General features: G+C 44.9%; 3 protein-coding genes across 4 annotated transcripts; 2 read left to right on the top strand and 1 right to left on the bottom strand.

Moving 5' to 3' along the window:
• The first annotated feature begins 23,413 nt into the window (after positions 1-23,413).
• Positions 23,414-44,833, top strand: NKAP (NFKB activating protein). The gene is made up of 9 exons (XM_068251105.1): positions 23,414-23,733; positions 27,711-27,791; positions 27,877-27,950; positions 28,633-28,743; positions 33,719-33,767; positions 36,304-36,419; positions 38,576-38,654; positions 39,596-39,745; positions 43,015-44,833. The coding sequence occupies exons 1-9, from the start codon at positions 23,483-23,485 to the stop codon at positions 43,187-43,189; spliced, it is 1,086 nt and encodes a 361-aa protein (XP_068107206.1). The 5' UTR covers positions 23,414-23,482; the 3' UTR covers positions 43,190-44,833.
• A 10,556-nt stretch (positions 44,834-55,389) lies between these two features.
• Positions 55,390-107,097, bottom strand: AKAP14 (A-kinase anchoring protein 14). 2 transcript variants are annotated; one of them, XM_068251103.1, is made up of 6 exons: positions 106,994-107,097; positions 79,896-80,040; positions 79,640-79,731; positions 77,619-77,798; positions 63,192-63,244; positions 55,390-55,555 (listed from the first exon to the last, which is right to left on the bottom strand). In XM_068251103.1, exons 2-6 carry the CDS (start codon positions 80,032-80,034, stop codon positions 55,471-55,473), a joined length of 549 nt encoding a protein of 182 aa, XP_068107204.1. In that variant the 5' UTR covers positions 80,035-80,040; positions 106,994-107,097; the 3' UTR covers positions 55,390-55,470. The 2 variants fall into 2 exon arrangements, with proteins under 2 accessions (XP_068107204.1, XP_068107203.1); XM_068251102.1 differs by lacking the exon at positions 106,994-107,097 and adding an exon at positions 82,026-82,132.
• On the top strand, positions 82,099-113,240 carry LOC137529119 (putative ferric-chelate reductase 1). Its single transcript, XM_068251104.1, has 5 exons — positions 82,099-82,168; positions 101,799-101,911; positions 105,975-106,090; positions 110,537-110,601; positions 113,032-113,240. The coding sequence occupies exons 1-5, from the start codon at positions 82,114-82,116 to the stop codon at positions 113,124-113,126; spliced, it is 444 nt and encodes a 147-aa protein (XP_068107205.1). The 5' UTR covers positions 82,099-82,113; the 3' UTR covers positions 113,127-113,240.
• Positions 113,241-134,558: the final 21,318 nt, after the last annotated feature.

Raw genomic sequence — 134,558 nt, 5'->3', positions numbered from 1 at the left:
CTTTTTAAATTTAAATTTGCATATATTCAGCAGTGGTGCTCTGGGAGACATCTCGAGCTCACTCCAACCTGAATTATCGCAAATTCTTTCTGTTTTAGGAAAGCAAAATTTTTTGTTTTTCTTAACATCTTAGTAAGGGGGCTTTTAGGACCATTGTAGTCCCTTACACACTCCAATGAGTTCTGGGTCACCATGAGCTTGCTGGTTAGTCTGTACCTCTCGGTTTACAAGCCCTACTCCATAGAGCCAAATTAATCCATGCCATGCACTGATGAGGATCAAACAATCCAAAACAGTCTGTATGCATGTTGGATTATTATGGCTCTGTACACAAGCTGACACATCATTGCATTCCAGCGGTTCTGGAGGTGTGTTTAGCTTCCAAGGGTACAATGGTTAATTTGCATATATTCAGCAGTGGTGCTCTGGGAGACATCTCAAGCTCACTCCAACCTGAATTATCGCAAATTCTTTCTGTTTTAGGAAAGCAAAATTTTTTGTTTTTCTTAACATCTTAGTAAGGGGGCTTTTAGGACCATTGTAGTCCCTTACACACTCCAATGAGTTCTGGGTCACCATGAGCTTGCTGATTAGTCTATACTTTTTAAAGGGATACTGTAGGGGGGTCGGGGGAAAATGAGTTGAAGTTACCCAGGGCTTCTAATGGTCCCCCGCAGACATCCTGTGCCCGCGCAGCCACTCACCGATGCTCTGGCCCCGCCTCCAGTTCACTTCTGGAATTTCTGACTTTAAAGTCAGAAAACCACTGCGCCTGCATTGCTGTGTCCTCACTCCCGCTGATGGCACCAGGAGCATACTGCGCAGACCAAACACCATACTGGACTTGTGCAATACACTCCTGGTGACATCAGCGGGAGCGAGGATGCAGCTGCGCAGGCGCAGTGGTTTTCAGACTTTAAAGTCTGAAATTCCAGAAGTGAACCGGAGGCGGGGCCGGAGCATCGGTGAGTGGCTGCGTGGGTACAGGATGTCTGCGGGGGGCCATTAGAAGCCCTGGGTAAGTTCAACTCATTTTCCCCCGACCCAACTACAGTATCCCTTTAAGGTGCCCATCAATTATACAATTTTGGGTACTTTTCCGTTAGCCGGGCGCAACTGCTAGGTGGCGCTAATTACTATACCACCTCCAGGCCGCCATGGATAGTAGGGAAAGATGTAACTCTGCTAGTGATGGGAATTCCGGCTCTTCTCGGAGAATCGGCTCTTCTGAATCGGCTCCCATTAAAGAGCCGGCTCTTACGGCTCTGAATCTCTTCGTTAAATATCACTAGACACCACTCAGAATCGGAGTAAAAGCCCCGCCCCCGTCTCCATGACAACTCCAGACTGCTTCTCTGACTGGGCAATCCCTCCTGCTACTGCTCTGCTCCGCCCCATATACTCCTACAAGCTGCAAGAGGAGGACTACATCTCCCAGCATGCCTCAGCGCCCTTTATTACTCAGCAAATCAGAGCTGTGTGGGGCGGCTAAGGCATCGGCTCTTTCAAAACAGAGAACCGGCTCTTGTCGTTCGCAGCAAAGAGCCGGCTCTTAGAGCCGGCTCGTTCGCGAACGACCCATCACTAAACTCTGCTGCCAGTGATCGCTGGAGTTACATCTTTCCCTACTATTCATGGCGGCCTGGAGGGGGAATAGTAATTCCACCTAGCAGTTGCGCCCGGCTAACGGAAAAGTACCCACTTTTTATTTTATTACCTTACAATATCTATGTAGTACAAGAATAACCTAAGTGAAAGTACTTCGAATAGAAATGTTAAAGGGAGTATTTACATTGCAAGCGGGAGGCCTCGGAGCTAGTCTACTTTAGGGGACCCACCGTAAATCCCCATAGAGAATTGGAGCTCTGGATCCTAATGAGGCTTCCCTGTCTTCTTCACCCTCCAGATGCAGCGCTTGCAGCACCAAACAGCAGCGATGTAAAGATTTAACTTACCAGTGTGGTGAAAATGTTTGCAACTTTATAATATTTTACAAAAAAAGAAACAACAGCAGTTGGCACATGCAATCTGTAAAAAAATGTTTCTTTTTCCGGCCACAAATCAAAAATTGGTTAAAAGCAGGCATATAGAAATCCTTCCTACCCGTTTCCTACTGGGCTGTGGGGTGAGGTGGGAGCTGTGAGCTGCCTGACAGCTATTTCGCTCTCCTGAGCGTCTTCTGAGGCTCTGCGCACCTTTATTTTGCAACCGGTTGCAATAATTTATACTTATAGCCAGGGCCGGCCTTAGGTTTCACAGCGCCCTGAGCGTAGCTAGATTTTGGTGCCCCCCCCCCCCCATTTATCCTAGCCCGAAACCAGCAGCATATGAGGAGAGGACAGGTAATGCTAAGTGCACTGTGCACCAGGACGCATTGAACATTACGGGGAACAGCATACCTTCCAACTTTTTGAGATGAGAAAGAGGGACACTTAAGCCATGCCCCTGCCACACCCCTGAGCACGCCCCCGACACACCCCTTGTCATGAATACCATGAAGATTTCATAAGACAAATTTGTTGTTTTATAACTCAAACGACACTGGTCCTTTCTATCCTGGTTCATTTTCCTGCATATTAACTTTAGAAAATTAGAAATAGATCAATTTAAAGGATGGGAATAAAGTTTAGAGTCAATCATACACATTTTTCAGCAAATACAAATATTTACATAGAAAGAGGGACAAAGTCCTGAAAGAGGGACAAATGAGAAGGAAAGAGGGACAGAGGGACAGGGCTCCCAAAGAGGGACTGTCTCTCTGAAAAAAGGGACAGTTGGGAGCTATGGGGAACAGATCGGTGGTTTTGTCACATTTGTGGCTCATCCCGATATTGCTTGCTTTTACTGCTGCACACCTCATTGACCACAACTGCCCGACATCTTGCAGTATTTACGACCAATTCATATGATCAATTTCAGCCAGAAATTAGTCGCATACTCGATTAGGCATGCACTTTGCAGCACCAATTTTCATCCAATTCGATTCTAATGATCAAATTGGATTGTCGATCGGCCACCATGTCGCCTGATGTATGGCCACTTTAAGACCTTCCTAATACAAAAAATTAAGCAGCAATTATAGATTAAGTTAAGTGCAAGCTAGAGTGAGCACTGAGCAGAGCAAAGGGCAGGTCAGAGAGACTGAATAGTGGTAGGAAGGGGGGTGAGCTGCTTACACAAAGTGTGCACGGCTGTCCTCAGTGCAGAATGTCCCTCCTTCCTGACACTTCACTACTTTTTAAGATAAAGATCTGGTCAGGGTGTAATGACAGAGGAGCTGCTGCTGGGGTGTCAGGTCAGCAAGGGAGGTCAGGTGACTCCTCTGAAGTAACATTCCAGTCCTTAGCCATAAGCCGCTGCGTAGCATCAACACACAGACACGTCTGACAAAGGCTGTGTCCTGTGTGTGCTGTGAACAAAGCCGGGCGACTGGTGACATGTACTCACTCTTTCTTCTGGAAAGTGTCTCCCCAGCGCCCATTGCCGCCCAACGGCTTTCTTTTCTTCGCAGTTCTCTCCTCCCTAACATTTATCAGCAGACACACGTGCTCGGTGCTCTCCAGCCTGGCCGGGGATCACATGGGACTCAGCAGCCAATGAGAGATGAGTGAGCCTCACTCCTCTCTCTCACTGGCTGCCCGGCCCCATGTGATACTCAGCCTGGCTAGGAGCGTCTGTGTATCTCTGACCGTAAACACTCTGCTGCCATTGAAAACATTCGGGGCACTGACGGTGGGCAATCAGAGGCACTACCCTTGTTCCAAGCCCCTAGCGACGTCTATGCGGCCAGGGCAGTTGAATGCGCCCCCCTAGAAGCCGGCGCCCTGAGCGACCGCTCCAGTCGCTCAGGTCAAAGGCCGGCCATGCTTATAGCTATCAGAAAGTGCAACCTAACCATTAATTTCAATGTATTTGTATCAGAAAATGCAGCCCAACCTAACCCTATTTTCACACAGAACCCTCCTCTACTGGGCAAATAATAACCCCCCCCCCCCCCCCGAGGGAATAAAGATGGTGAGCAACTGATAACCCCCCCTGGAGGGAAGTAATACCCCCCCCCCCCCAGGGAACTAAACACTGGCAGTTGCAAATAATGACAGCTGGGAAATATGAAAGGAGGGGCATGCGCAGTTAAAGCAGAACTATGATTTCACTGTTGACAAAAAAAACCAAAAGTTTGCTTTCTTAAAACAGAAAGAATTTGCGATAATTCAGGTTGGAGTGAGCTTGAGATGTCTCCCAGTGCAACACTGCTAAATATATGCAAATTACCATTGCTACCCTTAGAAGCTAAACACACCTCCAGAACCGCTGGAATGCAATTATGTGTCAGTTTGTTAATTTGTACAGAGCCAGAATAATCCAACATGCATACAGACTGTTTCGGATTGTTTGATCCTCATCAGTGCATGGCACGGATTAATTTGGCTCTATGGAGTAAGGCTTGTAACACCGAGAAGTACATACTAACCAGCAAGCTCATGGTGAACCAGAACTCATTGGAGTGTGTAAGGTACTACAATGGTCCTAAAAGCCCCCTTACTAAAATGCTAAGAAAAACAAAAGTTTGCTTTCTTCAAACAGAAAGAATTTGCGATAATTCAGGTTGGAGTGAGCTTGAGATGTCTCCCAGTGCAACCGTTTTACTTACCTGGGGCTTCCCCAAGCTCCCAGCAGCAGTCCTGCGTGATCCTCCATTCTCCCGCCGTGGCTGCGCAAAGCTTTCTTCACCTTCCAGCCCACAATAGCGTCCCGCTATTAGCGCAGGACGCTATTGCGGGCGGGAACATGAAGAAAGCTTCGCGTAGCCCGGGGCGCGCAGGCGCAGTTGCCGTCGACGGCAGTAACGAAAGTAGGGAGAACGGACGCTCGGGCAGGACCGGTGCGGGACAGGACGGCTGCTGGGGGTTTGGGGAAGCCCCAGGTTTGTTTACAGCGAAATTACAGTTCCGCTTTAAGCACAGTCCATTGAAGTTGTAAAATATTATAGGTTGCAATATTTTTCATTACTCCGGCTCCAGTGCAGGCTCATTATTGGCTTTCCGATGTCAGGTCCACTGTACTGCGCAGGCAGCTGGTGCCTGCTGCGCAGTAGAACGGACCCAATCAGACTTGGCTATTTCCACCGGAGCCCATCGGAAAGCCGCTACTGCGTCTGCGCTGGAGCCAGGATGGTAAATATTGCAGGTATCACAGCTGCCAGCGCTGGATCCCAGAGGGTGAAGAGGATGAGGAAGCCTCGGGATCCAGGGACTTCCCCCTCCCGAGGTAAGTACCCTCCCAGGGGCTGTTTTGTTTGTTACAGTTTTTCCTTAATGTGTACCCGAGCAGAAGCTCGGGCACAAATTGAGATACTTGCCTAAAGAGAGGGAAGCCTCAGGATCCTATTGTGGCTTCCCTCTCTGCTCTGATGTCCCCCGTTGCTGAGCACGGCCCCCCGCAAGATTAGCTACAAGGCATTGTCGCTAATCATATCAGGGCCGCGCAGCTCCTCTTGCAGCATGGCAGCGCTGTAGACACATGAGCCCGTCCACGCATGCGCAGCCATCCTCACTTGTCTACTGCACGGCCACCCTGCAAGAACATCGGACCACCGAGGGAAGCCTCAATAGGATCAATAGGGCTTCCCTCTCTTCAGGTGAGTATCACTTTAAAGGACTCCCGAGATGAAAATGTAAATCTATCTTCACTTACCTGGGGCTTCTTCCAGCCCCTAGAAGTCTTTTGGGTCCCTCGCCGCAGCTCCCCGGGAAGCCTGTGCATGCGTAGAGAGGACCCGCAGACTTCCTGTTTCAGGTCACAGCGCGACTTTCATTCAGAGTCGTTGATCCAATGTAATTTATTGCAGGCAGACCAGGAGGAGAGCTTACCAAAAGGGATGGAGAGTGTATCCTCATTACCAATTAGACAAGGTTATGCTTAAAGGGGTTCTGTGGGGGGGTTAAATAAACAAAAACCGACACTTATCTGGGGCTTCTATCGGCCCCCTGCAGCTGTCATGTCCCGCGCCGTCCTCCTACGATCCTCTGTTCCCCGCTGCCAGTCCCGGTCTAATCAGGCGTCTCATTAGACTGTGGCTGCACGGCCATGGCTGCGCATGGGAGCCTGTGCAGTAAGCTCCCGATGAGGCCTGCAGGAGCGAGCATTATTCGTCTTGTTAGACGAATATTAGATCGGGACCGGCGGCGGGGAACCGAGGATCGTAGGAGGACGCGCGGGACATGACAGCTTTAGGGGGCCAATAGAAGCCCCAAGTAAGTCTCGTTTTTTGTTTATTTAACCCTTCCACAGAACCCCTTTAAGCATAACCACAGCCTCTGCTCAGGGTCCCTTTAAAGAGACTCTATAAAAAAAAAATCCCCTGGGGGGTACTTACCTCGGGAAGGGGAAGCCTCAGGGTCCCAATGAGGCTTCCCCTTTCCATGTAGCTGCAGGGAATCCAGTGCTGGCTCCCTCGTATCCTCCGGCAATCCTCCCCGACAAGGCTTGATATATTTACCTTGCCGGGATCCAGCGCAGGCGCAGTAGCGGTTCTTTCTTTGTTCGGGCTTTGTTCATGATATACATTGATCAATCTAAGTTGTACAATTGAGATTGGAGCAGTAGGGCTAAACGCAAATCATTAATAAGAATTGATTTGGTTGGATTTCTGTTTCAGGAGTTTGACGAATATGGAATTGAGAAAGCTGAACTACTGGCAGCAGAGGCAAAGATGGAGATGTCAGTCGGATGAGCAAAAGTTTCCGGCCAATCCTGCAGTGGAAAAGAACGAGTTTCCCAATATTGGACAGAGACTAAAGACACTGTCTGAGCAAAGCATAATCCAAAGTGCATATGTTTTTCTTTCCCAAGTAGATGCTTTATTATAAAGAGTACCGTGCTGATGGTGATCATAGGTTGCCATGTCGTCCTAGGAGACCGAGGAGAAGAGAAGACATTCTCATGGACAATGAGGGGTTAATGAGAACACAAGGCCCAAGCATGTTCATGTTTGGAGAAAAAGGTACTGATCCTTTTGTACTACCCTCAGATTGGTCAGTACGGAACAAGTCTGCTTACGTGAACTACAGAAATGGATGAATGACAACTGGCTGAAACTAAATGCAAACAAAACTGAAGTCCTTCTGATTGGAGGGCAGAGCATGATAACAAAACAACTTAACTTGCAGTCTTCACCACTGGGAATAGGAGGCACGGATCTACGCAGCTCTGAACATGTGCGTAGCCTGGGAGTTCTAATTGATTGGGATTTAAACTTCAGAACTCAAATCTCTGCTGTGGTGAAATCATCCTATTTTCACCTGAAGAACATTGCAAAAATCAAGCACCTCATCCCCCCAGAAGATTTGCCAACCTTAGTCCACGCCTTCATCACATCCCGACTGGACTACTGCAATGCTCTCTACACTGGCCTTCCAAAAAAGGCCTTGTACCGTCTACAGCTGATACAGAATACTGCTGCCAGACTGCTAACCAACCAACCCCGTCACTGCCACATAACGCCAGTCCTGCACTCCCTTCACTGGCTACCTATAGAATCGAGGGTCCTATTCAAGATCGGCCTACTGACATTTAAATCCCTGAATAATCTAGGCCCTGGATACATGAAAGATATGTTGCAGCTACGTAGCAATCCCCGCATTCTCAGATCAACAGGTTCTAATAATCTAGTCATACCCAGAGTCCACTTGGAAACGTTTGGTCCCAGAGCATTCTGTCATGCTGCCCCTACGTTTTGGAACTCCTTACCTCAAAAGATCAGGACAGCTCCTTCCCTGGACGTGTTTAAATCCAGACTGAAAACCCACCTGTTCAGTTTGGCATTTGCAGAAATATAACTTTTGTTGTGTGACTACTTCATCCTACTAATTACTGAATCTGAGAGAGCCTAAGCGCTTTGAGTCTTATGGGAGAAAAGCGCTATAGAAATGTTATTGTATTGTATTGTATTGTATCGCTACCCTCCAACTACCGCCCGATCTCCCTCCTCCCCTTCGCCTCAAAACTCCTTGAGCGTCTGGTTCACAAACGCCTGACCCAGTACCTCAATGCCAACTCACTACTAGACCCACTGCAATCTGGATTTCGGCCTGCCCACTCAACCGAAACGGCTCTCACCAAAGTGGTCAATGACCTTGCCTTAGCTAAAGCTGAAGGTAAATACACCATTCTCCTCCTCCTTAACCTTTCAGCAGCTTTTGATACAGTAGATGATCCCCTACTCCTCCAGTCCCTCCAATCCATGGGCATTCACGATCTCGCCCTGACCTGGTTTTCATCCTACCTCTCCAACCGCTCCTTCACGACCTCCTTCAATGAGTCCTCGTCCACCCCCAACCAACTCTCGGTGGGAGTCCCCCAAGGCTCGGTCCTTGGCCCCCTACTGTTCTCCCTATACACATCCTCCATTGGCAAGGTTATCTCCTCCATGGGTTTTAACTATCATCTGTATGCAGATGACACCCAAATTTATCTCCACACCCCTGACATATCCACCACTACCATGGACAAGGTCTTCTCCTGCCTATCTGCCATCTCCTCCTGGATGTCCGCTAGGTTCCTGAAACTAAATCTAGACAAAACGGAATTTATGATCTTCCCACCCCGGTCATCCCTGGACTTCCCAGATGTGCAGGTCACTGTTAACCACACTACTATTCACCCTACCTCTCAAGCCCGCTGTCTGGGTGTCACCCTGGACTCCGCACTCTCCTTCACTCCCCACATCCAAAACCTCACAAAGTCCTGCAACTTCCACCTTCGTAACATCTGTAAGATTCGCCCTTTCCTGACCCCTGCCACCACCAAACTCCTCATCCATGCCCTCATAATTTCCCGCCTCGACTACTGCAATGCCCTTCTGTCTGGACTCCCTAAGACCCGAATAGCCCCACTGCAGTCCATCATGAATGCGGCTGCCAGAATTATCCACTCCTCCCATCGCTCCACCAGGGCGGCTCCCCTCCGTGAATCCCTCCACTGGCTTCCTATCCAGTCCAGAATCAGATTCAAGATATTGTGTCTGACCTACAAATCCATCCACAAAACCTGTCCAACCTACATTTCTGATCTTACTCAGAGATACACACCAAGCCGCTCACTCCGCTCCTCCAATGAACTTCGCCTGACCGTCCCCCGCATCACCCAGTCCCATGCACGCCTCCAAGACTTCTCAAGAGCCGCTCCGACACTATGGAACTCCCTACCTCCACCCATTAGGGCAGCCCCCTCCTTCAACACCTTCAAGAAGGCCCTCAAAACTCACCTTTTCACTCTTGCCTACCACCCCTCACAATTGCTCTAAACCCACAGCCGAACTCTGGTCCCCTACCTCTCGTGTCCCTACCTCTCCCTCTAGATTGTAAGCCTTTGGGCAGGGTCCTCCTCCTTTTGTGTCCTACCTGATCATGCACCTCTATTACTGTGCACCCATGCTATGCATTTGAGTGAACCTAACTTGCCTAACTCCATGCTCCCATCCAGTGACTGACTAAGCATTACCTGGTACTCATACTGTGCTGTGTGATCTGGTTTTCTTGTATTCCTGTATTGTCATATTGCTGTATGTCACCCCTAAATATTGTCTGTAACCTAAATTAATGTCCAGCGCTGCGTAATATGTTGGCGCTTTAAAAAATACAACAAATAAATAAATAAATAATAATAAGTCGGGTAGGAGAAAAGGATCATTGGTGCCAGATGGAAGCCAATTTCATGGCACAATGGTGGTAAAAGGTATGAAGGGTCAGGTGTGCTGGAAGAATGATATTAACGGAAGCTCAATGCTACTCCTGAATGTCATGCTCTCCCAGCCCAGATACCGATCCAAAGTCTGGTGAAAAGGTACATTGCATTACAATGGGTATATGCAAAAGGTGAAGTGTGTGGTACAGGATTACCTTGTCTTGGTTCTCCGGAGTGAGATGGTTATGGACTGGAGAGGAACAAGCAGTAAGCATCACTTCTCCTCCAGGAGAGAAGCAGGGAACAATATCACACTTTGGGGCAACCGACTGAGGGTGTCTCTGAGACAACTATACACACATAAAGGCTGGAAAGCAGAAGGGTTTTGGTTCTCGAAACGAGAAGTAAAAATCAAGATCCAGCCACATTTTCAGGTGACAAAGAGGGTGGGGAGAGCGATCCCAGAAAAGGGAGAGCCAACACAGGTAACATCATCCTCACTACACGGGTCACAATATGAGATAATACTACACAGTCCATATTCAGCCACTTATCCTCATGTTAGATGGTTAAGTGACTAGGTACTCTTTATAGAAAGATTGCCGAGAGTACATTCTTCCCGATCGAAGGTACGTATTTTGCCTCAGGACATAAGGAGGGCAAAGGTCCAATCAGGACAGTTGGGAATAGCGTTTGTCATTGATATGCTAATCACGTTCCCTGAAGAGAGAGTACCAAGTGTATTCTTCTGGGGAGGGCCACAAGGGTTAGCATGGGATGTTAGTTTAATGGATCAGGGGACATTTTGGAGTAGAGAGGTAGAATCCTGGGATACATCAGGTAGCACCCCGGGGACTCTCTATGATAAAAGGGTGATGGGACTAAAAAGAGGTCATTCAACAATTAGGCACATTGGGACAGCAGAATGTGGGTACCCAGCATCATCTGAACATGGTTTTGGAACAGCTAACGCACAACACCTATAAGGTTCAGGGGTACACTCAAAGGCACATTCAAACACTTCTCAAAAAGTTGATTGCACATGGTAAGGGTGCTGCATGGGAAATAGCATGTCTATCCATGCAGACTGAGTTAACGGCAGATTTCAAGATAATGGCTCAAGCCTTATTAGAAGGTAAAACTCCTTTACAACTGAGACTTGATAAGGAGATATTTATCTATTTTCCTGGGGAGGGATCCTTTGCATGGATACACAGAGATGCATGGGTGAACAGTTGAACCAGGGTCGGCAGTTTTTTATGCACCGCAACTTCCTTGGTTCCAACTGATGGAAATACCCAGGTAGTTTTTCCAGTGGTGTCCCTGGGGACACCTGTTTCATCCACACATGTCTTACACCATGACCTGAGAGGTCAGCATTTTGTGGTGCTCGACGGAGAAGTGAAACAAGTGGACTTGTTATCATGCGGGCAATTTTCAGATAAGTATCTGTGTTTGCCAGGACAAGTCAGATTTAGTGATAAAGCCTGCTGGCTTAATAGCACCGAATGCACAGCGGCCATTCAAAAGATCCGCCCTGAAGCCAAACCAATATTTCCAGTGGCTGAAGGAAAAGTTTGTTTTTTAAACATGATGTCCACGGACACATTCATTGTACATTTTCATAATTGTTCAAACAAGTTTGATCTTATGAGGGGGACGTACTGTGTGAGTGGAGATCCCATATGGATTCAGTCGTTGAGGTTTAACTATGTTATTCCTCAAATCGTTAAGAGAATTCTAAAGTTCAAAGCTCCACAAGAAGTGTCCATACTGAGAGATAACACACCATGGGATAAATGGGTACAGGTTTTGACACACGACAACACTGTTAAAAAGGTTAAACAAACATAACATTAAAATAGAGGTGATATTTCACCATGATCAAGGAGAGCAGACAGAGTGAGTTCCAGTCTGACCTGGTGGAGATGGTTTCAGGTGATATTCCAGGGGCACTCAGACTGGGCCTCCGCAGTTCAAACCTTTTTCCTGCAGCCACTGGTCGTAGTAATGGGGATTACAATCATATGCAATATTACACATGTGAGTTTGTGTTTAAAATTACGCAAACAAATAAACATGGTTAGAGGATTGGTGTCAAGTACACAATCTCACAAGCCTATATTTTCAAGCTAAGCCATATAATACAAGGTTTTAGCACTACCTATGGGTTGGAGCTGATTGTATAAAGGTGGTTTTCTAGCGTATGTACAAAAAGGGCGCCCGGACAAAAAGGGCGTGGGGTGTAAACGCTAATTAATAATTAATCATTAATAGCGTTTATAAAAATAGTGTGCTATATTTCGTTTACAAATAATGTTTTACAAAATTATAAATCATTAAATAATGTTTATGAAATCGGCAATTGTGAAAACGGTAATCTTCCCTGTTTCAAAAGTTAAACTTATAATTACGTTTATTAAAAAAACTATAATATATGTTTAATTGTTATAATTGTATATTATTGTGAATAACCTTCATTTATGGTTTGTTCTTATAACAAAATCTGAAAATATTCTTTATAACGATGATATAAATATAACTACGTTCGTAATAAGTGTTGTAAAACATTAGTAAGTATTACTAAAATTTTACTAAAACTATACCTAAGCCTACTCTTACACAGAACCCTCCCTGTACCTATCCCTAACCCTTAGACCCCCCTGGTGGTGCCTAAACCTAAGACCCCCCTGGTGGTGCCTAAACCTAAGACCCCCCTGGTGGTGCCTAAACCTAAGACCCCCCTGGTGGTGCCTAAACCTAAGACCCCCCTGGTGGTGCCTAACCCTAAGACCCCCCTGGTGGTGCCTAAACCTAAGACCCCCCTGGTGGTGCCTAAACCTAAGACCCCCCTGGTGGTGCCTAACCCTAAGACCCCCCTGGTGGTGCCTAAACCTAAGACCCCCCCTGGTGGTGCCTAAACCTAAGACTCCCCTGGTGGTGCCTAACCCTAAGACCCCCCTGGTGGTGCCTAACCCTAAGACCCCCCTGGTGGTGCCTAAACCTAAGACCCCCCTGGTGGTGCCTAAACCTAAGACCCCCCTGGTGGTGCCTAAACCTAAGACCCCCCTGATGGTGCCTAAACCCAAGACCCCCCTGGTGGTGCCTAAACCTAAGACCCCCCTGGTGGTGCCTAAACCTAAGACCCCCCTGGTGGTGCCTAAACCTAAGACCCCCCTTTATTATGTGGATAATAATGTTTTACTAATTGTGGCTGCAAAAAATATATTGCAATTTACGTTACGTACTGATCGCTTTATTTTGTGAATAATAATGTTTTACAAACAGTAAGGGATAAAACTTTAAATAATGTTTTAATTAGTTAAATAAGATAAATATGTTTAGTATTTTTATAAACGTTATTCGGCACGGGTGCATTTTATAAACATAAATCACCACAAGCACACTTATAAATCATTAAAAATCTTTGGGTGCCGTTTGTAAACGTTATTTATGTCCGGCGCCCTTTTTTCCTGCTCGGCGCCCATTAAACGTTATTTATTATGAGAGTGAATGGCGGCGCCCTTTTTGTCCACTAGCTGCCTGCGCCCTTTTTTCCCAGCTCCGGTTTTCTAGAAGACCCCTAGCACTGCTCTGTTGCTTTGGGTACAAACAACTTTCATTTTTCCATGGTCAAGTGGAGTATGTAAGGGATACGCCTGTGATGAGAATGCTGAGCGGAGAATGGGATGAGGGCTTAGAAGAAGGGCATTCCCAGAAAGACAAGAGGTCTTGCTCTCCCTCCCAGGGGCATTCCCCTAGAGCAGAGAGAGTGTGTTTGGAAACGAGCATGGAAGGGTGAAACATAACAAAAACAGGCTCATAGGTGCCATCTGAACCCTAATGGAGAAACCTGCAGATCAAGTCATTTCAGGGGAGCTGTTAGAATGTAAGTATACTTGAATTCTAGGCCTCAGGTACTTAAGTCTAGTAAAGACTTGAGATGCAGGGTCTCTTTAAGCATAGTTTCTCGGAGAGAAATTATGAAGTCATTTACAAGAAGCATGTTCCTCTAGAACAGGCATGGGCAAACTTGGCCCTCCAGCTGTTAAGGAACTACAAGTCCCACAATGCATTGCAGGAGTCTTGACAGCCACAGTCATGACTCATAAAGGCAAATGCATTGTGGGACTTGTAGTTCTGTAACAGCTGGAGGGCCGAGTTTGCCCATGCCTGCTCTAGAAGATAATGGGTTATTAGGTCTAAATGTCCCGACATTCAGACTATGAAAAGGTAAACAGAGCCGATATTTGGAAAACATTGCATTCCGTGCATCTAGGGCATAAAGCACTGGCGCACTAGATGATGAGGTGGGTCACATGCCCATGCCCACCAATTGTAGGCTTGGGGGTATGGCTCGGGTGATGTCAGAATTTAACTATTTGATGTTCATATAAAAGTAAGAGACGGGATGGCAGAGGGGACTTCTTCTTCTGCATGCTATCCTGCTCTCTACGCTTCCTATTTAGAATATTAGCTTCATGTCTGTATGCTGTAAATATATGTGATGTACATAGGACATAGGAAAGACTGTTTATACTCTGAAGAAATCAACATGTAACAAAACATGCCTGATGGAATACTTGTATAACTCTGATTGCTGAATAAACCCCTTAAAGGTGAAAGGTGGCTGTCTCCGCTCTATCTCCTGTATGCTGTCGCTGTGAGTTGCAGCTCTATTGAGTTGCTGGTGCCGCAGTAAAAGATGTGTTGTGCTATTGCCAATAGCAACCAACGTATAGGTTCTTACAGTTACAGCAATCGTATCCGCTCAACTGCACAGACACAGATGGGCTGGCGCCTGCACAGTAGAGCGGATCGATCAGGTTCAGCTATTTCCATCTTAACCCGAAGGAAGAGCGGCTAGTGCGCCTGCGCAGGATCGCAGAAGGTAAATATTTACATTGCAGCACTTCGGGGCCGGGGGACCCGTGCAGGCTAATGGAGGCACGGATGAGGAGGACGAGGGAAGCCTCGTTAGGATCCAGAGGCTTCCCCCTCCCGAGGTAAGTATCTCTGGAGCAATTTTTTTTAAGAACTGGAGTATGTAAACTTTTGATTAAGGTCCTTTGGGTAGTTTGTGTAGTGATTATGATTTAAAGAGTAAGCACAGTTTTTTGTCAATAAATGGCTTCAATCAACTTCTAACCATGAGAGAAAGAAACGTTTTTGCGTTGTCATTCATGTTCTATGAAAAATGTTTAAGTACAGTAATCACAAAATTCTGACAGGGTATGTAAACTTATGAGCACAACTGTAATAATGGTAACACCCTTCACCTTCTTGATGTTGGATTTGGAGGCAGGATGGGAATCCTTCTCACACATCAAGTTCACAAATAACTTCCCTATAGCGGTTGTAGGTGAATTCAGAGCACACACAGACACCTTCACCAAGTACAGAAGATACCCTTTTCCCAACTCTCCCCCTGACTCACACCACTGCAGCTTTCTTAGAAGTGGATCCTTTCCTGTCTCCAATTTAGTGGGGCAATAATGCCATTCATTACATTTGAGCTATGGAAAAATGGCTGCCAGCGTATCACAGTAGGAATGAAATGGAGCTGCACGCTGAGTACGGTGACCATACGTCCCGCTTTATCCGGGACGCGTCCCGCCTTCGGGGGGCGCTGTCCCAGGCTGCATGAGGTCCCGGGAAACGTCCCGCTTTCAGCAGTGGGACGTCCCGGCCTCGGGACTCTGGTCACCGTACATGAACTAGCCGCAGCGTCTCATAGACGCTGTGCTAGTTCATTCCCTGCAGCCCTGCTCCAGCAGCCTGCATTGTAGTGATAGGTCGTTCGCGAACGAGCCGGCTCTAAGAGCCGGCTCTTTGCTGCGAACGACAAGAGCCGGTTCTCAGTTTTAAAAGAGCCGATGCCTCAGCCGCCCCACACAGCTCTGCTTTGCTCTGTGATAAAGGGCGCTGAGGCATGCTGGGAGATGTAGTCCTGCTCTTTCAGCTAGTAGGAGTGTATGGGGCAGAGCAGAGCAGTAGCAGGAGGGATTGCCCCAGTCAGATAAGCAGTCATGGAGACTGGGGCTTTTACTCCGATTCTGAGTGGTGTCTAGTAGTGTTGGGCGAACAGTGTTCGCCACTGTTCGGGTTCTGCAGAACATCACCCTGTTCGGGTGATGTTCGAGTTCGGCCGAACACCTGACGGTGCTCGGCCAAACCGTTCGGCCACATGGCCGAACTAAGAGCGCATGGCCGAACGTTCCCCGAACGTTCGGCTAGCGCTGTGATTGGCCGAACGGGTCACGTGGTTCGGGCCCGAACGCGCTCTGATTGGCCGAACGGTCACGTGGTTCGGGTAAATAAATACCCGAACCACGTCATATCTCCTCCATTTGTCTGTGGGTTTAGCTTTGGGTAGGCAGGCAGGGTAGTTCGCTCTCCAGCCACGCTAGCCAGGGTCCCCCCCAGTCATTGTGTGTCGCTGCTGGGAACAGTAGTACACCGCTCGCTCAGCCACACTATATATAGCATTGTTTACTGCCACTGTGTACCTCGCTCAGCCACGCTATATATAGCATTGTGTTTTCTGACACTCTGTGTACACGGCTTAGCCTGACTAATATAGCATTGTGTGTACTGCCACTGTGCACCTCGCTCAGCCACGCTATATATAGCATTGTGTTTTCTGACACTCTGTGTACACGGCTTAGCCTGACTAATATAGCATTGTGTGTACTGCCACTGTGCACCTCGCTCAGCCACGCTATATATAGCATTGTGTTTTCTGACACTCTGTGTACACGGCTTAGCCTGGCTATATAGCATTGTGTGTACTGCCACTGTGCACCTCGCTCAGCCACGCTATATATAGCATTGTGTTTTCTGACACTCTGTGTACACGGCTTAGCCTGACTATATAGCATTGTGTGTACTGCCACTGTGTACCTCGCTCAGCCACGCTATATATAGCATTGTGTTTACTGCCACTCTGTGTACACGGCTCAGCCAGACTATATAGCATTGTGTGTACTGCCACTCTGTGTACACCGCTCAGCCAGACTATATAGCATTGTGTGTACTGCCACTCTGTGTACACGGCTCAGCCAGACTATATAGCATTGTGTGTACTGCCACTCTGTGTACACCGCTCAGCCAGACTATATAGCATTGCGTACTCTGCCAGTCAGTGTGTATATTGCTGGGATCAGTAATACTCCACTCACCGCCAACCACTATATGAGCTCACCATGAGTTCCTCAGAGACCTCCGCTGTGAGCAGCACTCCCAACAACAGCAACAGCCAACGCCCCACGCAAGCTATAACATCCACTACAGCAGCCAGTGGTCAGCAGCAGCCCTCTCCGGAGGAGAATGTTGTGTCCATCGGTCCGTCGCCAGAACGATTAATGAGGGCTGCCATTGAGGAGATGATGGGGCCTGATGTGGAGGAGGAGGTCGGGCTCAGGCCAGCATCCCAAGTTAATGTTGAGGACGATGAGGGGTCTGTGTCTGGGGATGTTAGGGTGGCAGAGGTGGTGGGTGGGTCAGACTCAGGAGAAGAGTTGTATGATGAGGATGATGATCGGGACCATCTGTATGTGCCTCAGAGTCCGACCCCGGAAAACATGTTGTATCGTGTGTTTAGGTACTAAAATCTGCGTTCCCACTTCCCAGTACTGCCTGCAGTGCCCGGGTCCACGGATCCATATAATTTTTTGGGCAGCACTATCAAACTGTGGTACTATGAGTGAGTTGCCATGGTCCTTCTGTGCTGCCTGTCACACTCACCGTCTGTCTGCAGATGGATTGTTCAACACAGCTACGCCATCTGACATGTAGTCCTGGACCTTGACCATCTTCTCTAGGCGATTGGTGTTGGAGGACGTGGAACTGCCCGATTGCTGTTCTGTGGGCTGCTGCATGGGTGTCAGAAAATGTTCCCACTCCAAGGACACTGCCAATACCATTCCCTTTTGGGCACTAGCAGCAGCTTGTGTTCTTTGCTGCCCTCCTGGTCCTCCTGGGTTTGCTGAAGTCAGTCTGTCGGCGTACAACTGGCTAGAGAAGGAGGAGGATGTCAATCTCCTCTCTAAAGTCTCCATCCTCAAGGGCCTGCTGGAATTGTTCCATTTTTGACCTGTCTGACACTTTCTTCAATCAGTTTTTTAACATTGTGTTTGTATAAACTGGGTATAAACCCAGTAATTGGTGTTGTCCAGATTCCAGAATAATGAATAATAATGAATAGTGAATAATGCGCGGGCCGCGTTCAATGCAGTCTAGCATGAATTGAGCCATGTGTGCCAGAGAGTCCTGCCAGACTCCTCTATCTTCATGTTCTTGTAAGCGTTGTGATTGTTGTGATGCACCATATTCGTCACCAGCATCACTTTCTTCCTCTTCTGCTGTCCTTTCCCGCTAAATTGTGGAAGTCCAACGTGCACCGCTCTGTCCCTCGGCAGTGGGGGCATCCAATTCCTGCTCCAACTCCAGCTGTTCCTCGTCCTGTTCTTTGTCATAGCTGGGACCAGCGTTTCCTGAGGCAGGTTGCCTGATGTTGGTATCATCACGCTGATCGTTTTCATCTTCAGAATCCCCCACTTGCATCATGCCAGCGGTTTCCATCTTCAACATTGATTTCTTCAGTAAACACAGCAGTGGTATTGTAATGCTGACTGTAGAGTTGTCACTGCTCAGTCACGCAACGTGGATTGCTCAAAATTTTGGAGGACTTGGCAGAGATCCAACATGGTGGCCCAATCAGATCCACAGAAGCTTGGTAGCTACTAGCTGCTGGAATGCACCTCGGCACTGCGCAAAAGCGTGCTAGCATGTGCAGCGTAGAATTCCAGCGCGTAGGCAGGGACATCACCCAGCGAGCGATGGTGCGCTAGATTGAAGCGCTCCTGCATCTCTTGGTGAGTCCTTCAGAAGCGGTACTGGACTTTTAACAATGTTTTTTTTTTTTTCCTTCAACAGAAGATCTGCCACGTTGGAGTGAGGAGGACGCCGCCGACCCCGACACCAAGCTGAACCCCGGCGAACTCCAAGCAGAGGATCTTCAGGAACCCTCAAGGCTTTGAGCAAGCTGAGGAGGATCAGCAGTCCCGACGAGACCTCTCCTCATATGCGACTGAGTGCAGTGGAGCTCCCCAGAACAACCTCTCAGTTGTCACTTTGTCACTGGTCACTTTGTCACTTTGTCATTTTGTCACTTTGTCAGTTTGTCACTGGTCACTTTGTCACTTGTCACTTTGTCATTTTGTCACTTTGTCACTTGTCACTTCTCACTTTGTCACTTCTCACTTTGTCATTTTGTCACTTTGTCACTTGTCACTTCTCACTTTGTCACTTGTCACTTTGTCACTTTGTCATTTTGTCACTTTGTCATTTTGTCACTTTGTCACTGGTCACTTTGTCACTTGGTCACTTGTCCAGATGATCTCGGTACACCTCCTGAGATTCAAATTCCTGCACACATTGCTCTGGGATTTGGGTGTGATGAATGATGCATCTAACTGGCCACCGGAGGCAATTAAGGCCTTCAAAACATTGAAAGCAGCTTTCTGTTCCGCCCCCATTTTGCGTCATGTTGAGTTGTTGACGTCATGTTCATCCTCGGCCTCGCCTTGCATTTCAGTGCGAGGTGCATTTTCCACAGAAAAAGGTTGTGAATCCGGGCACAACATTTGTGGCTGTTCCATTGACCTTTCACAGGTAGAAGATTGTGGGGGTGGGAATAGCTCCTCCGAATAGCCCATTGTGTCCTGAAAACTACTCATTGCATTGCTTTGCGCACACATTTTTTTGTCCTCATGCAAGGCCTGAGTTGCACCTGAAAGCGTGGCCTTCTCCTCCTGCGCCTCCTCCTGTTCCATCACGTCTGCTGCTGCTGGGTTAGCGTTGACGCCCGGTCCCTGTTTATTGAACCTCTTATCTTTATTACATTTATGACTGCATGGCGGTAAAAAGCATGCTATCCGCACGCTTCTTGTCCTCATGCAAGGCCTGGGTTGTTGTGTCTCAAAAAGCATGGCCTTCTCCTCCTGCGCCTGCTCCTGTTCCATCACGTGTGCTGCTGCTGCTGGGTTACCGTTACCGGTCCCTTTTCCTGGAACCTCTTCTCTGTATTACATTTATGACTGCATGGCGACAAAAAGCATGTTACCTGTGCAAAGAAACATGACATTTTCCACATTTAAAAGACAGTTTTTCCTTTGAAACTTTACAATCAATTTTCTCAAAAACTATAAGCTCTTTTTCAAATATTTTTTTTCCTCTTGTACCCACTCCCAAGGTGCACATACCCTGCTAATTTGGGGTATGTAGCATGTAAGGAAGCTTTACAAAGCACAAAAGTTCGGGTCCCCATTGACTTCCATTATGTTCGAAGTTCGGGTCGAACACCCGAACATCGCGGCCATGTTCGGCCTGTTCGGCCCGAACATCTAGATGTTCGCCCAACACTAGTGTCTAGTGACATTTAATGAAGAGCCGATTCAGAGCTGTAAGAGCCGGCTCTTTAATGGGAGCCGATTCAAAAGAGCCGATTCTCTGAGAAGAGCCGGAATTCCCATCACTACTGCATTGTCCTCTGGCAGGCACAGGCAGAGCAGGGCTACGGCAAGATGGCGTCCAGAGGCGGAGCCCTGTACTGGAGACTATTTGTGTCTCCAGTACAGGGCTCCGCCTCCGGACGCCATCTTTCCGTAGCCCTGCTCTGCCTGAGCTACGAGAGGCCGGCTGCGTGAGAGGACTTCTGTCAGGTGAGTACATGCTTTTTTTTCCAGGTGACATGTGCCCCCATTGCGTTTTTGTGCTGATATGTTTGCCCCCATTGCGTTTTTGTGCTGACAGGTTTGCCCCCATTGCATTTTTGTGCTGACAGGTTTGCCCCCATTGCGTTTAATTTGTGCTGACATGTTTGCCCCCATTGAGTTTTTGTGCTGACATGTTTTCCCCCATTGCGTTTAATTTGTGCTGATGTGTTTGCCCCCATTGCGCTTATCTTGTGCTGACATGTTTGCCCCATTGCGTTTATTTTGTGCTGAAATGTTGCCCGCAGTGCGTTTATTTTGTGCTGACATGTTGCCCGCAATGCGTTTATTTTGTACTGACATGTTTGCCCGCAATGCGTTTATTTTGTGCTGACATGTTGCCCGCAATGTGTTTATTTTGTGCTGAAATGCTGCCCGCAATGCGTTTATTTTGTACTGACGTTGCCCGCAATGCGTTTATTTTGTACTGACATGTTTGCCCCCATTGCGTTTATTTTGTGCTGAAATGTTGCCCGCAATGCGTTTATTTTGTGCTGACATGTTGCTCGCAATATGTTTATTTTGTGCTGACATGTTGCCCATTGCGTTTATTTTGTGGTGTCTGGGGCAACTGTTGCTGCATTCATTATTTAATGGTCTTAGTTGGCTATGTTTGCTGCTTTGGGGTTACAGTATACTATTAAATAGCATCACACAGTTTCTGCACACCCATAATGCGAATCCTCGTTTGACCACATCATGACGTAAACACTGCTTTATGCCCCGCCATTACATCATTACGTTAGCTCCGCCCATAGAATGTCATGGCCACGCCCTTTTTTCGGCACGGCGCGCAGGCACCACATTTGTTGGCGCGGCAGCCCCCCATTTTGCGGCCCCCCTTTTCCCCCGCCGCCCTGTCCCAGGTTGAGCCTACAAAAATCTGGTCACTGTAACGCTGAGTAAGTGTTCCATTTTAATTGGCCAATTTTTCCATCTCCATTTAGTTTGAGGGCCAACAGATTTTGATTACTATTAGCAGATTGTATAGGTAAGCTATCCTATTAAAGGATACCCGAGGTGATATGTGACATCATGATGAAATAGACATAGGTATGTACAGTGCCTAGCACACAAATAACTATCCAGTGGTCAATTTTTTCTTTCTCTGCCTGAAAGAGTTAAATATCAGGTATGTAAGTGGCTGACTCAGTCCTGACTCAGACAGGAATTGACTACAGTGTGACTCTCACTGATAAGAACCTCCAACTATAAAACACTTTCCTAGCAGAAAATGGCTTCTGAGAGCAGGCAAGAGATAAAAAGGGTCAATAGTTCATAGATTTTAGCTCTGGCATACTTCAATGAATGTGTTATTGAGCAAAAACTATTAAAGTTAAAACATAAAAAGTAGATTTAAACATAGAATAGAACTGTAGAATATCTTAAGTCATTTTTACGAGAATGAAGATTGTTTATTTCATTTGTTTCTTTTTTTTTTGCCTCAGGTATCCTTTAACCACTTTACCCCCCGCGGTACGGATTTCTCCGTCCCTTTTTCCACCCTGTCACCACCAAGGGACGGAGAAATCCGTACCTGACGCCGCTCCCGTCGCTGTCCGAGCGCTCGTGCACGCCGCCGCTCGCTCGCCTGGAGATCAATGAATGGGAAAAACCTTTCCCGTTCGTTGATCTAAGCCCCCCGCAATGATCAGCTGAGAAGCAGCGATCATTGTGAGAAAAAAGTGAAAAATGTGCCCAGCCTCCCTGAACTTCCTGCAAGCGTTCCTGTACGCTTGCAGGGTCGCATAAACAAAAACTCACTGTGGCCATCTTGTGGCCAAATAGTAAAACTACACCCTAAAGCATTTTTCATATACAAATACCTTAGTTAAACATTAAAAATTAACCCATTACCTCCCACACTCCCCAATTTATTTTTTTTGTAATTAAAAAAAACAAAAACATACAATTAAAAAAAATACATAAATAGTTACCTTAGGGACTGAACTGTTTAATTATTTATGTCAAGAGGGTATAACACTGTTACTTTATAAACTATGGGCTTGTAATTAGGGATGGATGCAAAACTGAAAAAAATGCACCTTTATTTCCAAATAAAATATTGGCGCCAAGCATTGTGATAGGGACATAATTTAAACAGTTTTATAACCGGGACAAATGGGCAAATACATTTCATGGGTTTTAATTACAGTAGCATGCATTATTTAAAAACTATAAAGGCCGAAAACTGAAAAATAATACATTTTTCCCAATTTTCCCATTAAAACACATTTAGAATAAAATAATTCTTGGCATAATGTCCCTTCTAAAGAAAGCCTAATTGGTGGCGAAAAAAACAAGATATAGTTCATTTCATTGTGATAAGTAATGATAAAGTTATAGACGAATGAATGGAAGGAGCACTGAAAGGTGAAAATTGCTCTGGTGCTCAAGGGGTGAAGTGGTTAAACCTCTTACACACAGTACAATTTTCCATCAGTTTGACGGGTGATCTGATGAGAAGTTGCATCGTGTGTAGACACCCAAATTGTTCTCAATCGATAATGCAATCGATTATGCATAACTACCCAAAATCGATTGCGCTATCGATTGGAATCCGATCTGAGTCGTCGGAAATTATCTGATCCGTCGATCTGACAGAAAATTGTACCTTGAGTACCCAGCTTCACATTGAAGATGTAAAATTAGCCAGTCATTGGCCAATCAAAATTGGATTTGTGTAGGCCCCCTATCCTCTGCACAGTAGCTGTGGCAGAATTTTTGCTAGGAGTGCAATGTCACTTGCTGAGTGAACACTAACAGGATAGGTAACCTAAATACATTAGTTTCTTAATGGCTGATTTTTTTTTATTCCCACTCCCTTTAATGGCAGTTACAATTAAAAATGATTGTGCATGTGCAGCACAAAGTTTCGCCAGTCAGTCCGCAGTGCACTTGCAGAGCCCCGAGTAAACCCGCCCACTGGAGTGACGGAGCTGTGATCGGATTTCCGGTTCCGTGTAAACAGATCGTAGGGACGTAGTCTACTGGGAGTAGGATCAAGTGTTCATCCATCTGGTATGCCGCCGGGTTACCGTTCTCGGAGCCGAAGCCCCGGCTCACCCCGCAGGAGGCGTCATGACAGCAGTGACCGGTCCCCGGAGAGGAAGGTTCGGAAGTCCAGGGAGAGAGACAGTAATGGACACCGGCGCAGCCGCTCCAGAGATAGAGCCCAGTCCAGCCGGCCGCATCACGGAAAGCAGTGGGCTGAATACTACGACAAGGGCAAGGAGGAGATCCTGAGACAGAGACAAGAGGCCTTTATAGCCAGGTATCCTTCACCCATCATCACCAGCATAGCATCAACTAAAAGCTTATACCTATACAACGTCTGCATTCTCTATTGCTACACCACTGGTTTTCTGTACCTTTTAGAAAATGATTAATATTTTGGACTTATTATGGAGTACCTCAGAGCGGGGGAAACAGAACAGACGCACACACACAGCCGCTGTGTGTGTCTGTATGTGTGGAATGTATAAATGTGCTGTAATTTGCATTAATATATTACCTGTCCTGTGTCCCGGGGGCTGTCCGTCTTCCGCCTCTCTTTAATTATCTGCATACACATTGCCAGCGTAGTACTTGTGTGACTTTACGCGCCGTCAGCGTGTATGCGGCTGATTAAAGAGAGGCAGAAAATGGGCGGCAACCGCGACACAGGACAGGTAATGCATCAATGTACATTTACACATTACACACACTCGTACACATTGTGGGAACAACGCCAGGGGTTTCATTGCATTCGACCCAATACCGCTCGCCATTACCGCAGTGCACCCAATTGAGCTAGCCGGCCCTACATCTTGCAGCATGTCTGATCGACTAATGCGACCAATTTTGGCCCAAAATTGGTCACATTGTTGGATGGGCATGCACTTGCCGGTGTGGTGAAATTTTTTGCAACTTTATCAGATTTTGCAACCGGTTGCATTTATTTATAGGTATAGCTATCAGAAAGTGCAACCTAACCATTGACTTTAACCTATCTGTATCAGAAAATGCAACCCAACCAAACCCTATTCTCACACAGAACCCTCCCCTCTTGCTCAGCTAATAACCCCCCCCCTGGAAGGAACAATCTCCCCTCTTGCTCAACTAATAACCCCCCCCCCTGGAGGGAACAATCCCCCCTCTTGCTCAACTAATAACCCCCCCTGGAGGGAACAATCCCCCCCCCCTCTTGCTCAACTAATAACCCCCCCCCCTGGAGGGAACAATCCCCCCTCTTGCTCAACTAATAACCCCCCCTGGAGGGAACAATCCCCCCTCCTTCTCAACTAATAACCCCCCCCCCCCCCCCCGAGGGAACAATCCCCCCTCTTGCTCAACTAATAACCCCCCCTGGAGGGAACAATCCCCCCTCTTGCTCAACTAATAACCCCCCCTGGAGGGAACAATCCCCCCCCCTCTTGCTCAACTAATAACCCCCCCCCTGGAGGGAACAATCCCCCCTCTTGCTCAACTAATAACCCCCCCTGGAGGGAACAATCCCCCCTCTTCCTCAACTAATAACCCCCCCCGAGGGAACAATCCCCCCTCTTGCTCAACTAATAACCCCCCCTGGAGGGAACAATCCCCCTTCTAGCTCAATGGGATCTGTGGTTGCAAAAAATTACAGGCGTGTTAAAAGAGAGGAGCCACGCCTACACAGTCAACACTGTCCTCTATGGCAAGTTGCAAAATATTATGGGTAGCAAAATTTTTCACTACACCGGCACCAAAATTCTCATCAGATTTCGATTATAATAGTCAAATAGGATGGTCTATCGGCCTGCCAAGGCGCCTGATGTATGCCACTTTTAGTGTAGCAGAGAGATCATTGCAACACAGAGAATGTTACTCATGTTAGGTGGTTGTTTATATGCAACTTTGGAATAATCTTTGAAGGAAAACCTGCTGCCCACCTGGGGGTCTATTCTTCAGTTCAGTGGCTGGACATGCATCGAAGGGCAGGGTAGGGGGAGGGTGGAGACCTGAGCAGGTAATTTAGGCGCAGGCGGCAATTTGGCAAAATGGGCTCTGCAAAAACTGCAATGTTAAATGTGGCTATAGTGGTGCCCAATGGGTAATTTGGGCAATTGGTAATTTGAAAACTGCCAGCACCCAATAACTATAGGAATTAGGCAGCGCAGATATTGGTGATGGTGAATTTGAAAATGACTGATATTTTTCAATTGTATTACTCATTGCCTAATAGTAGAACATTGGAAATTTTACCAATATTCTTTCAGCAGCTTTACCCGCCACCCAAATTACCATGGCGTCCTTTTTAGATGTTCTATAAAAGAGCGCTCAGAGACATAATAATATCAGCATAGACTGATTCGCCTCCTCTCATATACAATTAAAGGGAACCTAAACTGAGATGGATATGGATTTTTCCTTTTAAAATAATACCAGTTGCCTTACTCTCCTGCTGATCCTGTGTCTCTAATACTTTTAGTCACAGCCCCTCAACAAGCATACAGATCAGGTGCTCTGACTGAAGTCAGACTGGATTAGCTGCATGCTTGTTTCAGGTCTGTGATTCAGCCACTACTTGCAGCCAAAGAGATCAGCAGGACAGCCAAGCAACTGGTATTGTTTAAAAGGAAACATCCATATCCCTCTCAGTTTAGGTTCCCTTTAAATTCAACTCTCAAGAGGTAGCGCTCACAGTTTGCATATACTATCCACGTAAATCCAATCCATAAAACCACATTTAGTATATTCTATCGTAAAAAATGCCAATTGCACTCTCCGCATATACAGTTCAGCAACAGCCAGTGTGAACCAGTCCTCTCAGTTCCACTTGCACCACTATTTCAACAAACAGCAATCCTTCCTTTTCCTTAGGTAGTTCAATGGTCCCTTCCCTCCTATATGAACAGGCCACCACCACACCCTTTTGTGGTTCACTCACCACAATTTCTGACCCAACCTAGGGTTCTGAAGCACCTTGGGACCGTTCCCGGGTCGTCCCTCACCACTCAGGCAGTCTTTAGGTCCCTCTTCTTATTCTAATACTTGTCACTGGTCCACTTATGATGATCAGCTTCCATAAAAATTGTGCACATAGCGTGATACTGCTAAAATGTTTTATTACAATAAAATCGTTTTGCACTCACATGTCCCAAATCATATATAAGGCGTACAGTTTTACAGAACAGGCTCTCCCTCGTATGTTGGCCGCTGCAGGTTTCCGTATTCGGGCTCAATCACGCCACCTCTGCGGCGGGCTCAGTCGGTACGTGTGCTCCCGTGTAGTGTCGTCGCCGCTGCCACATCAAGCTCTGCCTTTTAAGATGTACTCATGAGAAACAACTACTGAGCTATGTACTAAAGATACTATATAATTGCTATGGAAGTGCTCCAAGGGTATAAGGGCTGGTTCACACGGACGTCTGCGCGGCGCCGCGTTTGATGACGTGCGGCGGCAGCTGCACGGTCAGGCTTTCAGCAGCCTTCACATCGCGTCCGGATGCGGTCGGCGCTTTTATTCCCCTAGGGGGACATTACCCGTCGTGGTTGGCCGCCCCTGGAAGCTACATGTAGCTTCCAGGGCGGCCACGAACCCAAGTAAAAATCGGGACCCAAACGCTGCGTTTGTGTAAACGCGTGTAAAAGCTCGGTGCAAACGCTCCCATCCACTTGAATGGGAGCGTTTAACGCGACGTTCCGAACACTTGCGGTAAATGCTCCACAAGCGTCCGTCTGAACCAGCCCTAAAACAGTTAGAAGGCAACAAATGACGGATGTGTGAAGCCAGTGATAGATGTGTTGTTTCTATCCCCACAGTGCCAATAGAGGTCTTATTTATAATAATACACCTGACGTTTACATCAGTTAGGAGGCAGGAGGTTCACTTTTTTTTTTTTTACCTTTTGTTTTAAAGTGGACCTGAACTCTTCCACAGGACAGAAGAAAAACGTAGAGCTATGCATCCTGTATGTATTTAGACAGTTTAGCCTGTGTAATTAATTTCTCCTCATCTGTGACTAATCACAACTGTGATTTGATCTCTCAGCTGTGTCAGCTGGCTGCCTCCGCAGAGCAGCTAATTTGTAAACACATGATGTTAAACCCTATGTCTGCTTCCATGAAAGCAGGAAGTAGACACACTGCAGATTTATTGCAGGATTTGTATCTGCTGTTAGTATGATGTCAGTGCTTTGCAACAAGTATCTCAGTGCCTCTTATGTCAGTTGCTGATCTACAGTGATGTTTATTACTTTAATTAATGTTTTTTCCCTTTATTTCTCATAGACGTTTAAGTGAGAGGGAGAGGATTGGGGAATTGGGAGCTCCAGAAGTCTGGGGTCTTTCGCCCAAAGTTATAGAACCTGAGTAAGTCCATGTCAGCTTTTTGTTTAGTTTCTAGCAATGATTGTGAGCTTGGTTGTTCTCATCTGTATGTATTTCTGTGTTTAAGCTCTGATGAACACACCCCTGTAGAAGACGAAGAAAAATGTAAGAAGTCCAGCAGCTCCGATTCCTCTTCTGAAGGTGAGCCCAAATCGAAGGGGACAGTCACTAAAAGAGTTTAGCAATGAAGCATTTCTATTCCCTGAAAGCATGCCATCATGTACAGAAATGTCCAAAGTTTTTAAGTTCTTATAGGCCTGGCATAGGGATCATCAAAGTGGCTGCTATGGTGATTCCCGTAGCCACGGGGGTTCCGGTGTGCGGGGTGATATTGGGGTCCGTGTCTTGCCTCATGGAGACCTGCGCCAGGCTGTAGAGGGCGCTGTAATCATAGAAGTGGGGTTGCCTGGAAAACATAGTTTGTCGGTGGAGACGAGGGGTGAGTAATTTCTCTGTAATTACATATGGCTACTTACACAGGAGCACCCCTGGCTCCCTATTCTAAGGGGGGAGGGGTACCTATACAGGGGACTCTCTGCCTACCTACCCTGGGGTCCCCTGGCTACACAAAGGTGTGTTGTAACTTTGGGGGTGGGGCCCAACCAAAACATTGCTATGGGCCTCCATGATCTCTAGCTACGTCCCTGCCCTGATTGGATACTTCAAGTTAACAGACTGTCATTCCACCACTACTGTGTGTAAATGTCCTCCATCAAGTGTTTGTTTTGTGTGCTTTATTAACCTTGTATGTGAAAATGAACTAGACTTTAGTAGCTTTTCTATTTTTTTTAATTAAGAAGTTTATTTATTGTTATACTTGCAGAAGAAAAGAAGAAAACGAGGAAGAAGAAGAAAAAAAAGAAAAAGACTGCAAAAAAGAAGCACAAAAAGCACTCAGAGGAGAGCGAGAGTGATTCAGAAAGTGAAAGCAGTGGTACATATTACTGTTAAAGCCAACCTTGACAGATTATGGGAGTTGTTCTTAAAGAGAATCTGTAACCAAAAAAAAACAGCCCCCCTGGGGGGGGGGGGGGGTAGAGGTGGTACTTAGCTTGGGAGGGGGAAGCCTCTGGATCCTAATGAGACTTCCCCATCCTCCTACACCACAGGGATCCAGTATGGTCTCCTCTGAAAATACAACAGTCAAGGACCTGGCGCATTAGCGGCTTTTTTCGGGCTCAGGCTATTTCCATCTGAATCTGATTGGAAAGCCGCTACTCTGCCTGCGCAGGATCACGGTAGGTAAATATTTAACTTGCCCATGTTCAAGGGCTGACCGTGTTGGATTCTGGAGGGTGTAGAGGACGGGGGAAGCCTCATTATGATCCAGAGGATTCCCCCTCTCGAGGTAAGTATCCCCCAGGGGGTGTTTTTGTTTTGTTTTTCTCTCTTTAAAAAATACTAATTGGTTAAGATAAGGCTAAGTTCACACTATGTGCACTGCATAACTTGTGCTACAATGAGGGCATAACGCAACACAGTTTATGTTGATAGTTCCTGTGTTTGTAACAACCCAGGCTCCTCTAAAAGACAAAAGGCAATAAATTAACAGTCCCCACTCGGTTTTCCAGGTCTGTGACAGGAGCTGGTCGGTTGCACTCCCAAATGTTCTTTAGGACAAACTAAAAAAATCTATCACCTCTAAAGAGGTATGTCAAGAAGCTAAAACGGGTGGAGGCGCCCGAACACTTTCATTCCAGCGCAGGAGACTTGGGCGCAGCAGTAACTTCAGCGCTGTCAGAAGACAGAGCTGAAGTTACTTATAAAACACTAATTCGGCCTTCAGCAATTGCTGGAAGCCGAATTATTTCATTCCCCACCATCCATGGCGGCCTGGAGGGGGAATAGTAATTAACATCGATGGGAATTTGTGCAGGAGCAGGATAAGCCATACAGGCTGTATCCTGCGCCCAAGTCTCCTGCACCGATTCCTCTCGTACGCGGAGGCGCCCAATGCATACAAAATAGGCTAATAAAGCTGTTGAACTTATAAACTGAAAGGGAATCTTGACTCTCTTGAAGAAATTAGACCAGTCTATTGAAAAAATGTCTATTTGAGCACATAAAATTGATAAATCAACACACACTCTCCATAATATAATGGGCACATTTTTTTGCTACCCGGAGTGCTAGCTATGTAACATACACTTTTTCACACTTGTTATCCAGAATTTCCCTGTATAAAGTTCGGTAGGATAAAGTGATCCATTACAACACAGAGATGTGAACATGATCATACAATTGTGAAGGCAACATATGCAACAACACAGGGTGACACAATGCGCAAAGTGTGAACACCTTCTGAGGCCACATACACACATCAGACCATAGTCTTTTGAAAATGAAAGATCACAGACCAATTTTACCCCCTTCCATGTAGTATGAGAGCCATACCTTCAGTGTCTTTTCTATGGAGTTCAACTCCCCATCAGAAAAAAATCTTTGCTAGATGCTGCACACACAGATGCTGTACAGACACAAAAGATCAGAATCTGCAAAAGATCTGTTCCTGCCAAAGATCCGTTCCTGCAAATTGCATTCATAGTCTATGAGATCTGCAGATCATCATACATCCTTGTTTAACTGACATTCATCTGCAGATCAGACAATCATCTGCAGATCTGAAAATCCATCCTGGTGGATCTGATCTGCAGATGAATGTCTGTTAAACAAGGTGTGTATGATGATCTGCAGATATCATAGACTATGAATGCATTTTGCAGGAACGGATCTTTGGCAGGGACAGATCTTTTGCAGATACTGATCTTTTGAATGTCTACAGCATCTTTGTGTGCAGCATCTTGCAAAGATTTCTGTCTGATGGGGAGTTCAGCTCCATAGAATAGACTGTGTAGGTATGGCTCCCATACTACATGGAAGGGGGTAAAATTGGTCTGTGATCTTTCATTTTCCAAAGACTATGGTCTGATGTGTGTATGAGCCTTTAGGCTCTATCCTATGCAGCCTTACCTCCCTGTGCTGTAGCGTGCAGAGATTATAGACAGTTCTCCTCTGTTTCTAAGATTCTACCTTAAAGGAGTTATCAGGCAAAAAAATAAATGTTTCACTTACCTGGGGCTTCTACCAGCCCCATGCAGCCATCCTGCACCCTCGTAGTCACTCACTGCTGCTCTGGTCCCCCTCCCTCAGCTCCCTTTAGTTTTTGCAGACCTCAGGGTCGGCAGGCCGCATTGCGTACATTTTTACGCATTCCTGCTGGTGCAGGAACATTAACACATACATTTTTACGCGTTACTGGTTCAACGCGTAACATTTTACGTGTTGAACCACTAACGCATAAAAATGTATGTGTGAATGTTCCTGCACCAGCGGAAATGCGTAATAATGTACGCAATGCGGCCCGCTGACCCCAAGGTCGGCAAAAACTAAACGAGCTGACGGAGGGGGACCAGAGCAGCAGAGTGAGTGACTACGAGGGCGCAGGATGGCTGCATGGGGCTGGTAGAAGCCCCAGGTAAGCTTTTTTTTTTTTTTTTTTTTTTTTTTCCTGATAACTCAGCAACTACAGAAGCCATGGTCATGCCCACTCTAGCCCACCTGACCATACTTCAGTCTCTGCACTGAGGCAATGACCACCTTGTAATCAGGTGGGCAGACAGGCAGCAGCATAGGTACATGGGTGTAGCCATGTTATTGCTTGTTTACATGACTACAAGCCAGTCTGTGAATTAATAGATAGAGGCTTGTTTATTTTCTTATGGATCTGAAGTGCTGTTACGACAGTGATGGTTCTAGTGGCAGAAGGACCTGTCAGGAACTCTCTACAGACTCATCTTTTTTTTTTTTTAAGCACTACAAAGAGTAAAGTGAAACCGAGATGAAATGATATGGGGCAATTTATACTTACGTGGGGCTTCCTCCTGTCCTATGAGGACCGTGGGCTTCCTCCCCGTCCTCCTCGGCCGCTCCGTTAATCCAGGATGGCCTTTGGTGTTTTTAACAGCGGTGGTTTTCTGCACATACACCCCCTGTCGCACTCTCGCGGCTAGGATCATTCTGAACGTTCAAGTCAGCGGGAGCGAAACAGGCGCACGGCCCGTGACTGACCACGACTTTGAAAGATACCGCAGGGGATCCTGGATTAAGAGTGGCCAGGAAGGACGACGATCGAGCCCACAGTCCTCATGGGGCTGGAGGAAGTCCCAGGTAAGTATAAGTTGCCCCATATCGTTCGTCTCAAGTACCCTTTGAGGCTGTGTACATCCAGCCTCACACATAATTTGCACATTCACTCTAACGGTGGTTAATTTGCAGTATTTTTCTGAGACACACTAGCTACAAGCAACATGGATTTTATTTATTTTTTTTAAAAAGCATTGCAGCTATGTGGCAAATCTATGTGCCTGGGTCATATATGAATATTGTGAGGATCGCTGAAAGGCTAGGAAATTAGAGTATGTGTTATTCCAATTACATTATGCACACACAGCATAAACTTATCTTTCAGGAGCCTCCACTATATGTTGATTTGAACCATGTTAAGTTTACAACTTTTGATGGCTGGTCTTGTACATATGTACGAGGCATGCCGCCTTGCGGGGATCGGCACTCAACCCGACCCTTCAGGCGACATTGCAGGGACGAGGCTGTACAGTCATGTCGCTAGCCTACAGACTAGCGGTGCATTCTGTTGCTATGCAGAGGGCTAATAAGTTCTCAGGATCCGCACCGTCTAAAATCTTCTTTTATTTCAGCTTTTTAAAATTCCATAGCAGGCATAAATATGTGTATCACACAGCCATGACGCACAGCGTTTCAGAATAGCTCTTTCTTCAGATGGCGTCAGACACACACTCTAGGAGTGTGTGTCTGACGCCATCTGAAGAAAGAGCTATTCTGAAACGCTGTGCGTCATGGCTGTGTGATACACATATTTATGCCTGCTATGGAATTTTAAAAAGCTGAAATAAAAGAAGATTTTAGACGGTGCGGATCCTGAGAACTTATTTGCTTGGATATCCCTGTGCACTCCAGGGGCGATCACTGCACGTCATTTATCCATTGGTGCTGATCCACTTTATACACTAGCTATGCAGAGGGCTGACAGAGTGCTGCAGGTGTGAGAGAAGGGGAGTGGGGAAAACAATGCTTTTAGCGGGCGGTCAGCCAGAGTAATCCGCCAGGCAGATCACTGGTTAAGGGGATCAGGATGCAGTACACACACTGGATTCTCAGCACAGGCAGTCGTTATGGGCTGAGTTTTATTTGCGTCTGTACATATCTTAGGAGCAGCCAATTATGGTGACAGCAGATCACAATGAGACCGTTATATCTCCATACCTGCGTGCAAAAAATGCATTACATGTGAACCAGTTTATTAACACGGGCTGCCAGAGCTAGTGCATTTTTTAATGTTTTATTTAGGGTTTTTTCCCTCACTTTAAACTATGAAACATACATTTTGCAAAGATATCAAGGTAACAGATGATCACACACACACAATTTTGTCACTTTCTCATTTTAAAATCTGTTTCACAGCTGATTAGTACCACAGAACGAGTTAGCTACCTGTACTAGGCACCTATACTTAGCTACCTATGCGTGGCTACCTATACTGGGGGCACCTATGCCTGGCTACCTATACTGGGGGCACCTATGCCTGGCTACCTATACTGGGGGCACTTGTACCTGGGGACTGTTCATGACGTGTGGACAAGAAGGATTCTGCAGCTATTTGTTATGCTTCGCATTCAAAATGTTGGTAGATCGCTTGGTCTCAGCAAATTTCAAAGTAGCTTGCATGCCGAAGAAGTGTGGGCACCCCTGATTTACACACATCTAGAAACAATATTACATCCTCTTTTGTGACAGTGGTACTTGTTGCAGAAAGTCTCTTGCTTAAAATTAAAAAACTATAATCTGAAAAAAGTGTTTTTTTTTTCTTATAGTTGAAGAAGAAAAGAAGAAATCTAAGAAAAGGAAGAGAAAGCACAAAAAGTACGTCCTTTTTTTTTCCCACTTAAGAGGTAATTAACCACTTTATGCCATGCATTGAAGGGGTTAGAACAGGCATGTGAGTTTCAGGAGAATGGACGTTTATTAAACATTCTATTTGCACTAATTAGTGCATGAATAGGACATGTTTACATACTTCCATTTTCTAGGAGGTGGTTAAAGGTGTTCTTTTCAAAAATTACAACTTACATGAACTAATATGGCACATAAGTATTACCAAATAGTGTTAGTAGTTTAAACAAATGTATACCAGATTTCTATGACTAAAGCACATTCTTCTAGAGTTTGTTTTCTGTTCCTTTTATGTGGAAAGGGAGGTCTAACGTGAGGAGGGAAGTCAGATCCTATTATCCTCTCCTCTCCTCTGCTGCTTTCACTCCTCATCCATCTTTTAGAGCCCTCCCAGAGCTCACGTGTGCCTCTGATTGGAGCACAAGGGAATGCCCTGGGGCTGCAACAATGTCATGTTTTCTGCAACAATGGAGAATGCAAGCACTGTGTCATGTGGGTTTAGGAGGCAGGTCAGATGGGAGCCGAGCTAGAACAGCATTCCATCAGATTTTTGTCTCTTTTGCTTTTCGTGATTTATCCTGAACAGAAATTTGCTGCCTTAAAGAGAGTCTGAAGCGAGAATAAATCTCGCTTCAGACCTCATAGTCAGCAGGGGCATGTGTGCCCCTGCTAAAACGCCGCTATCCCGCGGCTAAACGGGGGTCCCTTACCCCCCGAAATCCCCTCTGAGCAACCCATCCCCTTTTCCGTATTGAGGCAGGGCTAACCGCCGCAGCCCTGCCTCTTGCGCGTCTGTCAGCGCGTATCTCCGCCTCTCCCCCGCCCCTCTCAGTCTTCCTTCGCTGAGAGGGGCGGGGAGAGGCGGCGATGCGCCGCTGATAGACAGCGCTAAGAGGCAGGGCTGCAGCCGTAAGCCCTGCATCAAGAACAGCAAAATCTACGACCAAGTTGGTCGTAGATTTTGCAGGGGGGGTTGGGGGGTCAGAGACCCTCGTTTAGCCGCGGGATAGCGGCGTTTTAGCAGGGGCAACTATGAGACAAGAAGCGAGATTTATTCTTGCTTCAGTGTCTCTTTAAAACAGAAGGTATTTGCGATTATTCAGGTTGGAGTGAGCTTCTGAGGTGTCCCACATGCATCACTGCTGAATATGCAAGTAATCCCTTTGATATCCCTGAAAGCTAAGCACACCTCCAGAACTTCTGGAATGCATTGATGTGTCAGCTTGTTAACTGCATATACAGCAGTGAAGCATTGTGGGAGACATGCTCACTCCAGCCTGAATAATCACAAATATCTTCTGTTTTAAGAAGGCAAATTTCTGTTTTGCATAGCATTATAGCAAGAGGGCTTGTTGGTCCCTTTAAGCCCCTTACACACTCCTAGGAGCTCTGGTTCCCCAGGAGCTTGATGAGCAATGTCGGGATTTCCCCACAAATCCCCTGCTTACTTGCTTAATAAAAAAGCCTCTGAGGATTGTTTCTTAACCACTTCATGTCATGGGCTGAAATGTTCAAATATGTGCGTGTCCTATTTGCATTAAAGCGCAGAAATAGGACGTTTATAAACGTCCACTGTGCAGGAAGTGGTTATATTTGTGATCATACACGTGTACCTAGTTGAGTTTTTTTTTTTTGTGTGGGTTTTTTTTTTGGGGGGGGGGGTTGCTCTCCGGCTAACCCACTCTGTGTAACTAAGAACTAGGTAAAAGCAAGTAAGATTCTCTGGGCACCAGATGGATTTGCAAGTCACCTTTAATAAACTCCCAACACCTTCATAGATACATACAACAAATCTAAGCCTTACAGCTGTTTCACAGGATAAACCTGCTTCTTCTGCCTCTGAAGAAGCAGGTTTATCTTGTGAAACAACTGTAAGGCTTAGATTTGTTGTATGTATCTATGAAGGTGTTGGGAGTTTATTAAAGGTGACTTGCAAATCCATCTGGTGCCCAGAGAATCTTACTTGCTTTTACCTGGATATAATACTTACTGGAGGCACAGTGGACATAGCACCTGCAGCTCCTGACCTGCCAAGTCAGCATCTAGTGCCGATTTTTTCCTTCTCTCCCCTGCAAAAGTAACTAAGAACTACATTGATCTTTTCCCCATTTTTACTCATGAGATCTCTCAAGTTACTGCAATGATGTCATGTGCTTGGGGTTGCATCAGGGCCGGGCCGAGGCAGAGGCGAGAGAGGCTCCAACCTCGGCGCAGTGTAGGAGGGGGCGCACAACTCGCTCAGCTATCATTCCCCTGTTGTGTTAGAAGCAGAGAGAGATAAGAAAAGGAGATACATGGCAGTGACTGCAAGCCAGCTAGTGATAAAGGTGTTGGGGGCCCTTATAGCTTGTTTGGAATCTCCTAGTAATATAATTATGTGTTGGTTTTGTGTCCATCTGTCATTGCAAGGTGCTGTGTGAATAGAATGTTGTTACTCAGAAAATACTCCCATACGCAATTCCTACATCCATCACTTACCGGTATGTTTTTGCAAATTTTTCCACAGAAAGAAATCAAAGAAGAAGAGAAGTAAGAAAACCAGGAAAGAATCCAGCGAGTCAAGCAGTGAAGACTCGGATGATGATGAAGAGATGCAGGAGGATGGCTGGGTAGAGCGGACAAGTAAGTTATTTAATGTTTTGAAGCTTTACAAAAGAGGTGAAAATAGTTGTGTTGACTTCATTACCTGCTCTTATAGGCACACGAGATGATTGAAGAAAGAGGTGTAACTACAATATTGCAATTACAAGCAACAGATATTACTTTATCTCTCCCCACACTATTAATTGTGTGATTATTGCATGATAATTCCCCTCCCCCCCCCCCCCCCCAAAAAAAAAAATTATTAGAAAATATTCTGCAATATCCTATACTAGTGTTTACTTGGAAAACCAGTCGAGTAACTGGTACAACGTGAGGAATAGTAATGTTATGAAAAAAAAAAAAGTTGTTACAAGCATAGACAGGGCGACTTTCAGAGTACATTCAGTACTCACACTTGTTAAAAGGGACATATTTTGTTTTTAAAGAGGTAGAGACCTGTGCAGACTTTAGGTCTGCTTTAAGGTGGACCATGTTGAAAATTTTTATCAAAGCAGCGTGCGTAAACGTTGCCAATGACTTTGTGTCTTCTGAGGGCAAACTGCCATTCCAGTATTCTACAATTATTAATATTTTCTTCTTTATTGTTATTACTGCTTTTCATTTCTCAGTGGTGACATTCATGTGTTTTTATGTGCTATATTCTCCACAGACTTTTGTACAGATATTTTAGAAGATGCACTGATACCAGTAATTGCACAAAGCTCTTTTGCCATAATCCGTTATTATTCTTCATTTCCTCCTGTTTTGGCAAAAAGGTTTGTGTAATTATTATTATGATTTATAAAGTGTCAACATATTTCGTGGTGCTGTACAAAATAAGAAACAAAAATGGTGTATGTAACAATACAGACAATAATGTACTACAACAATCAAAATACAGAGTTTGTATAAAATACAGAATTGGTAATTACAGTAACAAATTCCAAGACACGAAAGGTTGAGAGAGCTCTGCCCTTGTGAGCTTACAATCTAAAGGAACTGCAACTGTGACAGAATAATGCAATGCTATATATAATAATAATTTTTTAAAAAAAGCTAGATAACTGAAAATAAAAATGAAACTCTTTTCTAATGTTCTATTCATTATCCGTACTACACATACAATTTTTTTTAATTCAGGCTTCCTTTAAAGTGTACCAGAAATGTATTATACTAAAGATTTGATACTTACCCGGGGCTTCCTCCAGCCCCATAAGCAGGTGCGAGTCCCTCGCCGTCCTCCCGCAGTCAGCACCGGTAACTGGCTCCGTCATGTCAGTCAGGGTCTTCTTTGCATGCGGGGACCTCCAGCGCATGCACAGAAGACCACGACTGACTCAACTGAGTCAGTTACAAGTGTGTAATACACTGCTTTGATAACATTTTCAACATGCTCCACCTTAAAGGGACACTGTAGGGGGGGGGGGTCGGGGGAAAATGAGTTGAAGTTACCCGAGGCTTCTAATGGTCCCCGACAGACGTCCTGTACCTGCGCAGCCATTCCCCAACGCTCCGGCCCCGCCTCTAGTTCACTTCTGGAATTTCAGACTTTAAAGTCTGAAAACCACTGCGCCTGCGTGGCCGTGTCCTCGCTCACGCTGATGGCACCAGGAGTGTATAGCACAAGTCCAGTATGGTCTGCTCCTTGCGCTCCTGGTGACATCAGGGGAAGCGAGGACACGGCAACGCAGGCGCAGTGGTTTTCAGACTTTAAAGTCAAATTCCAGAAGTGAACCGGAGGCGGGGCCGGAGCAGTATCCCTTTAAAGGTGGCCATTTTTATATTTATTTATTTTTTAAATATCTTTTCAGTTCAAACCATTGAAAACTCAGAAAAAATTGCTTTGGTTTGTACATCAAGGAATTGTCAATCTACCCTACACCATTCAATTTTCATCTACAGTAAATCAGAAAAATCCAACACTCCTGATCTTCTTCTGTCAAATTAAAAATGGGAAATTCGATCACATTTTTCAAATGAATAAAAATAAAGCTTTACATTTTTCTGTACAACTGATCGTTTTTATCAACTTGCCATATATTCATTTTTTTTTTATTTATTTTTTTTTTTTATTAAATGTTATTATGTGTGTGGCCACCTTTAAACATCTGATAAGACAATTCAATGTGAACTGAATGTACACTGTGATGCATGGTCAATAACTGAAACTGTTCGTGTTTCATACTTTTGTTCAGAAATCAACTTGGATGATGCAGAAATTGTGGGACCTGAAGCTCCAATAACACATTTGTCACAAGACGATAAACCACTGAAGTAAGTCATGTGTTTAATCCGATCTTTTCCTTTAGCAGGCTCTTAACTATGTAGCGAATGGTAAGTACGTTGAAATGTGGGCACTTTTTCATAAAGGACCACACGACTAGTAATGTATAGCAAACCAATCAGATGTCATCATTTATTAGTTCAGAGCAAATACAGTGAAGGCAGACTTCTCGTGCATTGTGCTGCTGCACCAAATTAAAGTCTCTGACCCAGGGGCTACTGTGCATGCACTGTTCTGGTCTACGCACCTCCTTTGTTGCACTCTCATGGTCAGAAGTGATCTGCGCATGTGCAGTTACAAGCCTGCTTGAACTGCAGATGTGCAGAATGTTCCTGGCCTCGAATGTGATCGAAGAAGCACATGGCCTTACAACACATACGCAGTAGTCATTCTGAGACTAACAGGGTGACAGCAGCGGACCAGGAGGACAATGTGGGAGCTGACAGACTACAGGGGGTGGAAGAAGCTTCAGGTAAGTAAAGACCCTCTCGTCTCAGGAACACCGTAGTTTGTAGGTGACTCGTATCTACACCTATGACTATTAACATGCAGCGGATGAGGTGAAAGGCATTGCCTTGGGCCTCTTACATTAAAGACTTGGTGCATTTTTCCTATGCATGATGATGTAATGGACAGCTGAATTGAAGTGAAGGAAGCTTAAATCATTTTGCTCATTATCATCCTGTAGAGCGGCATCATATTGTGCACACCTATGTTGATGGTACATTGCAGACATACAGTAAATGCATTGTTGACAATACAACATGGTATAGGGAACAGGCTGTGAGAGCTATGCATTATACCTTACAACAAAATTGTTCAAACTTATAGAATTCTTTACGGTGTTCAGGTTTATTCTGCTCAGGTTTAGTATGCTTTATTTGCCTCAGAAAGGAGCGTTGGCTATATTTCATGTGATTTCTTTTGACAGCTATGGCCACGCTCTGCTCCCCGGTGAAGGTGCTGCTATGGCAGAGTACGTGAAAGCTGGAAAGCGTATCCCGAGGAGAGGAGAAATTGGCTTGACAAGTGATGAAATTGCCTCCTTTGAGAAGTCTGGCTATGTAATGAGTGGAAGCAGGTAGGTGAAAGATTTTTAAGGTCCATAAGATTTATGGCCCTACCTCACTGAGTCCGTTGTGTTGCATCACAGTGGACAGTATCACTGCATTGCAGTGCTATTCCTATGGGGCATTCCACATCAAATGGTGATGTGGAGGGCTCCAATGAAGTAATGCACAGCATGCTGTGCCTTACAGTAGCAGTGAGTCATACTTTTATTATACTGTATGACCACACCTCAATGATAACGCGCAGTGCATCTTTTTGGCCAAGTTGCTGACTGGGTGTGAAGGGGACCTTACAATAAAACTTGGTAATGATTTTGGTATGTAGGACTTGCAATTCATAGACACTAAAAATACTGTTCACCTTCTCTTTACAATGCAGCCACATAGATACAGTAAGCGTATAGTACATAGTAGAATTTTATTGTTGATTGCTTGGGATCCTAGCATAATGACCACCAATTCTTATTTATCCATTACGGTATACTGCTGTTAATGGGTTCATGAATGAGTACTGCCCTGCAATAAACAAGGCAAAAAAAAAAATCTAAAGGGTGTGGGCACATGAACATATTCAAAGGAGATTCATAGAGGCCCCATATATTAGTGCAACAGTCAATAGTTGGCTGACAGAGGGAGAACACAATGGGGATTGCTGAATTTCTAATCTAGACCATGTACTACGCAGCTTTCTATTCAGTATTTTTTTGGGGGGAGGGGGTTCAAATGTAAAGGAACTCTTTCTTCCCATCTCTCTTGCAGTTAACACGATACACTCCCAAAATCCTCTTCTGAATACTGATTACTTGTTATTACATACAATTGAGGCTGAGAGGATAGTGTCAGTGGTGCAGCTCCACATGTTGGTGGAAGAGGAATGATAGCAGAGACTCTTCCATTACCCCTCTTCAACCGCCAGGTGGCGCTGCAGCGCTGACACAATCTGATGTCGGGAGTGTATAACCATGGGTGGAGGAAGAGGAGGGGAAGAAACCTCTCCTTGCGCCACTCTGCAGGACCTCAGTAGGCAGAGTTATGGCTGCTGAGGTTAAAATAAGTGCAGCATCTTCAAATAAAATATATTGTTTGGAGATGCTAACAGGTGAAGATTCATCTTTGTGTGCAAATTTTTGCATGCAGGTTTCCAGAGTATCATGCAAACATGAATTTTAATGCGAAAAAAATTGAACCCTACATTAGAACTGCTGGATGAGCCTGGATGGTCCGTACCGTTTTCAGCTATTTTTCCATGGACAAGTCATGCTTGACCATACCGCCAGGAAGTTTAATTTAATGCTCATTTAAGCTCCATTGTATTCTATTCAGGAGTAATTTATTCTGAACTAATTGGTTATGAAAGGCAGCTTTATTGATTACAAGTTCTGGGGCAGTGCAGATGTAGTCTATGATAATTGCTACAATTCCTTCAAGCCACATGTAGACACTAGATTGTCTACTTGTCTGTCCAGGGATTCCAAGTTCTTAGCCACTGGCCCTGCATCAGTAGGCTGTGTTGGATTAATTCAGGGAAATGCTACTGTATATCCCCACAGTGCATTGCATTGGTCTCTTGGATGTCTTCGTTACCACACACACGCACGCACGCACAGCACATGGTATGTGGCATGAGCTGGGAAGCTATATTTGTGCAGGAATTGCTCTCATATTGTTATACACGTTTCCTCGTTTGCAAGCAAATGGCATGCAACTTGTAACTGAGCCAGTTATTCTGAGCTATTTGCTTACAAGCTTGGAAAATTGGCATCTCAGTGATCATCATTAGTTGGAAGTGCTACCAAAGGTGTGAGGCAGTGCTGGTTTATTGTAAGAACAGTGAAGGCCCTGCGGTTTGCATTGTAGGTAAGCTGCAAACCAAGCCTATGACAAGGGCGGGTAACTATAGCAAACTGCCCCAGGCGAGAACATTACAACCAACTAGATCAAATTATACATGAGAAATGAGGTACAGTTAGCCTTTAAACACATTACTGTACATAAAGCAGTGTTTGTACTTGTCATATAGAGGTGCTTGTTGCAATCAGCTGCCATATAAAGATATTGGGAGCCTTGACATCTTTAAAAAAAAAAAAAAAAAAAGCAGACACACCGGGAGCGCAGTAGTGTAATATGTTATAAAAAATGAAATGGTGTGTTATGAAATGAGGTTACTCACAAAGGTGCGTTGCATGGGAGCAACCAACCACTAGAAGCAGGTGTAGTTGTATAACCTGACTCTCTACTTGGGGTGTCCAGCCTATAAAGGATGTAGTCGCACTCTTGGTCAAAAAGACAATGGCCTTCACTGTAGTAAAAACCATGTACCCCTCCAACTAGGCGCATGGGGGTGTATTATATGTACAAAGAAAGAAGAGGCACCCAAGGATTAGTAAAACTAAGTTAAAAACACATCAAAGAAAAAGAGGAGGTGGCTTACTTCATAAGACAATAAACATTTATTAGTACAGGTAACACATTTTAGTGGTCTGAGCCCACTTCCTCAGGCCAAATAAAGTGTCAAAGGATTTGAGCAACCAAAGTAATGAGCGCCTGTGCTAATAAATATTTACTGTCTTACAAGATTGTCTTTGAGGTAAGCCACCTCCTCCTTTTTTTTTTTTTTTTTTTTACTTGTTTTTAAAGAGAACCCGAGGTGGGGAACTTAGAAAGAAATCGATACACAGAGGCTGGGTCTGGTTATAGTGCCCAGCCTCTGTTGCTAGTTGAATCCCCCCTAAGTGCCCCATGTGCTTTGCTCTAGCCCATAAATTACGGCCGCGCTCTCGGGCAATGTTTACCTTACTAATGTCACTCACGCCGCTCCCCCCCCGCCTTCTGCAGAGCGCCGGTCCCCGCCCGCATCCCTTCCCTCCAATCAGCGGCGAGGGAAGGGACACGGGCGGGGACCGGCGCTCTGCAGGAGGCGAGGAAGCGGCGTGAGTGGCACTAGTGAGGTAAATACAGCCCGCTGCGACACGCATGGGGGAGAGCGGAGCACAGGGGGACTTAGCGGGGATTCAACTAGCAACAGAGGCTGGGCACGATAGCCAGACCCAGCCTCTGTGTATAGATTTCTTTCTAAGATCCCCACCTCGGGTTCTCTTTAACTTAATTTTACTAATCCCTTTGTGCAATCAGCTGGCATACCCATCTTCATCATTGAAACCAAGCTTTGGAATTGCATTGCTGTGTTGATTTGCCATGTTATTTGACCACTTTTTGGAAAAATTGAGCTTAAAAGGCAAAATAACTTTCAGCATCTAACTCTAACATTGTTTCTATTAAGGCATCGGCGTATGGAGGCTGTGCGTCTGCGAAAGGAAAACCAGATTTACAGTGCAGATGAGAAGAGAGCCCTGGCTTCCTTCAACCAAGAGGAGAGGCGCAAGAGGGAGAACAAAATCCTGTCCAGCTTCAGGGAAATGGTTTACAGAAAAACCAAAGGGAAAGAGGACAAATGAGATCTCTCACTGTACTGGTGTTTCAGCAGTGCCAGCCAGCCCCGGTCATGTCCAGGCACAGCGCAGTATTCAACTTACTTTATGATGGAGTCTTCCTGTATATTATGCATTGTGATCCAATGGGGTTCTGCTGAGATCCTCATTGCTGTCATTGTAATTTATTTAAGCTAGATTACAGAAGGGGAGAACATGATGATGACTTCATCCACAAGCTGCTCATCTAAATTGTTCAGTCCTCAGGCTGAGGAAAGGATTTTGTTCAAGTGAATAACTGAGCTGTTTTGTTGAAAATTGCATACTTTGCTATAAGTCTGCTGATCTTTCTTTTATTCTTACTCTACATTGCGGTGGAAATTTCTGGTCCTCTTTGCTGCACTGAAGCTTTGTCCCATATTACTTGATCCTTGCCCACCCACTGCCCACCCCATGGTTCTGATGAACTGGTGCAAAGGTCAGTGTGGAAGTGCCCGTATCCTGGTAGACCTGGACCATCCTCCAATTTTCTACATTAAGTGACACATCAGGGCATGGTGAGGGTCATTAACAGAAGAGGGAAGTAGTAGAGGAGCAGTAGGGAAGTTAATGGTAAGGCATCTTACAGACAGATCATTGATCTGCGCACTTGTCGGGAGATTCTGGCAGTTCTGATCAGCTATTGGCCACTTCTTAAACAGATTAGAATTGGCTTCCCCATGATGACTCTTTCCAGGCTGTAGGAAGAATACCACTGGCAGTGAATGCATTGTTTCTTCCATCATTAGTACAAACATGGCCTAACAGTACATTAAGGCTCGGATCCCACTTGTGTCCGGATTCTATTCTGCCTGCAGGAGCAGACAGTATAGGGTCTGCTCCGGTGGTCCGACTGGAGCGTGGGGCAGATGCGTTACCTCCATAGGCTATATGGGGAACGCATGTGCGCTTCTGGGATTATCATGGACTGCACAGAAATGCAGTCTGCTTGCCACAACAGATCCAGTGGATCTGTTGCAGGCTGACAAGTGCAAACAGCTCCTGTATATAAAACAGAAGCTGTTCCTTGTCGATTTTGCAATGAGCGGAGAATAGATGAAAAAAAAAGTGTTCTCAGCTCAAGTGGGAACACAGCCCAAGATCAGATGTTGATCAGAGCCAGGTGTAAGATATGCCTGCTGCTTCTAAGTCTTGGTTTTACCCTGAATTTACATACTCAGCAACAGACACTTATTCTCAGTGCTTAGGCTGTGGAAGCAGGTGATGTGTTGGGGACTGCCTCTGTGATAAGTAATCTGATGTACTATGAATGTTGAGGTACAGCTGGTCTACTGGAACTGAAGCTGAGGCACTGCAAGCAATCTGATGTGGATAGTGCTTTGTGCTCTGGCTGATGTTGTGCTCTGGATTTCCTGTCTGCTAGTTTGAAGGTCAGAAATGCAGTATATTTGAATCATGGGTGGCTGCTTCTAGGCTTTCTGATGAGTGCAGTTCCCCTTTTTTTCATATTATACAACTAATATACAGTATCATGGAACTGTACTGTAATGTCTCTATGGATATTATTTAAGTCATCTTTGTATAATTGTAAATACACATTTTGTATTTTATTCAGAGACAAGGTGAAAGAATATGTACTTTCCTTTTTATAAATAAAATTCTGTTCCTGTCTTTTGATTGTGTATTTTGTTATATGAAGAAATGTTGGGGGAGTTCTAGGACCGCAGCCAGCACACAGGAAAATAAGTCTGTTTTTTATTTGGACCTAGGAAAAACGCCACTGCAGCTTTAAGGCCTCGCTGCAGGCTGTCCAACTCGGCACACAAGTGATTCCCCGCCCCCTTTTTCTCCCCACCAACAGAGCTTTCTGTTGGTGGGGTATGATCGCCCCCCCCCCCCCCCCCAGATGTTTTTATTTTTTTATAAAGATTCATCTGATTATTATTTTTTAAATAAATATGGCTATTTTTTTTTTCTTTTTATACAAACCCCTCCCTCGCCAGCCAATCAGCGTGATCAGCTGTCATAGGGTTCAGTCTATGACAGCCGATCACCTCCAAGCCCCCAGAGTCGACAGCTGTGTCACACAGCTGTCCCCAGTACAGAGCTGCCTCACATCGCAGCACTGTACAGCAATAATAGATGGCGGTTTTTCTGTCTAACAGTCTCCCAGCGGCGAGACTGAAGGCAGAGCGGAGCTCCGCTATCAGAGCAGGGATGCGTGAGCAATCGCCCACAAACCACACCCTAAGGACCTTATGCCAATCGGCGTTGGGCGGTCCTGGGGCTGCCGCCGAATCCACGCCCATCGGCGTGACGCGGTCAGCAAGAAGTTAAAGGGGTTCTGTGGATTATTAAAACAACCAAAACTGACACTTAGCTAGGGCTTCTATCGGCACCCTGCAGCTGTCGTGTCCCAAGCCATCCTCCATTCCCCGCCGCCGGTCCACTTAGCTGTCTGATGCGGCTGGGCTGTGCGGCCATGAGCGTGCTCGCTCCTGCAAACCTCGTACTGCGCCTGCGCAGTAAGCACACCGAGACGTGAACGGGAGTGAGCATTATTCATCTAATTAGACGAATATTTGACTGGTGGCGGGGAACAGAGGATCGTAGGAGGACGGATCAGGACATGACAGCTGCATGCGGCCGATAAAAGCCCCAGGTAAGTGTCTTTTTTTAGACATTTGCATGTATAGTGATAAGCATACAGACACTTATGCTGTGCTCCTTTTTCTTTTTTCCCTGCCTGTAAGAGTTTATAATTAGCTATGGAACTGACAGTTTTTCTCCCGTCAGGACCCAGTCTGCTCACTGATAAGTATAGCTATAATGCCTGGTACACATCATGCAATTTCCCATCAGATAGCTGGGTCGATAGATAATTTCCGACAGATCCGAACGGATTTCTAATCGATTTTCTGATCACTTGTATGGAAATCTATCAGAAAAACAATCAGAAATCAGATCAGACCTGTTAGAAATGATCTATTCGAATCATCTACCTGACAGGAAATTGCATGGTGTGTACCAGGCTTTAAACATTTTCCTACGCAGATACCTGGGCTTGTTACTGTGAGGGGAAAAGATAAAAAGGTCAATAGTTCATGTATTTTCACTCTGGGACTCTTGACACTGCAATTGAGCAGAGACTATAAAACATTAAATCTGCTTTGTAAATGTTTGTTGTAAAATAAAACCTTGAGATATCAAGTCATTTGTAGAAGGACAGATCCAGTTGTCTCTCATTAGTTTATTTTCATCTCTGGTTCACTTTAAGCAAAAACAAAGAAAAACGTAACTCCATCTGCTTATTTCCTCCGTGTGCTTTACCAAATTCTGTCCCAGTGTCTAGAAAATAGTCCAGCTTTCAATAATTTAAGTCCCCAACTCAGGGATCCTCTATAGTCAGGATAAATTGGTACTTGGAGGCCCTGTTCCACTGACGCATTTAGATCCGATTTTCAGATCACATACACTTTGCATATTATTATTTAGGGCTCTTTCGCAGTGAGACGTTTAAGTCGCACGTTATACAATAGTTTAACGCAGAGTAACGCACAGCAATGCAAAGTCTGTGCAACCTTCCAATATTCACCTGTCACACACCTTCTAGGCCTTAGGATAGGCCTCCTTGCCGGTGTTCACCTCCTGCAGGTACACCACTCCTGCACCAATGTAGTACAATAGGACAAATGGAGACCACACACAAATGGCTTCAGTCAAAAACTGTATTGGATAGCATGCAGAGGCACACGTACGACATGTTTCGGGCGGAGCCCTTCCTCAGGTGTCACACGCATGCTATCCAATACAGTTTTTGACTGAAGCCATTTGTGTGCTGTCTCCATTTGTCCTAAAATCTGTGCAACATTCACAGTGCACACGTTGCGTTAGTGTGTAACGTGTAGCGTTATTAACCACTTGAGGACCGTGGGCTTTACACCCCTTAACCACCCTGGCGTTCTATTAAGATCGCCAGGGCGGCTGCGGGAGGGTTTTTTTTTTTTATAAAAAAAAAAACTATTTCATGCAGCCAACTGAAAGTTGGCTGCATGAAAGCCCACTAGAGGGCGCTCCGGAGGCGTTCTTCTGATCGCCTCCGGCGGCCAGAAGTAACACGGAAGGCCGCAATGAGCGGCCTTCCGTGTTTCGCTTACCTCGTCGCCATGGCGACGAGCGGAGTGACGTCATGGATGTCAGCCGACGTCCTGACGTCAGCTGCCTCCGATCCAGCCCTTAGCGCTGGCCGGAACAATTTGTTCCGGCTGCGCAGGGCTCAGGCGGCTGGGGGGAACCTCTTTCGCCGCTGCTCGCGGCGGATTGCCGCAGAGCGGCGGCGATCAGGCAGCACACGTGGCTGGCAAAGTGCCGGCTGCGTGTGCTGCTTTTTATTTGATCAAAATCGGCCCAGCAGGGCCTGAGCGGCACCCTCTGGCGGTAATGGATGAGCTGAGCGTGTCCATACCGCTAAGGTGGTTAAGGACCGGCCACTTTTTTTCCATTCAGACCACTGCAGCTTTGACGGTTTATTGCTCGGTCATACAACCTACCACCTAAATGAATTTTGGCTCCTTTTCTTCTCACTAATAAAGCTTTCTTTTGGAGCTATTTGATTGCTCCTGCGATTTTTACTTTTTATTATATTCATCAAAAAAGACATGAATTTTGGCAAAATGATTTTTTTAACTTTCTGTGCTGACATTTTTCAAATAAAGTAAAATTTCTGTATACATGTAGCGCGAAAAATGTGGACAAACATGTTTTTGATAAAAAAAAAAAACCCATTCAGTGTATATTTATTGGTTTGGGTAAAAGTTATAGCGTTTACAAACTATGGTGCAAAAAGTGAATTTTCCCATTTTCAAGCATCTATGACTTTTCTGACCACCTGACATGTTTCATGAGGGGCTAAAATTCCAGGATAGTATAAACACCCCCCAAATGACCCCATTTTGGAAACAAGACATCCCAAAGTATTCACTGAGAGGCATAGTGAGTTCATAGAAGATATTAATTTTTGTCACAAGTAAGCGGAAAATGACACTTTGACAAAAAAAAAAAAAAAGTTTCCATTTCTTCTAACTTGCGACAAAAAAAAATGAAATCTGCCACGGACTCACCATGCCCCTCTCTGAATACCTTGAAGTGTCTACTTTCCAAAATGGGGTCATTTGTGGGGTGTGTTTACTGTCCTCGCATTTTGGGGGATGCTAATTTGTAAGCACCCATGTAAAGCCTAAAGGTGCTCATTGGACTTTGGGCCCCTTAGCGCAGTTAGGCTGCAAAAAAGTGCCACACATGTGGTATTGCCGTACTCAGGAGAAGTAGTATAATGTGTTTTGGGGTGTATTTTTACACATACCCATGCTGGGTGGGAGAAATATCTCTGTAAATGACAATTTTTTTACACACAATTGTCCATTTACAGAGATCTTTCTCCCACTCAGCATGGGTATGTGTAAAAATACACCCTAAAACACATTATACTACTTCTCCTGAGTACGGCGATACCACATGTGTGGCACTTTTTTGCACCCTAACTGCGCTAAGGGGCCCAAAGTCCAATGAGTACCTTTAGGATTTCACAGGTCATTTTGAGAAATTTTGTTTCAAGACTACTCCTCACGGTTTAGGGCCCTTAAAATGCCAGGACAGTATAGGAACCCAACAAATGACCCCATTTTAGAAAGAAGACACCCCAAGGTATTCTGTTAGTAGTACGGTGAGTTCATAGAAGATTTTATTTTTTGTCACAAGTTAGCGGAAAATAACACTTTGTGAAAAAAACCAATAAAAATCAATTTCCGCTAACTTGTGACAAAAAATGAAATCTTCTATGAACTCACCATACTACTAACAGAATACCTTGGGGTGTCTTCTTTCTAAAATGGAGTCATTTGTGGGGTTCCTATACTGTCCTGGCATTTTAGGGGCCCTAAACCGTGAGGAGTAGTCTTGAAACAAAATTTCTCAAAATGACCTGTGAAATCCTAAAGGTACTCATTGGACTTTGGGCCCCTTAGCGCAGTTAGGGTGCAAAAAAGTGCCACACATGTGGTATCGCCGTACTCGGGAGAAGTAGTACAATGTGTTTTGGGGTGTATTTTTACACATACCCATGCTGGGTGGGAGAAATAACTCTGTAAATGGACAATTGTGTGTAAAAAAAATCAAAAGATTGTCAGAGGTATTTCTCCCACCCAGCATGGGTATGTGTAAAAAATACACCCCAAAACACATTATACTACTTCTCCTGAGTACGGCGATACCACATGATTGGCACTTTTTTGCACCCTAACTGCGCTAAGGGGCCCAAAGTCCAATGAGTACTTTTAGGATTTCACAGGTCATTTTTGTTTCAAGACTACTCCTCACGGTTTAGGGCCCCTAAAATGCCAGGGCAGTATAGGAACCCCACTAATGACCCAATTTTAGAAAGAAGACACCCCAAGGTATTCCGTTAGGAGTATGGTGAGTTCATAGAAGTTTTTATTTTTTTGTCACAAGTTAGCGGAAATTGATTTTAATTGTTTTTTTTCACAAAGTGTCATTTTCCGCTAACTTGTGACAAAAAAAAAAAATCTTCTATGAACTCACCATACTCCTAACGGAATACGTTTGGGTGTCTTCTTTCTAGAATGGGGTCATTTGTGGGGTTCCTATACTGCCCTGGCATTTTAGGGGCCCTAAACCGTGAGGAGTAGTCTTGAAACAAAAATGACCTGTGAAATCCTAAAGGTACTCATTGGACTTTGGGCCCCTTAGCGCAGTTAGGCTGCAAAAAAGTGCCAATCATGTGGTATCGCCGTACTCGGGAGAAGTAGTATAATGTGTTTTGGGGTGTATTTTTACACATACCCATGCTGGGTGGGAGAAATACCTCTGTAAATGACAATTGTTTGATTTTTTTTTTTTTTACACACAATTGTCCATTTACAGAGAGATTTCTCCCACCCAGCATGGGTATGTGTAAAAATACACCCCAAAACACATTATACTACTTCTCCTGAGTACGGCGATACCACATGTGTGACACTTTTTTGCAGCCTAGGTGCGCTAAGGGGCCCAACGTCCTAATCACAGGTCATTTTGAGGCATTTGTTTTCTAGACTAAGCCTCACAGTTTAGGGCCCCTAAAATGCCAGGGCAGTATAGGAACCCCACAAGTGACCCCATTTTAGAAAGAAGACACCCCAAGGTATTCCATTAGGTGTATGGCGAGTTCATAGAAGATTTTATTTTTTTGTCACAAGTTAGTGAAAAATGACATTTTGTGAAAAAAAACAAATCAATTTCCACTAACGTTTGACAAAAAATAAAATCTTGTATGAACTCGTCATACACCTAACAGAATACATTGGGGTGTCTTTTTTCTAAAATGGGGTCACTTGTGGGGTTCCTATACCGCCCTGGCATTTTACGGGCCCAAAACAGTGAGTAGTCTGGAAACCAAATGTCTCAAAATGACTGTTCAGGGGTATAAGCATCTGAAAATTTTGATGACAGGTGGTCTATGAGGGGGGCGAATTTTGTGGAAACGGTCATATTCAGGGTGGCCTTTTAGATGACAGGTTGTATTGGGCCTGATCTGATGGATAGGAGTGCTAGGGGGGTGACAGGAGGTGATTGATGGGTGTCTCAGGGGGTGGTTAGAGGGGAAAATAGATGCAATCAATGCACTGGGGAGGTGATCGGAAGGGGGTCTGAGGGGGATCTGAGGGTTTGGCCGAGTGATCAGGATCCCACACGGGGCAAATTAGGGCCTGATCTGATGGGTAGGTGTGCTAGGGGGTGACAGGAGGTGATTGATGGGTGTCTCAAGGTGTGATTAGAGGGGGGAATAGATGCAAGCAATGCACTGGCGAGGTGATCAGGGCTGGGGCCTGAGGGCATTCTGAGGGTGTGGGCGGGTGATTGAGTGCCCTAGGGGCAGATGGGGGTCTAATCTGATAGGTAACAGTGACAGGGGGTGATTGATGGGTAATTAGTGGGTGTTTAGGGTAGAGAACAGATATAAACACTGCACTTGGGAGGTGATCTGACGTCGGATCTGCGGGCGAACTATTGGTGTGGGTGGGTGATCAGATTGCCCGCAAGGGGCAGGTTAGGGGCTGATTGATGAGTGGCAGTGACAGGGAGTGATTGATGGGTGGCAGTGCCAGGGGGTGATTGATGGGTGGCAGTGACAGGGGGTGATTGATGGGTGGCAGTGACAGGGGGTGATTGATGGGTGATTGACAGGTGATCAGTGGGTTATTACAGGGAAGAACAGATGTAACTAATGCACTGGCGAATTGATAAGGGGGGTTCTGAGGGCAATCTGAGCGTGTAGGCGGGTGATTGGGTGCCCGCAAGGGGCAGATTAGGGTCTGATCTGATGGGTAACAGTGACGGGGTGATTCATGGGTAATTAGTGGGTGTTTAGAGGAGAGAATAGATGTAAACACTGCGTTTCGGTGGTGATCTGATGTCGGATCTGCGGGCGATCTATTGGTGTGGGTGGGTGATCAGATTGCCCGCAAGGGGCAGGTTAGGGGCTGATTGATGGGTGGCAGTGACAGGGGGGGATTGATGGGTGGCAGTGACAGGGGGTGATTGATGGGTGATTGACAGGTGATCAGTGGGTTATTACAGGGAAGAACAGATGTAAATATTGCACTGGCGAATTGATAAGGGGGGGTCTGAGGGCAATCTGAGCGTGTAGGCGGGTGATTGGGTGCCCGCAAGGGGCAGATTAGGGTCTGATCTGATGGGTAACAGTGACGGGGTGATTCATGGGTAATTAGTGGGTGTTTAGAGGAGAGAATAGATGTAAACACTGCGTTTCGGTGGTGATCTGATGTCGGATCTGCGGGCGATCTATTGGTGTGGGTGGGTGATCAGATTGCCCGCAAGGGGCAGGTTAGGGGCTGATTGATGGGTGGCAGTGACAGGGGGGGATTGATGGGTGGCAGTGACAGGGGGTGATTGATGGGTGATTGACAGGTGATCAGTGGGTTATTACAGGGAAGAACAGATGTAAATATTGCACTGGCGAATTGATAAGGGGGGGTCTGAGGGCAATCTGAGCGTGTAGGCGGGTGATTGGGTGCCCGCAAGGGGCAGATTAGGGTCTGATCTGATGGGTAACAGTGACAGGTGGTGATAGGGGGTGATTAATGGGTGATTAGTGGGTGTTTAGAGGGGAGAATAGATGTAAACACTGCGTTTGGGTGGTGATCTGATGTCGGATCTGCGGGCGATCTATTGGTGTGGGTGGGTGATAAGATTGCCCGCAAGGGGCAGGTTAGGGGCTGATTGATGGGTGGCAGTGACAGGGGGTGATTGACAAGTGATCAGGGGGGATAGATGCATACAGTACACAGGGGGGTGGTCTGGGGAGAATCTGAGGGGTGGGGGGGGTGATCAGGAGGGGGCAGTGGGCAGGGGGGGGGATAAAAAAAAATTAGTGTTTACAGATAGTGACAGGGAGTGATTGATGGGTGATTAGGGGGGTGATTGGGTGCAAACAGGGGTCTGGGGGGTGGGCAGGGGGGGGGTCTGAGGGGTGCTGTGGGCGATCTGGGGCAGGGGGGGGAGAAATCAGTGTGCTTGGGTGCGACATAGGGTGGCTGCAGCCTGCCCTGGTGGTCCCTCGGACACTGGGACCACCAGGGCAGGAGGCAGCCTGTATAATACACTTTGTAAACATTACAAAGTGTATTATACACTTTGTATGCGGCGATCGCGGGGTTAACATCCTGCCGGCGCTTCCGTATAGCCGGAGGGATGTTGCGGCGGGTGAGCGGCGACAGGCGCCGGCGGAGGATCGCGTCATGGATGACGCGATCGCTCCGCCCATGCCCTTACAAGAACCGCCGCCTCTGTGGGTGAGCTGGTCCTTAAGGGCTCCACTTCCCGGCCGCCGCTGTGCGTTAGGCGGTCGGGAAGTGGTTAAAAGGTGCTGCATGCTGTGCGTTTAACAATGAATCTGCTGCGTTACTTGTGTTGCACATGCTCAGTAATGTTTTTCCTTTTTTAAAATGTTCCGCATGTGCCGTTTCCATTCCATAGTGAATACGTTTTGTAACGTGCGACTTTAACGTCGCACTGTGAAAGTGTATATGCGTTGCGTTAGGGGTGTGTTGTGCGAATTGACGTCGCATCAAACACAACATCCTACTGTCTCAGTAGCCTTATGCTACATACACAGATAAGTCTTTGGAAAAGGCAAGATCAGACCAATTTTACGCCATTCCATGTAGTATGAGAGCCATACTCTACACAGTCTATTCTATGGAGCTGCATTCCCCATCAGATAGAAATCTTTGCAAGATGCTGCACACAAAGATGCTGTACACATTTAAAAGATCATTATCTGCAAAATATCCATTCCTGCAAAATGCATTCATAGTCTATATCTGCAGATCCTCATACACACCTTGTTTAACAGACATTCATCTGCATCTCTGGCAATCATCTGCAGATCTGAAAATCCATCCTGGTGGATCTGATCTGCAGATGATTGTCTGTTAAACAAGGTGTGTATGAGGATCTACAGATATCGTAGACTATGAATGCATTTTGCAGGAATGGGTCTTTTGCAGGAACAGATCTTTTGCAAATAATGATCTTTTGAATGTGTACGGGCATCTTTGTGTGCAGCATCTTGCAAAGATTTCTATCTGATGGGGAGTTCAGCTCCATAGAATAGATTGTGTAGAGTATGGCTCTCATACTACATGGAAGGGGGTAAAATTGGTCTGTGATCTTGCCTTTTCCAAAGACTTATCTGAAGTGTGTATGTAGCATTAGTGTTTATATAGTGCCAACATTTTCTACAGCGCTGTACAGAGTATATTTTCCTGTCACTTAACTGTTCCTCAGAGGGGGCTCACAACGTAATCCCTACCATAGTCATATGTCTATGTATGTATCGTAGTCTAGGGCCAATTTAGGGGGAAGCCAATTAACTTATCTATATGTTTTTAGGATGTGGGAGGAAACTGGGGTGCCCAGAGGAAACCCACACAGACACAGGGGGAACATACAAACTCCGTGCAGATAGTGCTCCGACTGGGATTTGAATCAGGGACCCAGTGCTGCAAGGCGAGAGTGCTAACACTACTCCACCATGCCTACCAATCACAAGGTTACTATGATTATCATGGAAATCACAAGATCCCTTTTTCACTGATGCAATTCTATTTTACCACAAACATTTTTCAGCGACTAAATTAGGCAATAGTAGCAGAAGAAAATCATATACCAATGTTAGGCTGTGCAATTTTTTTTCTGTTTACATTTTTTTTCTGCTACTAATAAATCATTGGAAAAACACAATTGCATCGTGAAATGGTCTCATGAAAGGCGTAGATAGAAAAAATTGCAATCACAGTGAATTTGCCATTGTGCCTTTTAGTGGAAAATGGTCCTTAGGGCCAGTTCACATCTGCTCGTCGTTTTGGCCAAATGCTTTTGTGCATTTGACAGCCTTCGTCAGCTTCTGACATTTCTCACCACGCAGGTGGACATGGAGATGCAGTGGTGAGCGTCCATGTTGCTTCCAGGGTCAGCTGAAATGCGGCGCTCACTTCACTTGGATGGGCAGCGCTTTAACCATGGGCGCTGTGGCCGGTGATACCCATCCCACAATCACTCGTGTGAAACAGCCCTTACTCTGTAGATGATCAGGAGGAACACTCCCAGATCACCAGCTGCACCAATAATAAGCCTTGTAGCCTGCACAGAGGTCAATATATTCATGTCTGGCTGCCTCCAAAACCAGGCATGGAGTAGGGTTGGAACAGGAAGACCCTCCCTATTTCCTTCCTCCCTCTTCCTGTGCACCAAGACCCCGTAACCAAAATGTAAGCATTCAAACGGAATTGTTGCCAAAATACCCAGGCCTCCTTCCCTGGTTCTCACCTGTTGCATAAAGTAGAGGGAATGTTCCTGATGTCCTGAAACCATCTGTAAACCATTTTCTACAATCCGTTCATCAAGCTGGAAAATGCTAAACCTACTCAGCAGCGATGTATACAGATTGTTATTGTTCTGGATGTGTACAGTACAAGTGAGTGGTGTAAGTTAGTACTTGGTGTGTCCCTCCAAAAAGATGAAGTCAAACCTCAATCACAGAGAAAGTTCCTGTGTTTTAGATCCTCTGTACAATTCTATATATTTGACACAAGCACAGCTTCCCTTTAATGCTTTTTATCCACAGTAACAAAGTAAAAGTCTGAAGCTTTGACTGTTTCCTTTTATTCCAGCAGGGTTTACATCTCTCTGTTGTAAAACTTCTACTACGACCAGCAGAATTTTGGTGACTAAAATGTAATACTGTCCATCATTATATTCTTGCTCTCAATGATGTCTTTCAGCCATTTTTCTCTGAATCGTGTCTGTCCAGGCCTGCGAACAAAAGTAAGGCATAGATAATGAATTATTTCATATCTTGCTGTTAACTCTTCATGGGCATATCTTTAATCCTGTGTTTATTATCTGATGTCTATCTAAATAAAAATCTAAAATCTAGCTGCCTTACCTTTTAAAACAGCATTTTTCTATAGTGCAGCAGTATGTGGGCTTTACCACTATTCTAGAAATGGCTTGCTTTGTGTAAGTGACAGCAGGAGCCCAACTGGTGGCATACCTATGAAATTGCCGCCGGGAGACTTGGGTGCAGGATATAGCAGCAATATGGCTAACCCTACTCCTGCACAAGTCCCGGTGACGGTAATTACTATTCCCTCTCCAGGTCCACGTGGATGGTGGGGAAAGATGTAATTTGGCTTACAGCTATTGCTGGTGGCCGAATTGCAGTGTTTTAAAAGTAACTTCAGCTCCATCTGCTGACAGCACTGAGGTTACTCACTGTGCACCACTATAGCCGTAATTCCTATTACAGTCTATGGTGGTGCCGGCTGTGCCCAAATCTCCTGTGTGGTTATTACAGCGCTCACAACTGGTGTATGTTCCGGTAACAGGCGCCAGGGAGAATAAAATTCTTTAAAACCAATAAAATAAAAAAAGAGGATGTGGCTTATCTCAGAGATGATCCTTACAGAAAAAAAATGAAAGTTTATTTGGACTATGGCAACGTGTTTCGTGAGCTCTTTAGGCTCATTTGCTCAGGCTAAATTTCAGTGCCAGCGATAATGATAAAGCCATGCATTGAATGCATTTATCATATTGCTGGCAAAGAAGGCATTGCCATAGTGCAAATAAACTTCACATATGCGCACTATGCATCTTTACATAGCATGTGATTTTTCTTTATTCATGAATATAAACGGGGAACAAACAAGCATTTTCAGATAAGAATGCAGCATGCTGAGTGTTTTAATAAAGGCAACCGTCATCACAAATGCAAGGCATTAGTATAAACACATACAGTAAAAAAAAGGCTCAAGGACACTCCACCATTGCCAACTCATTAAAGTGGACCTGAACTCAGAACATCCTCTCTGATCTAAAATATATGCAACAGTATAATAACCTTTAAACATAAAACATTTATTTGTTACAGCTGATACAAATCCTAAAATAAATCTGCACTGTTTCTACTTCCTGATTCATGGAAACAGACATATTGTTACTCTCCTGTGCTTTCAAATGGCCTTTTCTTCCATAGGCAGTCATGTGACACAGGGGAGAGATCAGATAACAACTTGTGATTAGACACAAATGAGGGGGAATTACACAGGCTAAATGCCCTAAATACATACAGGGTGTATTCCTCCATGTATTTTTTCAGTCATGTGCAAGAGTTCAGGTCCACTTTAACCACTTGAGGACCGCAGTGTTAAACCCCCACTAGTGACCAGGCCAGTTTTAGTAAAATAGGCCACTGCAGCTTTAAGGCAAAGCTGCAGGGCCGTACAACAGCACACAAGTGATTTCCCCCCCCCCCCTTTTCTCCCCACCAACAGAGCTCTCTGTTGGTGGGGTCTGATCGGCCCCCAGATGTTTGGTTTTTTTAAAATATTTATAGCTTTATTTTTTATTATAAATATTATTTTTTTTTATTATCATGTCCCCTCCCTCCCCGTAGCCGGCCAGTCATGGCGATCGGCTGTCGTAGGCTTCTGCCTATAAGAGCCGATCGCTCTCTAATGTCCCAGGGGGACAGCAGTGTCACACAGCTGTCCCCAGTACAGCACTGCTGCTGATCACAGCGCTGTACTACCCTTTTCGCCGTCTAAGTCTCCCGAGCGGCAATCGCCGCTCGGAGACTGAACGCGGGGCGGGGCGGAGCTCCGCCCCCCAAGAAGGAGATGCTGCTAGCCCCATAGACAGCCATTGACGCCAATCGGCATGAAGTGGTCCTGGGGCTTCCGCACTGCTCACGCCAATTGGCGTGGTGCAGTTGGCAAGTAGTTAACCACTTCAGCCCTCAGTCGTTTTCACTTTATGCATCCGAGCAATGTTCACCTCCCTTCTAGTTTTTTCCGCCACCAATTAGGCTTTCTTTGGGGGGTACATTTTGCTAACATGTACTCTTAGGGGGACGCAAGAGGCAGAAAAAGCGAGGCTTCCGAGAGAAGCGGTCGCTTTTTCTGCAGGGGAGAGGAATCCATCATCTGCACCATGTCCCGTTTGATTGATTCCTGGGCTAACGATCCGCATCCGGGAGCGCACGTGCAATCGGCCGCGGGAGCGCACATAGCCTCCTGGATGTAGCTTCTATGTCCAGGAGGCTTAAATGGTTAAGAGACACCTGCAGTGAGAGTTATATGGAGGCTGCAATTTTTTTTCCTTTTAAACAATACCATTTGCTTGGCAGTCCTGCAGTTCTTCCATGCATCAGTAATATCTGAATTAACACCTGGAACAAGCATGCGGCAAATACATTCAAACGTTACTCAAACTTGATCTGCATGCTTGTTCAGGGCCTATGGCTAAAAGTATTAAAGGCAGAGGATCAGGAGGACATCCAGGCAATTTGCATTGTTTAAAAGGAAATAAATATGGCAGCCTCCATATCCCGCTTGTGCCAGGTGTCTTTTGAAGATGCAATCATTAAATCAGGTACATAGTTAATGTTGGCTTTGTATTGGAGATAGGTGAGAGTTGGGGACAGTAATTTTTATTATCTTCAGAGCTGGTTACAAATAAAGTCAGGCTGACAAACAATATGTCCTTCAAATAATGGTTTGCCAAATAAGAGAATCTTAAAGGGGCACTATGGCGAAAAATTATGTTTTACAGTCACTGTACTATGCATAGCTGTTTGTAGAGCATAGTAGTTAACATGTAGTGAGTCACAGGGTTTTTTTCTAAAACACTGACATCAGCATGTTATACATTTGCAGTCACGTCGGCAGAAGTACCTTTCCGACGCAACTCAGCCTGATCCATGTAGCTGTAGGAGGCATCTTTCCCTGTTGCTGTAACTGACTCCCCTCTCTGCAGCGCTGGAAGGTTTGTTCTAAATTTCAACTGCACGATCTCTTGCAGTTATACTGTTCCCCCATGTGCCGTAAAGAGTAGCAGCTTTTCTGCTGTGCGGGGAGTGGAACGCATCCTCCCTCTTAGGTGGGACGCAACTGCGTGTGAGGAGGACTGTGGAGGAATGCATCATCATTACTGATGAAGCTGCCCGGCAAGGACCCCTGTAGCGAAGCTGGCATAGAAACGGACACCTAATGTTGTCCGTTTCTATGGCTACCAGGCTTCGCTCTGTGAAGTGCGCAGACAGAGCGGCGGCAGCTTGCAGAGCAGACACAAGCGCTGTAGCTGTGTCCTGCTAATTGTACAGTAGTGGTGATTGTTGTTTTTTTTTGTGGTGAATTTTTTTTTTTACCCAATCGTTTTTTCAGTATTTTTTTTCTAAAGCAAATTGCAGGTAGTTATTCAACAGAGTAATAATAAAAAAAAATAAATAACTACCTGCAATTTGCTTTAGAAAAAAAATACTGAAACTATTGGGTAAAAAAAAAAATTCACCACAAAAAAAACAACAATCACCACTACTGTACAATTAGCAGGACACAGCTACAGCGCTTGTGTCTGCTCTGCAAGCTGCCGCCGCTCTGTCTGCGCACTTCACAGAGCGAAGCCTGGTAGCCATAGAAACGGACAACATTAGGTGTCCGTTTCTATGCCAGCTTCGCTACAGGGGTCCTTGCCGGGCAGCTTCATCAGTAATGATGATGCATTCCTCCACAGTCCTCCTCACATGCAGTTGCGTCCCACCTAAGAGGGAGGATGCGTTCCACTCCCTGCACAGCAGAAAAGCTGCTACTCTTTACAGCACATGGGGGAACAGTATAACTGCACGAGATCGTGCAGTTGAAATTTAGAACAAACCTTCCAGTGCTGCAGAGAGGGGAGTCAGTTACAGCAACAGGGAAAGATGCCTCCTACAGCTACATGGATCAGGCTGAGTCGCGTCAGAAAGGTACTTCTGCCGACGTGACTGCAAATGTATAACATGCTGATGTCAGTGTTTTAGAAAAAACCCCTGTGACTCACTACATGTTAACTACTATGCTCTACAAACAGCTATGCATAGTACAGTGACTGTAAAACATAATTTTTCGCCATAGTGCCCCTTTAAATAGTTTTTCTCTGTTTCTGGATGATATAACTTTCAACAGTAGCCCTCGAAACTACCTTATTTCCCTAAAAATAAGGCAGGATCATATATTAACCCTTTGCGTACTAGCAGTCTCTGCCCCTTAAGGACCAGAGACCACTGGTACCAAACAATGGCACCTCCCGATGAATTGCCGCACATACCTGCTAATGAAAGTGACTCCTTACCGTCTCACAGAGCTCTGCCATCTTACAGACTGCAGGGTGAGTGAACTGCGGCAGGTGCAGAGCGGCAAGATCAGCAGTAGCCTGTGACGGAGAAGGTGAAATCTACGTCCTGTCAGCCGTGCAGCCACCTTCAGGACGTAGATTTCTACCAATGTGGTCCGGAAGCGGTTAAGGTTTGTTCCAAAAGATGCGTTAGGGCTTCTTCAGGGGATGTTTTATTTTTTCATGAACAACAATCTACAATTATTCTTGAACAAACAAAAAAAAAATCAACTTGTATTCTAATATAGTCATGTCATCACATTCTGGAACATCATCCTAAAACCCTGAATTCCACCATAAATTTCTTGTGACACGACTTCCTTTTTATCCCTGTGTATAACTATCTACATTTATAGAGAGCCTGGGACTTGCCAACCCTTATTGTTTTGGGTGTGCTTACCTGTCCTGCTGCGATTTATTGCCAATTGATTTGACTATTTTGCATGTTTACCATATACCTGCCTCAACACACCATTTACAGCAACACTGAAGCAACTGAATAAAAAAAAAGTCCCCCCAATCAAATACATCTTCAGCCCTCCTCTGGCTGCCTTCGGAAGTACTCACATTCACAAGTACTCACGTAGATGAGTGGACACATACTGTGCATGCCGAGTATGGATGCATCCGACTTTGGAAGCACTCAGGGACCCTTGTGCTTCTGAGGACTCCTGAAGGCAGCAAATTTGAACAGGTAACGAGGACACAGAGGCCCTTATGCAATTAACTTTTTCTCCTGAGAAACAGATAGTTTTTCAGATTCTATTTAAAGAAAACCAGAGGCGGGTATTTTAGATCTTAAAGTGAACCTCCAGACTAAAAATCTACTCAGCAGCGCTGAAACGGCTTGGTGTTTCTTTAACAGTTTCACAGCATCAGAACTTTGTTTTTCTTACCAAAGCATCATTTTTCTGAAAGCCTGACTATGCGTATGTTCGAGCGACGGTTGTGGTTTTCAAAATCCTCTTGTCTGCTACAGACCGACTTGACGTCTTGCTTCATATTACGGATAGTGGAGGGGATAGGCTTCACCTCGTCCTCTAGCTTCCCTATGCGGTCTTCCGTATCGGTAACCCGGGAGCGGAGAGTGTGCATATCTTGTCGTAGAAGTGACACATCGGTCCTTACCTCCTCTAGTTTAGTGTTTATTGTAGTAAGGGTAGCTTGGCAGTTGTTAATGGCCTCCATTATTTGCCGAAGAGAGGGCGTGGGTGGTTCCTCGTCCGAGGAGTCATCTTCTTCCTGACCATGCTTGAACTTTTGAAGCTTGGATGCAGCCTCAGTGTTACGTATCCGGGACATCTTGGTGTCAAAATGCTCAGGGAGGCGAGTAGGACACAAATCTGTATCGCTTTCCCAGGTAAAGGGGTATTTAGGTCGGTATTATCAGGATTTTAGGTGTCCTGCACGGGAGCTCTCTGGGAAAGCGTCCTCACATCCCGACTTCTGGTCACGCCCCCCCAAAGCATCATTTTTAGCTGCGTTTTTAGCTATGCTCCACCCAATCAAAGAAAACTGCCCGGGCTTTTTTCCCCTGATGCTGTGCAAAGCATGATGGGATTTCTGATGTTGTTGTTCTCATTGCCTAGCAACTGGGAAGGGTGATAAGTACACAGGACAGTTGGAACTGTGTCTCATGCTCCCTGTCACCTCCTTTCAACCAAAAAGATGGCTGCCCTCATGAAATCACAAACATTTGCCTGTTCTTTTAAAACAGGGTGGGTAAGAGGTTATATTACCTATCTATTTTAATTAACATAAGTAATGTAACTTAAACTCCCTAGCGGTATGGACAGAAATGTCCATCCAAAAAAACATGTTGTGAACAGTATAAATGTGCATACACATCAATACTCTCCTGCACTGTATGCTAGACCCTTGCTTGACACATTTTGGCAAGTTACAAGAAAAAAAAAAGTTTTAAATTTTATCACTGTTTGCACAGAAATCCTGGGAAAATTGAACGCCAGGGAAGTTATGGAATGTATGTTTGATTAGGCTGAAGTTCCTGACACAGAGGCATGTTCTATGCATAATCACATGCCTCTGTGTCTCTCTGTTGCAGCTTCTAGTCCCCCCCCCCCCCCCCCCGGGGTCTGCTGTGCCCCCCTGTAAAAAGCACCAGGCTAGCGACAATCTCCTTGTCGCTAGCCTTCTATTTACCTGTGGCATGTCATTCAATCCGCACTCCCCTGCCGCTGCCAGCTTCCGTGAGCTTCCTCCAATCGGAAGCTAAGCCACAACCCAGGAAGTACCTCCCAGGTCGCGACTTAGCTTCTGATTGGAGGAAGCTCACGGTGGCGGGCAGAGGCGGGGGAGCGCGGATTGAATAACATGCCGCAGGTAAATAAAAGCCTAGCGACAAGAAGGTGGTCAATAGCTTGGCGCTTTTTACAGGGGGGCACAGCAGACCACGGGGGGGGGGGGGGGGGACTAGAGGCGATAATAGAAAGACACAGAGACATGTCATTGTGCATAGGACAAGCCTCTTTGTCTTAAGATTTCAAATGCCTGCCTTGGGTTCTCTTTAAAATAACTTTTAGTCCCTTTGCAAGTACCAAAAAGTTGGTGAAAAGACATTTTATTGACAAATTTAAAAATATCACACAGGAGAAAACTCAGGAGAAAGTCTCTCCAGATCCTGCACCGACTGAAATGATCTTGAGAGGCTCTTAAGCATCCAGAGCCTTCCTTCGCCATAGGGCGAGTAACTAATTTTTAGTCGGTCACTTCAGGGTTCCTTTAAATTTCCTTTTCTTTGGATCTGTAACTAGGGCTTACTTTTGGAGTAGGGTTTATATTTTGATCATCCTTAAAAATCATGCTAGGGTTTATCTTCAGGGAAAAGGTAGTCATTTTCCCCAACTATTAAGTACCTGCGCAGGTCTGTGCATGTGTGGATTTCCTCCAGGTATTTCAGGTTCCAAATGCATACAGAATAATTAAAACTGTCCCTAATCTGAGGGGGCAAGAATAGGTTAGATTGTGGTGTGAATTGACCAACGCACACTGGAAAGCACTGCAGAAAATGCATTAGAACTATATGCGTAATATGTCGGTGCTATATAAATACTAAAATAAATAAATACACAATAATAATATGGAATTCATCTCTGCAGTTTCATGAGAACTGGAAGCTTGCACAGAAATCAGTTGCTGCAATACATCACTACAAATCCCTGAGCACATGACCTTTCCCCAAGCAATATGCTTCATGTTGCAGGTATGGATCTCTTACCTGTGCACAAGTCTGTTTGATTCAAATATAAAGAATACTTCCACTGGCAATGTCTGGAAAAAAAGGCAGTTGTATCATCAGTTTAATAATACTAGATATAGATCAACTCTTAAAGTGAACCTAAAGTCAGGAATAAAAAATGAGTTTAACTCACCTGGGGCTTCCCGCAGCCCCCTGAAGCTGATCGGTGCCCACGCTGACTCCATCAGATGTCCCTGGACCGGCCGGCGGCGACTTCCGGTTTTGCCGTCACCGGCCGACAGGCTGGGAACGCGATTGATTCTTCGCGTTCCTAGGGAGGCTGCAATAGCAGCATAGGGGGCGATATTCTGGCTGGGAACGCGAAGAATCACTCGCGTTCCCAGCCTGTCGGCCGGTGACGGCGAAACCGGAAGTCGCCGCCGGTCGGTCCAGGGACATCTGATGGAGTCAGCGTGGGCACCGATCAGCTTCAGGGGGCTGCGGGAAGCCCCAGGTGAGTTAAACTCATTTTTTATTCCTGATTTTAGGGTCACTTTAAGGCCTTTTTCCACTACTTTGGAAATTGGGCCGAATCCACAGAGTTTCCCCGCAAGCAAATCAGGGAAACTCTGCCATAGGGGATAATGCTGGCGCAGTCTGAATCGCTTGCCGACATTGCAGCATTTTTTCGTAAGGGTGGCAGTGAATCCCATAGCCGTACATGGCATGGCTTCCGGGATTCAGCTGCGTACTCGCTGAAGAAGGAAGTGCCGTCGTGTGTCTTGCAGGACACACAGCGGCTAGTGGAAAGGGCCCTTAAAACATTTCTTTCTGTGTGACATTAAAGTCAATGGAAACCTGTAAAAAGAAAATTCAAACAGATACTTACCTAAGGAGAGGGAAGCCTCTGGGTTCTGTGGATCCCTCATCCAGTGCTGCCGCCCCAGGTAGCAGTATTCGATCAATTGGTCAAATACTGCTTTCTGCCACCGAAGGAGGCTTTGGAAGTCGCATGAGCACGCTCTCTCGCGCACTCATGCATGCGCAGTACAGAGCTGCCCGTCTTCAGGAACACTCAGTTTCCAAAGACTTCTGAAGCCTCCTCCGGTGGAGATTAAAACAGGGGAGCCAGCGTTGCAACAAGGGAACCGAGAGAGGAGCAGGAAGGCTCTATACTATAGAGCCTTCCCGCTCCTCTCTCGGTCCCCTTGTTGCAACGTTGGCTCCCCTGTTTGAATCTCCAACGGAGGAGGTTTCAGAAGTCTTTGGAAACTGAGTGTTCCTGAAGATGGGCAGCTCTGTACTGCGCATGCATGAGTGCCACTGCCGGTCCGCAGGACGTTTTGAGCTGGTCCGTGAGCCTGGCCTCTCTCTTTTCCTCTCGCTGTATATCACTGATGCAGAGCTGCTGGCAGCGGATTGTCACTAGGTGGCGCTGTCCTCTCCTTGTAGCAGTTTCTGGTTAGCTACTCAGGGGTCCGTTAAAAATGGCGCCAGTTATCGTACTTAAAAAACGGCACCCCATAGAGAACCACTATCGCTAGTTATTTTTCGTTTTTGACAGCTAAAAAATGGCGCCGGCTTTAAAAACGATATTTATCGTTTATATTTATATTTGTATTGCTCCCGAACGATATTTATCGTTTTAACCCTTGCTTTGCTGCCGTTTGGAAAATATCTGCCTGCCGGCTTTAATGTTTAATAGCAAAGCCCCCTTAAAAGCTAAAAACACCAAATTTGCAGGGAATGTTAAGAGGAAAATAGTGAACAAGAGGAAAAAAATTTTTTTCAAAAAGACCTTATAGTTTTTGAGAAAATCGATTTTGAATATTCTTCTTCTGACCGTGGGAAAATTAAACGCCCGCCGACTTTAGCGGTTAATAGCAAAGCCCCTTTAAATGCCAGAAACACCAAATGTGTAGGGAATGTTAAGAAGAATAGTGGGAACACGAAGAAAAAAAATTGTTCAAAAAGACCTTATAGTTTTTGAGAAAATCGATTTTAAATCTTCAAAGAGGAAATGTTTCTATTTAAATCGCGTACTGACATTTCCGTGGAAACTTTTTCCGCCGACTTTAGCAGTTAATAACAAAGTCCCCTTAAATCCTAGCAACACCAAATTTGCAGGATATGTTAAAAAGATACTGGGAAACAATATTTTAAAAAAAATTGAAACATTTTATTTATTTTTTTAATTAAAATTTGTGGGTTATGTTCAGAGTGTGGGAAATTTTTTGAAAAAAATGACGTGGGGTCCCCCCTCCCGAGCCTCTGTAACCCCTTGTCTCCCATGCAGGCTGGGATAGCCAGAATGCGGAGCCCCGGCAGACTGGGGCTTCGCACCCTGAGCTATACCAGCCCGCATGGTCCATGGTATGGGGGGGGGGGAGGGGCGGCCAAGCCTTCCCCTCCCCCCCGGAGCCCTTGTCCAATCCATGGACAAGGGGCTCTTCCCCACCTCCGGTGCCCCAGGAGGAGGTGGGGGCGACGACTCCCTGGGGGGGGTTCATGGTGGCATCTGGGAGTCCCCTTTAAGAAGGGGACCCCCAGATGCCCACCCCCCTCCCAGGAGAAATGAGTATAGGGCTACTTTGTACCCCTTGTACCCCTTACCCACCTGTCACCCTCACCCATGCTGGCACCCATGGGTGCATTGGGTGTCAGCATGGGTGAGGGTGACAGGTGGGGGGAGGCAGGGAGGGCAGCGGCAGCTAGCGCTAATGCGTCTATATAGACGCATAGACGCACTCTCAGCTATACTTAGTATAGCTGAGAGCAGTGCGGCGGAGGCGGCGTGTGTGGCGTCGGGGCGGCGGAGATCTTCAATCAAGATGTATCAGAAGATCGCAAGATGGAGGATACTGTCGTGGGACCTGATTGGCGTGGGATTTTTTTCTTAAAAAGGTACAGGTAAGTATTTGTGGTTAATTTAGAACATTAAAGGACTTTTCTCGTGGTTGTGTTTTTATTTCATTTAACCCTTTGTGGAAATGGATAAGGGGGACTTTGTACCTCTATACTCATTTCTCCTGGGAGGGGGGGTGGGCATCTGGGGGTCCCCTTCTTAAAGGGGACTCCCAGATGCCACCATGAACCCCCCCAGGGAGTCGTCGCCCCCCCGCCTCCACCTGGGGCAAGGGAGGCGGGGGAAGAGCCCCTTGTCCATGGATTGGACAAGGGGCTCTGGGGGAGAGGGGGAGGCTTGGCCGCCCCTCCCCCCCAGAGCCCCCTCACACCATGGACCATGCGGGCTGGTATAGCTCAGGGTGCGAAGCCCCAGTCGGCCGGGGCTCCGCATTCTGGCTATCCCAGCCTGCATGGGGGACAAGGGGTTACAGGGGCTCGGGAGGGGGGACCCCACGTCTTTTTTTTAAATTCATTTCCCACACTCAGAACATTAAAAAAATAAAAATTGATACCAAATTTTAAAAAAAAAACGACGTGGGGCGCATGCGCGGCGCGAACGGAGCATGAAGTAGTTCCTGTAGCTCCGCTTTCAGGCTGCCACTCTTCAGCTAATAGCAGCATTTAATCAGCGACTGGACACCCCAAAACTGGCATAGAGCTTCACTGGTATGTCGCGGAGAGGAAAGGCGAAGAAGGAGCAAGAAAATCTCTCTCATTCGGCAGCCACACCTAAAACAAAGGCGACGGCGCCGCGCGCCACAAAAACCAACATGGCCGACGGTTCCCCGGCATCTCCTAAGCAATCCTCGCCTAAGACAGCCGCCCTTCCACAATCTCCTGCTACCATGGCGGCAAGCGGCTCGGGTCCTGCTCAGACCCCCTCCACAGACACCTTGCTGGCAGACATAACACGGGTCTTTAGAGCGGAGCTGAAAGAGGCTGTCCGAGACTTCACCATACAAATTAGAGAGCTGGGAGGACGTGTGGCAGATCTCGAGAAACAAACAGACGCCATTTCAGATGCCCTTGAGGAGGACAAGAACATCATAGATGACCAATCATCTAAAATTGAAACTCTTGAGCTAAAACTCGAAGATATGGAAAATAGGAGCAGACGGGCAAACATAAGAATCCGCGGCCTACCAGAATCCATAGAGGACCTGAAGCCAACTGCCCTGAATCTCTTCGGAGCTCTCCTCCCACAAATGGATCCATCATCCTTCCGCATGGTGAGGATACATAGAGCGCTGGCTAGACCGCGTAACAAAGATCTTCCCCGCGATGTCATACTAAAGTTTCAATACGAGGAAGTGCGAGACATAGTCCTGGAAGCAGCCCGCAACCTCACCGCCTTGCCGGGTGTCCCCGGCTCGGTTCAGCTGTATGCGGACCTGGCCTCCGCTACCATACAACGACGAAGGGCACTCAGACCAATCACCGCATCGCTCCAGAAGGCCTCCATCAAATACCGGTGGGGATTCCCATTCTCGCTCAGCTTTACCCACAGGGAGAAGCTTTACTCCGCCCGAAACCTAGAGGAAGCCCGCAGGCACCTAGAATCTGCTGGGATCCCGATAGAGCCGATCCCTCAAGAACCACTTACGCAAAGGGCCCCGCGACCCGCTCGTGTCTGGTCCACTCACAGCTCGAGAAAGCGAACATCACAAGCCTCCACTTCGGACGCTTGATTACAACGGAGACTACACGCTTGCTGTTGCCGGTGCCATACTGGCGTGAGTATGACACATAACACCTGGAACACTCTGCACTACTAGATAAAACCAACAGGCCACTATTATCTTTGCGGCTCAGCCTATTGCTTATAACTTTACCCCACAATCTCTTACACCCCAACAGAACACATACTGGATTTCACATATTTAAAGCTGAGCAGCACCATATCCCCTGGAACATTTGCCAACAGAGACCGAATGGACCTCCCTTTGAGGAAAAGACCAGGGCGAACGGTTTCTCCCACTTCTACCAAGCACGCGGAGGCTTGCATGCATCACACCCAAATGCATATAATCCCAATTGGCCTCATGCCCTCTAACTTGAGCTAGGGGTGTCCCCTAACTCTCTAACTTCCTCATAGCTATATAATACTAACTAATCTGTAGTGCAGAACTTTTATGTCATATGCCTAACAGCTAATTGCATTAGTAGTTTCCTTCTGTTATAAGAATTAGTTATTTTGCCCACTAGGTGGTGCCGTTGCACTTCACATGTTATATTAACAGTTATTTACATAGAGCTTACGATAAGTAAATAGATTAGAGTGGTGGCCTGAAATACCCAAAGTGCTGTCCCCCACTCGATGGAATGCACACTCAGAGCCTTATTAACTCTGTCTATGCAACCCATACCTGAAGGCGTTTTGCCTAAATCCGAGAACCAAGCGTTCTCGCTTTGTTATTATTTAGTTAATTTTCTTTTTTGTTGTTGTTATATGTATGGTACTACATCCTATAATACTGACACGCAGATGTACTGTGGTAACCTTTCAAGCCTTACACCACTAATATACCTTTTGCAAACATGCCGGGGCGGAGGAGGTACAATAGCGCTACCAAAAAGACTAGATTACCCTAAACCCAATGTCCTCCTTTAAAATACTATCACACAATGTGAAAGGGCTCAACTCGCCAATAAAACGGAGGAAAGCATTTATAGATTATCAAAAATGCTCTCCAGACATTATCTGTCTGCAAGAGACCCACTTTACTAAAACTTCACACCCTAGATACTTCCACAATCATTTCCAGCGCTGTTTTGCCTCATCGGCCTCTAGCAAGCATAGAGGCGTTATAACCCTTTTACATAACGCCTTGCCCTTCAGGGTAGACAAAACAATAACTGACGATGATGGGACCTATATGATCCTTTATGGCTACATCCAAAATAACGAAATCTGCATAATTAACTCATATTCTCCACCTGAATCACCTCTCACCACTATTAAAACAATCCTCAAAAAACTTGAAGAATATCCTAAAGCTCAAATAATATGGGCAGGAGACTTCAACATAGCCCCCAACCCCGTGTTAGACAGGTCAACCTCCTCCTCTAGCCACAGACAAACCCAACAATCAAAAACTCTCCAAACTCTTATGGCCTCGCTCCATTTAGTTGACACCTGGAGAGAATACAACCCCCAATCTAGATCCTACACCTTCTTTTCGCACCCCCACAAAACCTACTCGCGCATAGATGTAATTTACATGTCATCATCCCTCATACCTAACCTGATATACTCTAGAACGCATATAAGCTCATGGTCAGATCACGATATGGTGGTGACAGCATGCACCTCCCCCTCTGTGCCCTTGACACGACCACCATGGAGACTGAATGAAAGTCTACTAACCTCCCCTGAAAACGAGCTAGACATTGAAGAAAAAATATCAGACTATTTTAGAACCAATGACTTACCATCAGTTAAGCCCTCAACAGTGTGGTTTGCACATAAAGCCACAATTAGAGGACAATTAATAAGGCTAGCTGCACAGCACAAAAGACATAAACTCGAACAGCAGTCAAATTTAGAATTCAAGCTCTCCAAACTAAAAATAGCTCATGCCCAAACCCCAACTATATACCTTCAAAGACAAATTGAATCGACTTTAGCCCAATTAAATATTAACCTATCTTCACGGACGGAAAGGGCACTTAGGTGGACGAGATCTAAACTCTACGCCCAATACAATAAACCTAACTCTTGGCTGGCCAAAAAACTTAGAGAAACTCAATACCTTAACAAAGTCCTGCAAATTCGAACTAAACAAGGCAACGTCTCTTCAGACCCCCTAAAAATCCATCAACAATTTGCTGAATATTACACTAGCCTATACGCCCAAAAACCTCCCGCCTTGCCTCATGCCCCACCAGCTTCCTACCTACAGCAGCTACCACTACCTCGCCTTAGACCTGAAAAAGCACAAGAACTCAGTCTCCCTATTAATGAAGATGAGTTAAGAAACGCAATTAAACGCCTTAAAAATGGCAAGGCCCCTGGGCCAGATGGCTACTCTGCCATATACTATAAGAAATTTAAAAATCATCTCATCCCACACCTCCTCAAATTTTTTAACTCTATCCTTCAGGGCAACACCCCCCCAACTGAATTCCTCCAATCAATGATTGCGGTAATCCCTAAACCCAATAGAGACCCTCTAGATGTGAAGAATTACCGCCCCATCTCACTTCTCAATTTAGATTACAAACTTTTTACGTCCATCCTTGTCACCAGATTAAACAAATTCCTATCCCCGCTAATACACAAGGACCAGGTGGGGTTCATCCCCTTGAGACAAGCGCCGGATAATGTGAGAAAAGTGGTGGGCCTTCTCCATGTCGCTAAAAAGCGAAAAGAGCCTGTAGCACTAGCTGCACTGGACATGGAGAAGGCCTTCGACACCATAGACTGGGACTACATGCTGCAGACCTTACAGAGGGCGGGTATTGGCGGAAACTTCCTACAGGCAATTCAGGGGTTATATTCCTATCCCACGGCCCACCTGAAACTACCATCTACCTCTCCCATTAACATCCCAATTAGAAGAGGCACGAGACAGGGATGCCCGCTCTCACCGGCGCTGTTCGCGTTGGTGATTGAGCCCCTGGCAGAAGAAATCAGACAATCTCCTGACATACAAGGAATAAAAATAGCTAATAAAACCTACAAAGCAAGCCTCTTTGCAGACGACCTGCTTCTCACACTCACCTCGCCACACACATCAATCCCCAACTTATTGACCTTAGTAAAAAATTTTGGAACCATATCTGGTCTCCAACTTAATGTAGCCAAAACAGAAATCCTCTTTGCCAATCTTCCACACACCCAGGCAGAACGCTTGACATCCTCACTAGGCCTCACCCTACAACGCAAATATATCACATACCTAGGCATTAAGATCTCTGCAGACCCAAATGACCTATATGACCTGAACTATAAGCCTATGATTTCACAGCTACTTAGAGACTTATTAAAATGGAACCTTCCGAATATCTCTTGGACAGGTAGAATACAAGCAGTTCGCATGAACCTCCTTCCCCGCCTATTATATCTATTTCGCACTCTTCCAATCCTAGTTACCCAACAAAAGCTCAGGGCCCTACAAAATGCTATTTTCAAATTCATTAACAATAATAAGAGAAGTCGCATAAATCAAACCCTAATGTATCTCAATAGGACAAAGGGTGGGCTTGGTGTCCCTAACCTTGTAGTATACTATAGGGCTGCCCAGATAGCACAACTTGCGCAGATCCACTCTAAATTTAACGCACCACTTTGGGCACAAATCGAAACTGACCTCTTAGAACCATTCACACTACCAGCACTACAATGGTCCCTGACGCCCCTACCTACCTCAATAAAGCACAATTCTCCCTTATCAGCTCACTCCCTGTCCATATGGCGATCTGCTAGATATAAAAAAGAACTACAAACAAAGATCCCCTTATCTCTCCCACTGTTTGGCAATCCTATGTTTTTACCAGGACTAGACCCTAAAGCCTTTGGGTGGTGGAAAGCGAAACAAATCACTCACCTAAAGCACCTTGTTGTAAATGATAGGATTCCCTCATGGGAACAATTCAAGTCCAAACTTGAACCGCCTCCGTCTGAGCACTTCGCTGCTATGCAGCTATACCACTTTCTACTATCCATGGGACTAAAGGGGTCCTCTGTTCCCCAACGCTCGCCATATGAGGCATGGTGTGACCTTAGACCCTTAGAAGGAGGCCTTATATCTCTACTATATTCCATTCTCTCACAGCCCCCCCAACCCCAGAAGCTTAAACCTATGATAGCTTGGGAATTAGACCTGGGAATCACCCTTACTCCAGAAAGATGGTCTAAATGCTGTACTACTTTGTCCAAGGGAAGCAATTATTATTCTCACATTGAAACAAACTATAAACTCCTCCACCGAGCATACATCACCCCTTCCAGATTGCATGGAATTGATCCCTCTAAAACAAATCTCTGCTACCGAAATTGCGGAAGAGTTGGAGACGTGGCGCACATATGGTGGTTCTGCCCAAAGGTCCAGAAATTCTGGGCCAAAATTACCTCAATAATTAGCACTGCGTTACAAACATCCTTAAGCCCTGACCCAGCCCTTCTACTGTTTGGGGACAAGCCCCCGAAATGGAAACACCCCTCACATAGACTGGCGCAGCATATTGCTAAAGCAGCCAGATCACATATTGCCCGCCAATGGCAGCAACCAATACTCTCAGTGCAAATGGTAGATAAAATCTTGCTGGACATTTTAATCTCCGAGCGTTTACTTGCTATTACCAATGACACCTTTGACACTTTTAACAAAACTTGGCAGCCCTGGATGAACGCTTCCACTCTGTTGGGCCTCCGTTCCTGTGCATTCACAATTTAAACTCGCAAATCATTTACTATTTCCAGTTCTGCTCTGGTTACCTTATTTACTATGTACAAATGTACCGTACGCCTACTGTATATGTAGTACCAACATCTCTGTTCACAATATGTTCTGTTTTCTCTAGCTGTAGCCCCCTTAGGGGCAACACTTTAAAGCTGTACAATATTTTACTGCTTCTATTTTAATAAAAATGTTTGAAACTAAAAAAAAAACGACGTGGGGTCCCCCCTCCCGAGCCTCTGTAACCCCTTGTCCCCCATGCAGGCATGGATAGCCAGAATGCGGAGCCCCGGCCGACTGGGGCTTCGCACCCTGAGCTATACCAGCCCGCATGGTCCATGGTGTGGGGGGGCTCCGGGGGGGGGGGGAGGGGCGGCCAAGCCTCCCCCTCCCCCCCCAGAGCCCCTTGTCCAATCCATGGACAAGGGGCTCTTCCCCCGCCTCCCTTGCCCCAGGTGGAGGCGGAGGGTGACGACTCCCTGGGGGGGGGGGTTCATGGTGGCATCTGGGAGTCCCCTTTAAGAAGGGGACCCCCAGATGCCCACCCCCCTCCCAGGAGAAATGAATATAGAGGTACAAAGTGCCCCTTACCCATTTCCACAAAGGGTTAAATGAAATAAAAACACAACCACGAGAAAAGTCCTTTAATGTTCTAAATTAACCACAAATACTTACCTGTACCTTTAAGAAAAAAATCCCACACCAATCAGGTCCCACGACAGTATCCTCCATCTTGCGATCTTCTGATACATCTTGATTGAAGATCTCCGCCGCCCCGACGCCACACACGCCGCCTCCGCCGCACTTCTCTTAGCTATACTAAGTATAGCTGAGAGTGCGTCTATGCGTCTATATAGACGCATTAGCGCTAGCTGCCGCTGCCCTCCCTGCCTCCCCCCACCTGTCACCCTCACCCATGCTGACACCCATTGCACCCATGGGTGCCAGCATGGGTGAGGGTGACAGGTGGGGGGAGGCAGGGAGGGCAGCGGCAGCTAGCGCTAATGCGTCTATATAGATGCATAGACGCAACTCTCAGCTATACTAAGTATAGCTGAGAACAAAAAGCATCTTTAAATTTTGGCTCCAAGGCTCCCCATTGGTTCCTTATCGACCAATGGGGATCCTCCTGATCCCCATTGGTCTGTTAAGGAACCAATGGGGACCATTGGAGCTAAAATTTAAAGATGCTTTTTGCTCTTAGCTATACTAAGTATAGCTAAGAGCAGGGCGGCGGAGGCGGCGTGTGTGGCGTCGGGGCAGCGGAGATCTTCAATCAAGATGTAACAGAAGGTCGCAAGACAGAGGATACTGTCGTGGGACCTAATTGACGTGGGATTTTTTTCTTAAAGGTACAGGTATGTATTTCTGGTTAATTTAGAACATTAAAGGACTTTTCTCGTTGTTGTGTTTTTATTTCATTTAACCCTTTGTGGAAATGGGTAAGGGGTACAAAGTAGCCCTATACTCATTTCTCCTGGGAGGGGGGTGGGCATCTTGGGGTCCCCTTCTTAAAGGGGACTCCCAGATGCCACCATGAACCACCCCCCCAGGGAGTCGTCGCCCCCACCTCCTCCTGGGGCACCGGAGGTGGGGAAGAGCCCCTTGTCCATGGATTGGACAAGGGCTCCGGGGGGGAGGGGAAGGCTTGGCCGCCCCTCCCCTCCGAAGCCCCCCCATACCATGGACCATGCGGGCTGGTATAGCTCAGGGTGCGAAGCCCCAGTCGACCGGGGCTCCGCATTCTGGCTATCCCAGCCTGCATGGGAGACAAGGGGCTACAGAGGCTCGGGAGGGGGGACCCCACGTCATTTTTTTCAAAAAATTTCCCACACTCTGAACATAACCCACAAATTTTAAATTAAAAAAAATAAATAAATAAAATGTTTCAATTTTTTTTTTTTTAAATCTTGTTTCCCAGTATCTTTTTAACATATCCTGCAAATTTGGTGTTGCTAGGATTTAAGGGGACTTTGCTATTAACTGCTAAAGTCGGCAGAAAAAGTTTCCACGGAAATGTCAGTACGCGATTTAAATAGAAACATTTCCTCTTTGAAGATTTAAAATCGATTTTCTCAAAAACTATAAGGTCTTTTCTTCGTGTTCCCACTATTATTCTTAACATTCCCTACACATTTGGTGTTTCTGGCATTTAAAGGGGCTTTGCTATTAACCGCTAAAGTCGGCGGGCGTTTAATTTTCCCACGGTCAGAAGAAGAATATTCAAAATCGATTTTCTCAAAAACTATAAGGTCTTTTTGAAAAAAAAAATTTCCTCTTGTTCACAATTTTCTTCTTAACATTCCCTGCAAATTTGGTGTTTTTAGCTTTTAAGGGGGCTTTGCTATTAAACATTAAAGCCGGCGGGCAGATATTTTCCAAACGGCAGCAAAGCAAGGGTTAAAACGATAAATATCGTTCAGGCAGGACAAAAAAAAAAAGTTTTAAAACGATAAATTTCGTTCAAAAGGTCTGCACTATTTTAACCTTTAAAACGATAAATATCGTTTTAAACATATATCGGGCAGAAGGGGGCGCCATTTTTTTGCCGGCGCCATTTTTAACTAGACGCAGCTACTCACGGCTGTCTGTTGCACTACTCTCTTCCGATATGCTCACTGCAGAGTCTCTTTTCCTGGCAGTTGTTTACCCTTTCACTGCTGCACTGATTTCTCAGCCTTATAAACAGATACTGCTGTCTTTCATACTGGGTAGGCGTTTACATTATCACTGCTACACTATTGTGTTAGCCCAGGTTTTTTTGTGTTTAATCCTATGGTTAATGGCTTCTGATTTATTACTGCAATGATGCACTTTTCTGTTGATTGATTTTCACACTTTTTCTTTCATGCACTCAATGCTTTTTTCTGCAGGAGAGTGTAATATTGCAGCAAAACTTATTAACAGGCACTATGCACTTTATTATTGCGGTCTTAGGGTAGTAGACATTGAGAATTTTCTAGCTTGATTAGGTTTGACAACTGCCTCTAGTCTAGTTTACATTGGTTGTGTGGTATGTTCTCCCTGTGGGATGCAGGGGCTGGTTAACTGGCCACACCTTGATGGGAGTGAGTTTGAAAGGCTGGTTGACAGGAGTCAGGCTTCAGTTTGCTGTGGGGGGCAGGTGTTAAAGAAATACATGGCATATTGTGTTGGAGGGTGTGCACATGTGGGGGAGACCCTGTCCCACTTAAAATGTGCTAGTGTGAGGGTTAGGAGGCCCAGTAAGCTGTCCACGTGCCCAGAACCACCTTCCCTCCAGTTCAAACCCCCCCCTTTCCCCACAAAACTACGCTAACACCCACCCCCACCGGTCCCCGGAAAAATGTTTAGCCTGGGAATTGGTCCTCGGGCCAAAAAAGGTTGGGGACCTGTGCTTTATAGGACCCAGAGATTTCCCTCTCCTTAGGTATGTTTGAATTTTTTTTGTTTTGTCACTTCCCATTGACTTTAAATATTTTTACTGTAGTCTTCTTGGTTTAGAGCATGTGCAGTTTTTAAAGAGGAACTCCAGTTAAAATCTAATAAAAAAGTGCTTCATTTTTACAATAATTATGTATAAATGATTTAGTCAGTGTTTGCCCGTTGTAAAATCTTTTAAATCCCTGATTTACATTCTGACATTTATTACATGGTGACATTTTTACTGTTGGCAGGTGATGTAGCTGCTACATGCTTTTTTGGCAGTTGGAAACAGCTGTAAACAGCTATTTCCCACAATGCAGCAAGGTTCACAGACAGGAAACTGCCAAGAGTATGTACTTTTCTTGTTTCTTGTGGGAGGGGTTATACCACAATATCAGCCATACAGCATCCCCGATGCTATTTGTGAAAAGGAATAGATTTCTCATGTAAAAGGGGGTATCAGCTACTGATTGGGATAAAGCTCAATTCTTGGTCAGAGTTTCTCTTTAAGTCCTTTTAGGACCCATTCATACCTTGTAATTACGGTGTGTTCATGGACCATTCTCTGCACCTAAAGGCATGACCAGCTCTGAGCCTTCATAGAATTTTACATGTCAAAAGTTTTGTTTATGTACAGTAGATAGAAAAGATTAAAATGATAAATAAAATCACATCTTTTTTGTGATGAACTGAAAAATGTTTTACTTTTTAGTAATCCCTAGTGCCTGAATTATTCAGAGGTTTCCAGTAGCAAAGATTGCTACATTATCCAGGAAACTTGGAGTAGGTATTTAAAAATTAATTTTGTGATATTATACTAGAGAATAATGTTGGCTGTTGAATGGTTTATAAGTTGGGAAGCAGGAAATTTGGGCGTCTGGGGTAAATGGACTATTTGGGCGCCCCATAGGTGCTAATGCAAATTTCGGCTATAAGGCGCCCAAAGCAGAAAATTGGGAGTGTGATAATTATCGTTTTGAAAATTATAACGTTATTGTTTTAGATTTTTTTTATCGTTTCAATATTAGAATGTTATAGTTTGACTTTTTTTAGGTTTAGTATTTATAAATGATTAATCTTTGAAAGTTATATTAAAAATGATATATTTCAAAACGAAAGGGTTAGGAAGAGGGGAGGGGGGGTTAGGTGTCAGGTATGGAGGGTTCTGTGTGAGAGTAGGGTTGGGTTAAGTTGTAGTAAAATATTGTTAATATATACTGATATTTTATTATGATAATTTACAATATCGGTAGATAATAACAATAATTTTATTAACAAAAATGGGTGCCTATTTTTCCTTGCTCCCCTATTTCATGCATGCGTAACTTTTATAAACAATAACATTTCCAAACTCTCTTCCATAGAATTTGCATAGCATCTCGGTAACTAGCTGTAAGATGGATTTTGTCAGAGGAAAAATCTATGTGCCTCTAACTGCCGAAAGGACAACTTTTGTTGAAAATTTGTAACATGTAAAATTCATGTGTATTAGATGTACAATTTAAGTAAAATGCAATATAAATTTACGGGTAATTGTTCCTGTGTAGCTGTCACTTACAGTGGGCAGTAACAATGTAACAGATCTGACAGATTTTGGACTAGTCAATCTCCTCATGAAGGATTTTCAGTATTTTCTTTATTCTTTTGAAAAGTGTGCATAGGACTGTAATATTCTGCTGCTAAACCACTACAATAAGTTTTTTTATATTATTATTATTTTGTAAATACACAGTTAAGAATGAATCATACTCACAGGTGGTTTAATTTTAGAGATTTGTATTGTGAAGTAGACACAGGCAGTTGCTCTAGGTATCGGCTTCCGGCGGGTTGGGATGCTCCATCTCATTCTGTAATGGAAGAGTTTATTGTACTCCATCTCCTCTCCCCTCAGGAAATCTGTACAGTACAGCCAGCTCTCATGGAATTCCCATGTCTGTCAATTACAAGTAAAAAGACCCTTAAAGTCCATACAATCTAACTTTGTGTGATTATTTTGACCATTTGTATAGGGTTCCGAGGCAGATAACGATGTGGGTTCAGATATATAATAATGATTTCTTTAAGGTGCCCATTAATTGTATATTTTCCTCAGATGCGATCATTCAATCAGATTTGTGGGATCATAAGTAGCTGGAAGGTAATTATCGATTGTTCCCATAAACTGATCTATTAGGGCACTTTCACGCTTCAGATACCATAGCAAAATCCAACATTCCGATTGACTAAATTCAGTACGCCAATCATTCATAGAATCGTTTCATGTCAATTTTCTACACATACTTTGTAGTTTTCTGTACAATTCAATTGTAAAAATGAGATTGAATGTACGAAGTGCCGGCTTTATGTAGCCGTATTTTGTATAGTGGGTGGCCAGGGGGCCCGCTATTTTAAGAAGCATCTCTGACACCCAAATTAACATTTTTAGCTGCTAATCGCAGCGATTTACATTGGCGCCTATGGATGGCCCAAATCACCGTGTAGCCTATAGTGGAGTACATGTTGCACCGCCACCACATAAGTTGATCAGCTACAACCATAATTTCCCAGGCAGTATCCGATCGGCTACTATTCACATAAGGCACCCAACTCACCGCTTGAGCACCCTGTGCACCCAATTACTGGGAATTATCACAGGCATCTGTTAGGCACCTGCCAATTTCCTACGCCTAAATGACCTTACCCGGCTATGATAATGCACAATATACTGTACTATATAGTAAGATACATTAGAATGACTTAATTTACAAAAACCCAAAGAAAACCTGGCGAAAATGCTGATAGTGGCAATAAATGGTAAGAAAAAGCAGGTAAAGCTCGCATAGTCACTGCTACCTTTGGGGTGGGGCAGTCAGTGCACAGTTGTCCTTGTTGCAAAAACCTTATTGCTGCTTTCTGCTGTATATAGCTGCTGTCTGCAACCCTCAAGGTGGTCATATATCTATTGATCTTGTGGCCCGATCAACCATCAAATTTGGTAATAAATTTAATCTAATCAGATGACAACTGGTGTCGCAAGAAGCATGCCCTATTGACAATGATTCAAATGTACCAATCAGACATATTAGGACATCTCGGGCTGATCAGGTGCGCGGCGGTAACAGCATGCGATATTGTGAAAACGCAACCCCCTGCTGCAGCGCCCCCTCCCCCCCCCCCCTATGCTTGTGCATATAAATCTCCCCTGCTCCATCTGCCGTGACTGTCCTGCTGCTCCCGGTCTTGTTCGTTGCTTCATGGCCACCAGGCACGTGTGTGGGACATCACACATGCACCACATACTATACACGGCGACCACGTGAGGCACTCATGGGGAAGCAGCAGATGGGACCAGGAGCTGCTGGACGGTCGCGGCATCTGAAACAGGAGAGATTTGAATGCACGTGTTCCTGGGACGGGGACGGGGGGGGGGGGGGGGGTGCACAGTGGCATAAGCAGAATCACAAGGTCGATTCCTGAGAGATTTCAGGATTCATTCATCTCGGGAAATTGATCGGAAATTGGCCTGTGGTGTATGGGCAGCCAACAGATCTCTCTCTCTGATTACAATCTTGGTCGATCTGTCTGTACCCTTCTGAAAAACAGCCTGACTGATAAAGCAGCAAACATAGTAACAATACAATACTGTCCTCCTTCTCCTATTTATCATTGTTTTATAAATAGGAGAAGCTGGCAAAAAAAAATAATTGTTAGAACAAAAAGTAAATCCATACCATAATTCTGGTTCCAAAAATAGGTAGCTTTGATCTCCATATTTGTACTAGGTCATTAACTTACAGAAACATATTCTTCAATCTGCCTCCTTCCCAGTTCCACAGTGAAATCCTTACACTGCATCCATTCAATGTTGTTTGTTGTGTGTTTCTGCCCTGTAACATCAAGAAGAGTAATATTGTTCAGCTAGTGATATTCTAAAAAATCATGTCCGAGAGAAACAAGCAAAGTCTCTACTTGGCCCTAATCTCCTGTTTGACAAACATATACATTTTTAGTTTTACCCTCTTATGTGGTGTTGTGTGACACATTATCTTACCCTTCACTGTGTCCTCCTCTGCTGCATCTGGTGTGGTTTGTAGTGTTCTCATGGAGTCCTGGGCATTTCTCATGGCAGTTTCTACCAATTCACAGGCCTTTTTTTTTAATGCTGCAAGGTAACTTTCCTCGGACTCCATTTTATCCTGTTAGGATTAAAGATAAAATCTTGGGTCATGTCACAGACAGAAGGAACAGCTGAGTGGAGTATATTGATTGCTCCAAAGGCCCTGAATCGGGCTTCCATGTTATACTTTAAAGTATTTCAGTATTTTAGGAATAGAATAATAAAGTTATTTGTTAGTCAAGCTTCTCCGAGACCACTCTTCCCACACACTAACCATGAGGCAATAAGCCTTACTCACGAGTTCTCTCTTGCTTCAACACCTTATTTATATACCATTTCAGTATCTAAAGCAGGGGTGTAAGACTCAAATACAAAGTGGGCCGAAATTGAGCTTTGGTACCAAGTCGCGGGCAAACCTCAATTTCTAGTGGCCACCTCTCTCCCTTATAATGTTTCCTGATGACTAATAGCACCCTCCATCACCTATACAGTCTCCTGGTGTCTAGCGCCCTCCTCCTTCCCCTATACAATTCCCTGGTGTCTAGTGGCCCTCCCCTATACAATCCCTAGGTGTTAAGTGGTCCTCCTTCCCTCATCTATACAGTTACCTGGCTTGGATAGGGGAGGGCCACTATAAGGTAGGGAGGGAGAACCACTAAATAGTGGTTCTCCCTCCCTACCTTATACAGTTTCCTGGTGTCTAGTGCCCCCCTCTTTCCCCTATACAGCCCTCTGATGTCTAGTGACCCCCTCCCTCTCCTATACAGCTCCCTGGTGTCTAGTGCTGTCCCCCTTCCCATATGGCTTACCTAGTGATAAAGGTCTTCACTTTCAATATAGCTTCTCTGGTAGTCTAGAGTGGGCCAAACATAATGCAAAGTGGGGAAACCACCTGAGGGTCAAATCTGATGGCTCTGAGGGCCAGATTTGGCCCCCAGACCAGAGTTTGTATGATGTTTAAGGCTGCTATACACTGGTTGATTGCCACCAGATAGATCCCTCTGTGATCAAATCTGAGCAAAGAGGGATCTATTAGCTGCCTACACTGCAAACAGATTTTGAATCGATTTCACTGCATACATTACCTGATCCGGCTTTCGCGAGTCCCCCGGTCTCCGCTGTCTCTTCTCTGCTCTGGGTTCCAGCTTCACTTTACTTCCTGTCGAGGGCGCTCTACTGTTTAAACTTCCCCTGACAGGAAGTAAGTGAAGCCAGCCGCAGCCCAGTGCGGAGAAGTGACAGCGGGACACACACCGGCGGAACATGTAATGAATTGCCGCTAGCGTCGGTCGTCTGACATTTGAACGCGGCTATCGACGCACTCCCGACCCACCGGCGATCAAGCAAAATCTTCCGCGCTGACAGATCGACGGGAATGATCGATTTCAGGAGGAAATCGATCGTTCGGTCGGCATTTGAACAACAATTTCACAGCAGATTCGATCAGAGTGATCGAATCTGCTGTATATCGGCAGGAAATAGTGTAAGTGTAGGGGCCCCTTAAGGCTGTCAGGAAGCACCAACCAAAATATAAAAAGTTTAAAAACAGTCAAGCTGAGGTGACTTACGATACCTCCTTTCCAAAAAAAAAGCCACAATGTAAGGCCAAAAACAAATATTTAGTTTTTTTAATATACATAATGCCATAATGAAATTTAGCTGTAAGGCTGAATGCATTAAAGTCAATAGAGGAAACTGAATATTGGGCAATCATCATAAATCTGACATTCCAATTGAAGTCAATGCTTTTCACCTTATATTCCAAATTCAATGTCTTATGTTTAACAAGTATGTATGAGGTTATGAGAAATGGAGCAATAAAAAAAAAAACAATCACAGAGCTGTTTTCATATCGAAATATACATTAGAGACATTGCATGAATGAATACTGAAGGCAACAATAACAAATGAAACTACATTTTAAATAATTCTCTAGTCAAAATGAATCTCTGTCTATAAATATGTTTTGTTAAAAAATGCTGTTGATACATCATGATCTACCCAGAGCAAGAAAAGGCAGCAGTGCTGCAGTGAGCATGCAGTACAATATATAAAAATACCTACACGAATGTTTTGCTAGTAGGCTGTGAGAGATGTCATATGCCACTGCGTGATGAGTAGCTGGGAACAGTGTTTGAACACAGCTGTAACTATGGAGACCAGTAAAGCAGCCAATGATAGCCATTGTGCACAGTCACCAATAAGAGGTCAGTCCCAGGAGGCTGGTCTGCTGCATGATTACAGCATTGTGCGTTTAGCATACAGCAGTAAAGATACATCATAAAGGCTGTGTATAGCTTTAGCTTTCATATGCATTGTACAACTGTTTTTCACTAATGAATTATTCATTATCTTTCAGGTGATGGTGTTTATGTACTAACTGCCATATTGCCATGTGCAGGCAGTGCACAGCAATATTACCTTTACTACTGGCAGCAGTTTACTGCACGTTACACTATTAACGCGACCCAGAGGACCTGATTAACGTTAGTATGCTGCTTGCGTTACTATAGCAATGCTCGCATTAATCATTGGTCGTGCTAAAAGCGTAACACGTGGTTCACTGCTGCCACAGGTGGCCATACATCAGGCGACTTGGTGGCCGATCGACCATCCAATTGATTATTATAATCGAATTGGATGAAAATCCGTGCCACCAAGTGCAATTTTCGGGAAGGAAATGGGTGGTGCTGCAGGCTGTTGAGCCAAAGTTGGTTGGTCGGGTGCGCAGCGGGTACGGCATGCAATTTCCCGACAATCGACGAAACCATCCACCGCCAATGTCCCCCCCATGTAAAGTATACATTACCTGTCCGCGGCCTCCGCTCTGGGCACACGTCACACTTGCGCCCTTACCTAGAAACCGCGTGGGGCGTGTGTGTATCTAGAAGAGGATAATGTGCCCGGAGCAGCGGGGGACAAGACAAGCGGAGGCCGCAGTTAGGTAATGTATACTTTACACGGGGGGAACATTACATTAGGGGGCACAACAGCCGATTCCGGATCGATTTCAGCATGGGCAGATTACAGATTTCTCTCATCAGATTCCATAACAGATTTCTCTCTAGGTCGATATTGCCCATACATCGCTAGATCTATGAGCACCTGTAATGGAAATATTGCCACTTGGATGCAGGGGAGCAGCAATAGATTGCCGGCCCAGATCAGTTCACTGCATGGAACAGTGCAAGGCTGCCGCTCCACAGATTTTTTAATAAATTTCATAGTGAAATGTATTGAAAATCTGTGTGCAGCATATGGGGGGATTCGACCCCTCTTTGATCAGAGAAGGATTGATCCATTTGCCACAATGGGTGGCAATCTAAATGTGTATAGCCACATTAAAGGACCACTCCAGCGAAAAAAGTAGGCAGTTAAAATATGACAGAACCGACAGGTTTTGGACTAGTCCATCTCTACATGGGGGATTCTCAATGTTTTCTTTGTTTTCATAGTGAAATATATCATTAATGGGCCCCCAATGATTGGCCAATTTTACCACTTCCATGCAGTATGAGAGCTTACCTACACAATCTTACAAACAATTAAGATGCGCAAATGTAATTAGATAAGTCAGGCAGTGCGCTGATATCTTGTTAAATTCTAATAAATGTTCAATATTATAGTGCAACACAGTCCTGCTATTCATAGGAGGGATTCCCTCTCGCCAGTATGTCACTTATGTCAGTGAGATCTTCTCTGTTAAGCCTAAAGCTTGGCTCACACCGCCACCACACCAAGTATTGGGAAGTGACTCACCCTTTGCTAAGACCCCCAGTTAGGTCTTAGCTGCGCCTTGGGGTTATTCCCAGGTCACCCCCGACCTACACGATCTGTGTCTTTAGTGTCCCCACCGTTAGCTTGGATCAGGGATAGTCTCTGCTGGTGATAATTTACCTCCAAACAGAAAAACATCTCATAGCGTAAAACCGTTTTCACTTAAAACACTTTAAAATTTATTGCACTTACAATTTCCTCTATGGAATTCACAGTATGAGTTTTTTTAACGGGCTCTCCCCCGTGTTGGTGGCCTCCGGAGGGCTCTGCCGGCGTTGCGCAGCTTTCCAATACGTCTGCCGCACACACAGCCGCCCGTATTGCTTCTGCGTTGCCCCGCTCGTTACCACACTCCACGCCGTGTAGGGACCCTTTCCAATACTTGGTGTGGTGGCGGTGTGAACCAAGCTTTAGGATTAACAGAGAAGATCACACTGACATAAGTGACATTACTGGTGAGAGGGAATCCCTCCTATGAATAGCAGGACTGTGTTGCGTTATAATATTAAACATTTACCTACACAATCTGTTCATAGTATTCTGAAGGTGTCCATTAACGGTACAATATTTTTTTCAGATGAGATCATTCCATTAGATTTTTACAATCGAGTTTTGCTGAAAACCACCCAGTATGTGGAGAGAATCAGCGTGAAATGGTTCTATGGTGGATTGGCATACAGAATTTTGTTGATCGGAATGTTGGCTTTTATGATCATATCTGAAGAGAGAAAGCCCCCTTATCAACCCTTTTATGAGATCAATAATTACTTACAATCCCGCAAATCTGATTGCATGATCGCATCTGAGGAAAACATTGAACCATTAATGAGCACCTTAGGTCTGTTGGCCCTCATGCTACATGGAGGTGGTAAGATGGGTCATTAGCCAATCAAAATTGGATGTGTGTACTGGGCTTTACGATTGGTCAGTTTCACAACCTTCATATAGTATGAAGGCCAACAGAATAGAATTTTAATACTATGAACAAATCATGTAGGTAAGCTCTCACACTACATGTAGGTGTTAAATTGGCCAATCAAAATTGGCCAAATTTCTCTTTTTTCCTGTTCTTAGTAACCTTGTGATAGGTCATACACATTTCAGGCTGATACACACTTGAAGTATTGGTTGTCTGAAACAATATTTACAGATCATTTTAGGTGACAATTTCGGAAGAATGCTGTACAGACATGCTGCTTGGCTCCTGCATGAGCAAGAATGTACTGCTCTATGGAGAGAGGAGGGGGGAAACATGTGGCATTGCACTAGGAATTTCCTATACGATTCTCCCAAAATAATAAGACAAGGGAGATCCATGCATGGATATACATCATGATAATCATTAAGACATTCAACTAATATAAACATATTTCCGTTATACAGTAGAAAGTGCATTAGGATAATGTAATATGTTACAATGCAGAGATAGAAGCCAAGACGTTTGTATAGTCAGTGTGTTCACATGCAGCAATGTAGCGCAATGTGCGTAGTGTGAACTCACCCCAGGGCTGTGTTCACACTATGGGCATGATCCAATTCAGTTTTTCTCCTGAGGTAAGAAGGTGATATTTTCACATCTAATCAATAAAATGCCCTTTAGGCCACCAGAAAAATACTCTGGGATCCTTTTGATGGTACTTTTTCAGCTACGTTTTAGCAATTTTTCAATTGCAGAGTGCTGAGAAGTGACTTTAAACAAAAGATAAAAATTATCTCCTTAGAAAAATCTTGGGAGAAAAAGTGAATTGGATTGGGCCCAATGTGGATTGCGTTATGCAGGTGTTATAGCTCATGGATAATGCTACACACACTTTACATGCTAAAAAAAAAATAACTTTCATGGCATGAAGTGTTGCTATATAATGTGTGTGTTTTTTGCTCACTTTATCTAGACATGCACTGAAGAAAGTGCATTACAGAGAAACAATATTATGGGCACTGCATTCACACTGGGCCACACAATGCAATACAACGTCCATAGTGTGAGCTCACGCTATAGTGAGTTTATTTAATTTGGATCTGGCATTCAAAAAATCTAGTGAGGACATTCCGCTGGAAGATGATAACGTATGCGCCGCTGCAGCTGCTCTGCAACTTACCACAGATCAAACCTTTTTAGCCCACTAGCATGTCTGCCCAGTAAAAGGAAGACCTCATGCCCAATGGAAAGACTGTGGGCACAGGTGCTTCCTTCCACTGGGCATGCACAAGTTCTAAACCACACATGCCTGGAACATTCCCATTCAGAACTCAGTCATGCCCAGTGTCTATGTGTTCATGTGCTTAGATTGGCTTCAGGTGTACTTTAGGAGAACAGGCAAGAATGTGCATAACTGGACACAATAACTGCATTTATATGTGGCACAGATGCCTACGTCACAGCCAGCCTGATGGTATACTGGAAATGAATAGGCCAGCTCTGACAAAAGATCTTGTGATCTCAGCCTGCCCAGCTACCCTGAAATTAGTGCATCATCAAAACTAAACTGGTTCGAAACCTCTTGATCTTATGCACAGTGATGTACTCCTATGTTATTGCCCACACCCGGGGATAATCAGTACATAAATCACTGAGCTGAGTGTTTCTGATGCAATCATCAAGATCACATGGTCTGGGTCCTGCCTGTAGTTGGGACTTAAAGCAGTATATAACCCTGACATAATATTCAATAAAAACAGGTTTTCCTACTTTTTATATGCCATACGGTTATCATATTTGCTTTTGTGCATAAGTATTATTATTCATTTAGAAATTATAAGTTTCTAAAGTACACTTATTTTACTCTGAGAGCTGACTTTGCATTTTATTTATAACTGCTTTATTCATCTTCTAACTTAAAGGGGAACTTCAGCCTAAATAAACATACAGTCATCAAGTTACATTAGTTATGTTAATTAGAATAGATAGGTAATATAATCTCTTACCCACCCTGTTTTAAAAGAACAGGCAAATGTTTGTGATTCATGGGGGCTGCCATCTTTGTCAAGGGGGCAGCCATCTTTTTGGTTGAAAGGAGGTGACAAGGAGCAGGAGACACAGTTCCAACTATCCTGTGTCCTGATTACCCCTCCCAGCTACACACACTAGGCTTCAATTGTCAAATTCAAAATGTAAAAAAAAAAAAATTACACCAAAACAGCAGAACAAGAACAACAAAATCAGAAATCCCATCATGCTTTGCACAGCATCAGGGGAAAAAAGCCCGGGCAGTTTTCTTCTGTGCAGCTAAAAATGAGGCTTGTAAAAGAGAAACAAAGTTCTGATGCTGTGAAACTGTTAAAGAAACACAAAGCCTTTTCAGTGCTGCTGAGTCGATTTTTAGTCCGGAGGTTCACTTTAACCAGAAAGCATCAGAAAGCATTTATGCTTGTCTGACTTTGTTCAGGGGACCTGGCAGTGTGAGAGAAGGCTTTGTTTACATTTCTCACTTGATACAATTAAACACAAGATAACATTATGTAAAGTTCGGAAGAGGCCAGCTCTGCTGGCAGGAAAGCTTCTAAAGCCTGTGTTAACCCTTTGAATGCAGTTCTAGTTAAAAAAAACAAATGCTGGTTGTATATAATATACTGTAAATAATCTATTAGAGCAAAGTAGAAATGCTGGCTTTATTCCGCTTTAATTTGGGTTTTCATTTGACATTGGGAACCTTTGGTAAAAGACACAGTACAGGTGTGATGATAAGGCTGTATAATTTGCAACTTTACCACCAGTTTTAACTTCTTCATCCATCTTGTGATCAGAGGCTGTGGACTTCCCCATCAACCATTTAATCCACCCATCACACTTAAGGCTCATACACACATCAGACCATAGTCTTTGGAAAATGAAAGATCACAGACCAATTTTACCCCTTTCCATGTAGTATGAGAGCCATACCTACACAGTCTATTCTATGGAGCTGAACTCCCCATCAGACAGAAATCTTTGCAGGATGCTGCACACATTCAAAAGATCAGTATCTGCAAAAGATCTGTTCCTGCAAAATGCATTCATAGTCTATGAGATCTGCAGATCATCATACACACCTTGTTTAACAAACATTCATCTGCAGATCAGATCCACCAGGATGGATTTTCAGATCTGCAGAGGATTGTCTGATCTGCAGATGAATGTCAGTTAACCACCTTAGCGGTATGGACGAGCTCAGCTCGTCCATAACCGCCAGAGGGTGCCGCTCAGGCCCTGCTGGGCCGATTTTGACCAAATAAAAAGCAGCACACGCAGCCGGCACTTTGCCAGCTGCGTGTGCAGCGGCGAAAGAGGGTCCCCCCAGCCGCCTGAGCCCTGCGCAGCCGGAACAAATAGTTCCGGCCAGCGCTAAGGGCTGGATTGGAGGCGGCTGACGTCAGGATGTCGGCTGACGTCCATGACGTCACTCCGCTCGTCGCCATGGCGAAGAGGTAAGCGAAACACGGAAGGCCGCTCATTGCGGCCTTCCATGTTACTTCTGACCGCCGGAGGCGATCAGAAGAACGCCTCCGGAGCGCCCTCTAGTGGGCTTTCATGCAGCCAACTTTCAGTTGGCTGCATGAAATAGTTTTTTTTATTAAATCTTATCTTAATAGAACGCCAGGGTGGTTAAACAAGGTGTGTATGATGATCTGTAGATCTCATAAACTATGAATGCAATTTGCAGGAACGGATCTTTGGCAGGAACAGATCTTTTGCAGATACTGATCTTTTGTGTCTGTACAGCATCTGTGTGTGCAGCATCTTGCAAAGATTTTTTTCTGATGGGGAGTTCAGCTCCATAGAATAGACTGTGTAGGTGTGGCTCTCATACTACATGGAAGGGGGTAAAATTGGTCTGTGATCTTTCATTTTCAAAAGACTATAGTCTGATGTGTGTATGTGGCCTCACATACACACATCAGACCATAGTCTTTTGAAAATGAAAGATCACAGACCAATCTTACCACCCTTCATGTAGTATGAGAGCCACACCTACACAGTCTATTCTATGGAGCTGAACTCCCCATCAGAAAAAAATCTTTGCAAGATGCTGCACACACAGATGCTGTACAGACACAAAAGATCAGTATCTGCAAAAGATCTGTTCCTGCCAAAAATCCATTCCTGCAAATAGCAATGATAGTCTATGAGATCTGCAGATCATCATACACACATGATTTAACTGACATTCATCTGCAGATCAGATCCACCAGGATGGATTTTCAGATCTGCAGATGTTTGCTTGATCTGCAGATGAATGTCAGTTAAATCATGTGTGTATGATGATCTGCAGATCTCATAGACTATCATTGCAATTTGCAGGAATGGATTTTTGGCAGGAACAGATCTTTTGCAGATACTGATCTTTTGTGTCTGTACAGCATCTGTATGTGCAGCATCTTGCAAAGATGTTTATCTGATGGGGAGTTCAGCTCCATAGAAAAGACTGTGTAGGTATGGCTCTCATACTACATGAAGGGTGGTAAGATTGGTCTGTGATCTTTCATTTTCCAAAGACTATAGTCTGATGTGCGTATGAGCCTTAAGAAAAGTGATGGGACCAATTACATATTTTATAAGAAAAGTAATCATGTGCTACTTTAGTAGCTAATATCTCTGCAACTTCTGATTATTTATAGTATTGCTAGGAACCCACTTAGCAGAAACGCTAGCGTTGCAGAAAACCCAGCATTTTTGCTGCTAATGGTAGTCAATGGGCTGCATCAAAAAATGCATAAAAAAAAAAAAAACACATATGCATTTTGTATGCGTTTTGAAACATGCGTTTTTAAAAACACTGGTTTTGTTTCATAGTTTTTAAAAACGCACATAATGAAATTCAATGGTAACACAATCTAATGCGTTTTGTATGAGTTTTTATATGCTTTTTTAAAATAGTTTTCTGATGTATTTCCACTTCCGGTCGTCGCCCTAGTGAGCTGCATCAAACGCAATTGTAACGCATACACGTTTTGTATATGCATACCGCAAACGTGTAAAACACGTGCAAAACACATATGCGGAAAAAACGCGAACGCACAAAATCCGCACACAAAAAAAACGGACATGACAGAAAACTTGACCTTTCATGCACAGCCATGTGTGCACCCAGCCTATCAGTTTTAACTCCATGTAACCTTTCTGTATTATGTGTTTAGATAACCAGATCAGATTGTTCAGGCTTTGGATGGGTACTTTGACAAGTTCTGTCACTACCTTTACTAAGCTGAAATGATCACAGACATACCTTTGTTACACCTTGACATACAATGGGCTTGATTCACTAAGACAAATGGCATGCCTTGTCAAAGTTAACACGCCTTATCAGAGTAGCATAGCGAACTTATGCCTGCTAATTGGCAATGACGAGAGCTCCACTCATCCTGCCCTGCTGAGCCCCTGCGGGTTCGTAGCGCTCGCTATGCTACTCTGATAAGGCATGTTAACTTTGATTAGGCGTGTTAGGCATGCTATTTGTCTTAAGGCTCATACACACATCAGACCATAGTCTTTGGAAAATGAAAGATCACAGACCAATCTTACCACCCTTCATGTAGTATGAGAGCCATACTCTACACAATCTTTTCTATGGAGCTGAACTCCACATCAAAAAAATCTTTGCAAGATGCTGCACATACAGATGCTGTACAGACACAAAAGATCAGTATCTGCAAAAGATCTGTTCCTGTCAAATATCCGTTCCTGCAAATTGCAATGATAGTCTATGAGATCTGCAGATCATCATACACACATGATTTAACTGACATTCATCTGCAGATCAAGCAATCATCCGCAGATCTGAAAATCCATCCTGGTGGATCTGATCTGCAGATGAATGTCAGTTAAATCATGTGTGTATGATGATCTGCAGATCTCATAGACTATCATTGCAATTTGCAGGAATGGATTCTTGGCAGGAACAGATCTTTTGCAGATACTGATCTTTTGTGTCTGTACAGCATCTGTGTGTGCAGCATCTTGCAAAGATTTTTTTTCTCGTGGGGAGTTCAGCTCCATAGAATAGACTGTGTAGGCGTGGCTCTCATACTACATGAAGGGTGGTAAGATTGGTCTGTGATCTTTCATTTTCAAAAGACTATGGTCTGATGTGTGTATGTGGCCTTAGTGAATCAAGCCCAATATATGAATTTTTACTTAATTTTTAACACCCTAACCCCAAGAGTACATGCCAGTATTTCAAGGCCACCTTATGCCTAAAAAGTTAAAGGACATCTGAAGTGAGAGATATTTGGAGGCTGCCATATTTATTTCCTTTTCAGCAATACCAGTTGCCTGGCTATCCTGCTGTTCCTCTGCCTCTGAAACTTTTGGCCATAGCCCCTGAACAAGCATGCAGCAGATCAGATGTTTCTGACATTGTCAGATCTGACAAGATTAGCTGCATGCTTGTTTCTGGTGTTATTGAGACACTACTGCAGCCAAATAGACCAGCAGCGCTGCCAGGCAACTAGTATTGCTGAAAAAATAAATAAATAAGACAGCTTCCCTATCCCACTCACTTCAGTTGTCCTTTATAAGTACATCCTGAGATCTTTTTATTTGATTTCTAGAACCCTTGTACTTTCATGAAGAGCTCTTGTCTTATATAGGAGTAGATTATATTCAATCCACCTTTCAGTCTTTCAGCTTGCAGTCTGATGATAGATGTAAATAGATAATTAATAAATGGATATATAGTAGAATACCACTATAGTAAACTCCAAGGGACCAGGAAAAACAGTTTACTATTTCATAAATGTACTAAATCAGAATTAATCCTACATTGTATACATACACATTTGCCTGGACCTGAGGACTGAGTTTACTATATCCAGAAGTTTCCTATATCAGAGTTTACTATAACGAGATTCTACTGTATAGATAGGAAAGCCATCATGTGCTACAATACGCAGCTGTTCAATTTGTACTGAAATGTGATTCACTTGTGACAGTCATATAACAACCTTGTCTATGACTGATTATTTTTGCTTTTGAATGGTAATAGGGCATGCTTTGGTTCTGTTTCATCCTGGAGTAGCTTTTCTAATCCCATGACTTCTGCAGTTATAAAAGAAAGTGAACATGACATATCAAATGTAAGAATGAACATGCTGCGCATGGCGATCTTCTAAAAAGTTTTAATGACTTGTGTTAAGTGTTGCCAACCTTACACATTATTTTTTATTGACAAAGACATACAAATTTACTGACAAAGGAATTTTTATTACTGAGAAAAACCCCTGCGCCACACATAGCACGGGGCACAGAAAAATGGGCGTGGTCATGCAACAATGCAGGCGTGGTCATGGGTGGGGCCGAATATACATGCTTTTAGCAGTGCTGTAAAAGGTCTCCCGGGAAGTTTGAGCTCTGCCATAGTGTTTCCCCCCCAAAATACATGTAATCTTACAGCATTTGACCAAAATACACAGATAATATGGCAGTGGTTCCCCGACATACACATAATCTGGCAGCAGTTCCCCAAAATACACTTCACCTGGCATATGTACGAACAGAGGCGCCAAGCAGAGTAAAACAATGTTCTAAAAATGATAAAAAGAGGGAAGTCGAGGTGGACTTACCTCCCTCTGGTAGTGGACATATACTCTTATGGAGTTGTGAATAAATTGTATATATATTTTTACTCTGCATTTGAGTATATGTCCACTACCAGAGGGAGGTAAGTCCACCTCGACTTCCCTCTTTTTATCATTTTTAGAACATTGTTTTACTCTGCTTGGCGCCTCTGTTCATACATATTACAGCACTATTAAGTCCACCCCTGGTGGAGGGGTTCTTTCCCCATTTTCCTATCTACAGAGAGCGACTTTTATACCTGAGTGGGGTCAGGTACTAATACTCCCCACCTGCCTGTCAAGTGGTTGCCTGATGGTAACCCACCTTTGTGAGTATAAGAACCTTTGACATTATTTTATATATTGAGCTTACCAGACAATATTGCACTATTGGGCTCTCGGTGTCCTCTGTTTTGTTTTTACAACTTCACCTGGCAGCAGCAGTTCCCCAAAATACAGATAATATGGCAGCAGTTCTCCCAAAAAAGGTGCCCCTGGTATAGGTAGCCAGGTCTATAGGTGTCCCCAGTGTAAGTAGCCAGGTCTATAAGTTTACCCAGTTTAAATAGCCAGGTCTATACGTGTCCCCAGTTTAGATAGCCAGGTTTATAGGCGTCCCCAGTATAAGTAGCCAGGTCTATACGTGTCCCCAGTTTAGATAGCCAGGTTTATAGGCGTCCCCAGTATAAGTAGCCATGTGTATAGATGTCCACAGAATAGATAGCCAGGTCTATAGGTTTCCCCAGAATAGGTAGCTAGGCGTATATATGTCCCCAGAATAGGTAGGCAGGCTTATATATGTCCCCAGAATAGGTAGGCAGGTGTATAGATGTCACCAGAATAGGTAGGCAGGAGTATAGATGTACCACAAAACAAAATTTCCACTGCGCTCAAACTTGAACCTCCACAAGGTCTGTAGTTAGTCACTTTTGAGTGCTGCTCCTGGATTACTCTGGGACCACAGTAAATAGCTGGTAGGCAGAAAAAAGGTAGGGAAGAAAAGAGCGCTCTCTAGTGCATTAACTATTTTAATGTAGCTTCATACGCAAAATGTAAAAATAAACTCACAATGCAAATAATTAAAACATCGCATATCACACAACAAGTGTTTCATCACCGCTTCCTGCAGATGGAAGTCTGGTCGCCTCAATACTGTGGCCAGCAGTGATTGGAATCCGGAGTTCCGGTAGCGCCAGCGGGAGGAGGAACACGGCGGAATCTCAGCAGCTGCCTGCGCCTATTGCGTCATTACGTGTTTCGGCGTTCAGCGCCTTCGTCAGATGACGCAATGGCGCAGAGGACGCAATAAAAATGCAAGTGGTTGCTTAGCAACCTTTGCCAAAGCCTACGGAGGCTCAGTGTAAACAAAAAGTTCACGCCAAACAAGGGACGTGCGGACGTTCGGCGTCATATTGCTATGCAACAGGGGAGGACTAAAAAGGTTACAGTGGCCTCGCTCATCAATGAAGAGGCGGTGCAGCTGTAAATTAATCTCTAAATTCCATCACTGTTGCCCGCACCTTGCACGTGACAAGTATAATGCTTAAAAATTCAGATTAAAAACAATTAAAATAAATATGAATTCACATAAGTCACTCAAGGAAATAATACAGACAATTGGCTATCCCATAATTCGTTCAAAATTGATAAAATACATGATAAAATACATAGAAATTTCCCATACTTATGTATTATATTTTTATATACTTTTAAAAAATTCTCAAAAAATTATTTAAATCTTTCAAAAATATCTATATATGGTTGGTCTAAAGCGCTACGGCGTTTCCACATCTAGTAGGAAACTTCAAATGCAATAAAAAACGATGTGGATGTTGCACATTCATCCAACACCGTATGTCTACCATCTGTGACAGTAGTGGTGAAATAATCAAATTGAAAGATTTCAACAATTGTAGTTCTTCCTTTGTCATTTATGCACTAACCTGTGGGTGTCAAAACAAATATTATGTCGGTAGGACTACTAGACCCCTACGACAACGGTTAGGTGAGCATAAAAGGAAGATCCAGGACGGATGTATAAAACACACAGTCCCTAGACATTTCTTGGAGTCACATGACGGAAAAACGGACAGTTTGAAGATAATGGGGTTAGAAGTTATTAACAAGAATTTTAATAAAGGCTTGAGATTTAAGAAACTCTGCGAACGCGAATCCTATTGGATTTTTAAACTTAATTCCCTTACTCCAGTAGGCCTTAATGAGGGGTTGGAAGTAGCCACATATATCTAATATCTAATATTTATGATGTAAATGCATATCCCTGCAAATTACTGTTATAACATCTTTGAAATTAGTGCCCATTTGACTCATATATGTAGAGATATGTGTAGAGACATGTATGGTATATATCATGTATGTTCCTGACCCCCGATACACTTCCCTGCATTCTAACCAGTAAGTTATTATGGGGCCATTGGGGGGTTAATCTACACAGGAGTGTGTATATGTATATGCATGCATATTGTTATATGCATGTGTGTACATGCATATGTGTGAGCTCCTTTTCTTGTACACTTTCCCCCATTTTGGGAATAATATTAATAACATTTTTTTGGGTCAGTCCCTGTATATGAACATTCCAGGAATGATGAAGAATAATCTATCAAGTCCTTATGATGACTTCATGATTAAATGTGCTATTCATCGCTCTCTCTATATATATATATATATTCCTAATTATGTATTCATTCATTTATTCATTTGTTTACATGGTTGACCGCTATAAAACATGTATGATCGGGCACTTAGTGGTTACAATGAAGATGAACCATTGGGGCTTTAAGCAGTGAAAAGGCTGCACACTTTTTGTTTCCAGTACGCATGCGTGCAACCCTGAGCCGTAGCGCTTTAGACCAACCATATATAGATATTTTTGAAAGATTTAAATAATTTTTTGAGAATTTTTTAAAAGTATATAAAAATATAATACATAAGTATGGGAAATTTCTATGTATTTTATCATGTATTTTATCAATTTTGAACGAATTATGGGATAGCCAATTGTCTGTATTATTTCCTTGAGTGATTTATATGAATTCATATTTATTTTAATTGTTTTAATCTGAATTTTTAAGCATTATACTTGTCACGTGCAAGGTGCGGGCAACAGTGATGGAATTTAGAGATTAATTTACAGCTGCACCGCCCCTTCATTGATGAGCGAGGCCACTGTAACCTTTTTAGTCCTCCCCTGTTGCATAGCAATATGACGCCGAACGTCCGCACGCCCCTTGTTTGGCGTGAACTTTTTGTTTACACTGAGCCTCCGTAGACTTTGGCAAAGGTTGCCAAGCAACCACTTGCATTTTTATTGCGTCCTCTGCGCCATTGCGTCATCTGACGAAGGCGTTGAACGCCGAAACACGTAATGACGCAATAGGCGCAGGCAGCTGCTGAGATTCCGCCGTGTTCCTCCTCCCGCTGGCGCTACCGGAACTCCGGATTCCAATCACTGCTGGCCACAGTATTGAGGCGACCAGACTTCCATCTGCAGGAAGCGGTGATGAAACACTTGTTGTGTGATATGCGATGTTTTAATTATTTGCATTGTGAGTTTATTTTTACATTTTGCGTATGAAGCTACATTGAAATAGTTAATGCACTAGAGAGCGCTCTTTTCTTCCCTACCTTTTTTCTGCCTAGGAGTATAGATGTCCCTAGAATAGGTAGGCAGGCATACAGTTGTCCCCAGAATAGGTAGGCAGGCATACAGATGTCCCCAGAATAGGTAGGCAGGCATACAGATGTCTCCAGAATAGGTAGGCAGGCGTATAGATGTCCCCAGAATAGGTAGGCAGGCGTATAGATGTCCCCAGAATAGGTAGGCGTATAGATGTCCCCAGAATAGGAAGGCAGGCGTATAGATGTCCCCAGAATAGGTAGGCAGGCGTATAGATGTCCCCAGAATAGGTAGGCAGACGTACAGATGTCCCCAGAATAGGTAGGCAGACGTATAGATGTCCCCTGAATAGGTAGGCAGGACTTTAGTGTGTCCCCAGGAGGAAGGGTGGCAGCGCAGAGAAGTAGGAGCGGTGGGCACAGCGGCGGTGAAGGGGGGACTACTCCCCCTCTTCCCTCACCTGGGGCTCCCCCTTCCAGAACAAAGTATTGTGCGGCGGCTGGCAGCAGGCGGGACTTACCTTATCTTGTTCCCAGGTGGGATGGAGCTCTGCATTGCCACTAGTCTGGACTGATCTAGACCAGAGCAGCGGCATGCAGAGCTCCATCCGGCGCTTGGAACAAGCGCAGGTAAATCCCGCCCGCTGCCAGCCACCACACAATACTTAGTTCTGGAGGGAGGAGCGAGGAAGGGGGAGCCCCAGGTGAGGGAACGGGAGGGGGGGGGGGGGAGACATCTTTCTATTTGTTAGTTTGCTTGGAGTTCAGGTAGTCCTGAATAATGAACAAGACAGGGACTGTAGGTTTGTTCTTAACCTGAATTTATACATAAGTTTATACAATGTGTCATCTCTGTCCACTGTGCCTCCCCTCTGCCCCGTGCCTCTAGTGTCCCCCTTTGTGCCGCCTCGGTTTCTCCCCCGTGTCCCCCTTGCTCACCGAAAAGTCTCAGACTGCTCCCACAGTATCATTCGCCATTGCATGTGTCGGAGAAGTGACATCATCAAGCCCAACATTCGTAACGGCGGGTTGTTCATGCGTCGGGTGTTCATTCGTCAGCCATTCATTCGTCAGGGATTACCTGTATATGGCTGCTCTTCTATTTGTCAATTAACAGCTCCTCAGTTTCAAGGAAGGACTGGTAAATTTCAGAATTCAGCTTATTTATTAAATGGTAATAGCACTATATAGCCACGTTTATAAATAGCTGGAGTTGGATCGATTAGAGATCACTGGGAATTTTTCTTTGGGAACAGAGGCAATGACCCACTTGAATCTGTGGAAAAACAGGAGCATTCAGCAATCTGCATTCTTGGCCAACAGCCAGCTGAGAGCAGCTCTTCAAGGGCCTGCACACACTTTCACATTTCTTAGTGGCAGTGGCGTAGCAATAGGGGTTGCAGAGGTAGCGACCGCATCGGGGCCCTTGGGTCAGAGCCCTCCTTCAACCAAAGTATTAGCTCTCTATTGGTCCTGTGCTCATAATAATCACTTCTATAGATACTTTAAATAGTAGTAATCATTAACAAAATATCATTTCTCATACCCTACTTGCCCATTTCACTGTGGAAATTAATTGTTATGTATAGAGTGCTTGGGGAGCCCCATGTAAAACTTGCACCAGGGCCCATAGCTCCTTAGCTACGCCACTGCTTAGCAGACAAATCAGTGTCCAATACAAAAGGACATCAGGCATCAGCACTGCAGTGTATCTTACCCAGTTTTTGCAGTGTAGGCCAACATTCTACAGTAAAGAAATCCAGGGAACTAATTATAGGCAAAGCATTCAAAGCTGCTCCTATGAGGTCAAAGAGAGGAGAACGTTTGTAACATTTTTTTCTTCATGACTTCTACAGCTGCTGGATCTTTTTGGCCCTCTTCAGTATCCTGGTTGTTCTGATTTTACATAACTTGACTGGGTACTCTTTATACCTCTACTTCACAAGCCCTACCATAGAGCCACATCAGTCCATGCCTAGCACTCATGAAGTTGGATTATATTGCTCTGGAAAGTCAGTATACTATAGCTGTGATATAAACCTGTGGTTCTGGATGGATGCATGGCTTTGCAGGAACATAAATAATGATTTATATAACCACTTTTTGCTCTGAAGTGATACATTATGGGAACAACAGCTTCTTTCTCATTTTCAGCCAATTACCAAAAGGTGGGTGTTCACTGGGAAGGTAACATCGCACTTGGTTTAGCATTTGCAGTAGGGGAGTGTTTCAGTTCCTTTTGAACCTCTACAAAAATCCTTGAGGATCTTGTTCTCCATAGATGGACTAGTTACTACGTGAGGCCTGGAACCCACTGAAATCAGCAAACGCAAAATGCAACCGCTAGCGTTTTTTCTGAGCGGTTTGCAAGCGGATTCATGCGCGTTTTTGGTTGTGTTTTGCAACATTGTATTTTTTTGCCCAGCAGGTGCGTAGCGTTTTGCGTTTTTATCCTGATTGGTCCTGTGAATTATTTTTCATTTTGTTACAGTGTGCTGAACCGCAAAACGCTAGCAAAACCGCTCAGTTTAGGTTTTGCTGAGCGTTTCTGCTATCGTTTCAATACTTTACATTAAAGCGCTAACGCTCCCAAAATGCTGCAGGTCCTGCGTTTGCGTTTCTGGGAAACGCAAACGCTCCTGTGGAAGTTGCCCCATCCATTAACATTAGCCCAGCGTTTTGGCAAACTGCTAGCGTATCGCAGTGCTGCCAAAACGCTGCCAAAAGCGCTCCTGTGGGTTCCAGCCCTTACAGCGTGTTGCAAAAGACAGAAGAATACAACCTCTGTTTTCTATCAATCAGTGGAGTTGTAGGCTGTAGACCATTACAGCCAGAAAATCTAGTCAGCACCAGGAAGTCTAAAATTGACCTACACCCATCCACAAAATATTATATAAACAAATCAGCCCAAAGAGTAAATATTAATAATGTAACTAAGGTATGTATAATAATATTTTCTCTCCAAGAATCCATGGAACTCTAGTGCTAATTACTGTATTGTTTGGACTATAAGACTCACTTTTTCTCCCCCAAAAGTGGAGAAAAAAGTCACTGCGTCTTTTAATCCAAATGCCAATGGCATTTTGGCAAATGACTGCCAATATGAACATCCAACCCGCCGCAATGTCGGGGACTCCCTGTACTGTGACCATGCAGAGGACGACACAGCTGGACAAACAGAGAACAAAGGGGCATAGAGGAGGACACAAAGGGGCAAAAAGTAGGACAGACGTGGACACGTGGAGGACATAGGAGGACACAAGGGGTCATAGGAGGACACAAGGGGACAGAGGACACAGGGAGGTACAAGGAGGCATGAGGTACAAAGGGGGTATAATCCAAAAGATGCCCCTTCACCATGTATGTACCAGGTTTAGTATATATATTTTCCCCCCTGGTTTTTGCCCTCTAAACCTAGGTGGGTCTTATAGTCAGGAGAGTCCTATAGTCCAAAAAATATGGTTTGGGTTTTGGGTCAGGGTACCCAGTCTCCCTGCCAGGGTAGCCCAGCTCATTCTCTTAGGACCATGACACACAGGGGATCCTGTTACGACGACTAGACATAATACACTTAAGTGTAGCTTCCATGATTTACAATTAGTTAAAGCAAACAAACTGCTATGAAAAGAGAATCCTTTTCATAACGATTTTCTGTGACTTAGCTGCCCATGTGACATTGCCCTTACTCTGCCAGCAATCCTACCTCTCCTGCTACTCTTAACCCACTTCTTTTCCCCCTTATTCATATTTCTCAGAAGACACAAAAGATAATCATGGCATGTGAGCACAAAAAAGACATTCTTACTTCTAGATGTTCTGAATGTCACCTTTTTTCCATATGACATACTCATAAGCATTGCCAACAACCACACACAAACTGATTTCACAGGATACAACTATCTTGGTATGGCTGTTTAAAAACAGTTAACAATGCTATGTTTTATAACTGCATCTGGAGGAAGTGGTAAGAGTCAGAAGGCATACAAGAGAGAAAAGTCCTCTTTTCCACTGTGGTGAAGATTAGTGTCTACAAGGTACGGACAACCAAGCAACGCATCAAGCCAGGAGATGGCTCAGTATGGTCTGTCACTGCTGCTGGTTCTGATTGCATTCAGTGCCACATCTATGTCATTCCCAAGTGGAGCACCTATATCTGCCTGCGTATCAATGATGCCAGGTCATGTAGGAATCTCTCCACAACCAAATCCTGCGCCCTATATAATCAAGACAAACTCCAGTTCATTCCAGCCAGGCAAAGCTATACAAGGTAAGCTGGTATATTCTGCATAGCTCTACAGGATATTATATTCTACATGTAGACATTGAGGCATCTTAATGTGCAGCATTATATACAGATATGTTAAATCTATAACTTAGTAGAATTGTATCCAATACATCATCACAGTTAATTGACACACAAGTTCTTTATTTCTTTTAAATTATTGTAAATCCTGAAAATACATATACATATATGTTAGATACTTATTTTTTCTTATATAGCAGGAAAATGCATTTTGCATAATAAAATATAAATATTTGCAAACAGCTGTTGTATTATTGATGTTGTTTGTTATATTATTCTGATTTATTGTTGCTTTTCACTATTTATAATAGTGATCATAGGTAGAGGAAGGAGGTCAGAATGGTCATTTTATCATTGCAGCCACTATCTCACTTTGGTCTCAACTATTCACCAAACACAGAAAAAGTACCATCTCTGCTTTAAAATATCCCAGGTTGTCATTTTCCCCCACGTTATTATCACTTTTCATTAAGAAAAGTACCGTAACTGTAATGCTTTGTGTATGTGGTTCAGAAAGTTAAATAAAATTATTTTAAAAAGTTTAGAAATAGAGGATTTAAGTGTAAACTTCCCTCAGGGAAAACACTCAGAGGTGATTTTAAAAGAGACTTAAATCGGACCCAAACCAACATTTTTTTTTTTTAATTCAAAATATTTAATTGCATCACTCTGACACATAAAAAGATAAATAAACACTCCTTCAAGCCTATGAGCATTTCAGTGCATGCTTTTCACCCTTCTCTTTTCATAACTAGGGTAATACAGGTGGCAGCCATTAGCAATTCCTCCTTTGCTGGACACCTCCTACTCCACCAGTCTGCCAGATTCTGACCCGGCAATATGAAAGGAAGGGAGGGGTTTCTCCAATAAATGTAAAATATTTTATATTTGTCATCATGCAGCTGAAAAAAAGGCTGCTATTTATTATAATTTAGAAAATAGATTTTATTTCCTTGTAGCCCTCTGGAGTCATCCTGTGCTCACAATGTCGGTCCAACTCCCTCCGGCAAGCAGTAACGACCCCTTCGAAGCTGGGCAGGGGACAGCTACTGCACATGCACGACTTTAATCGCGCTCCTGTTGCCGGGAGCACTCCTGGCCCAGCGGTGAGGAGGTGCGTGGCTGGCCAGCATTGCGGGGGTCTCCGCTGCTTGGCGGAGAGACTCAGACCGACGCCGTGGGTACAAGACAACTCCAGGGGGCTGCAAGAAGCCCCACATAAGTTCACCTAATTTTTTTATTTGCCTTATGATTTTCTTTAAGGATTGTAATTTTATTGATCCAAATAAACGAAAACTCTCATAGATTGCAATGCATTTCTCGGGACTAGGTTTCCGCTTCTTCAGGCATGTAAGCAAAATCTTCAATGAGCCGTAGTAGAGCCTAGCGCCTCACTGTAATGCTTTAGCAATGGTTTTCATTTTGCCACAGTACCGTGGTTAGGTTTCCTGCAGTAAAACTCACACTTCCTTTCAGGAATTGACTGGAATTTACTCTGCCATACAAAGCATATAGTTCTTGAAGTTTTTTTTTACAACAAAAATTAGAATTGCACTTGAGCAAATATTTTTTTTTTATTTCTGCAGTTCAGATACTTGGCCCAAGCTACAGAGGAATCCTGCTGGAGACTCGGACTTTTGCACAGACCACTTTATATGGAAAATGGCTGCAGCCTCCAAATAACACCAAGATCTTAGCGGTAATACATGAAGATTGCTCATATAAAGAGATCCCTTGTTTAATCAAGCAAGTATACTGTTAGTGATTAATTTGTGGAAAAAAAAACAGCAGGTACTCTGAGATAATGATTAGGATGAATTAAGTTTTGTGGCACACATGGCCTAATCATAGAGGCCCCCCATCAGTGTCATAATCACTGAAATATATTTCCATTTTCCAGTATACCATCACTAGCAACAATTGGTGTATTGCTCCTTCACTAACTAAATTATTTGGCTAGCAACACAGCAGCACATTGCTCCGTAAGTGTAGCGTATTTGAGTACTCGGTGACTCTCTGCTTATGAACCTTCTGTTGAGTAAAGAATAGTCTATGTGACCAAGACCTTAATAAGGTTTTCTGGGCTGCAGAACCTTAACGAACCTTGGTGATTCTATGCACCAGGCCTGGATTCATGACAAACTGTTAGTTACAAAGTGAAAAAAACTTGCCTCATCACCAGGGTCATATAATTACCGGTATTAGTATTTATAAAGTGCTTCAGAAAATGTCAGCGCTATATAGAGTACATAGTCATGTTGCTAACTGTCCCTCAGAGGGGCTCACAATCTAACCCCAACTGTACACATAGGTACATCGTAGTCTAGGTCCAATTTAGGGGTAAGCCATTTCACTTACCTGTATGTTTGTGGGGCGAAACCAACCAACCAACAATTGTTTTGGGGTCAAAAAGCTGTACTCCTTTATCAAGGCAACATCACAAAGTGCCCATGACACTGTGGGATTTTGTCTTGATAAAGGGGTACAGCTTTTTGACCCCAAAACAATTGTCAGATGTTTTACATAGTGGGTGATTAAAATGGCTTGAAATAGCTGTCCAGTGTGCTCGCAATACTTTGGAATTTGCCCTCCCAAAATGGCAGATGAGAACAAGAGAACAAGCCTGCCCTCATTTGTGTGGGATGTCAAGGGATGGTTGCACTTTAAATAAAAAGTTAAGGGACAGCAGAAAACTATGCCAACCTCAAAAAGTATTACATATACGGCAGATCAGAACGGTTTGCCAGGCGGTTTTGTTACAGAAGCTGTTCAGTAGCAGCTTTACTGTAACAATATATGAAATATGCTACACTGAAATCCGCAGCAGCAATCTGCAAAACGCCTCATAAATTTTTTTTAAAAAAGTGTTTCAAAATCTGCTAGCATTTTGCGGATCTGCTAGCGGGTTTTGGTGTGCCCCAGGCCTTAGTGGTGATTTTAACCACTTTACCCCCCGCGGTACAGATATCTCCGTCCCTTTTTCTATCCTTATAAAACCAAGGGACAGAGAAATCTGTACCTCCCGCGCTACCGCCGTTGTCCGCACTACCGCTGCTCGTGCGGGCACTCCTGCCGCTCGTGCACGCCGCCGCCGCCCGCTCGCCCAGAGATCAATGAACGGGAAAATCCATTCCCGTTCGTTGATCTAAGCCCCCGCAATGATCCGCTGCTTCTATTAGAAACAGCGCGATCATTGTGATGTTCCCAGCCTCGTACTGCTTCCTGTAAGCGTCCTTCTGGACGCTTACAGGTCACATGTAAACAAACTCACTGTATAAATAGTAAAACTACACCCTAAAGCATTTTACATATACAAATACATTAGTTTTCCACAATAAATTAACTCATTACCTCCCACACGCCCCAATTATTTATTTTTTTTGTAATTAAAAAAAAAAAATATACAATTAAATAAAACAACAAATAGTTACCTTAGGGACTGAACTTTTTGAATATTTATGTGAAGAGGGTATAACACTGTTACTTTATAAACTACGGGCTTGTAATTAGGGATGGATGCAAAACTGAAAAAAAATGCACCTTTATTTCCAAATAAAAGATTGGCACCAAACATTGTGATAGGGACATAATTTAAACGTTTTTTTAACCGGGACAAATGGGCAACTACATTTTAATTACAGTAGCATGCATTATTTAAAAACTATAATGGCCGAAAACGTAAAAATAATTTTTTCCCACATTTTTTCCTATTTTCCCATTAAAACACATTTAGAATAAAATAATTCTTGGCATAATATCCCACCTAAAGAAAGCCTAATTAGTGGAGAAAAAAACAAGATATAGTTCATTTCATTGTGATAAGTAATAATAAAGTTATAGAGGAATGAATGGAAGGAGCGCTGAAAGGTGAAAATTGCTCTGGTGTTCAAGGGGTAAAACCCCTCAGTGGTGAAGTGGTAAAGGCATTCAACCTGACCTTAGAAACAGGATTATTGACCATGAAATGCATTACCATTGTGTCCAATAAACCTTTAACCTTTTCTGGGTTATTTCGTCTTGCTGAAGCAAGGACACTGCTCTATCTTTTAAACGGTTTTTGAACACTTTATCCTTTTTGGCACGTGTTTTAATTGTTGGTATTGGTATTCTCATGGATCTGACGAAAGGTAGTTGTACTCCCAAAAACCAAAGTCCTTAGGCTCCCTGCACACTGCATGTGATTCCGATTCCGCTTTTTAATCTTTACTGCATGCTGCATTTTTTGATTCAGTTTTTCTGTTGAATGTATTCAGGGAAAATCGGAATTGAAAAACAGAATCGCAAAACGGATTTGCAGTGTGCAGGGAGCCTTAGATTGCACTAAGACCTGGTTCACACGTGCGTTGAAGTGGCAAACGGATCTGATCGCCGGTCAATTGGATCTGTTTTCACTCAGTTGCCACTCCATTTACGTTCTGCTGCTTCTGTTCCGTTTCCCCCCATCCACCCCCAGACCTTCACCTTCAAAGTATATTTTTCTATTTAGAATGGTCCGTTTCTTTAATAGTAGGAAGAAACTTTTTGTTTTCTCATTACGGCGATTCAGCTTCCGTTTCCGTTCCACTGGGCTCATCGGTTCGGTCTGAATAAAACAAAAACAAAGTTGCAGTCCGTTCAGCGGATCATGCAGAAAGGATTTGTTTGAATGGATGGATGTGAACGGATTATAGGTTAACACAGGGACGGATCTAGACCAAGTTGCGCCTGGGGCAAGGTCAGGTTTTGGTGCCTATGCTCTTATCTCTACTGTTTATACATAATTTACAAACTCAATCCTCGCATGTAATGATGAGCCACTCTCATCCATCTGAAAATCTCTCGCCCACTTGTGCACGGTGCACCCCTTATTCACTTATGTGCCCACGTGACTTGACTCTTCTCCCTCATACATTTGTGCACCCCCTTGCCATTTTTGTGCACCCCTCAGGCCCTCACGGTCACCCGGATATGTTTCACGACCACTTCACCTGCTTCTGTGCACCCCTTTACCCACATATGCGACCCCTTGCCACATTTCTGTATCCCTCACACATGTGCAGATGCGCAGAGAAGTGGGTGAGCGTGAGGAGGGGTACACAGATGGGCACATATGTAGCTCAGCTGAGGGGTGCACTGTGCACAGAAGTGGGTGAGAGAATCTCTCTCTGACTCAGCACTGTCAGCAGCAATTAGGCACTTTAGGCAGCGGCAGACCGGCGGTCATACTTACTTCAGCCGCTCTCCGGAACGCAGACCTGGTCTCCTCTCCTCTTGGTGTCCGTCGCACCTCTAGTTGGCTTCACTGATGACGCGCATTGCAGAAGCCAACACTAGAGGTGCGACAGAGAGACTAGGTCTGCGTTCCGCAGAGAGCGGCTGAATTTAGGTATGACTGCCGCTATGCTCAGATCCGTCCCTGCTATGCTGTCTGACAGCCTGACACACACTCGAGGGGCAGCACCAGCAGCACAAATACAAGCGAGGGACCGGGGAACGGACACACAAGCGGGGACAAAGTGCCTGCAAAGCACCTGCCGCAAGAGACCCGCCTGCCCTTCCCCCTCCCCAGATCCATCCCTGGGTTAACATTGGATCCATTTCCATCGGTTACGATCCGTTCCCTTCTGATCCGAACCGGACCGTTTTTTAACTCTAATGTGAACCAGACCTAACAGCTTCAATCATATGATAGTGTGAGAATAACCATATACCTAGTAAAATAGGTACATGGTTCGCCAGCCGAAGTCATACTGTTATATTAATGATATATCCTTTGATTGCAGTGCCCTGGAAACACTGTCGGTGCAGTTACACACTCTAACACCAATTTGAAGGACCAATCTACAGTATATATATGGATGCCACCAGAGTCCAGCAGCCCAGGCGTGTTTATTTTTGTGTAAGTGAGCGGAAGTGGTAGCTGCATGCATAATCTACATGAAAGGGCTCATTTTGTAGGGAAACTATAGAACACCCAATCAACCACTAGAACAAAGCAGCCTGCTATCCTGCTGTCTGAGTGGATATCCACACAAGTGGCTGAGTTCCTTACCTGGCAGTCAGGAACCAAACAGACTACCTGTTAAAATGACTGCCTCCCTAGACTGGAATCCGCTGAAATGGGGCTTTATTAGTGCCACATCAGCATTCTTGCCAGCCTCCCACCGAATACCATCAGAACACAACTGCAGCTGACTGATGGTGAAAAGACACAGACAACTGCTTGTATAAACACCGCCTTAGAGCCAGTTCACATTGCAAAGCAAACACAGCGGATGTAGAAACAGTGCAGTAACGGCTCGTTCGCACTAAGGGCATTTTTGCCCTTTCTTTCCCAGCACAGGCAATTTTCTAAATCGCCCACAAAACGCTTGTGCAATGAATCTCTATGAGAAGGTTCATATCAGCGCATTGCGTCTGCTGTGCAGTCCGCAAAGCGGTGCCTGTACCATTTTTGTTTTTCTTCGCTATAATGGAAAGAATAGGAAGAGTGCTAAATGCTCACCTCACAAATCCGCTTTATGCGGCGATTGTGTTAGCATTTTTTTTTTTTTTAAGAATAAATACATTGTATTTATTCTTTTCCGGGTCAGAGTTCACTTCCTGACTCGCGTCAGGGAGTGAATGACAAAACCACTCTGGAAAAGCACTTAGAAAAGCGCTTTTACCAAAAACAGCGCACAGTGGAGCGCCGGGAGGGTAAAAAAACCTGTCACACAAAATCACAAACGCTTGCGTTTGTGATTACGATTTTAGATGTGAATGAGGCCTAAGTGCATCTGCTCAGGAATGGTCACATTACCTGCCGTTTCCATCCATTGCATTTGTGTCGCCACCTGTCCGCTCATCCGCTGTACTGTACATCGTTTCTTCCATCATCCGCTACTCACCCCGGAAGCCAGGAAACATGGGGCTTCCTTATTAAAAAGTAAAAAATCAATGTGAAACCTACCTAGCAACAACAACAAAAAAAAGACATGATAAATCACACACACACACACACACACACACACACACACACACACACACACACACACACACACACACACACACACACACACACACACACACGTTTGGAAAAGTATTCAGCCCCCTTGAGGTTTTCCACATTTTGTCACATTACTGCCACAAACATGAATCAATTTTATTGGAATTTCACACGAAAGACCAATACAAAGTGGTGTACGCGTGAGAAATGGGACAAAAATCATACACGATTCCAAACATTTAAAAAAAAAAAACATTAACTGCAAAGTGGGGTGTACGTAATTATTAAGCCCCCTGAGTCAATACTTTGTAGAACCACCTTTTGCTGCAATTACAGCTGCCAGTCTTTTAGGGTATGTCTCCACCAGCTTTGCACATCTAGAGACTGAAATCCTTGCCCATTCTTCTTTGCAAAACAGCTCCAGCTCAGTCAGATTAGATGGACAGCGTTTGTGAACAGCAGTTTTCAGATCTTCCCACAGATCTAATTGGATTTAGATCTGGACTTTGAATGGGCCATTCTAACACATGGATATGTTTTGTTTTAAACCATTCCATTGTTGCCCTGGCTTTAGGTTTAGGGTCGTTGTCCTGCTGGAAGGTGAACCTCCACCCCAGTCTCAAGTCTTTTGCAGATTAAGAGGATTTCTTCCAAGATTGGCCTGTATTTGGCTCCATCCATCTTCCTATCAACTCCGACCAGCTTCCCTGTCCCTGCTGAAGAGATGCACCCCTCGAGCATGATGCTACCACCACCATATTTGACAGTGGGGATGGTGTGTTCAGAGTGATGTGCAGTGTTAGTTTTCTGCCACACATAGCGTTTTGCATTTTGGCCACAAAGTTCCATTTTGGTCTCATCTGACCAGAGTACCTTCTTTCTCATATTTGCTGTATCCCCCACATGGCTTGTGGCAAACTGCAAACAGGACTTCTTATGCTTTTCTGCTAACAATGGCTTTTTTCATGCCACTCTTCCATAAAGGCCAACTTTGTGCAGTGCACGACTAAAGGCTCATACACACATCAGACTATAGTCTTTGGAAAATGAAAGATCACAGACCAATCTTACCACCCTTCATGTAGTATAAGAGCCATACCTACACAGTCTTTTCTATGGAGCTGAACTCCACATCAGAAAAAAAATCTTTGCAAGATGCTGCACACACAGATGCTGTACAGACACAAAAGATCAGTATCTGTAAAAGATCTGTTCCTGCCAAAAATCCATTCCTGCAAATTGCAATGATAGTCTATGAGATCTGCAGATCATCACACATACATGATTTAACTGGCATTTATCTGCAGATCAAGCAATCATCTGCAGATCTGAAAATCCATCCTGGTGGATCTGATCTGCAGATGAATGTCAGTTAAATCATGTGTGTATGATGATCTGCAGATCTCATAGACTATCATTGCAATTTGCAGGAATGGATTTTTGGCAGGAACAGATCTTTTTCAGATACTGATCTTTTGTGTCTGTACAGAATCTGTGTGTACAGGGTGGTAAGATTGGTCTGTGATCTTTCATTTTCAAAAGACTATGGTCTGATGTGTGTATGTGGCCTAAGTTGTCCTATGGACAGATTCCCCCACCTGAGCTGTAGATCTCTGCAGCTCGTCCAGAGTCACCATGGGCCTCTTGACTGCATTTCTGATCAGCGCTCTCCTTGTTCGGCCTGTGAGTTTAGGTGGAAGGCCTTGTCTTGGTAGGTTTACAGTTGTGCCATACTCCTTCCATTTATGAATGATCGCTTGAACAGTGCTCCGTGGGATGTTCAAGGCTTTGGAAATCTTTTTGTAGCCTAAGCCTGCTTTAAATTTCTCAATAACTTTATCCCTGACCTGTCTGGTGTGTTATTTGAACTTCATGGTGTTGTTGCTCCCAATATTCTCTTAGGCCCAGTGCACACCAAGCGGTTTTTGGAGCGATCCGCCGGCCGCATCCGCCTATAAAAACGCTTGGCTAATGTATTGCAATGGGATGGTGCACACCGGCGGTTTGAGGTTTTTGCCAAGCCGCAAACGCGCCTCCTGCTGCGCGTTTGCTAAAAAACCTCAAACCGCCGGTGTGCACCACACATTGAAATACAATAGCCAAGCGTTTTCACTGGCTGATACGGCTGGTGAATCGCATACAAAATCCGCTTGGTGTGCACCCGGCCAAACATCTGCTCTCTGCTCCCAAAACCGCTAGCGTTTTGACGATCTGCTAGCGGTTTTGGTGTGCACTGGGCCTTAGATAACCTTTGAGGCCGTCACAGAGCAGCTGTATTTGTACTGACATTAGATTACACACAGGTGCACTCTATTCAGTCATTAGCACTCATCAGGCTATGTCTATGGGCAACTGACTGTACTCAGACCAAAGGGGGCTGAATAATTACGCACACCCCACTTTGCAGTTATTTGTAACAAATGTTTGTAATCATGTATGATTTTCGTTCCACTTCTCACATGTACACCACTTTGTATTGGTCTTTCACGTGGAATTCCTAAAAAATTCTTACACGTTTGTGGCAGCAATATGACAAAATGTGGAAAACTTCAAGGGGGCCGAATACTTTTGCAAACGTGTGTGCGTATAAATAAATGTATATACACATCTATATGATACACTATCTACTGATTGGCCACCGGGTCCCCAAAAGAATAGCGGGAACAGAGGGGACCCCGGCGACCTGGAAAGAGGTAGGGATGCGGGGGAAAGGAGCCTGGGTCCCACTGTGCAGCGTCGATCGCGCGCAGGACCCAGGAACGCTGCGTACACAGCTTTTTTTTTTTTTTTGCCAGCCTGACCTGAGCGGTAAGCTCTCAGCACACAAAGCAGAGCCCGTGCTCAGGCCAGGATTACCGCCAGGGAGGTTAATTAAATGCAAACGCTCCAAAAAGCATGCTTTTTTGCACTGCCTAGTGTGCTCCCAACCACATTCAAAGGCTTTAGAGAGCAGTGTTATCTGTATCGGTGGAATGCAGCCAGGGGCTGGCCTGAAAAGTAAACAGGAGCAGATTAATTTTATCTGGGTGAGCAAAAACTGCGGATAACAAAAGAGAACTGGAAAGTTGAAATGTTCATTACTTTTTTTTTTGGGGGGGGGGGGGGGGAGGGCTTGCAGCGGAATGAACATTGTTGAACAATGGCCATTTTAGATATCAAAGTCAACCCCTTAAATTAAAAACAGGAATAGGAGTCTGCACAGAGGTTCTAAATTATCTCATAAATTTATTTTTAGTTCAGGCTTGCTTTACATGAAAAACAGAATAGCGGTTCTTTACTTTTGCTGTTGACTAAAAGCAGACCAGTTTAGTGATCATTTTATAATATTTGAACCATTGTTATTTCTTTTATATCTAGAGCAACTGTAGCTGAGGCCTATGACAAGTACTGGCTGGGAATTCAGTCTTCAGTTATGTATAGAGGTGAGTAAAAAAAAAAAAGTCATCACCACAGAAAAAGGATAGCACCAGTAATGTGAGAAATGTCTTTTATCCACTGTAATGTGTCTAATTTTTCAACAATATTTTACTTTTCAAACATTTATTGTTCAGTGTAGGCTTGTCACAGTGCATTACTGTGAATACTCAGGGCCACTGATACAGCATCACAGGGGAGAGAAGTGTATGAGGCCCAAGTGATTCTGGACTCCGGCCAGGAGGGTCCCTACCATGAAGGCACTTATCAGACACTTGACCAGAGCTGCAAGTTCTGAGGGGGATGCATGCCGGTAAAATATAGATTCTGCATTGCATTCAATAGTACACTAGCACCAGCAAAGCACATAGATATTGCTGTCCCTCAAACAGACCTCCTGATGCGCCCCCCATTGTGAGTGCAGACTATACAGTTGCTGTAAGGCCAGGTTTTTTTTTTGTTTTGTTTTTTTAGAGCATAGGATTATAAATTTGCAATAATTAACATTGCACAACATTTTGTACACAGCACATCTGAACTTTGTCCAATGGCTATATGGAAAGTAGGGATTACCAATGAGATGCAAATAATTCCAAGTTAATGCAAAGTTTTATGCCAGTTTTATGGAAAGACATGCAACTTGAAAATTGACCTGTCAAATGCAGCTGATGTGGTATCTGATTTGTCTATTTTCAAGCTACAAATATATGCATAGAATCAGCATAACAGCTGCATACACACATACTTATTTGCATTTCATTTATAATCCCTAATGGAAAGCACCAGTCTTGCTTCTAGTAGGCCAAATTCAGTAGCTCCTTATGGCCCGTAAATTTGAAGATCCTTCCCCAACACAATGCAGATGACCGTACCCAGTTCAACTCCTCCCACCAGCTATTAGAGATGAACTACTTGTGGTCAGATTGCAACTACAGTTCCTCCTTTCTCAGTAGAATGGAGACGAACGGGCTCAGCTTTTTCTGCTGAGCCCAAGCAGCAGCTACTGCCCAGACGTGAGCCGTCCTGCACAGTGCAGCTGCGCTTGTTCTTGTATGGGAGTGTAGCGGCAATCATCAGGGGTCTCAGCGCTGAAACAATAAAGATATATGCATAGAATTCGCTTGACAGTTGCGTAAGCACATACTTATTTGCATCTCATTGACCATCCCTAATGGAAAGCACCTGCCTTGCTTCAAGTAGGCCAAATTCAGTAGCTCCTTATAGCCAGTAAATTTGAAGATCCTTACCTAGCACAATGCAGATGAACTGACCCAGTTCAACTCCTCCCACAGCTAATAGAGATTAACTCTTTGTGGTCAGCACTGCAACTACACTTCCTCCTTGGTCAGTAGAATAGAACCGAACTGGCTCTGCTTTTTTCCGCCGAGCCCAAGCAGCAGCTACTGCGTAGTGCGGCTGCGCTTGTTCTTGTATGCAGGTGCAGCCACAATCGTCAGGGGTCTAAGCGCTGAAAGAATGAGGAGGAGGGAGATGGTGAAAGATCCAGAGGCTTACCTCTACTGAGGTAAGTATGTGTTTTTTTTTTTAAAAAAACACAGTTTAACTTTTAAGGGGATCTAAAAGAGGCTTCTCCCATCCTCATCTGCAGTCTTGTTCTAGCGCAGGGACACCAGAAAGTCAACTAGCACACTAGCCCTGTCCTGCTCATCTATCTTTGGAGATGGCTAGGTCGGCACTACTGCACATGCATGAGCAGTCTGTGCATGCGCAGCAGCACAGAACTGATCGGGCTCAGCCATTACTGCCGGCGCCAAAGCTGGATGGAGCTAGCGCACAATGCATAGGGAGGCCACTGTCTGGGGGGTCCCAGAGCTGGAACAAGACTACAGAGGAGGATGTGGGGAAGCTTTTTAGGATCCAGAGGCTTCCCCCTACCAAGGTAAGTCCCCCATAGGGGCTCTTTTACATCTTTACCATCCTTGGATGGGCCAGGAGAAAAAATGTATACATACTTGGGGCTTCCTCCAGCCCCATCCATCCTGATCACTCCCTCAATGTCCTCCACCGACTCTCCGTTTGTCTGCAATCAGCTCCAGTAGGTCCGCTGGTCTGGGTCCAACTTAGCATGCGCAGCCTGGCCACACACACGCCCCCGTCGCTGGGAGCGACTACTGTGCAGTGGTAGAAAGCTCCCGACCACGGAAGTGCGATGGGGAAACCACGTGCAGCCAGAGTGGCCTGACTGGCCAACTTACCGGGGCCGATTGTAGACAAACAGAGAGGTGGCGGAGGACGTTGAGGGAGCGATGAGGCCGGAGGGGGCAGAAGGAAGCCCCAGGTATGTATTAATTTTCTCTCCTGCCCCATCTCAGGTACACTTTAAGTCTGGTTTTTAATATCTATTGTGTGCATGTTTACTGAAAAATTCCAACAAGTTAAAGAGTGATGCAATATAACCCATCTTATTTTTTTTCCAGGAATAAGAGCAAGCTCTAGTGCGAACAGATTCACTTGGGAAGCAGCAGTTCTCACAATCCTCTTCTTTCAGTTGGCAATGTTTCTTCTGTTATAAAGGAAAGTACTCCAGACGGGCAAAATAATACTGTAGTGCAACACCATACTGTATGTCGTCACTACAAGAGTAAATTTGCACTTGAATGCCAATAAAAGTTATCTTTCAACTTTAGTCTACAGCATCTTTCAACTTTAGTCTACAGTTTTTAAAAACTTGCTGGAAATCACAGCAACATTATATAAATGGAAGCTGAAGAGCAGAAGCATATTGGGGCTGCCATTTTTCCTTTTAAATAATACCAGTTGTCTGGCAGTCCTGTTGATCCCTTTGGCAACAACAGTATCCAAATCCCAACTGAGCAAGATGATCAGCAAGACAGCCAGGCAATTTGCATTGTTAGAAAGGAAATCTATCATCCTCCATATTTCTCATACTTCAGCTGTGCTTAAAAGATACCCATAATTCTCCTCTGTCTCTCCGGTTCATAAGACTCCTTCCATACCACATCCATTGTGTTGTGGCGGAATGGACATTACATTGTAACACAAAATAAATATATTTTGATGGGACTTTCACATTGGTACATTTGTAATGCGGTGCAACTATTTCCAACATAATAATGCGCCACATACAGTGTCTTATCAGGCAGTGCACGGGGTTGTAAGCTTTAAGTTTATGGACTGTATGCTGCACTGCATGAACCGCACCGCAGTGGTACTGGGTAGCACTGAACCCCATTGTGTACTCTACAGCCGCAACTGGAGAAGTGCTATGACCATGCCATCCCTGCATCTGACCATTACTCCATTCACCTTTAATTGCCTGGAGTTCTACTTGTACCTACAAACTCCAGCTGAACCACACCACTGGCCCAGCTGTCACTTCTCCCTTACCAGTCATAGGTAGCTACGGATGTCTCAACACTGAGGATAGCTCTGGCTACCTTATACTAAGTAGCTAAAGGTGCCCCCAACTGAAGGTAGATCGTGTCAGTGGAGTGCTGAGAGGTGGGTGAGTAACTTCTTATTTATGCTTTGCTATGCATAGGGAAAGGGGCAATCGGGGAGTATAGTGAGCCGCCTTTCCATAATCAGATGCCTGTCCCTCCACTCGGAGTTCTTTCCCAAAGGGAGTCGTTTCTGCTCTGAGTTTTTTTGTATTTATTTTTTTTTTTTACAGAAATGCACTCTCCCTCTTACTCTCTCTCCCATTTTAACATGGAACGTAACATGGTATATCCTATTTTAAAGAACACATTATAACGTTTAATTTGATACCTTATTTGGATAGTTTGGCATCTTCCATTGGCTGGTAGCAGAGGAGAAAGCCAAGGTATGGTAAATTGTAAACCAGTTTCCTGGGTGTAATCCGGGCCTGCGTGAGCAAGTTTCGCAATAATAGGTTGTTTTATGCCCGTCACGCGGTGTCTTACTGTCCCTACACACAATGCAATCTTTGGTATTTGGATTGAGCATATTAGCAATAAAATACTGGCTACTATTTGCACTCTCCCCAGTCCATTCCATAGGATGCCATTGATTCTCTATGCAACTTTGCAAGCAATCTGCAATAAATCCACAAAGTAATCTGCAAGGAATCATCATGGAATCTGCACAAATGAATCTGCAAATAGGAATCAGCAAGGAAACAGTATCGAATCAGCAAGAAGAAAAACAAAACAAAGAAATAACCAAACCAGGAAATTGAAGTGACATTTAAATGTAAACGTCACTTCCTGCCCTCGGGAATCGCGGACTTCCGGTTTGCGGCAGGGGGCACTGTGTGGACATGTAGCTTTATATGCCCACTACTATGGGGACAGAGATCAGGGTGCTCGGGGGGGGGGGGGGGCTGGGAAATCGATGCGCCGCAAACCACCTCACGGAAAATGTTCCACTGTGCGGAAATTTGTAATGTCCCGCCGTGCGGGACATACGAGCACCAAGGGTTAATGCTTAACTGCAAATGAAGCTGCTTCCCAAGCTCTTGAGTAGTGTTTCTGCTTTTTTATCCATTGGGTTGGTTTTTTTTTTTGTTTTGTTTGTTTTTTATACTTCTGCGTCTTCAAAAGACAAGTCTAATGGTGGCCATGCATGGTACAATTTTTTCATACAATCTTACCATTTCTATGTAGTATAAGGGTAAATTAAGTGAATATACTGAAAGGATAATTTAGGCAGTTCCCTTATATTACATAGAAATGGTAAGATTGGATGAAAAAAAATTGTACCATGTATGGCCACCATAAAGGTGGCCACACACACCATACAATTAAAAGATCCAATTTTTCATCAGCTTTTCTTTGTTTTTGATCGATAAATCCGATCGAATGTCCTGCTTTTTTTGGGGAGATTGGACATGTTGGAAATTTCAGACCAACTTTATAATCAAGAATTGTATGGTGTGTAATGGAGATTGCCAATTACTGGCTGTACAGTTCCAATCAATTTTTTTCTTAGCTTTCAATGTATGACTGGGGAAAAATTGAACATAGGTGTGTGGTACATTGTAATAATTCAAAAATCTGACAGTCATAAAAATTGACTGCTATTGCTAAATTGTATAGTGCGTGGCCACCTATCCTAAACACTGGCATGGATTTGGCCCTCGATAACTGGAGTTTGACGCCTGTGGGCTAGAGTGTCCTTTCACCATGTGTGGTGGGATTACTCGGTAGCTTCCAATTTTTGGGGACAGGTCAACGGCCTGATCTCCTCTGTCCTTGGTAAACCCCTCCCCCTAGACCCCTCAGTACTGTTATTAGGGAATAAACCTGGTTCCATGAGGCACCTCATACATCGGCTGGTACAGCACATAGCCAATTCAGCTCACTCCTATTTGGCTTTCGAATGGAAAAAGCTATGGTGGAAGACCATTTGCCACAATTTAAGTGAACTTGGACCCCTTGTGTTGAACGTGTGGATAGTGTGGGTTTATCTTACCTTATGTTTCTCTGATTATCTTCACATTATATTCTATTGTGCCTTATCTTACTTAAAGGGGAACTTCAGCCTAAACAAACATACTGTCATTAAGTTACATGAGTTATGTTAATTAGGATAGATAATATAATCTCTTACCCATCCTGTTTTAAAAGAAAAGGCAAATGTTTGTGATTCATGGGGGCTGCCATCTTTGTCATGGGGGCAGCCATCTTTTTGGTTGAAAGGAGGTGACAGGGAGCAGGAGACACAGTTCCAACTGTCCTGTGTCCTGATTACCCCTCCCAGCTGCATGCGCTAGGCTTCAAATGGCAAATTAAAAATGTAAGAAAAAAAAATTGCACCAAAACAGCAGAATGAGAACAACAATATCAGAAATCCCATCATGCTTTGCACAGCATCAGGGTAAAAAAGCCCGGGCAGTTTTCTTCTGTGCAGCTAAAAACGAGGCTTGTATAAGAGAAACAAAGTTCTGATGCTGTGAAACTGTTAAAGAAACACCAGGCCTTTTCAGTGCTGCTGAGTCGATTTTTAGTCCGGAGGTTCACTTTAAATTGATATAGTACTTTTCTACTGACTTTTAATTTAGCCCCCAGTGTGGGGAAACTATTTGTATTGTTTATTTTTATATTCTCTTAAAAAATAAAATACACTTAACATAAAAAAGCTTGACACATGTAGAAAAAACAAAAGCCAATGCAGTCTTTTTTCCCATAAAGCAAACGCAGAAACAGAAATAAAAGCAAAAACATTGGAGCTAGTATGGTTTAGGTCCTAGGTTCTCAACGTGTGGTACGCGTACTCCAGGGGGTACTTCTGATGGTTCCAGGGGGTACTCGGGCTTGATATACTTAACCAAGAATAACACATTTAGAGTTTTAGAAAATGATAAATCTTATTTAAACTACACTAAATTTGTATTTTATACTAATCAAAAGCAATAGTAAATGCTTGGAAATCGTTTAGAACCAATTATCATGTACTACGATTAAATAGATATTTATAAAGGGGTACTTGGAATAATGTTTATTATGCTAGGGGGTACTCGATGAGTACAGGGTTTTAAAAGGGGTACATACCAATAAAATGTTGAGAAGCACTGTTTAGGTGAACCAGCGGTAAAGTCCATAGGAAACAGTTTTCCATACACGACAACCTCTACAACTTGAAGGGTTGTAATTGTCCCAATAGTGTGGCCGACTGGCCGTAGTTAATACAACCTATCCTAAACCTAAAAGTTGTAGATGGTGCGGTCATTGGAGAACTGTTGAAACCTCAACCAATCACTTTACCAGAACTTCCCTGTGAGGTTTCACACTGGGGGCCCTATGCAATTCACTTTTTCACCTGAGTTTTTGACCTACTTGTTGGTACTTTTTCCATTGCAAAGTGGTTTGAAATTGAAGATGAAAAATTATCTCCTAGGAGAAAAAAACTCAGGTGAAAAAGTGAATTGCATATGGCCCTGGGTCACCTAAACCCTAGGTTTTCAACGTGTGGTACGTGTACCCCAGGGGGTACTTCTGATGGTTCCAGGGGGTACTCGGGCTTGATATACTTAACCAAGAACAACAAATTTAGAGTTTAAGAAAAGGATCAATCTTAAACAACACCAAATTAGTGTTTTAGCTAATTAAAAGCAATAGTAAATGCATAGAATTTGTTTAGAACCAATTATCATGTAATACAATTAAATATATATTTGTCAAGGAGTACTTGTGATCATGTTTACTATGCTAGGGGGTACTTGGTGAGTACAGGGTTTTAAAATGGGTACATACCAATAAAATGTTGAGAAACACTGACCTAAACCATACTAGAGTCAATTGCAGCCCATACCAATTCACTGCTATGCAGCTCTTTGCATTAGATGGAAAAAACAAGTGTGGCATCACCAAGTGCACGTCAAGCCTCACAGCTGTAAAGTAGGAATTGATCAGTGATTGAAATAGAGAAATTTAAACATAAACTGAAACCTGCAGTGCTAATACATTTTAGCAGCTGCAAGTTAATTATCCTGCAGATTGATAAACAGGGATGTCAATAAGTTGCAAATAATTCCGAGTCAATGAAGACTAATGCAAATTTATGCAGAATGAAAATAGACCAATTGAATTCTACCTTGGCAGGATCAAAGTGGTATACTGCATTTTAAAGGTAACCTTAACTGTGAGCGATATGGATGTTTCCTTTTAGGCCTCTTTCCCACCAGGACGTAGCATTTTAGGGGACGTTATAGGTCGCATAACGTGCCCCTAACGCAATGCCTGGTGGTGTTGGAGGAGGACACTAACTAGAGCCGCATTATGCAGCTCTTGGTGCGCCTTTTGTGTCCAATAGTCTGCGGAGACCACGTGATCGGAACACTCCGCATCACGTGGTCCCGCCAGCCAATCAGCGGCCGCTCCAGGAAGTAAACACTGCAGTGCAGTGAATATTAAGTAGCCATGTGGCTGGCTACAAGAGCGGACTCTCCCCTCCTCCTCTCCACACAAAAAGTAAGAAAAAAAAAATATAACTGAGCATGTGCACACAGTCTAAAGCGGCTAAAACCGCGTAGAACGCACAGCATGCTGCACTTTCATACAACGTGCAGCGTTAGCCTGTAACGCAACGTGGGCACTGTGAACAGCCCATTGATTTTTCATTGCTGTGAGTTGGGCTGCGTTACAGGCTGCTGTAAAGTCAGCCTGTAACGTCCCACTGTGAAAGCAGCCTTAAACAATACCAGTTGCTTGTCAGTCCCGCTGATCTTTGATTGCAGTAGTGGCTGAATCACACACCTGAAACAAGCATGCAGCTAATCCAGTCTGACTTCAGTCAGAGCACCTGATCTGCATGCTTGTTAAGGGGGCTGTGGCTAAAAGTATTAGAGACACAGGATCAGCAGGAGAGTCAGGCAACTGGTATTATTTTAAAAGGAAAAAGCCATATCCTTCTCAGTTTAGGTTCATTTCTGTCTGGAATTATAAGTCAAATGCGGTACATTTTTTTCAAGAATTTTAGGCCTCCAATTCTTAAGTCATAACTCACTAAAATATGTCAGAATAAAAGCCTGGTAGACATTCTGCATATAAATAAACGACTAGAGCACAAATTTATTGAATTAATTAAATTTGTGAATAAACTGAATAAAATGTGAAACAGTACAAATAAGACAGGAAGAGAGTTGTCAAAATACAGGGAAAAATTGGTAACAGTAAATCAGAAGCACTTGGCTCAAAAGCAGTTGGAAACCAAACATCCTGCGCTTTCAAATGAGCTTATCTGCCATGGCAGTCAAGTGACACAGGGGAGAGATCAAATTACAACTTGTGATTAGAGACAAATGAGGTGTGTGTGTGCGCGCATGTGTCTACCTCTTGAAGCTCATCAAGGGAAGAGTATGCAAAGCAGTAATCAAAGCAGAAGGTGGCTACTTTGAAGAACCTAACCTACAATATGACATATTTTACAGTTGTTTCACACTTTTTGGTTATGTACTATAATTCCCACATGTGGTAATTCATAGTTTGGATGCCTTCAGTGTGAATCTACAATGTTCATAGTCAAAATAAAGGACACTTTGAATGCGAAGGTGTGTCCAAACTTTTGGTCTGGATATATGTATATACACACTTTTTTTTTTTTTTTTTTTTTTTTTAGAATGAAGAAGAGAATTGGCTCTTGAGTCCATGAAAAAACAACAATAGCTTTATTGAAAATACATACACATAATAGATGATCAATTATTTAGATAACTTTTAGCTTTTCTAGTGTAATTTAAAAGATCAAAAACACACTCCCGTTTCCTAAAACTGGAATTGATAAGCTGCTCCGCGTTTCTAGCCCCCCTATCCCTGGCACATTCCTCCCCCACCTGCTGCACAACCTCATCCCACTGTAGCAGTGTTCTCCCCAGAGCCTTTCAGCAGGGCGGAGCGCCCACCTGACTCTGCCCTCCCGCCCGGCTGCCGTTTGCCCTGGTCTGTAGCAGAGTTACTTCCTCCTCTTGAATTATTACAGCAGCAGCGGCTGTCTGTGCAGCCAGCTCGCTGTTATTCAGGATGCTATCTCCGCCCTCTTCCCCAGCTCCCTTCGTAGTGTAGAGGGGCGGGGAAATCTCCTGTGAAGTTACACACAGGACAGATAAACTTGCACCGCGGGACGCCAGGCTCTATTCATTCCCGCAAGTCTCTTGTCACAACGGGGGAGGGGGGCTGTCTTGCAGCCGTTGCTGTGTGGCAAATGCCTTCTATATGCAGACAGAATTAGTTTAGCTTCACACACTTGTACTACCCTCACTAATGATTAATGTGGAGAGGAGAGCTGTAACATTGCAGAAGATTTCTGCTGCTTATAAAACGTGACATTACTGACCTTCTAGAAAAAAAAAAAAAAAAAAAAGCAGTTTAGCTGTAATCTTAGCTAAACTTGGAAAATACTTTTGGTTATTGCAGTCTAAACTTCAGAGCACTTTATTCAGCAGCCTCACGACGCGCGCGCGTGTGTGTTTGGGGGGGGGGGGGTGTGTTTTGGGGTGTGTGTGTGTGTAGTGTTTGCATGTGTGTGTTTTTATCCTGGGTTGTCCCCACCCATCCAGTAGTACCTGACCTCGTCACGCCGAGGTTTACGCGCATACACCATTACTCCGCGTGATAAAGGAAGGTTTGCGCACGATCGGCCCGCGTTTCACACTTTTGTGACTCGAACCCCCCAGTGTGACCCTCCCCACCCGGCTACTTTTTCATGCCACCCGGCTGAAAAAATATTCTGGGGAGAACACTGTGTAGCATGACCAAATGTATAAGGGCTGTGGTGTCAACACCTCAATCAAACAACAATATCCCTTGGCTGCTGATCCTTAGGAGCTAAATACTCAAATATCATGTAAATAAACCTCTCAATTTAAAGTGGACCCAAATTAAAAATACAAGATTTCAGAAATAAAATCTATTTTCTAAATTATAAAGATAAATAACAGCCTTTTTTCAGCTGCATGATGACAAATATAAAATATTTTACATTTATTGGCGGAACCCCTCCCTTCCTTTCATATTGCCGGTATTTTTCCGGAAAACTGGTGGAGATAAAAAACAAAACACAGGCTGCTAGTGATGATGTCACAGGGGAGGTGATCTCAGCTTGTGCGAGATTTCACATAGACGATGCCCCTGTGAGGGAGGGTAGCTGATGACAAACACACACATGATCTAAAACCCAGTGTTGCCAACTTAGCGACTTTGTCGCTATATTTAGCGACTTTTCAAATCCCTCTAGCGACAATTTTTTTAAAAAGAGACTAGCGACAAATCTGGCGACTTTTTCTTGCGTTGCCGACTGATGTGTCTGTACTGACTCTTCTCAACTTGCCACAGCAGATGCTGCCGGCCCCCCCCCCATCCCAAAGCACTCACAGACAGGCCGTCCTCTCGCAGGAGTCCCCCCCAGCTGCAGTTACAGCAGGAGATGCTCAGTCCTACGAGCCATATGACAGAATTGTCTCTTACTTTCGGTTTCTGAATTTGCAAATAACTTGCTTGTGCAGCGTGCATTATGCAAATTACGTAATGACATCATCTAGCGATTTCTATGACAGCCAATAGCTACTTTCCTTACTGACGAGTTGGCAACACTGCTAAAACCTCCTAAGCTCAGAAGTAATGGCTGCCACCTGCATAACCCTAGTTCTGAAAATAGAAGGGTAAAAAAAGCATACACTGAAATGCTCATAGGCTTAAAGAGAAACTCCAACCTAGAATTGAACTTTATCCCAATCAGTAGCTGATACCCACTTTTACATGAGAAATATAATGATTTTCACAAACAGACCATCAGGGGGCGCTGTATGACTGATTTTGTGCTAAAACCCCTCCCACAAGAAGCTCTGAGTACCGCGGTACTCTGGGCAAACTGCCACAATGTAACAATGTTCACAGACAGGAAATGGCTGTTTACAGCTGTCTGTAACAGCCAAAACAGCTAGGACCAGCTATATAACCTGCCCACAGTAAAAATGTCACCATGTAATAAATGTCAGAATGTAAATTGGAGAGAGGAAAGATTTTACAATGAGCAAACACTGACTAAATCATTTATACATAATTAGGGTAAAAAATGAAGCTCTTTTTTTTACAACATTATTTTCACTGGAGTTCCTCTTTAAGGCCTGGAACCCACTGAAAACCGCAAACGCAAAACGCAACCGCTAGCGTTTTGTCTGAGCGGTTTGCAAGCGGATTCATGCGCGTTTTGCAACATTGTATTTTTTTCCCCAGCAGGTGCCTAGCGTTTTGCGTTTTGATCCTGATTGGTCCTGTGAATTATTTTTCATTTTGTTACAGTGTGCTGAACCGCAAAACGCTAGCAAAACCGCTCAGTTTAGGTTTTGCTGAGCGTTTCCGCTAGCGGTTCAATACTTTACATTGAAGCGCTAACGTTCCCAAAATGCTGCACGTCCTGCGTTTGCGTTTCTGAGTGTAACGATTGTGGAACTTTCCCCGTGATCAGCGCACAACGCGTGCGCTGACACGGCGGAAATCCTCCACAAGCGTATAATTTGCAGGAACCCAGCAAAAGGTGCTACGCACCCGTAGAGGGAAAATTCCTGTCGGCAGATGGCGCTGGGGAGTGCAGAGGAACCAATCCTCTGTACCTCCACAAATGCCAGACAGGAATTGTACAAAACGCAGAACGCAATCGCAAGAGAGGCGATTGCGAATGAGAATGAGCAAAGGGACAGGTTGTATGTGTGTGTGCCAATCCAGTCGCCACCCCGCAACCACACACACACACACAACAGCAGATATGAAATAGGAACGCGATCGCCAGAGGTGCGATCGCCAGACAAGTCACAAGGCAGATCAGAACAGAATACGAGGTTAGCAAAGGCACAGCAAATAATACAATGAGGAGATACAGAAAATAACAAATGCTAGCTAACCGCGAACACCGCACTCATTCGCAACAGTGCACGCGGTTATGCGTGGTCTCCACGTGATAAGCACAATAGAGACAAGCACGCCTAACTAACCATTAACAGACAAACATGAAACAGAGGACGCGAGCGCTTGCTTAACGGTTACCTCACCGAGCCTCCAGCAAGCGTAGCAGACAGACACACGAAAACAGGGACAAGCGAGAGATAGGATCCACAGCACTAGCGAAAAGTGGCTAGCGCGATCCAAGTACAGAGTAGCAGAACAGAAGGATCCCCAGCGCCAGCGAAAAGTGGCCAGCGCGATCCCAGAAGACAGAACAGAAGGATCCCCAGCGCTAGCGAAATGTAGCTATCGCGATCCCACGAGACAGAACAGAAGGATCCCCAGCGCTAGCAAAAAGTAGCTAGTGCGATCCCAGGAGACAGAACAGAAGAGATAGCTGGTAGCAACCGCTGCACCAGCTATACTCCAAGAACAGAGATCAGAACCATTTCCTGTCAACCACCATAGGGACAGGACAAGCTGATGTTCAAACAGAGAGCAAGGCTGACACCCCACCAGGAGTGTTACATAGGACGAAATCCTTATGAACAGCGAAGCATTGTGGGAAAGACATAGTACTTATAGTACACGCCTCCAATGAATGTGGCCAGGCAATTTGCATGACAACGTATGCAAATTCCTCTGCAAGCACAAGCTGCAAAACTGACAGAAGCTCTTCTTTCCAGAGTCCTGCAGCATGCAAACCTACACAATGGTCAAAAGGCTGGCTGCCTGCACAGGCAGCTGAGCAAATCATCACACTGAGAAACTCAAACGCTCCTGTGGAAGTTGCCCCATCCATTAACATTAGCCCAGCGTTTTGGCAAACTGCTAGCGTATCGCAGTGCTGCCAAAACGCTGCCAAAAGCGCTCCTGTGGGTTCCAGCCCTAAAGGAGTGTTTATCTTTGTATGTGTCAGAGTGGTGCAACTAAATATTTTGAATTAAAAAAATGTTTGGTTTGGGTCCACTTTAAAGGATAGCAGCCAAATGGGACCAGAAGAACAAAAATGTTTTAATAACTTTTAGCTTTTCTAGCGTACCGTCTTTCCCCTAAAATAAAACCTACCCCGAAAATAAGGCTTCCCTTATATTTCAAGCATGCTTGAAATATAAGACCTACTCAGAGAATAAGGCCTAGCTGGAGGGGGGGGCGCTGTGTGTATGGGGAGATGTGTGGGCTCTTACCGCACCTCCCTTGTGGCTGCGTCCCCCTCTGTTCCAAGCAATTTCTCCGGTGGTGGCAGCTGCGACATGGTATTCAAGCTATGAGGGCGCCCTTTGACCCTCACGCTGCACACAGTACGCTTTGCCGGCTGTGCGCTGACGCACCCCTCATGTAATAATCAATGTGCGCCTGGGGCGCATCAGCCAGGCGCACGATTATGATAGGAAGGGAGTGTCAGCGTAAAAGCCGGCAAAGCGTACTACGTGCAGCGTGAGGGTCAAAGGGCGCCCTCATAGCTTGAATACCATGTCGCCGCCGCCACCACCGGAAAAATTGCTTGGAACGGAGGGGGACGCAGCCACAAGGGAGGTGCAGTAAGAGCCCCCCCCATACACAAAGCGTCTAGCCCCTCCCCCCCCCCCCCCCCCCCGCGAAAATATGCCCTAGCACATATTTCCTCCCCAAAAAGAATATAAGACAGCGTCTTATATTCGGGGAAAGACGGTAATCTAAATAATTTATCATCTATTATGTGTATGTATTTTCAATAAAGCTATAGTTATTTTTCATGCACTCAAGAGCCAATTCTCTCCTTCATTCTTAATTATTCATTTAAGTTGGCACTGTGCATGAGAAATTGTCATTATTTGAATATAAAGTGTTCTTCTGGTCCCATTTGACTGCTATCCTTTAAATTGAGACTTTATTTACACATATCTATCTATCTATCTATCTATCTATCTACAGGGTGCATTTCTCTGTTTTTTCACTGGCCTGTGGGACTCTAAAAATTTTAAAAATTTGTCCTGGCCCGTGATGTCACGTCGCCACCGCTGCACTGATTCGCCACCGGGTCCCCGGAACAAGAGTGGGATGTGGGGATCCCAGCGGCCGAAGAAGGTTGGAGTCCCGCTGCTCAGCGGGACTCCTAAAGGCAGGAAAGAACAGGTAATTCCCTACCCAGACCTGAGCTCAGGCTTACTGCTCGCAGCTCATTTTTCCCACCCAGAGCTCAGGTCGGGGTTACCGCTAGGATGGGTACAGCTACTCAAATTTGCATTAAAAAATGTACACAATCCTGCATCAACTCAGAATTATTTGCATCTCATTGACCATTCCCGATGATTATTTTAGTAGCTCCCGTGCACCCATTACAAAGTTCCAGGCGCTAGTCTACTTTAGGGAACCCAGCAGGAACCCTCATAGGGAAATTCTGCTAACGTGATTGGGTGGACAGCACCCTTTCAAACTGCTAGGTTTGCAATAGGTTGTAGTAAACTACACACACACTATTCAGCCAGTCACAACGATTTGTGCTGTAAGAGGGTGCTGTGATTAGAGAACTGTTCCCTATGGCAGGGTTTCTCAAACCTGTCCTCGTGACTCCACAAAGGTGCATGTTTTGCAGGCAACCTCACCTATGCACAGGTGGGGCAATTAGTGTTTCATCAAGGTGGATGCCATGTAGCTGAAGCACTAATTACCCCACCTGTGCATAGGTGAGGTTGCCTGCAAAACATGCACCGTTGGGGAGTCACAAGGACAAGTTTTAGAAACACTGCCCTATGAGGCTTACTGCTGGATTCCCTAAGCTAGACTACCACTAAGGGCTGGTGCACACCAAAACCCGCTAGCAGATCCGCAAAATGCTAGCAGATTTTTAAACGCTTTTTTTTATTTTTATGAGGCGTTTTGCGGATTGCTGCTGCGGTTTTCAGTATAGTAGATTTCATATATTGTTACAGTAAAGCTGTTACTGAACAGCTTCTGTAACAAAAACGCCTGCAAAACCGCTCTGAACAGGCGTTTTTCAGAGCGGTTTGCGTTTTTCCTATACTTAACATTGAGGCAGAAACGCATCCGAAATCCAAAAAATGCCTCACCCAGGCATTTTTCATTTCTGCAAAACGCCTGCCGCTCTGGTGTGCACCACCCCATTGAGATACATTGACCAAGCAGATCCGCAGCCGCAAGCGGATCTGAAAACGCCCAAAAAGCCGCTCGGTGTGCACCAGCCCTAAGTTCCATTCCAGCCTCAAATATGCCTTTCTGTTGAACCAGGATTTGAAGTGGTTAAACTTTCTGAACATCTCCAGGATGTCACTACATCACCCCTCTCTCGGAGACCTGCAGGGATAGAGAAAGCCCCTGGGAGGTACTTCCTTCAGGAGGGGGGGGGGGGGAGCCTCTGGATCCTAATGAGGCTTACCCAGTCTCCCTCCGCCTGTCCAATCCAGCCCCAATAATATTAACATTGTCTGCCTTGAGAAGGGGCACTAACTGAGCCCGATTGGGTCTGCTCTACTGCACAAATGGCTCGCGCCTGCACAGTACAGCGGACCTGATTGAGCTCGGCTATTTCCGCCAGAGCCTGAGCAGAGAGCCGCTAGTGAGCCTGCGCAAGGCTCCCGACAAGCAGATTTTCAGGGGTCCCAGTAATGGATCCTCTCTGCTGAGGAGGAAGTCTCCTTAGGATTCAGAGGCTTCCCATCCCTTGGTAAATACTCCCTAGCGGCACTTTTTTCACTACAAGTACTCTGAAATACAGATGTGTAAATGAAGGTAAGTATATTTCATAAATTAGTACTCTTGGAGCATTGATGGGGAAGATCACAAGTTTCCCTCTGATCACACTGAGTGTTCCTTGGCTATATTTATATCCATGAAAGCTTATGACAATGTTTGCTGTAGTAAAAGTACATAAGACACACCAACCATAGTAGTGCCAGTGTGGTAAGTAGTGATCACTTTGGGCTTAGCGTTGAGCTGGAGCAGTAATGGTGGGTGTGTGCTGCTAAGCCCAAAGTTATAACTACTTACCACACTGGCACTACTATGGATGGTCTGTCTAATGTACTTTTACTACAACAATAATTGTCACAAGCTTTCATAAATATAGCCAAGGAACACTCACAGTGTAATCAGAGGGCCAGTTGTGATCTTCCCCATCAGCACACTGTGGCGGGCTCCACTCATTACTTGCTCCTGAATCTAGGCACGGGGCAGTGATGACTGGACTGTAGTGCGCTCCACTGCACAGGAAGAAGCTGTCCAAACACCAGGCTGTCTGTGTTGGCGCACTCCACTGCACAGGAAGAAGCTGTCCCGCACCAGGCTGCCTGTGTTATACACTCCCCAAAATAATTAAACATTTTTTGAGGGGGTGGCACGCTTAATAATTAAAAGTGCTCTGTACAGCGCTGTGGAAGATGTTGAAACTATATAAATAATAAATCATTACAATAATGAGGACAGTCAGTGACAAGGCCATGTGCTCTGTACAGGGCTGCACAAGCTGAGAGTGTTATATAAATACATAATAATATTGCAGGACATTAGATTATGACTATGGCAGGGATTCGTTTGTGAGCTCCTCTGAATACAGTCAGTGAAGTAACTATGTACTCGGCACAGCACTGGACAAGATGTCAGTGCAATATAAATACATAAGAATATGGTAAGACAGTAGACTATGACTATGGTAGGATTAGATTGTGAGCTCCTCTGGAGGACAGTCAGTGACATGACTGTACTCTGTAAAGTGTTGCAGAAGATGTCAGCACTATATAAATACATAATAATAGTATGGTAGAACAGTAGACTATGGCAATGGTAGGATTAGACTGAGATTTTCCACAGACAGTCAATAACATGGGGAAGTTGGTAACTGGGTGCTGTGGAGGGTGGGAGAGGTCACTAGGTGCTAGTGGAGAGTAGGAAAGGTAACTGGGTGCTAGTGAAGGGTGGGAGAGGTCACTGGTGGAGGGTGGGAGAGGTCACTGGGTGCTAGTGGAGGTTGGGAGGTCACTGGTGGAGGGTGGGAGAGGTCACTAGGTGCAGGTGGAGCGTGAGAGGTCACTGGTGGAGAGTGAGAGTTCACTGGGTGCTAGTTGAGGTTAGGCTGTCACTGGTTGAGGGTGGGAGAGGTCACAGAGTGCTGGTGGCGGGTGTGAGGTCACTAGTGGGGTGTGGGAGAGATCACTAGATGCTAGTGCAGGGTGAGAGGTCACTTCCACCACCTAAGGAACCTGCCTCACCCCGCCTTATGGGTGGGAGAGGTCGCTGGTAGAAGTCACTGGTGTAGGGTGGGAGGGGTCATTGGGTGCTAGTATAGGGTGGAAGAGGTCAGTGGTGGAGGGTGGAAGAGGTTACTGGTGAAGTGTGGGAGAAGTCACTGGGTGGTAGTGGAGGGTGGGAAAGGTCATTGAGTGCTAGTGGAGGCTGGGAGAGATCACTGGTGTAGGGTGGGAGGGGTCATTGGGTGCTAGTATAGGGTGGAAGAGGTCAATGGTGGAGGGTGGGATAGGTCACTGGAGGCTAGCGGAGGGTGGGAGAAGTCACTGGGTGATAGTGGAGGGTGGGAAAGGTCATTAAGTGCTAGTGGAGGCTGGGAGCGGAGCAGTGCTTTTCAGCGCTGCTACATTTGGGCGCAGCCGCCACCTCCATAGACTACAATAGGAATCACTCCTATTGCAGAGCTCAGTGAGTACGGAGCCGAGGTTGCTTAACCCTCTGGGCGATACAATTATATCGCCCAGGAGGTGGCGCAGCACTATTTTTTTAAATTTTTTAAATCATGTAGCGAGCCCAGGGCTCGCTACATGATAGCCGCAGCGCAGCGGCATCCTCCCACCCACTCCGATCGCCTTCGGCGATCAGAGTAAGCAGGAAATCCCGTTCAGAACGGGATTTCCTGCTGGGCTTCCCCGGTCGCCATGGCGACGGGGCAGGATGACATCATGGACGTCGTGACGTCAGAGGGAGTTCCGATCCACCCCTCAGCGCTGCCTGGCACTGATTGGCCAGGCTGCGCAAGGGGTCGGGGAGGGGGGGGGGCTGCGTGGTACGGCGGATCGGCAGCAAACGGCGGCGATCGGAAGTTACACGCAGCTAGCAAAGTGCTAGCTGCGTGTAACAAAAAAAAAATTATGCAAATCGGCCCACCAGGGCCTGAGAAATCCTCCTGCGCGATATACCCCGAGCTCAGCTTGGGATTATCGCTCAGGAGGTTAAAAAACACAATAATTCGGCCTCCAGCAATCGCTGGATGCCGAATTATTTCATTCCCCCGCTATCCATGGCGGCCTGGAGGGGGAAAAGTAATTAAAACGGCCCGGACTTGTGCAGAAGCAGGATCAGCCATATACCGCTGTATCCTGCGCCCAGGTCTACCGGCGCCGATTTCAAATGTACTCGCTGGGAGAAGTCACGGTGGTAGTGGAGGGTGACAGAGGTCACTGGTGGAGGGTGGGGGATGTCACTGGAGGGTGAGGGAGGTCTCTGGGTGCTGCTGTCAGGGACTCCGGCACAGGATCTTACCTGCTCTGCTTCCACACAGCCTGCTAGCACTTGTGCATCTCTAGAAGCCCTGTCAGGATATCTCCATTATGTGCCCAGGGATGGATCAGAGCTTCTGGTTGGAGGCGGAGCTTAATCGGTCGGGAGGCGGGTCTTCTTGAAGCCCCGCCCCTTTTCACCGGCTGAGAAAAAACCTCTGCACCGGGTGTCACGGCATGTCATGTGGTGGTGCAGCAGATGAGAGATGTTGCCCATAGCAACCGCATCAGTAATGTCGGTCAGTGCAGGGGAGAGGATGGAAGTGGAATTTTATAAATCCATTTTTAACATTAGTGGTTCATTTGCATAGAGTGTAACAGCTACATAGTAATAATAACTAGCCGGGTAAACAATATCGCTGCAGCTGCAGTAGGAATGGTAAGGCCAGGTCATGCAGACATGACAGGTGCTCTTATGTGAGCGGAATTTGCAGGTATCTGGGGATGGCAGAGCTACAGTAACAAATGCAGCCACATCTAGGCAAATAACGAGTGTATGTGAGTTACAGCACTTTATGCAAGTGATGGGATGCCGCGCGTCACCCGCACATCACCTGCAGCGTCTCCCGCACATCACCTGCAGCGTCTCCCGCACATCACCTGCAGCGTCTCCCGCACATCACCTGCAGCGTCTCCCGCACATCACCTGCAGCGTCTCCCGCACATCACCTGCAGCGTCTCCCGCACATCACCTGCAGCGTCTCCCGCATAATCACCTGCAGCGTCTCCCGCATAATCACCTGCAGCGTCTCCCGCACATCACAAGGAGCGTCTCCCGCACATCACCTGCAGCGTCTGCCGCACATCACATGCAGCGTCTGCCGCACATCACATGCAGCGTCTCCCGCTCTGCTGGAAGCGAGACATAGCGCTTGCCTTGTATGCAGCATCTCCGGACGGACTGGCGGCGGTAGAAGCAGGAGAGGACGACGAGTCTCCGGAGTGTCCCAAACTACAGCCACATTCCCTAGCAGAGCAGACAAGAGCCGCCTACTCGCTAAGGCATCTCACGGAGGAACGATAAATCAGCGGTGCGCATGTCAGCCAACTTCTTGTACGGAGCGCCACCTTGTGGCCGTTAGTGAAGTGTCTATGAAAACCTCATTCCGGTAGGCACACTGTCAGTAGTTAATGAGATTATGTTGCAGCACGTACCCTTTTATTAATAATGCCCAGTCCATCTCCTCATGGGGGATTGTCAGGGTTTTCTTTGTTTTTAAAAGCATTTTTGGAACTGTAGTTACTCCATCCAACTGCCAAAATAGTGTGCAAGTGAATAGGGAGGCAGGCATCTTAATAATTTGGCAGATAGACTTAGCAACTGCTGTTTATGAAATGCTTTTGGAAACAAAGAAAACTGCAATAATCTACCATGAGGAGATGGACTAGTTCAGTGATGGCTAACCGTGGCACTCCAGCTGTGACAAAACTACAAATCCCATCATGCCTCTGCCGCCCCGAGTTATGCTTAGAGCTGTCAGAGTATTGCAATGCCTCATGGGTCTTGTAGTTCCACCACAGCTGGAGTGCCAAGGTTAGCCATCACTGGACTAGTTCAAAGCCTGTTGGTTCTGTCAGACTTTGACCTGAGAAACACTGAAGAGCACTTCGCTGACTGTCAGCAATGCGTTTGTGTTTTTAAAAAAAACGCTCCCATTGACTTGCATAAAAATCACAGGAAAAATGCAGTGATTTAAAAAAAATTGTGATCTTTGCCGTGATTTTACTGTAAAAATTTTACTGCAAGTCAATGGGAGCAGTTTTTAAAAAACAGACTAGGGTGACCAGGCGTCCTCTTTTGCCCGGACAGGTCCACTTTTCCCGACCTGTCCAGGGCGTCCTGGCGGGTTTTAGAAATGTCTGGGAAGTGAAAAGCCGTTTTGGAGCCGAACGAGCCGGCTCTTTAAAGGGAGCCAAGCTGCCAAGCCAGAAGAGCCGATGCTTTCTAAAGAGCCAGAATTCCCATCACTAGACTGAGTCTCAGTCTACTAGACTGAGACTCAGTCTAGTGATGGGAATTCCGGCTCTTTAAGCATCGGCTCTTCTGGCTTGGCCACTCGGTTCCCAAATAGCCGGCTCTTTCGGCTCCCAAAATGGCTCTTCATCACCGCTAACACACATCAGATCAGCGGTGAGCAGGAGATGGGAATCAGCCAGACCGGCGCATAGTAGCCGCACGGTGGACTTAAAATGCTGGACGTGACCGATGATGTCACTTCCTGCATTTGAATTCACCGGCGCGCGGCTGGTGTGGCTGACTCCTATGTCCTGCTCACCGCCGATCTGAGGTGTGTTAGCGGTGGCAGCTGCACCGCAGGGGAGAACGAGGGAGGTATATTTAGGCAGCCGCACGCAGCATGGGGGAAAGAGCATTTTGTGGGGAAATGTGCTGCCAATCTCATTGCATTTGTGGGGAAATCTGCTGCCAATAAGATTGCATTTGTGGGAAAATGTGCTGCCAATCTCATTGCATTTGTGGGGAAATGTGCTGCCAATCTCATTGCATTTGTGGGGAAATGTGTTGCCAATCTCATTGCATTTGTGGGGAAATGTACTGCCAATCTCATTGCATTTGTGGGGAAATGTGCTGCCAATCTCATTGCATTTGTGGGGAAATGTGCTGCCACTCTGATTCCATTTGTGGGGATATATGCTGCCAATCTGATTCCATTTGTGGGGAAATATGCTGACAATCTCATTGCATTTGTGGGGAAATGTGCTGCCAATAAGATTGCATTTGTGGAGAAATGTGTTGCCAATCTGATTCCATTTGTGGGGATATATGCTGCCAATCTGATTCCATTTGTGGGGAAATGTACTGCCAATCTCATTGCATTTGTAGAGAAATGTGCTGCCAATCTCATTGCATTTGTGGGGAAATGTGCTGCCAATCTCATTGCATTTGTGGGGAAATGTGTTGCCAATCTGATTCCATTTGTGGGGATATATGCTGCCAATCTGATTCAATTTGTGGGGAAATATGCTGACAATCTCATTGCATTTGTAGAGAAATGTGCTGCCAATCTCATTGCATTTGTGGGGAAATGTGCTGCCAATCTCATTGCATTTTGTGGGGAAATCTTCTGCGAAGCTGATTGCATTTTATTGTCGGCTGGCCCTCCACCATGTGGTCTGGAAAAAAAAACGGCCCTCCATGCCCGCGAAGTTGGACAGCACACTGCTAAGGTCTTGTATATTTGGCCCCACCCATGACCACGCCCACATGTTGTTGTGATTGTCCTCTTTTTTGGAAATCAAAATATGGTCACCCTAACATAGACCGACCGCTAAAAGCCAGCAAAGAACTCTGCAGTGTGTCTCAGGCCTGTAACTGCATCCTTTTTTCACTATAGTGTCCTTAAAGACTATTGATTGACTATGACAAGTTTAACTACATAACGACCGCGTCACGCCAATGAGTGTGACTGCGGTGGCAGCCCCAGGACCGCCTAACGGCGATTGGCGTCAAGGCCTGGGGCTGGGTTTTGCAGGAGATCGCGTGCGCAGATGCCTTCAGTCTCCAGTCTCCCAGCGGAGACCGCCATCTATTTAGTTAGTACAGCACTGCGATCTACAGCAGCGCTGTATTGGGGACATAGGAGCAATCAGCAGTGATCACTGTGATAGGCAGATGGGGGAGGAAGGGAGGGGAATTAAAATTATTTAAAAAAAACTAGGAAATTTAATAAAAAATATTAGACATAAATACTTATTTATAAATAAACATCTGGGGGTGATCTGCCCCCACCAACAGAAAGCTCTGTTGGTGGGGAGAAAGGGGGTGGGGGAAATCACTTGTGTGTTGAGTTGTGCGACCCTGCAGCAAGCCCTTAAAGGGAACCTGAAGCGAGTAAAATTATTTCAAATAAACACATGAAGTAGCTGCAAATGTATATTACATACTAACCTCACCGTCAGTTCCTCTCAGAAGCTCACCGTTTTCTTCTTACAGGGATCCCTTCCAGTTCTGACAATATTTTGTCAGAACTGAAAGATACCAGTTGCTGTCAGTTATATATCAGCAGCTGTCAGTTACAACTGAATGTGCAAGGTAATGTCCATGTTTCCCTATGGCTCAAGTGGGCGATTATAGTTTAACATTGTGCTGACCAGGAAGCTGTGATGGGGTAATGGCCATTTTTAATATGGAGGACGGAGAATTCCATTGATCACAGTGGACAAATGGGACGCAGGAGAGGAGAAAGAGATTGAGGAGTAGACTACACAGGAGGTAAGTATGACCTGTGTATGGTTATTATATAGTAAATATATATTTATGGGTCGACAGGCCTGCCCACCCTGATGTTGCAGGTCCAGCATGGTATTGATTAAAAGGAACCCAAGGTAGACACATGTGGAGGCTGCCATATTTATGTATTTCAATACCAGTTGCCTGGGAGTCCTGCTGATCTTTCTGGTCAGTAGTGTGTCAGAAACATCTGATCTGCATGCTTGTTCAGGGTCTATGGCTAAAGGCAGGGATGCTCGTCTGAGTAGCTAGGAGTTTGTAGCAACTCGGAATTGAAATGGTAATGAAGGCTGATTAAATCAGGTGCGACGGCGGGAGACAGGGGCTAACTTACCCAGCACTTTGGAACTGTGTATATCTTGGCTTTCAGATCCTAGAAGGCGCTATGGTGCAAGTGGAATAAGGCTGTTACCAGAGTAGCGGCGGTGCGCACATTATATCCCTTATAGACAAGTGGACAGTGTTGTTCTATTAATCCAGCCTTACCATGCGGCAGACCATAAAATCACAGAAGTTGCCTGTTATAGCATTCTGATGGATGTCTTTTAGTATACACTTAAGCAAATCTGCATGACAGCTATTGTGAATTGTACACCTAGTCTGTCAGGACGAAATTGAGTACGATTGTATACTGGCATGTATGGTTTAGCGTGAATGGTCAGCTGACTTTTAGCTATACACGGCCGTCTATTTTAGGGGGGTATAAGGAGGGATTTATGTGACTGCTATTTTTTATTCTTTACTAAACTTTTTGATATCTACTAGCAGACGCTTTCCACAATTTTTCTATATTCTAGTCTTGGTATATGGGAAGTGGCTCCCCGGTCAAGGGT

The sequence above is a fragment of the Hyperolius riggenbachi genome, chromosome 8 (assembly GCF_040937935.1).
Source record: "Hyperolius riggenbachi isolate aHypRig1 chromosome 8, aHypRig1.pri, whole genome shotgun sequence".
Lineage (NCBI taxonomy): Eukaryota > Metazoa > Chordata > Amphibia > Anura > Hyperoliidae > Hyperolius > Hyperolius riggenbachi.
The sequence above is the reverse complement of the archived record's forward strand: the minus strand, read 5'-3'. Positions and strand labels throughout refer to the sequence as shown.

Bases quoted from the DNA above. Each gene is read 5' to 3' on its own strand.
- NKAP (XM_068251105.1), top strand. From the start codon at position 23,483: ATGCCGCCGGGTTACCGTTCTCGGAGCCGAAGCCCCGGCTCACCCCGC. The intron at 27,792-27,876 runs GTAAGTCCATGT...TCTGTGTTTAAG, and splicing joins CCCAAAGTTATAGAACCTGA to CTCTGATGAACACACCCCTG. The intron at 28,744-33,718 runs GTACATATTACT...TTTTTCTTATAG, and splicing joins TTCAGAAAGTGAAAGCAGTG to TTGAAGAAGAAAAGAAGAAA.
- AKAP14 (XM_068251103.1), bottom strand. From the start codon at position 80,034: ATGGAGTCCGAGGAAAGTTACCTTGCAGCATTAAAAAAAAAGGCCTGT. The intron at 77,799-79,639 runs GTAAGTTAATGA...TGTAATTGACAG, and splicing joins AGATTGAAGAATATGTTTCT to ACATGGGAATTCCATGAGAG. The intron at 55,556-63,191 runs GTAAGAGATCCA...TTTTGTTCGCAG, and splicing joins TCAAACAGACTTGTGCACAG to GCCTGGACAGACACGATTCA.
- LOC137529119 (XM_068251104.1), top strand. From the start codon at position 82,114: ATGGAGACCAGTAAAGCAGCCAATGATAGCCATTGTGCACAGTCACCA. The intron at 101,912-105,974 runs GTAATACATGAA...CTTTGATTGCAG, and splicing joins ATAACACCAAGATCTTAGCG to TGCCCTGGAAACACTGTCGG. The intron at 110,602-113,031 runs GTGAGTAAAAAA...TTTTTTTTCCAG, and splicing joins GTCTTCAGTTATGTATAGAG to GAATAAGAGCAAGCTCTAGT.